The 144,179-nt window shown below is 39.6% G+C and overlaps 1 long non-coding RNA gene across 1 annotated transcript; it reads left to right on the forward strand.

The window, feature by feature from the left end:
* The first annotated feature begins 1,599 nt into the window (after nucleotides 1–1,599).
* LOC124525927 (uncharacterized) lies at nucleotides 1,600–106,624 on the forward strand. The gene is made up of 4 exons (XR_006965585.1): nucleotides 1,600–1,676; nucleotides 56,533–56,694; nucleotides 96,860–96,967; nucleotides 106,433–106,624. It is a non-coding gene; the product is annotated as an uncharacterized LOC124525927 (long non-coding RNA).
* Nucleotides 106,625–144,179: the final 37,555 nt, after the last annotated feature.

Genomic DNA, 144,179 nt, shown 5'->3' on the forward strand with positions numbered 1-144,179 from the left:
ATTTTTGTTGTTTGTACATTCTTTTTTTGTGCGTGTGTGTGGGGGGAAATATGAAGTTGTCTTTCTTACTGCCATCCTCTTTTAGTCCAAGTGCAAAGTTTCTCGGAAGGGCAGGCCTTATGGTTTGTGTGGAATGTAAATAGCTCAAATGACCCCATCTCCAAGAAGAATTCTTTAACTGTAAGGCTGAATGAAGTAAGTGCATTCTCCTGTTCTCTACTGTATTCCCAGCAATACTTTGAGCATACTTTTAAAACATATTTATTGCGCGGCTCCTGGGTGGCTCGGTTGGTTGAGCATCTGAGTCTTGATTTCAGCTCATGTCATGATCTCACGGCTAATGGTGAGATAATGAGATTGAGCTCTGTGTCGGGCTTCATGCCCTGCTTAAGATTTTCTCTCTCTCTCCCTCTGTCCCTCCCCAATTCGCGCATGTCTGTGCATATATTCTTTCTCTCTTTCTCTCTATCTCAAAAAACAAACAAACAAACAAAACAAAAAACAAAACCAAAAACATTTATCTCCCAATTCTAGGGAAAGCTCTGATTTCTCTTCTCATTCACTCTAGGCAGAAGAAAGGTCAAGGCCAAGGACTGTATTTGACCAGGGTTCCTTTTTATGGGTGTGATGGTATAAATTTCAATATAATGAGAGAAGACAGAAGACTTTCTGCACTTTGCATGGCCTCTGGTCCGTGTTTGGTGTTTCCTCTTTAGAGTCATTGCTTTAGGTCCTTTCTTGATTCATTCATTTATCTATTAATTCAAGAAACTTTCCTTAAGGACTTACTAGATTAGACATTGTGTAGGCCCTGGTTGTAGCATGAAGATAATCAGACCATACTCTTCTCCTCAGCTTATATTTTAGTGGCCTGTCTCTCTCGGAACTTACGTGGGACAGTGAGATTGCGCTAGGCCTGCTGACCTCTTGGGCAGGGTTCCCTCATCCTGAGAAGACTACCTGGGGGGCAGGATTGTTTCTCAAGAAAAGTAGGTGTCATTCACATTTATACTTCCACAGCATAGTCAAAGAAGTTACAGCTCAAAGGTTGTCTCAGCTCCCTGTTCCCCTTTGTGCAGCAAATACAGAGCACCTGCCATGAGCTGTCAGGTGGGAATCAGTATTGAACTTGATAGAATCCCTGAGTCATGAAGACCTACATGCATGTTTAACTACATCTCTGCGATTGTGTCTTTCTTGGGAAACTGAAGGTGCCTAGATCTGCAGGAGGAAGCTGATAGGTAACTCCTGATACAAAATCCCAACATCACTCTCTTTCTATATTATTTTAGAGGCAAAACTACCCATCATTACATTGTTTCAGCAACATGCACACTTTGTTGTCTCCCTACCTGGATGGTGATGGGCAGAGACCATGTGGTCTTCAGTGTGGTACCCTGGGGAAACCTCGCACAGTACCTCATACCTCCCCTTGTGGAAAGAGTGAATACAGAGGTACATTCAGGGAAAACCAAATTGGTACTAAAACTGTTCTTGTCTGCATTTCAAATGGCTCTTAACTAAGTAACAATTTTGAACTTAAGAAAATATGTAGATATAGTATAAATGAATAAATGTTGATGCATTTCTTTTATTCAAGGTGCTGGACTAGGATGTGTGGGTTACAAAGCAGCGAATTGATATGGACTTGGTGCTTAAAGTATGTGGGAGGGCAGGTAAGTCATATAAAACAATAAAATTCCATTATGCTTATTCATATACAGTAAAGCCTTGGTTTGTGAGCACAACTCATTCTTGAAACATACTTGTAATCCAAAGCACTCCTGTATCAAGGCGAATTTTAAGAGCCATTGGCTCAGTTGGGATCATGTGACATTTGGCCTCACTTACTACTTGTATTACAAGACATCACTCATTTATCAAGTTAAAATTTATTAGAAATGTTTACTTGTCTTGCAGAACCCTCGCAGCACAAGTCACCTGCAACCCAAGGTTTTACTGTATTTATTTTTGAGGGTTTTTAAAAATAGCATCATAATAGCAGCAACTTAACTTACGGGTGCGAGTGATGGTCGGATTCAAGGATTTGGAGTTGTTTACCAAGAGGCACTTGAGTCCTTCATAAAAAGTCAATCAGATGCAGGGAGTGTACAATGTTGGGTGAGAGTCAAAGGATGGAGACAAAGCCAGGGCCTCATTTTCCTGTCTGCTTGGCATCCTGGAAGGTCTGGTCTCACCTGATAGGCTCAGCTGAAGAGAGGCTACAACTCAGAAGAGCCCAAAGCTCTTGGTTTGTTTCTTCTCTCTTTTCCCTCCCTTGACTTGTTCCGCACCTCAAAAGAATCTATTTTCATTTCCTTAGCTTTAAAGTACTTGTACTCTCTGTTGTTTTGTATACATTTTCATTCTGATCGGGTTGCTTAATTCTGGTGTGTTCTGTACAATGTCCTCCATTATTTTCAAACTTGCCTTGATGATAGAAATTCTCTGATTTGAACAATTTTTCATTTATTAAGATGCCACAAGTGAGATCACTGCCTTGGGTTTCATCCTCTAGAAACTGTCCCTGGCTAAAGCTAAGAGAGGTCAGAAAAATCGGCGACATGACATTTTATTAAAATAACTGGGTGGGGGTGCGTGCGTGTCGTTATCTACTTGTGAGATTCTAGGTCCCAGAAATTCTGAGAGGGCTGCAGCTACCTCAGACAGGGGATAAGGGATATGTTGAAAACAGTGTCACCCTATGCCCGGTTGGCAATCAATGCCAAGATTGGGGATATTCACAGAACTTGGGTGTCTTCTTACCACTGCCTTTGAATTGGCTCAAGATATGGCCAGTACTTTCTCTACCCTTTTCTAGTGTTTTAACTAAAGAACTATAGGGAAAGAGAGAACTCGTGGCTGCCCCAGAAACCATGGTAAACATTCAAAAACAGCTGATCTGTCTCTGAGGCTCATTTGGAAGAGAAGGAACTGCAGGAAGGACCGTGACCCAAGTTCATTGAAAGCTATGACTCTGCACATTTTTCCTGAACGGTTTTGTGCATCAACATCTCATTCTTTTCAGGGTCAGTGTGCAAAGTGACATTTGGGAGATGTGCCTCACTTCTGCCCTGCTCTCAACAGATCTGGAATCTTTGCCTTTGATATGGGTTCAAATGCATGGGTTAATGACAATCACAGGCCCATAGCAAATGCTGGCAAAATTTTTGCAAACATGGGCCAAATTTTAGTTTCATTATAAAATGGAAAGCCAGAGCTGGCTCTGAGTTTTGCACTAACATTTCATACAAAACTAATTTGTAGTTCTTCCAGATGGGTTCAGTGTCTATGGCATACTGCCTGCTACTCTAAAATGTATTTGGTATAGAGGATGGTGGTGGGGAAGGGAATAAAGTTGGTTCCTACGTGGGGAAATATGAAGGTTTTGGGATTTATAGCAAGAAAGAGTTCTATTAAAAAAAAATTACCGCTGTAACAGCAGCTTTTATCTAAATAGTTTCAGTACTGGTAGGAGAAAATGGCAAAGAACCAACATTTTACTGAGTGATTCATGCTAGACATTGTGCTCTGTGCTTGACATATAGTATCTCATTCAAGCATTACAATACTCCATGAGTTGGGTATCCATTTTCCTTTTCATTGGGGGAAATAATTCATTTACCTCTGGACTCTAGAAATCATCTCTTGGTCCCTGTTATGTATCAGATGTGTGATATGAACTAACTATGGGATACTTCATTGGCAAGAAGTCAAAAATACCTTCCAGTTAGAGGCAGACCCAATTTGATTGTATTTCTAGTTCATGGACTACTGCAGACAGTTGTGCAGGTTGCTTACTGCATGAGATTTTCTGGTCAGGGAGTAAGTGGGAATGTTCACTCACCAAGGTGCATGCTTTGGTCAAGACTGTGTCTGCTGCGGGGAAGGGGCACCTTTTTCTAATTTACTCATGTATGTTTGCAGTGACTTCGCTGATGCAGATTCCTTATGACAAGTGAGCAACCTAGAAAAGGAACACTGAAACTCAATTTCTCTTCTATCTCAGCATCATAGGGTGTCTGTCTCTTCACCCCCCCTCACCGCCCCGCTTCTTTATCATGCATGCATCTTGGGACAGTCCCTTGGAACTCCATTTGCCCTGACAGCTGCTTTCACTCTGGGAATAGACTGGGAGGGTGACTGGATGGGGAGGTAACCGCCTTCCTCGTTTGTCTCTCCACTTAGTGAGCGGCACTGACGGAAGTGTCCCTTGACCCTTTCTAGGCATTGTTCTTCATAAACTGCTTAGATTTCACTCATGTTATTATTTCATATGTCCTTTCCTCCAAAACTGCATGGATGGCCAGGAAAGTAGATATCTTTTAAAACCTCAGAGTTTCAAACTTTGGAGAATAGTTTTATTTTTTAATTTCGTTAATTAATTAAAAAATGTTTATTTATTTTTGAGAGAGAGAGCACAAGCAGGAGAAGGGCGGGGGGGGGGGGGAGACACAGAACCTGAAGCAGGCTCCAATGCTCTGAGGTGTCAGCACAGAACCTGACACAGGGCTCAAACTCACAAACCGTGAGATCACGACCTGAGCCGAAGTTGGTGCCACCCAGGCACCCCTGGAAAATAGTTTAAAGAGAAAATTGATTGAAGTGCTATCTGTCAGTTCTTTAGGAAATGTTTGGCTGCAAGGATGAATTTTAAAACATACAAAAAGGAAGGGATTGTTGTAAGTTATTTTTGGTGTTAAGTGTCTGCTTGATTCTTTGCAGTGTGTTACATTCAAGAGAAGCATACAAAAATTAAGATGGGAAAATGGGCTTATAACTTAGTTTAAAAAGATGTGCAGGGGGGCGCCTGGGTGGCGCAGTCGGTTAAGCGTCCGACTTCAGCCAGGTCACGATCTCGCGGTCCGGGAGTTCGAGCCCCGCGTCAGGCTCTGGGCTAATGGCTCAGAGCCTGGAGCCTGTTTCCGATTCTGTGTCTCCCTCTCTCTCTGCCCCTCCCCCGTTCATGCTCTGTCTCTCTCTGTCCCAAAAATAAACGTTGAAAAAAAAATTAAAAAAAAAAAAAAAAAAAGATGTGCAGGGGCACCTGGGTGGCTCACTTGGTTAAGCATCTGGCTCTTGGTTTCAGCTCAGGTCATGGTCTCACGGTTTGTGAGTTGGAGCCCCGCATTGGGTTTTATGCTGGCAGTGTGGAGCCTGCTTTTGGAATCCTCTCTGTCTCCCTCTCTCTCTGACCCTTCCTGCGCTCTCTCAAAATAAGTGAATTAAAAAAAAAAAAAAGATGTGCAAAGCATCAGAGTACTATGTCTCATATTCAATATAAGTGTTGGGAGACAGGGAACCCCAGGATGATACTGTAAAACATGTAAGTTTCTTTATATATTTAAGGTTTAATTGTCCTTACAGAGAAAGAGTAAAAGAGTGCTGGTAGTTTCTTTAATTTTTTTTCCCTTTTTAAATAACATATACGTTATGCAGAAAATGTGATGAGACTAAGATATAAATTAAAAGAAAATCCCACAAAAATCAACTAAAGGCCCCAGAGATAATCATGGTTAACGTTTTGATGTATGATTTTTTTTTAGTCTTTTAGAAATTTATGTTAATTTATCATGGCTGAGCTACTGCTGTATATACATTTTTAAACCTATCCTATTATTCGACATTATATCAGTTTAAAGATGCACAGAAAGCACGTGTGCAGCTGTTTTTCTGGACTATCAGCAAATCACAGCTTTAGATATTGTCCAGGGATTTTGGCCAGTAGCACTTTCTAACCTGATTTTCTTTGGATTTATATATAAAACGAACACCTCTCTATAAAGTCATTTATATATAAGCTCGAAGTATAGTAATTTTCCCCTATTATTTTTAAGGCTTTTAACCTAAACATATATGTTCAGGTTTCTAAATTGTATCCTTTACTGGGAGTTGAGAAACTCAATCTCAAATAAGCCATTCAAACAAACATACTCTAAGTGGAATGATAATATATGGAAACATGAAAAACTCTGGCTTCTTTGCAGTACTGTGGCTCCCATTAAAGTGGTAGATTTACTCCTGATGCGATGTAAATAAAACTTTAAATACAAGTGCTCAAGTATCCAGGCAGTGTAGGTATTGTAGAAAAAATGATTACATGAGAATTCAACTCTTTTGCAAATTGGGATTTTTTTTTTTTTTAATATGAGTGCTTCTCTTAATTCAAGGCACACTGGGAGTTCCAAGTCATATATGCTTAAAAAAAAAGAAAACCCTCAATTTCCCAGGGACACTGGTAAATGCACACTGTTTCCTTTGGGCCATTTAATTTTGTATCATTTGCTTTATCTTGCTTGGTTAGTCACACCAGCATGTTCCTGGTTATATAAATTGTCTTAGGTGACATGATACTTTCTTTCTCAATCATGATTAAATGCAAAATGGCAAAACATTCCTTTTGGGCAAATCACTTTTCTCTTTGAAACCAGTTCTATCTTGAAATAAAACAAATGAAATGGAGGCACTTGCAATGATGAGTATGATAAGGTTTTATCTTATCACACCTTCAAGGTTTTATGCCCCTTCTTCCATGGCCTGTCCTCCTCACTCACTCGGGTTTCTTTGTATGTCAGGTTTTAACAAGCAAAACAGCCTCTCAAGGATATTTAGAGGGTGAGAAACTGTTAGGATGAATCTGAATCTCTTTATTAATAGTGAGTTGCATAACAAATGCCATGGGGTTGGTAGATTTTACTGTGTCTGTTAAATATTAACAGTACTTGTACTTTCTGGGGTATTGTCGAAGTGCCTGGATACCGCTCAGCCAATCACAAAGAAACAGGTTTCCATGGAAGCAATATCACGGATTCATTTCATTCTCAATGAAATCCACACAGCAAGACAGATATGTAAAAATAACCCATATAAAATTGAAGCAAAATATTTCTGGGTGTTTGTTCTATGCCTTTTGGGGTGTGTGTGTGTGTGTGTGTGTGTGTGTGTGTGTGTGTGTCTTCAATTTAAAAATTAATCTAAAAATATTTGGGCACTCAGGAAAGCTTCCAAAAAAGCTGGGGCTCTTACCCCTGCCTGGCTGTTTTTGTTGTTCTTTTGGGCATGCATACCTGCGTGTTTGTAGGGCTCAACCCTTCCTTGTTCGTATTCTAGAACACAACATTTTAGACCACATTTTAAAATGAGAAACAGACTATTCTGAATGTCTGTCGACATTCACTATTTTAAAGAACAACTTACATACCAATAATAAGGAATTATCATGACTGATTTTTGATTCTCCTTTACAAAGAGCTTTAAAAACTCTCTACGCTTACTGTAATTATTTTATAGGTGAAAATGAGCTCAGAGAGGTCAAGTAACCTCTTCAAGACTGCACAGCTAATGAGTGGCACAATCTGGTTCTAGTCCAGATTTACCTGATGGTAGATGGTATAATTCCAACTTACTGTGCTATGTTTTCATTTCCATGAAGGAGAGACTCACTATTTAACTGTCATGGCAGTCAAAACGTATCATGTATCTACGTACCTCCATTTATCCATACATATACACATATACATACATACACACACACACACACTAAACCCTACTCACACCTTTTGCCATTGTTCTTGTGAAAAGCCTTGTATTTATAGCTCTAACATAGCACTTATTCTACTGCAGGGACTTTTTACCTGCTTCCTTACGGCTAGGCCCTGAGCCCTGGTGATTGATCTAGGTATTTCTTGAGGGTAGGACTCTGCCTGGCACAATTGCTACTTTGTCTAAATAGAGTTGATTTAGAATCCACAAGGGTTTTGAATGACAAGCAGAAGATTGTTTACATAGACCCTTAGCAAACGTGAGATTGTATTGAGGTAAGGGGATTGTGTTTGGATAAATGAAAACTTGTCACCACAGTCGCCTCTGAACCAAGAAGTGTGACTGATACACTTGAGTAAATGACTCAAATAAATACCTTGAAGCATTTTAGAAGCACTATTCTTCAATTGTAAATGTTTACTTGAAAACACACTTATCTAATTATTATTTATTAAAAGAGTTCCTCTAAAATTAAAAAGATTCTACTTTAAAGTAACAAAAAGGGGTTAAAAAATAAGAGAGTAGCCTTTGACCATTTCTCCCTCTATTATTCTCAATTCTTGAGCTTGCTTGGTGGTCCCACTATCACGTCATACTGTTACCATTGAAGAATTACATGCTTTCACTGCTTAGGTTTTTAAAGATACATCTGATGTATCAAAGCCTTCGGAAGACCAGTTTTAATGGATAATTGTCTAGGATGCATTAGCATTTCCCTGTCTTAATAAACACAGTCTCTCAGATGTGACCTAACCTTTCTTTATGACTTGGCACCATTGCTCTATTATTTGTAAACTGTGGGAGGCAGAGTGATATCCTCAGGTGTCAGAGCTCATAAAGGACTGGGCCTGTCTGCTTGATTTCTCTTTCAATTTCCCCTCTGTCCTCTCCTATCATTTGTACTGGTTTCCCTGGGTCTGCTTCATAAATACAGCCCACTGTACATCTACTTCCATCTCCTGTTGGCTGAGGCACATCTATGCGTTTCATGGGGTACCAGATAAGTAAGCAAGTTTCATCAGGTGCAAGCTGATCACTTAAGGCGAACCCCCGAGTATGTCAATTAGCTCTGGCCCATAGGCTCCAGGGTGACCTCATTTATCTTCCTGGATGAAGCTCATGGGCTTGCTTTAAGCACTTTCCTTATCACTGTTGGTGTCTTCTGTTGTTGTTACCATTGTTGTCCAGTTCAAGAGGGAAAGTGTGTATGGTCGTGTTTCTATAGAGCCGTCTGCTGAATATGTGAGACTATTATAATAATTTGTAATAAAGACTATAAGCTACTTTGTTATTTTGAAGAGAAGATCTTAAAAAGCGCTTCCTTTGGGAATGTTTCTAGGAATAGTGACTTTACATATGTGTGAATATATCTATGTATATATAAGGATATAGGCATATATATATAGTTCTATGAATTCACTTATATCTCATATTGGTTTGGGAAACGTTTAAAGGGCAGCGGTAGCAATAGAAAGGAAAAAGGGGTAAAATCGTGAGCGTGCATAATAGTCGCTAACACTTCCCTTTTCTTAGCTTGGCAGCCTGGTAATTTGTAGTGCTTTTTCGACAGAACCACCTTCAGACTGTTCCTGGGGTTATGGCGTGATGTCCCTCCTTCAGCCATGAGTAAACTGTGGAGACTGGTGTGGTTTGGTCACAGTTACAAATCGTGGGGAAGTTCAATTTTATTCTTTAAGTGAATTTTTTTTTTCCCCAAAGGAGTGTTTAAGAGGCACCACAGACCACTGTTGTGTGTTTTCGCCTATTAATTTATAAGAAGCATTTGAGATAACCAGAAATGCAGGAGTCAGGGGTCTAAAGGGAAATGACCATGGAACCCTTTTGAAAAGACACCCACCACTGTAACCCATACCTCTCTGGCCTGGGGCTGAGGTTTTACCAGGAGAGGTCTCTCAGTGTTGATTCAACCAGGACAGTTGCTGTTTTAAAAGGGTTTGATAGCCTGGTCTCTGGATCTGACAGAAAGAGCAGGTCCCTCTCCTGCTGTGATTTAAAGGACAAGGGAAGTTCAGCCTGCCCCGTGATCTCCTCCCCAGTGGCCTTGCTTCACTCGAAAATTTTCATGATTACAGATACTCCATCAGGTGAAGGTTTTGTCTCCAGAAGACCCCAATAAACAAGACAATATTTTAGCTGAATTTACCATTAATGCCCTCTCTGAGCACATGAACAGACTAACAAAGTAGGCATCTCTCACCAGCCAAGAGCAGGTGTAAATGACTGTGACATAAGAAAGGTACATTCAGGATGGGGAGATCTGAATCAGGAGGTGTTGCCCTAGGAAGACCTAGGAAGTAAGGGGTGGATGGGGAAAATATAAAGCTGTTGGACACAAGGAGGTACATTTACTTGCTATGGGGGTGACAGGAGAGGAAATGAATGAGTGAGGTCTACTTTATGGTTTTGCTCAAGACCGGTTCTGCATTTTGGAGTAGCACAGATAAGCTATGAAGGAAGAAATCAGATCTTTTCCTACCATTGACCTTCTCCAATTAGGTTGTACAATAATTTAAAACTCAAAATTTTCTTGGCTCCCTGACTCAACATGCCACCTAATTAGCTAAATCTTTTTGACCTCTGCTTGGTGACTCATCTTTGCTCCTGACTCTGAGACCACATGGGTCTCCAACTAAAAGCACTTAAAGAAACTTAGCATTGAATGCCTCTTACTTGTCTTGCTCCAATCTTGTGCCCCAGTTCTAGATTTTTTCTTTGTTATTGAGGCCAAATATTCACTTCGCATCTAAGATAGAATAACTAAATCCCAGCTCCATTCATTAACTCATTCACCAAATATTTATTGAATACTTGGCAGTTATTGGGCACTGTGCTAGGCATTGGAAGTCAACACATTAAACATGGTGCTATTCTTCACAAGTTTCCTTCAGTGCCAGAGAACCTGTCCTGATATTTGGGGAGTCAGAGTTGGGGGAAGCCTTCCCAGAGCCCTCCACAGCTGAGGTCCTGCCTTGTTTTGGAACCTCCCGTCTCTTCCACTCTCTTCTCTCCCCCAAGCATGGATGTTTGCTCCAGAACCCTACTTCTGAACCAGAACCCCACTTTCATACCATAGAGTTTGTATTTACAACATTTTTGGAAACAAATTAAAAATTTTGGAAACTCTCTGGAAAGGCTTTGAAATGTTTCTTGTTTGTTTCAAGGGTTGTACATTTTCCCCTCATTGTCCTCACAGAGAAAGAAGGTGGGATTCAATTCAATAGAAGAAACAGCCTTTTTTTAATGTTTATTTAGTTTTGAGAGACAGAGAGAACATAAGCAGGGGAGGGGCAGAGACAGAGGGAGACACGGAATCTGAAACAGGCTCCAGGCTCTGAGCTCTGAGGCCCGACGCAGGGCTCGAACCCACGAACTGAGAGATCATGACCTGAGCTGAAGTCAGACGCTTAACTGGCTGAGCCACCCAGGTGCCCCCCCAAAACAGCCATTTTTAAGAAGACATCTGTATCCTTGGATTTCCAGCCATTAAGGAGAGTTCTTTGGAGACTGTTTCATGCTTTTATGTGAAGAGAGTTTTGACAATGTTGAGCTTTGACTTACCCAAGTTTAGATGCCAAGATTAATCATTTGGGAGAATTTTTAAAAAATGTGTGTTTGAGGTGTTGCCATTTCACTAAGGTACTCAGACGCAATCTTTTCCTGTCTGTAACTCACAGAGAGTTTTTCCTTCACTTTGCTACTTCTTTCTCCCTTCCTTTCTTTCTCTTTCTTGCTTGTAGTAAGGTCAATTTGGTCAACATTACTTGAATGACTTTGTGGAAGAGATGGCTAATTTGTCACCAGCAATCACACCCTCCTTTCCAGGGTGTGTAGCCACTGCCAGGACCTGGCTGCCTATCTGGGGATCACATTTCCCAGCCTTCATGTCTGTGTGCCTCCTTCTTCCAGTGGAATGAGAGCAGAGATGTAGTCAGTTGTGGGCCCAGGTACTTAATAAGTAGAAGGCGTCTTCATACTTTCTGCTCCTGCCTATGGAGGATCCAGCACAAAAAAACATGGCCTTGGAAGATGGAGCTAGAAGGTAAGAGAAGCTGGTCCCAGAAACACCACCTAGTGGATAGCCACCTCTGCTTTAAGACTATGCACTTTTGGAAGTGAGAAATGATCTCATAAGTGGTTGGGCAACTGAGATTTGGGAGTTTCTCTGTTATGGCAGCTAGTATTACCTAATTCTGTCTGCTTAGGACAAATCACAGACATAGACGCTGTAGGTAACACAAAGATGACCATGGGATATCCAGAAGTTTGAAGAAAGGAATGTGAACAATTACTATGTGAGGCAGATTTTAAGCACTCAGAAGTTTAATATGACTCCGTGAGTTACAAGTGACAGGCATCCAATTTGAATGAGCGTTATGAGAAGGAGAGTTGATGAGCCAATTCTCATAGTATTATTATTATTAAAAAGATTGGAAAAAACAATCAAGGATGTAACTGGTTCCTGGAAGGAACTGGGACCAGGGACTTCCGTGCTGCTGGAACTCAAACTCACTTCTTGGTGAGTTTCCATTGGTGATGGCCAGGGGAACAGGGAGGTGGAAGAAATGGCAGTTCCTGTGGATATCACAGGATTCACTAGGGGGCTGGGGGGAATGATACTCAGAAGTAAAGGAAGGCTCTATTCTCAGAAGAAAGGAAACGATTTTTAGCAGACAAAATAATTGGTTTCCTCTACAGATGGAGTAATTATTTGCCAGTTCACCTTCCTTTTATTATTTTTTTGGTCCTGTTTAGTGTATTTTTGTATTGTTAACATTTCCTGTTTTCATGTCTAGCTCCTGAGCTCAAATTAGATCTTTCCTTTTTGTTCCTCTGCCTTCCCTCACCCCTAACGGTGCCTTGTACATAGCAGAAGGTTAAATATTTTTTTTTTTTTTGGCTGAGAGAATACAATTAGTGCAATATGGTAGACTCGGGTCTCTTTAAATTATCTTAAGCCCGGATGCCTTGTTTTTATCACCATCTCTTGCTCCTCTACATGAAACTTCGACTTCAACCAGACACGGCTTCTGAACATGCTTTACAAGTAGCTATGGCTGATAGATGTTCTTCCCACTCTCCCTCCCTTGGGGGAACCTGGCCTCCTCCTCCTCCTCCCAGCCAGTCCAAAGTCTACCATCCATGGCAGGGCTGGCCCAGGACAGACCCCACCCGTGCTGGGAAGGCTTTGTAGCCCACCGCACAACACAGTGGCTTTGTTTCCTCTCAACTCTTACCACCATGTGCCATCTATGGAGTAGGAAACATGTTTGTTACACTGCCCTTGTCTAGTTTTACACTGTTGTGTTATTAGCAACTAAAACACATTATTTCAATTTTGGTTTCCTTCAACTAGATTGTGAACTCTTTGAAGAACAGGAATCATCTATCCCATCCCCCATAGTGGCTGGTGAAAGAGCTTGAATGATGGGCTCCTGAGAAGTCTTTGCTGATAGATTGAATGCTTGTTTTCAGTTTCAAGACAATCATCCCATATATGGGATAGCTAAGAATCTCTAAAGATTCACATTAGTACGTTCTTTCATAAATGAATAATTTCCTCCTTTCATTTTTGAATGAAAGATATGTGCCAAATGGTTGAATGGAATATATCAGAATTTTTTTTTTTTTTTAAGTTACAACTTAGGGATAATGAAACCTCAGGCTGCTTATTGACTGTGCAGAGCAACAGCTTCTATAGAATTGTAAATGGTAATCATTAATTAGACTGCTTTTCCTACACTGTTCTGGTGGTGGACAGTGCACCTGGTAATCGGAATGTGATGTGTATGAAAAGCACAGGATGTGTGAAAGAAGGTGAGAGAAAGCTGGGCTGGGGAAGATGAAAAGCTGCCACGGTTTCTGATAGGATGCAATGTGTGAAGATGAGAAAATACCTAGACGAGACTGGGAATGGAGGGTGGGGAGTGGGGCTTTAAATATTTAAAAACAACCTCACCTCTCTGTTTCCTTACCTTCCATTGTACCACATGCAATCTGCTTCCAGGATTCTGCCCCATATCTTGTGCCTTTTGGAATCTCCCTGCTGCCCTCAGTGGTTTCCTTTTCATCATGATTGCCCCCTCTCTGCAAATGACACAGAGAGTTCAGACTTTCTTATTTTGTGTCTTGCAAGATTATGAAAAGGCTCTGCCTGCAGTTGGCATAAGCAACTTTTGATAGAGGCATATTTCCTTTCAACTTCCCCTTCTCAGAAACTGCCTTCATTAATTGCTAAAAATGTGACATGGAGTTTGATTTGAGGACTTCAGAGAATAATGAAAGACTACAGAAGAAATGCCTTTAGGGCATATCTTGTTCAAGCCCTTATTTATAAATTAAAAACACTGCAAAGTCCACACTGCAAAAGAAACAAACAAACAAACAAAAAAACCCAAAACAGAAAATGGGGATCAACTCTAATGACCATAATTCTACAACTAAAGGGTACATTTAAAAAATTTTGGAATTCACTTTCAAATTTATATTACAGATCTCCCAGGTGAAGCAGTGCCCTGGTTACGTGTGTGGTACTGTTGTATGTTTTAGTGTAACTTGTTTTGTAATTAACAAGCCAACGATCAAAATCTCTGCATTGTAGGGACCAAGAGTTCAGCAGACTCTGTGTGGAATGTAGCTGATGGTATGTTAGTGGACCAATCGGGAGAGGCCTGGATCATTTTATTTGAAAATTTCCTGCTTCTATATGTTCTATTCCAAAATATTAAAGGGTTTTAATGGTAGGAAAACTGCTCTATATTTTTATTCTTCTCAAAGACCCTAGGAGAGAACTAGAAGACAGATGGTTACTAGAGTAGAGGTGGATATGCATTTATTTTTCCTTTTCCAGAAATAGCAGTTAATTTTCATTGAATTCTTAGCATGAACCTGGTGTGCTTTGCTTACATCACCACGGTTATTCTAGTGAATGAGGTATGGGGTATTATATCCATTTTCCTGATGTTAAAACTGAGGTTCAGAGAGGTCCCCCAGCTTTAAATGGTGGAGCTAAGGTTTGACAAAGTCTAGATAGTCTGACTCCATGGCCACTTACTGTGATTTGAAGTAATGCTCTGCTGGGGTCAGGGGAGTGTCCTCTCTTATGGTTCTCTCTTCTAACCCCAGAGCATCCTGAATAGATCCCCCAAATGCTCAAGCGGACACTCTACCCTTTGGAATGACCTGAGATGAAAAGGAGAATATAGGCAGATGCACAGATGGTTGGCCCTTTTGAGGGACAGAACATGCATAGAATCAGGAGGTTGTGACTTTCTTTGGCAATTCTACCCATGACCTCTAGTGCTCTGGGAGTCACCGTGCAGTCTCCGGATCCAGTTCCCAGTTTCTCTTTGCTTCCCAGATAAGATAAGGGCAAGAGAATGAGTCTTACAAATGGAACTATGGGTTTCCACTCTTAAAATATTTCCCTATTTGTTGCCTTTTACCTCCCCGCCAAATGAACGAATGTGGTAAGTGCCTGAATTTTTTTAGGTTAGTCAAATATTCTGTCCTATTTTCCTTCATAGTTCCCAAAGGCCTATGTTTTGGCATTCAAACTGTTACCTTTAAGATAGCCTCAGGGCAGTCCCAGAAAGCATACAAAAGTTCTCTGTGACATACTAGGTTTTGACTTTTGGTTCGGAAAATGTATGCTTAGGCTAGGGAAACAGCCTTCTTCACACGTCCTTCTCTAGGTGGAAGCCTTTAGTCTTAGTGGTAGGAACACATATTTCATTGCAATTTGAGATTCAGAAACCTCTGGTCCGTTCCCCTGCAATCGCGGTGCATGGCAAGCAGTTTGTAGATAATTGGTGTACTTCACTAGGGAGTGGGTGCTTTATGCATAGGCAATAGGAACTCAAAGTAAAATAAAGAACAAAGTCTCAGTGGTTCCGTTTTCTCCCTTATGTCATTAATAGTAAATAAGCCCTAGCATTCCATTCAGAACAGCTTTCCAGAACCTAAACTCCTATATCAGTAAATGGGCCAGGTTCTTTCTCAGTGCAGTGACTTCTTTCATAGACTGTTAATTAGGTTATTTCAGGGTAATGCGGATGTTTGTGCCTTTTAGTTGAGTTAGCCAACACCTCTGCTTCCATTCAGCCCAGCGAGAGCCATGGGCAGGTGGGGTGGGGTTTGAGGACAGTGCCAGCCTGAGACCAGCAGGGCCCAAGAGTGGGGGCCTGAGTTACAGGTAGCCTGGTTCTCCTTTGTTCATCCTTGACTTTAAGAGCAGGTCAATGGGAAATCAGGTGGGATACATGTCTAACAATCATCCCTAACATTGAAATAGTGTTTGCTGTGTTCTAGTCACTTTTCCTTAACCATTGAAAATTCACCTCATTTAATCCTCATAAATACTCTATGAGGTAGGGATTGTTACTATTCCAATTGGTAGAAGAGGAAAGCGAAGCACAGAGAAGTTCCGTGACTTGCCCCAGTTCACAGAGCTGGCAAGTGGCAGAGCTGAGGTTTGAACCTGGTTGGTTTAAAGGAGCGGTGGTATAAAGACCTCACCTTTGTTCCCTGCGTCCTAGGGAGTTACGCTGCGCCCTGCCCACTGGGCTGTGGCGTCAACAAGCCATTTCAAATGGTAACATGACCTAGACTAGGAAGACAAAGGACTGAGGGTGTCCTCTTTCTATCACTCTGTGTCATGAGTTCTAGTTCCCCTCCCTCAGACATTCCAATGGCCTAGGAGGTCCCACCGTCCAGGCTGCTTGGGGGCCAGGCCACAGTTTCCAGCAGAGATCTGCAACCAGACTGTCCCTGAAAATTGAGGATGTGGGTGGAGAGGCGGCTAGTTTCTTTCTGTGCCAGGCAGGCAAAGTGCCAACCCCTCCTGGAAGAACTCTGCCTGTCTTCATTTCCCCTTGACTCAGCAGGAGAGGGAAGCTGGGGCTCCAGGCTATTCTTCATTGCTTTTGAACACGGAGTCCCACTTAGAGAGATGAGAGCCTAAGCGTTTATGCTGGGGTGTGTTTCTAATGAACTCTGAAAGTTCAGCCTGCCCTTCTTAGAATGACAGTCTCCTTCCTTACCATATGCGTGATCCCACTGGTCGCGCCTGTGCCTGTGTGTAGCAGTGGAAAGAAGAAAAAGCCAGGCACCTCACTGAGAATTTTTAAATCTTATTTGAAATTGGGTTTGTCGGTTGTCTGGGGGGGGAAAGAACACTTGGCATGGAGCGTTCAAAAACAAAATGACTGTCCTGTCCTGAATTCGAGGTCTTTTTTTTTTTTTTTCCCCTTGGGTCAATGGGTAGCCTCCTTTGCCCATCAGGCAGGACCAAAGAAGGCACGGTGTGCACACCTCTCTGGGTGGTTGCCCACAGGGGATCTCTCCTCCTACGAGGTTTCTTCCTTCGGCTAGGAGAGCAGCAGGCCTCCCTGGGTGACACAATTGTACAAAAGGTGCATCTTACACTGGGGAGAAGATAGCAGCCTTGCCCCCTCAGCTCTATGAAGCTCTAATGCATCGCTACCCTGCCTGACTCCATCAGAGCAGAGCCAAATACAGCCCTCAGGCCTAGCTTCCTGCACAGCCACGCCTCATAGGGTCCCTCTGCTGTGGCAGTCATGACTGGGGGATCCTGCTGACAGATCTAGATTCATTTATTTGTGAATACAAACGGGTGTGTGTGCACACACACACCCTCTCTGTATGTGGAAGGACTAGGTTCTGCTTATGCAAAGAGTACCAAGATGGGTGACAGATATTTTCCTCTATAGATGGCTTGTGAGAAGAAAAACTACTTAATGAAAATAAAAGAAGAACTGAGAATGGTGTTTTCAATTTCTTTGGTGTAAAGTCGTTTTCCCCAGATTAGATTGTCTGTCACTACTTTCCTAGCTGGTGTCTTTCAGATTAGAATTCCTGGAGTCCTCCTGAATTCATTTCTGTGTTTTGGATGCTTTATTAACTACATGTGGCTGACACTTAATTTTATTGCTAGAATTTGCTGCAAAACCGATTACATGCTTCCCCCTCCTCCTTTCCCCTCTACGGACCTCATCCCACTCAACTCCTCTTTGCTCTGCCCACCTTGGCCCCAGAGACAAGAACACTTACTGCTTTGTTTTATGGTTGTCCTGAAAACAGGCATTGGGTCCCGGATAGTGTAGTATACAGAATTTTAATGAGCACAAAGCAAGCAGCTCAGTCCTTCCCTCTGATATGAGCGGGGGTGACGTCAACCTATCCAGGAAATACTGAATTGATTTTAAAATTGCTTTGAGGGTGAATAAATCGGCGGGACTCTGCATTACCATGAGACTGCTCTGCACGCTCCCCCACCCTCCTGTTTATCTCAACACTAGAAGTATTTGAAACTGCCTGAATAGATGTCCTTCAAAATATAGGTTGAGGGATGGGGGGATGATTTTTTTTAAGGCTAAATTTTGTAAGTTGCCATTATCCTAGATTTAAAATGGTCTGACATTTTTAGCTTCCAATTTGAGTATTTTCTTTCTAATTCTGGGATTTGGTTCATTTACTAAAACTGGGAATTGCTCTTTTGCATCATCTCTTCTGCCACTCTCTCCATCTCCCTCCTACATGTTTCTTGAAGCACATTTTGGTGCTTCAGTATAAAGGGCACTTCATAATGTTTTCTTTGTCTGCCATTCTACTCTATGAAATGAAAAACCCTAGCATCCAGTGTGTAAAAAGCTGGCATTGGGAGCTGTTTTTAAGAACAGGCACTATTTAGCAAGACACTGTCTAATATCAAAGCCAGATAAACCCTCTTCATACCACAGACCAAACACACAGTGAAAACCCCAACCCCTGTGCATCACCAAATGAACAACAACCCCTCCCTCAACTCTCTAGATTATGGTTAGGTTTCTAGATTGCTGGTGATACAACGATTTGCTTTTCTCTTTGTAACCTTCTTTCCGGCATGCTGGTTTAGCTAGTGATTAATGAGTTAATTAATTAGCAAAGATTTCTAAAGTTCTTTGAAGAATAAACATACTACTTACTGCAAGGCTGCATTATGTAAGATTATATCAGTTCTCCAGGCTTCTTGGGGGGGGGGGAAACCCTTTTAAATTCAACTGCAAGAGCTGAAGAAAATTTAATTTTTTTTTTAGTGACTATAGGTTTTGATTTTTTGCTTTTCAGTTGATTCCATGGACACTTTTCTGCTGGAGAAAATTTCTAATAAATATTCTTTAACAATGATCATTACTGTAAGCATTGTTAAAACTACCCTTATTCCATTCATAAAAATCTGACTAATAATTTGTTAACATGGCTTTGGGGTGCCTGGGTGTCTCAGTCAGTTAAGTGTCTGAATGTTGATTTCGGTTCAGGTCATGATCTCATGGTTCATGTGTTCAAGGCCTGCGCCGGGCTCTGCGCTGACAGCGTGGAGCCTGTGTGGGATTCTCTCATCTCCTTCTCTGTCTCCGCCTCTGCCATCTCCCTGACCTACGTGTGCTCGCTCACTCTCTATCTCTCAAAAATAAATAAACATTAAAAAAAATTGTTTAATTAATTAAATAATTTGTTAAGCTCTAGGAGGTATACAAGGAATTGTATGTCCTATTATTTGTCCTCAAAGAGCTTAAGCACACATATTTCAAAACAATAGTTTATAATGTAAGGCAGAATTTGATATGCCAAATGCGTGGTGTAGAAAAATCAGTGTCCTGGGAGTTTGGAAAAGGAGCTTAATGTGAGTTCCCAAGGGCACCCAATACAGCAGGTGGAACTGTAAGTTGGTATTTGAACGGCTTCTAGTCTGTGTAGAACTGGAGTGTATTCTAGGTGGAAGGAAAGCAGCCGAACCCAAAGGTGGGTGCTCGGGACACATGCTTAGGAGTTAGCGCCTGCACTGGCCTGACTTGAGTGCTGGTTCATTCACATTTAGGGTGAGTTAGGAAAGAACACCTCACAATACCAGGTTAAAGAATATTGTGTTTAACTTCTAAAGAACAGAAAATTCCATAATATCTAGAATTGACAAGCAAAGAAATTAGGAAATTCCTTATTTCACCACCTTGAAAAGAGTGGAGGAGTGATCTCATTTGTAAAATGATTAACCAACCCGGAGAGCAGGAATTACTACAGCACAATGGAACAAAGGGAAATCAGGACTCAAACTGTGCCTAGTGTGGGAGCTGTGTTTCCTTGCTCCTTCTCTTCCAATAATTACAGGGTGGGGGTGGGGAGGCCCAAATCTGTCAAAATGCCTTCCACGTAGCCGTGTTCGATCTGTGCTGGATGGATATATGAATAAATAACCATTTGGTTGATGAACCCAATAAAATGAACAAGAGCCATCATGTAAAGCCTGGAAGGAAATTGCCTTTATATAACTCACTTTCTGCTTCATTAAAGATTAACTCATTTTTATCTACATATGACATGAGGCTGGACAAGGAAACTGATCCTTTTTAGTCTATATTTGAAAGACAGATGAAGAGCATGGACAGCAAACAAATGAAAGCAAACAGAAAACAAAACAAAAGACAAAAGCCTGACACATCCCACATGTTAACAAACTAAAATATTGCATCGTTGATTGGTTGTCCCTCAGGGAAAAAGTAGCTGAACAACCCCAGAAGAAGGACATTTAAATATTTTCCAGGTGGCTTTTACTCTGTCAGAACCCATTATGCTGAATGGGGATACATATTTACAGGCTGCTAATACCAAGCTGATAAGAAACCTTATCTGAATTATTTCTAAGTGTCCTGAGAGCCCAGAGGTAGCTAAAAGCTTCTTTGCTTAGAGGTCACTCTCAATCCATTGTAGCTGTTACCTGACTCGTCATTTACGCATAACCAGGGACTAGGACCTGAGCCTGAATCAAGCTTCAATTCCCTTGCACTTGAAATTCAGTAAAATAGTCAAGAACTAAATAAAATATAGTCAATATTAGTAATGTGATCATTTGCTTTTTAATGACACAAGGTGATATAGTAATAAGCCCAATTAAGTAATTGGACCAATTACTCAAGAGCCAAAATTGATTTCTAATCTTGAGTAACCTTTTTTTTTTTTTTTTTTGGAGGTGATCCATTACCGCAAATGTGGGCCTCCCTTCCATGAGGATTTCATATTTGGTATGATTACTAGGAGAAAGTTTATCTGTTGTTGCCATCTGTAAACTTTTTTAATAAACTCAGGGTATATGAACCAAGTCCTACTTTAGTTTCTTAATGTTAAATATCACCCATTTTTATTACACAAGTTCCTTTTGAAGAACAAAACTCTTGGGTTGTTATTAAGAACTGAATGTAGTCAAGCCACATAATCTCTCTGATTTTCAGTTTCTCCATCTAGTCTATAAAATAAAAGGTTGAACTAAATGATCTCTAAGACCTGTTTTAGTATTAATTCTATTATTATTTATGGTTCTGTGATTTTAATTTGGTTTTCATCCAAACTGGTGAAGACCTCTAAAAGTTCAAGCCTGGAGGATAGTCGTATATTTGCCTCGGTTCATCTGCCATAGAACTGAGTGGGCTTCAACACAACAAAGCCTATTTACAGGCACACTTCATGTCTCCTCTTTTCCAGCCATTTGTTTCCTTGCTTAGAGTGATGGTTCTCAAAAGGTGATCTCTGGACCAGCACCGTCAGTATCAGCTGGGGACTTGCTAGAAATACAAATTCTCAGGCCCTGCTGCCCACGTACTGAATCAGAAACTCTGGAGGTAAAACCAAACTTTCTGAGTTTTCACAAGCCCACTAAATGTTGCTGATTCATGTTAAAGTTTGTGGACACTTTCATGAGGTTCAAGTTGCAGGTGCAAACCCTGAAGTGGCCATTGATCTAATTTTGTATGCTGACCCTAAGTTGCCATGTTAAAAATGTCCTTGGGCGCCTGGGTGGCTCAGTTGGTTAGGCGTCCGACTTCAGCTCAGGTCATGATCTCACAGTTGGTGAGTTGGAGCCCCGCGTCGGGCTCTGTGCTGACAGCTCGGAGCCTGGAGCCTGCTTCAGATTCTGTGTCTCCCTCTCTCTCTGCTCCTCCCCTGCTCATGCTCTGTCTCTCTCTGTCTCAAAAATAAATTAAAAACATTAAAAAAATTTTTAAAAATGTCCTCCGTTGTTCATTGAAGAGATTGGGACACACTGCTTGACTGGACCAGCTCTACTGTAGGTTGTAGATCTTGAACTTGGGTTGAAAGTGTTTCTCAATTTGCCTTAAAGGACATCTCTTGCTCTGATCCTCAACACCATGCAAATGAAATCTTTCGTAACTCCTCAGTGACTCCTTATCTTCTATTAGACCTGTTCCCTTACTCATTTCACTCACCCTTGTTCCTTCCCATATCCATATCTTGGCTCATACCATTTTCTTTATTACCTGTAATGAATTCTTTATTTTCTCCCTATAGTCCAGATCCATCAAAATTTGCAGATAATTACCATCTCCAAAAAGCTTTTCCTTAATCTCTTCCCATGGGCCATCCTCCCGTTTAAGAAGAGTGTCTCTTGAATGCCCTTAAACTCTATCTCCTGGAACAGCATTTCTCAAATGGAATTACACAATGCAATCACCTGAACAAAGTTTTTAAAATATAGATTCTTACAAGCCACTACCATTAACCTACTGAATAAGAATCTGGCCTTTAACTGGATACTTGACAGATCCATGTGCAGCTAGATGAGGTTTTTAGAAATCACTGGGGGGCAACTGAGTGCCTCAGTAGTTTAAGCATCTGACTCTTGATTTCGGCTCAGCTTGTGATCTCATGGTAGTGAGATCTAGCCCTGCATCCGGCTCTGCCCTGGGTGTGGAGCCTGCTTAATACTCTTTCTCCTTCTCTCTCTGCTCCTCTCCTGCTTGCACTTGGTGCTCTCTCTCTCTCTCAAAACAAATTAGAAATCATTGAGTTAGAGCAGGGGCTGGAAAACTTACTCTGTAAAGGACATACATGGTAAATCATAACTACTGAATCAAGTGTCCATTTCATCTCTGTGGTTATGGTACAAAAGCAGCCATAGACAATGTCTGAACAAATGGCAATGGCTGTGTTCCAATAAAACTTTATTTACAAAAATAGGGACTAGAGGCTGTAGTTTTCTGATTCTTGAACTAGATTATTATTTAATAAAAATGAATTATAATGTCTAAAATATTTAAATGGTTTACTCTGCACTCAGTAGGTGCTCTTGGAATGAATACATAAAGGAACCCAAAGTAATGCAGTTGGTGGAACATTTTAAATTTGAAATAGACAATTATCACAAAGTAATGTTACTAGATGATCTTCACTAAAATCATGCTGACATATGGAAACTCTTGGTGGTCTGGGGAGAGAGATAATGGGAAGCTTGGAGTATACATCTGAATTCTAATTAAGCCTGTTCATTTCTTGGTTTTCCATCTACAAATTATATTCTACCTAATTGACTTCCTGACAAAGGGTTGGTTGAGGAATAATTTGTTTAATGTTTTTAAAAATGTTACATACATGCTAAGTGTTATTGCAGAAGAAGGTTTCTAAGGAAGAATGGAGAATAGGCAGCACTAAAACTGAGCTTTTTGATTCCTAAGCAAAAACTTTAGTTGAATGTCTCCTGGAAAGTGGCACTTTGCCCCCAACTCAAATGTCACTCTGCTCTCCCATGTTACTCAGGAAAACCTCAAATACATTGTGTGGGTGATATTGAAAGACGTCAGGATCAAAGTGTATTTAAAGTTGCTAAGAGGAAGCAGATGTTCTCCCTAGCTGGGCAAAAGATTCTCAGAGTTTCCAGTGAAACATAAACTTCTCGAAGGCCCCATGGGATCATGCCTTAAAATGTCATGCTTTTGTTTATGCCTCCCATATGCAAAACAGTGGTGAAATGTGTTGTTCTGGGAGAGACGGAGGAAAGTTAATGAGCTAGAAACAATAAGGGACGCTATACTTGGAAAAAAATTGGAACGGATGTTATCCTTAAAACAAAACAGAAAAAAAAAAAAACTAGGACGAGATTAGAATAGTCACTTCCCTCAATTCTGTTTTTTTATATATATCTTTAAACATCTCTCTCTGAATTACCCTGGTTGGCTGGATGACCAATTTGTTTTCTTTAAGATTTTCTATTCTGGTGTTTTTCCAAGTAGAAGTAAGTTAAGAAGTTTTTTCTTATCCCCCATAGATTGTACCTTTTTCATTATAGCTAGTAACCACAAAATAGTTGCAAAGGAAAGAATGGTTGGTGGCTTTTAAACTTGAGCTGAAATCCAAGTGTGAAACTAATGCTTTGAAGAGTGATTTGAATGCAGACAATTATAGTTTTCAGCCAGAAAAAAAGTCCAGAGGCTTGTATTTCTCTCCGATCACAGTAACTTCAAGTAGTTGTCCCTGTAGGAAAACACGAAACAAATGTACTATTTTATCCGTTTTATTTTCTTAAATAAAAACTTGAGAAGAAGGTAAGTTCAGAGAGATAAGGGATCCTACAAAGTTCAAGGCCAGCCTACTGTTGAAAAGGGAGGCAAGGGAGCAACTAGGATAATCTCAGTTTCTGAAGGTTAAGAGTGGTGGACTTATTTTTTTTTTTTCTGTTTACTCTTTCTGGCTAAATCGATGAGGGATTAATTGGTCAAACTTGACCAATTAGAACTGTAATGACTATAGCTATGTAAGCACACAATCAATGAATCTGGCTTTCTATTCATTTTGTTGAGGTATATTAAAGTTAGGACTAGATCCCAGTGCCACCATTGAGACCTAAGGCAGATATGGATAGGTCTAGAGAAAGAGAGGATAAAACTCTGGAAAGCAATAGGGCATTTATCTGACGGATTGTAAGGAAGGCTGACTTGCCTTCATTTTGTAAGGTGGAGGGAGGAAAGTTTAGTAGGCTATACAGAGCCTCCATTATACCTAAGTAATACAAAGGCATCTTAGACTATATATAGGTAGCTCATCCTAGAATCCATGTCTTAATCACATTCTCATATCCAGCCCCGGGTGGGACGGAAAGTATATAGTGAAGATTCTTTGCACGGACAAATGCCGGCCTGCCACATATTAGGGCACAGAGTAGAATTAAAGGCTCATCTTTGAAATAAGTAGTGGTGGTTACTGGCTTGTCTTTCCATCTCATTCCAAGGAATTGAATGAATTATTCCACCTTGTCAAGAAAATCATCAGGAAACGTTAGAGCTGGAAGGCACCCTTCTGTTCCATATCTGCAGATATGAGAGAATTGAAATTCGAAAATGAGGATTTCTTTCCTTAACATCTTTTTTGTTGTTTTTAACAGACATTCCTATGGAGATTTTCAGTTTGCGAAGTCACTCTGCTTTCATTATTTTCGTATCATTCCTACAACAATCCTGCATTAGAAATACTGTTGTGATAATAAATCCATTTTATAGATGAGAAAATTAGAGTCCAGGGAGATGACATGAAACGTTATCATTGCCTTCTCTGTCTCTGTCTCCATCTCTTAGATCCACTCTATCACTTGGTCCAGTGGTGACTCTTAACTATTGCTCAAATCGTTTCATGTTTGCATCTTCCCACCACTCCAGACCAAACTGCCTTATATTTTTCTTTTGATCACAGCAACAGCTCGTTATTGACCCCATTGCTGCAAGGTTCAACCCACACCCTAATCCTATCTCCAGATATTCTAAAAATAAAGATATGATTGCATTATGCTCAGTTTAAAATCTTCAGTAAATCCCAGAGTACATGTCATCAGTGTATACTTTTGAAAGCTCCTTTAGAGCCTCTACCTGTGGCTTTCAGCTCAGCACTTACACATTCTGTTCTCACTCTCTTATCACTGTCTCCTGGTTTCTAGTTTATAGCTCTCAATGGGTCACTTGATAATGGGGGAGCAACATGTAGCAGGAATGGGAGCATCTCTTCCAATTTGTAGTTGAATTTATTGAATTCATTTGAATCTCTCAGCTAGCAGAGTACCAAATATTTGGTAGATACTCAACAAAAATTTGCTGAATGAGTGGCTGATTGAAAGATGGGTTCCTTTAGTTCCATTCAAAGCCAAAGTTGCAGTATCTCTACTGAGGGTGAGGGACATGATTTACTTTCCCCGGAATTCTTGACATATAATGTGATCAAAATGAAAGTTTCAGCTAGGGATATATATATTTTTTCCTCCAAGCCTCTTCTAATGTTCTTCAATCAGTTTAAACTTTGTGGGTATTGGTTGGTTATCTCTTATAGATATTATGAATATTCTTTCAACAACCTAACTTTTTAAGATACTTAATAAATATACTATTTATTAAATCCAGTGTAAATTATGAAGCATGCAAGAATAAATAGTAGTAGAAAACCTTTTTCTGAGTTTGACAGGTGTCACTTTTTAAGTATGAAACAATGTATGTCTGTTACATTGCAGATGAAGATTCCATTTCATCCATTATTTGAGGTGTGAAAAGAAGAACAACTTTTTCATTAGCTTTCCATCTGGTCATGTTAACATGGACATTTACCTTTAGCAATGACTACTGAGTTCTGTTTGCTGGTGAACATATTAATGGCATGTTAATGTTTTTCTCTAATCTTTTCAGGAGATAGGTTTATCAATTTTTTTAATTGACCTCTAGTGTGCTGGAAAATTAGGAGTAATAGACATATGCAAATTAAGGCCTGTTTACACTGAGCAGAAAAATCTTTTGGGTTGAACAGATTTTGGGTTCACACACTGCCCGTATCATTTGTTCCATTTTCTTTTCTTGTCTTTTCTTTTCTTTTCTAATTTTTTAACATTTATTTTTTTTTTGAGAGACAGAGAGATAGAGGACAGTAGGGTGGGTCAGAGAGAGAGGGGACACACAGAATCTGAAGCAAGGTCCAGGCTCTGAGCTGTCAGCACAGAGCCTGATATGAGGCTGGAACTCACAAACCGTGAGATCATGACCTGAGCTGAAGTTGGACGCTTAACCGACTGAGCCACCCAGGCGACCCCACTTTATTGTTGTATTAACTTTTCTTTTGGTTAAAAGCTTGAAAAATTTGCATCTGTTCTCTATAAGAAGTATTTTTTTCCCTTGGTGATCTTATACCTTTGATTTTATTTTATTTACCATTGGGTTGGCATTGATACACTTTTTAAAAAATTATTTATTTTTGAGAGAGTACAAGTAGGGGAGGGGCAACTAGAGGGGGACAGAGGATCCCAAGCAGGCTCTGTGCGGACAGGCTGACAGCAGCAAGCACAACGTGGGGCTCGAACTCACAAACTGTAAGCTGACAGCTCATGACCTCAGCTGAAGTCGGATGCTCAGCCAACTGAGCCACGTAGGTGCCCCTGATATACTTTTAATAAGCACTTTTATTTTCACCTGCAGAATGTTGGCTAGCTATGCTAGACCTGAGTATTTATCTTTTGATGGTCCTCTCAAAACTAAGGGAGGTGAGTGACAGGTAAGGAGGAGAAGGATGGTACCTTGGAGGGCATGAGCTGAATGTAGGGCACCCAGACAGTCCTGCACATCAGTCCGGGATTGACTTGAGAGGATTCCCTTTGGGATGGTAATGTGAAGGATAGATAGCAAATCTGGGTATGGAGCCTACAATTAGGGCAGATGGTGTGTTTTAGGACGTAGGCTGTACAATAGCAGAGTCCAGGTATCAAGAAGTGTGGCTCAGTTGTCTTGAGTAATAGCATCAAGCCAAATGGCACAAGGCGACTGCTAGTCCTACTTGTGCTATGCCAGCTCCTGTGCTAATTCTGATAGAGTGAAGTATTTTGTTATAGTCCCCTTTCCTATCCCTCCCTGTAACCCAGACTGTAGGTTAAAAATTGAGTGATTTCCATAACTGAGGTCCACTGACCTGGATGTGACTGAGCTATGACACCAATAGTTTTTGGTGCTTTCTGCACAACTGTAATCTTCTCACCGCCTGCATTAAGCTCCGGAGACTGTGCAGGACACGAGTCTCAGCATTTCAGATTACACCCTCTTCTGCGTTGTGTCCATTTGGCTGGCTGTTGTTGTCTACCTGCCCCAATTTGAGTTTCTGAATCCTAATTTACTGCCTTACTTCAAACCACGCCAGAACCATATTGTATTCTAAAATGCCATTAGCTTCTGATATTTATTGGGATCCTAATGTATTTACATCCCCTAGGATGATTGCTGCTACCTGGGTCTTGCACTATTGTGCCCTTCAAACAACATTGATACTTAAATACTGGATCTTGTCCCTTTGGATCTTATCTATCCCCCAATCCCTCCCCCCACCCCCAAACTTCTAAGTTTGTTGCTGCAATTGGGTCATTTGCCCTAGTCCCTGATCTAAGTAATTAGATATCTCTGCCTACTTTTCCTTTACCTCCTCTTGTATTCCTAAATACCCATCACGACTCCTGCCCAAGTTAGCCTAAATTCTGCAGGTTCTAAAACCCTATTTAATGTGCTTGGTTTGTCCATTGATTTGTAGGTGACAGACACATGTCAAATAGATTTGTCCTCAGAGGGCAAAAAATAATTTGTTCTAGAAGCAAGGGAACCTTTGGGAGCCTTTGGCAGCAATGGAGGTTTCCGTAGTCCATGAACTTTCTAGTCTTGCTTTTAATGTGTATGTTTTTCTTACCTGTCACCAGCTTGCTGCCATCAAAAGCCTTGTTATTATATTCCAGAACTTTCAGAATTCAAGGTTAGCAGCAGAACTAGCGTCATAGTCCAGACAGGGAAATTAAGCCTGGGCCCCTTGGATGTGAGAGAAACTGGGAGGGCATAAAGTGTCACAGGCTGTTTGAAAAGCCCCTCTCTGAATGGGTAGACACATAGTCTGAGAAGCAATTCCTTGTGCCTGTGCAAGATGGGCCCTGAGAATGACACAAAGGCAGGAGGGTGACCAGGCCAGTGGCTTGTGGCATTGTTCTGAGTGGAACAATCCCTGAATGTTCAGGTGGGTTCAGGAAGCCTGGAGATTTAGATTCTTGGCAAAGACACAAGCACATTGTTGTAGGTGATCAGTGATCTGGAGGTTTCAGAAGAAAACTAAAGACCATTGAATAGGCTTTTGATTATTGGAAGGTGCTTTCAATTGAATTTTTTTATTTTGCTCTTAGCTTGGCTATCACTGTTCTTGTATCATAACAACAGATGGAATTAAGAAACTTTAGTCATTTTTTTCTAGTTTATATTTTCTGAAAGTGAGTTCTAAGAATAACCTGGGTCAGTGTTGCCTGGGTTGCTTGTAAAAATGCAGACTTCTGTGACCCACCTAAGACGCACTGAATGAGAATATCGGGGGTGGCATCTGTGAATATGTCCTGGCCTTACATAGTCTAAAAACTGAGAATGGATTTTGAGGACCATTTAGTTTTGTACCACCAGGGCAAGCTTCATACATATAAATATATTTATGGCATGTAGAGTGGCTCTGGTCAGAATAAAACATCAATGAAAAAGTTTTTGGACATATTTGGATATGGGGAAACACTTTTACTCTATAAACACACTTTTGGCCTTTAAGGATTAGATGGTAGCCCATAAGTCTGCTCAGGGGAGGGCGTGACCAGATAGGTAAGACAGAATGGATGATAGAAGAAGGTCTGTTGTTAACATCCTGGGGGTCCAAGGGGACTCAGCAGGTCTTTAGGAATTGGAGAGACACACAAACTGGTATTCTTCACTCTTCAAATTTCTATTATCAGGGCTTGCAAGTGATGAACCTTGAAACAACTTGCCTAGGACTCAATTTATAACTGGCCTCCTCAGGACTGTTTGAGGATTGAACGGATCTACTTCCACCAGGAAATATTGTCTACGAATTTCTTCACTGAGGAATTCAAATTCACTAGAATTTGAGACTTCGCAAAGAGAGTAGAGCCACAGAGCTGGGATCCAGGACCCTGAAAACAGGGTTATGGATCTATTAAATGACAGAAAAGGAATCTCATGTGGTTGAGGAGTGATTATCTAGATATGCATGATGCAACTATGGTAGTCACTAGCTATCAGGGGCAATTTCAACTTATTAAAATTAAATAATATTAAAGATGCCATTCATTAAGTCCCGCTAGTACATTTCCGTGTTAAGCTGTCATGCATAGCGGTCACTGGATAGCACAGATATTGTAGAACATTCTGTTGGTCAGCACTAATCCAGAAGAACTAGATTTGGTGAGAATGGGAAGCAGAAATGTTTTTATCTACTGAAAGATACTGGCTGGTACAGGGTGGGGAATGTGGACCAGGAAGACAAAGATAGCCTTAGTGTTGAAAAGGATAATTCTGGGTGTACCAGGTTTGGCTATTTTCAGAGTGTAAAACTGAAACAAGTCTGTGGTGTCATTCCAATTTATGTCTGGGCCGGGTCCCAGGGTGAATTCCTGATGCTGCTCTGATTCTGAGTTTCCTTGCTTAGAGGGGCATCATGGGGGGTAAATTGGCATAGTGGCCCTCCAGGGAAATGTGCCTGTTAATGCAACAGGTGGCTTGCCTTGGTAAGTTGCTAATCAGGAAGCAGATTTTCATATTTTGGTTAGAAGAGCTAAGTCCTTCTGGAGGTGCACATAAATACTAATCTATCCAAAGAATGTAGCTTTGGGAAGGACCAGGTGCTTTACTTCGTTCAAAGAACCCAAGCAGAGAATGCAGGTGCTGAGACTCTGAGTTGGGCTTAGCCCAACCCACCAACCTAAAGGACGAATCCCAGGGCAGTTGGACCAGCCAGGATTTTCCTCAGTGACCATGAGTATATGGAAAGAAGAGTGGAAGAAATACAAGAGGGTGAGCCAGATGTTTTCAGCAAAAATAACTCTCTTTGTTTTTGTTCAGAGTCTCCTTTCTCCCCCGGACTCTGATATGAATCCTTCTGAAGGGGGCTGGGTAGGGGGAGGGACTTGGCACCAGAGAGTCAAAGCCAGCCTTTCGCCAGATAACTAAGGCTTTTTCTTCTCGCGCCAAGCTTGTCTGACAATCTCATTCTGTATGACTTCTTTCCCACGAGGCTCTTCAGTTCCTGAAGCAAACAGTCTCCTGGCAGACCCACCCTACCAGGCAGCCAGACACAGCTAAATATCAGTAGCAAACAACGCAGCTGGGACTCCAGCTCTGATGAGATTCATTGGCAGCCTATCACGTGCCAGGAACTTTCAGGGATATTATTTAGTTGATTCCTCATAATAAACCAAGGAGAGAGGAATTGGAATCTCCATTCCACAAAGAACTGAACTGAGGTTCTGAGACATCAAATAACTTCCTTGAGGTTCCTGAACCATAGTGGTGGGTAGAGGTTTTGAACCCAGTTATATTTGATATCAAAGCCCACTTGTGTTTCTGCTACTAAATGACTTTGTTAGTTGGGCCTAATCTTCCTTGAAATTTGAGGCCTATCCTTTTCTATGATAGGATCTTGTGCTTGTAGGAATGAGGGATTGTACGTAACAAGGTACGATGGTTAATTTTATATGTCAGTTTGATCGGGCCATGGGGTGGCCAGGTATTTTGTCGAACACTATTCTTGGTGTTTCTGCCAGGGTGTTTTGGGTGAGGTTAACATTTCAATCAGTAGAGTAAAGCAGATTATTCTCCATAATGTGGTGGGCCTCGTGCAATCAGTTGAAGGCCTAAATGGAACAAAAAGACTGGCCTCCCTGAGTAAGAGAGAATTCTCCAGTAGACTGTCTTCAGCCTTCGTCTGCAACATTGGCTGTCTTGGATCTTCAGCCTACTGGCCCACACTGCAGATTTGGCCTTGCCATCCTCCATAATCACATGAGCCAGTTCTTTATAATAAACCCCTCTATATAAATGTGTACACCCTGTTGTTTCTGCTTTTCTGGAGAATCCTGACCAATAAACATGGGATGGAAGGAGAGTGAAGCTCCTTCACATTGAACGAGATCCAGGAGGCTGAGTCTTGATAGGCATCTCTACCTATTAGTTATTATAAATACTTACAAAGCACTTAAAGTTAAAATTTTAGACACTTACACTGAAAGAAATGAGAAGAAATGATTTCAAATGGGAACCAGGCATGAATCTCTTTTTGCCTAGGTAACTCTTTTCCCATGTAGGATATTCAGAATTTCACGAAGCTGACCTAGATTTATACAGATGAAATTTTGCAAAGATCCTACAAGTCAAAGAACAATCTTACTTAGTGCATATAAAAGTTCAATAAAAAGTTGAGTAAACAAGGGATAAAAGTTTATTAAAAATTTAGCAGATGAGAGAGCAACTGGGGCAGATTTGGAGAAAATCCTACAATTTGCAGATGGGTCAACACAATATCAACTGTGAGCCAGGCCTCTGGTGGGAGCTGTAAGCAAAGCTCTCACAGTGGCCCCTTTCTTAGCAGTTTGCCTCTGTCTGTGGTGTTGTCTGGGATCATTGTAGTGGGTCATTGACATTTTTCTGTGCCTTTGTGGGTTGTCTGCAAGGTATACCACAGTAATCTGCTGTTGGCCATTCTCCATGCTCCAATGCTCAGGTGAGTCATTTGGAAGATATTAGGAGAAAACCTAGAGTTTCTACTCCCATACTGTCCAGACACCTGGCATAAACTGGTGAAAACTGTAGCACAGGAGGAAGTCTGAACCAAAAACTCAGTAGAAATCAGTAGGTTCATAGGAGCTCTGTCATGTGGCTTGTAAGTTTTGGAAACCCAAATTCTAAGCATTCCTCAGTAATGGAAGCCAATTAACTTGATAATTCAAAGCATTCTGAGCAATTTTTTTAATGTCAGGTTTTTTTTCCCTCCCTGGATCTTTACGTTTTCAAGTTAGTGCAGTAGTTCAGCCTAAAGTCTTACAGTATGGGTTTGGACATGTTGAAAACTGTCCTCTTTGCTCTTTAGTTTCCTCTATTTTATGGAAGTGGACATTCCTGGTCACTCCTATTATTCTGTTCTCTAGCCATTTAGATTCATAGCCTAGACTGAGGCAGGTTACTCCAAGCAGCAGCCTACTTAAATGATTTCCTTGATCATTTCTAACTTAACCAGTGAGGATTTAAGTCAGCTTTGGAAAACAACAACACAGATGGAAGCTATTAAAGATTTTGAAGAGGAATGAAAAAGAAAAAAAGAAATGAAGTCTCACTTTAAATATATTATGAAGGGAAGAGAAAATTGCAGATTTCCATGTTTGGCTCAATACATGTTTTTTCCATAGAAATTTAGTTATAAATGGTATTGAGGATCTGTATTTGAGAAACTTAAATGAATTCTTGTTAAACCAGAGTGCATTTTCACATGCAATGTGCATGCTGTTACAATGCAATCCTTATACTAAATTGGAAGAGTTTATGTAAAGATCTGGATTGTATATATATCTGAGAGATATCTTTTTTAAATGTTTATTTATTTATTTTTGAGATAGAGTACGTACGCAGGGAAGGGGCAGAGAAAGAGGGAGAGAGAGAATCCCAAGCAGGCTCCGTGCCTTCAGTGTAGAGCCTGATACAGGGCTTGAACTCACGAACTGTGAGATCATGACCTGAGCTGAAACCAAGAGTCAGACACTTAACCTACTGAGCCACCCAGCTCCCCTGAGAGAGATCTTTGATGCAAACTTCTTCATCAGGCCCTGCACCGAATCCATGAACAAGCCCTGTTGCCATCTGTCCTCAAGTCCACTGATCTATCTCTATTTCCATTACAACCACTCAGCCCAGTTGTCATCATCTTTCCATTATGCAAGAGTCTAACATGTAGCTCATCTTCTACTACCCATCTTCAGTCAGTTCTCGGCGGGGTTCAGAAACACTGGTTGGATTAAACTCCAGTCTCTTTCCCACAGCCCCAGCCTATGCTCCCTCTTCTCTGCCTCAGCCCCTCCTTCATCACCATCCTTCAGCCTTTTTCACTTCTCAGGCCTTTAGACATGGTTTCCTATACCCCACTGCACTCTATAAAGTGTACGTATTCTTGTTTTCCTTCTGACTAATGGGCAAGTGACAGCTTACCTTTTAGAAGTTAGTTTAGATGTCACTTCATTGAAGTCTTGATTAGTCAGTTTGTTACTTCCTTCATAGCACTCAGCACACTTTGTACTTATTAACTGAAATTGTGTTATTCACTTGTTTTCTGTGGATGTATAAGTTCCTTGACTATAGGACTATGCTGCCTTGTTTAGTGCTATAGATGTGATTCCTGGAACATAGTGGGTACCCGATAATTATTTGTTGAAAGGAAAATTTGTAACATCGACAAATGAGGAAGTAGTTAATTGTTTTTAATAAAGGGCTCACCAGATGATCATATTTTGGGTTACCAAATGACCATACTCTAAATGATGACCATACTTTGGGTCATTTAACATACTTCATTCAGATAAATATAATTCATAGAAAAAATTCTAGGTGTCTATCTATGATATAAGGTGAAATGCACCTGAAATTTGGTGCTGTTTAACTTTGTCTTTTCTTCATATGTATACTTATATACATTTCCTGGTTTGAAAAGGGAAAAAATATGTATGTATACATCTCCTATCTATCAAACTATATCTCCCAGGTCCCCTATAACTTATTTACACACACAACTACCTTCATTTATGTTATACAGTTATTTGTGAAAGTTTCTTGAGCATTGAAATTTTCTAAATCAAATTCTATTTCATATAATTTATATTTTTGATTGATTATTGATTTTCTGTTAGATGTGGCTTCTAATTACTGATTGATTATTGATTTTCTGTTAGATGTGGCTTCTAATTACTCTCTTGTATCCCAATTTAATCTATAAATAGTATACATTTATACTTAAATGCATTAGAGGAAATGCTACTTAAAACAACTCAGAATTATTTTCCAAATACATTTCTTAGGCAGTGAGAACAACTTTCACCTCCTGCATCTGTTGATGGTGTATTTAGATCTTCTTGTACGTCTTGAGTTTCCCAGGGGCAGATCATACTTAGCTCCTCTTTCTTTGTAGGATTTTATAGCACAGATGAAAAATGTAGGGTGAGCTGAAATAATGAGAAAATGATTTGGAGAGTTGTGTTCTCTGTTACTTAGACTTAAAAAAATCCCCACAACCTCTCTCCCCCACCTCAAAAAAAAAAAAAAAAAGCGCCCAGCTCTTGTGTATGTTTAAATCCTCAATTTAGAGATTTGTTTGAAGTCTAATTCCCAATCCAGTCTTAGAAGGCTCCGGCTTCTGTTGTGGGTGTTGAACTGGCACAGTTTTCTGTATGCATTACTTATGCCTTCCTTGGGGTCTGAACTGAAAGCCTCATGGATTTAGAGATGGATTAATGCTGGCGTTTGGGGTATTACAGATGGAACACTGTGGAACTGTATTTCAAATAAGTACAATGCATGTATTCCATTTGTCTTTGGTTCGTGAAGGTGAAAAGGAAAAATATATTTCTACTTCTGTTGAAAGTAAATTAGAGAAATTATGTGACCATGATTTTAAGGGCTTGGGTTCACACATTTATATTAATAGATTTCTCATAATCAACTAAATTAATTCTTTTGGCTAAAATGTTTTAATATGCTTTTTGCCCAAATCTATTAATTACTGAAAGGCAGACAGGGTATCCGCTAATTGTGTTTCTTCACAGGTTTGGCTGAGCTATTCAAATGAGCCATAGGCCTGCTTATGTTATTAGCCTAAGTATTCAAATCTGATTAATATTTGGACAGTGTTTAGTTAGCAGTGAGAAAAAGAGTTTTGAAAATTAGCCCTGTCATATTTTAGGAAGCAGTTTAAAAATGTGAAGTATGATAGCCTCCAAACTGTCCTCACAGAGCAACTAGAGAATTAGCTGAATTTAAAAATCTACCACCAGCTAGTTAGGAAAATTGGTTGAAATACATGCACACATGATGTGGGTTTGTGGGAAATATATAGTCATGGAAATCAAGGGGTGTGGATTCAGATCTTGGCTCCACTGTATTTCCTAGCTGTCCAAACTTGGGTGAGTTACATAACTTCTCTTTCAGTTTCCTCGATTGTGAAATGAGGGTGATCCCACAGACCTCAGAGACTCCTTACAATGGAATGAGATGCATATGAGTTTCAGTTTCCTTGCTTGTAAAATGAGGGTGATCATACCAACCTCAAAGACTCCTTACAATGGCATGAGTTGTGTATGTGAAATAAGGGGAGAGAGAACGCTTTATTCTGGGGGCAGAGTTATGGTGGGCAGTCTAGATCCTTCTCTCTTCTCCCCTACTTCAAGCTTCCCTAAAACTCTTTCATCTCCAATCTGCTCCAGCTCTTTTTCCTTCCTGGTCCTGTTTCCTTTCAGTGGCTCATGTTTTTCTCCTGTCAGTGGCTGTCTGTGTTTTCTAATATAATATAAAGCCAGTGGGGAAAAGAGGGTGGGGGCGGGTTCCTGGGTGGCTCAGTCAGTTAAGAGCCCAACTCTTGATTTTGGCTTAGGTAATGATCTCGTGGTTCCTGAGATCAAGCCCCATGTTGGGCTCTGCTTTGGGCTCTGCACTGATAGCACAGAGCCTGCTTGGGTTTCTCTCTCCCTCTCTGCCCCTCCCCTGCTTGTTCTCTCTCTCTCTCTCAAAAATAAAATAAACAAACAAACAAACAAACTTAAAGCCAGTGGGTGTTGCCACTTCTCTAGTTCTCAGCCTTGCTCTTTCTCAAAGCTGTGTAGCACTGTAGTACCTGCCCTGAGCAGTGTGTTTTCCCTGGCGAGGGGACCTGGGGAATCCATGGGACAGACAAAGGCAGGCTTCCTCATTTTCCTCTCCAACTTTTTTCTTTTTAAATTCAAACCAAAACAGTGTGGCCTACTTAACTCCTCACGGGCTGATGGCTTTTTAGTAAGTGGGTGACTGACAGTGTTTAGGGCTGAGCTGCCCAACAGAAAGAAAATGGAGCCACAAATGTGAACCACATGTGTAATTTTAAATTTTCTGCTAACCATATGAAAACAAAAATTAAAAAGGCGGAATTAATTTTAACAATATATTTGCTTAATATATTTATCATTTCATTATGTAATCAGTATTATAAATTATTAATGACATAGTTGCATCTGTTTTGGGCACGTTTTGATTTGAACTAGCCACATTTCTTTTTTTTTTTTTTAATTTTTTTTTAACGTTTATTTATTTTTGAGACAGAGAGAGACAGAACATGAATGGGGGAGGGTCAGAGAGAGGGAGACACAGAATCTGAAACAGGCTCCAGGCTCCAAGCTGTCAGCACAGAGCCCGACGCGGGGCTCAAACTCACGGACCGCGAGATCGTGACCTGAGCTGAAGTCGGCCGCTTAACCGACTGAGCCACCCAGGCGCCCCTGAACTAGCCACATTTCAAGTGCTCAGTAGACACGTGTGTCCAGTGGCTACTATACAGGGAAGGTTTAGACAAATTCTCTCTCTCTCTCTTAAAGCTGTACAACAATTTTAGGAATAGGCTAACTCATCTATCCCAAATTCTCCCTATCAGGCAAGTGGTACACAGGAAGACAAAGTCAATCATCTAACATTATTGTTCAACTGGTTGGTGCCACACTGAGAACTTGAACTCCGTTCCCTTGACTCAGTTCATTGCTGTTTTTGTTTTCTTGTTTCTAATTAAACATCTAACTTAGAGATTCCACTTTAGAGGTAAAGATACAGAAGCTCAGACAAATGAAGTCACAGTACGTCTCACTGGGAGGAATTGAAAAATTCCTCCAAGAGTAAAATGACAAACTCCTGATGGGATTATGTGACAGGGTGGGTAACTCCCCAGCTCCATTAATACCATAAGAAACAATTCTTCCAAATTTTGTTGAAAAAGAAAACTGGTGCGTCAGGGGAAAATGAACCTTTACAAAAATCTCTTTGTATTTCAACTTTAAATTGGTATTAATGACTCCTGGAGTGCATAGCTCTAGGCCTGGCCCATAGAATCTCTCACAAATGTTTGCTCAATGTAAGCACTTGGTAAAAAGAATAGAAAATTAGGGGCGCCTGGGTGGCTCAGTCGGTTGAACGTCTGACTTCAGCTCAGGTCATGATCTCACGGTTCGTGGGTTTGAGCCCCGCGTCCGGCTCTGTGCTGCCAGCTTGGAGCCTGGAGCCTGCTTTGGATTCTGTGTCTCCCTCTCTCTCTCTCTGCTCCTCCTCTGCTCTCACTCTGTCTCTCTCTCTCTCTCTCAAAAATAAATAAAGATTAAAAAAATTAAAAAAAATAGAAAATTAAAACTAGCATAAATATTGGAAACCATTTAGTTAGACTATGATGATAAAGTGCCTAGTAACTCAACAAATTTTAATATGTCCTCCCCTCTTAATGGTTCAGATGAGAGAAGTGACTTGCCCAAGATCACACAGCTGATAATTTGTAGAACCCAGGTCTCTGTAGATTGCTTAGTGATTTTTTTTTCAAACCATGATTTCAGCTCCTCTGATCAGACAGAAATGAACTGATAGCTAAGTAATATCTTGTGAATGGAGGAAATTTGGAACCTCAAGATACGACATCTAAACTGGAAATTTGGGAAAGCATTTGTGGAGATAGAGACCTATCTGTTTCTTGAGAGTGCTATTAAAAAGCTAGGGGAATGCAGTTACACAGTTAGTCTGGACTTGTTCCAGTGCCCTGGTATTTTTTGAATTTCCCCATGAACACCTCCCTTGAGGAACATACCGCACTTGGTACCTCAGGATGCCTTCTGCAGATGCAGTTGACAAAGTGGCAGGACATCTGCGGGGGTGTGTATCTGAGACAGCCCAGGGGCTCATTCAAGACACTCTTGCTTTTTGACTCTTGGGTTCGACTCATTCTTGTTCTTTTTCTTGAGCCTGAAAAGTGCCTAGCACTGTACCTGGACAACTTTCGGGATGGAGTTGTTTCTGCCCAGACACACTTCTAGGCCCCAGGCTGCCGGTTGTTGAGCACTGACCCCATGTTCCAGATACCCGAGGGTATGTTTGTGGAAGCCAGGGCTGTGGCAGCAAGGGCTCTGGAGTGGCATACGTGCTGAGAAATTTGATGAAATCAGGGCACCATATAAGTTGGTGTAGCACAGTGATGTTGCTCTGAGAAGTGAGGTGGAAGAAAATATCCCCAGGATAAAAAAGAACAGGATGAAAAATCCTGGCTAAAAAACAAGATATGGATTTTTCCTTCCCAGACAGATTGTTAAATAGGCTTTACTTGTTCAGTGGGGTCTGGTAATGAAAGTTGACAGGATATTAAGGTTATTTCAGGTTCTACTGTCTCCCAGGGTCACAAAAGCCTTCTGTTATGCATGTTAATCCATCTCAGCGTTCCTGCCAGGAGCTGCCTAAGTAGGGCAATCGGTTTAGTATGTACCCTTCCCCTTTCCAGTTTGGTTGAGAGGCAAAACCTACCAATTAGCAGAATATGTATTGAAAATCAAGTGACGTTTTTCTATTCTAAAGACATAGTGCCAAAATTTGTGATTAATCAACGATTAATTCAACTGCTATTTCCTCAGAAATGCAAAGCAAGGAGAAAGCAATCCCTTCCTTCTCTCCCCCTTTCTTTTTTGGTGCGTGCGTGTGCATGCATGCACATGTGTACATTTGTGTGCATATATAAAACTTCATGGTGAATTTAGACTCACAGACTGGAAATACTGGTTGGCTCTTGCCAAGCCCAGCTCATATGCTATCTTCCCCCATCTTCAGGCATATCATTTTCTTATTTGCAAACTCCCACCAACTATCCCATTAGCTATAGAAGGGGAAACATCACAAAGAAAACACTGGAGATGTAATTAAATCTTGTTGAAGAGGAGATTACAGAAGTGTCTCTAAAACTAATCCATTACTAATTGTGGCGTGTCCCCACCAACAGACATTACTCCGGATGATGCTTTCAAATAGATTATAGGGGCACCTGGGTGGCTCATTTGTTTAAGCATCCAACTTAGGCTCAGGTCATGATCTCACCACTCCTGAGTTCAAGCCCCACGTCGGGCTCTGTGCTGACAGCTCAGAGCCTGGAGCCTGCTTCGGATTCTGTGTCTCCCTCAGTCTCTGCCCCTCCCCCACTCGCAATTTGTCTCTCTCTCTCTCTCTCAAAAATAAATAAACATTAAAAAATAAGGGGCTTATAAACTTCTTGTGGATATAAAATAACCAGAACAACCTATTTTGCAAAGCGGTGTTGTTTCAACCCTAAGCTGATGCATTCTGCACAACCAATGACAATAGTGGAAAAAGCAAGAACTTTAGAATTCATTTGATTGGGTTAGAATCCCAGCTTTGCCAGATACTTAGTGTGGACCACAAGCAATTTGCTAATCTCTCTAAGCCCCAATTTCCTCATGTTTAAATTGTGAATGATTGTACCTATATCTTAGGATTCTTAAAGATAAATGATACATGTACAATGTTTGGCTCTAGAATTGGTGATCTATTAATGGTTACTATGGTAAAATGAAGACAAAATTCAACATTAGTTCTAGTAAATTGTTACCACCTTTTGTCTGCTTGTTGAGCCTTGGTGGCAGTATACCAGAGAAAGGATGCTATATGCCCAAACCTAAGTGGTCAACACAGAAGACAAAAATACCTCTTTCTACCCACATTTATCTTTGAGCAAAGCTATAAAAACGAGTTCTATTCTCTTTTCTCTTGATAAAAGCAAAATGTATTCACTCTAAGTGGCTATTAGAGGACCAATCTCTGTACAGCCCATTCTATATAATAGGTACTCAAAACTCATTCACTCTATAATGGCTTAATATTTTCTGTACAGTGACTAGTGGTGGTGTAGGCTCCTAATAAAACATTGCATCAACTCCTGAACCTCTGAATCTTTGAAGCAGATGTTTTCCTAACATTCTGTAAATACTCCAATCATCTCAAACTGCTGGGATTTCACCTTTGTACCATTTTTAGAAATGTGCCCATTGAGTAATGGGCCTGTCTAATCTGTTTGACGTTTATTGGTACTGCAAGTGTAGCAAGGTTGGGAGATGTAGCAGAGCACATTCTAAATAAATCAACAGAAGAAAGCAAACTAAATCACAGGGGGAAATTACAGTGTCCAAATCATTTATACACTAGTGATTACCATTTCACCTGGGTCCAACTGATGTCACACGAGAGTCTCCAAAGCCCTAGGAATCATTCATCAATCCGACTAAACCTGCTCATCCATGGTTCCACAGTGAAATCGACCAGTGCGGTGAAGACTTACAATAGTGTAGGGCAGGAAGATTAATTAGTGATGAGAAGGAACATGTGGAGAAGAAAATGGACTGGATTTGAGGGCTTCTGGCACCATTTCTGCTATCAGTTAGCTGTATGACTTTAGGGGAGTCACTTTACATCTCTGGACCTCAGTTTCCTAACAAGGTAATGTATGTGTATCTCTGTGTGTATGTATTTTTGGAAGTGTGTATACAGGGGAAATTGACTGTGATTTTTCATAGTTGTAAAAGGATCAGAACCTCTATTTCAAATGATATGTAACTCAAAACTTGACACAAAAAACGGATGAAAGCAGTATTAAATGTTTGGAGAAGTGGACCCAGAACAGACTGGACTTCTATCATATGGCAGCTCTAAACAGACTTTCATAGATACCGAGAGCTCTTTGGACTAGGTGTGATTAAATGATCTGTAAGTTCTTACCAACTGTTCAATTTCATTTTATTTTATTAATGTTAATTCAATTTTATTTAGGTCTGTGGCAAACTCACCCCCACAGGTTAAATGTTCAACATATGCAAATATCTTATTAATTTCAAATTTGTTAATTGGCAAATTATGCAAACAATTTGTCAAATAATTTATTAAAGTAGTTTGGCTTTACATCTCAAGAGTCAGTGGTTTAAGGTCCTGTAGGTTTTACTGATTTAAAGTCTGAATTAATATAATGCTTCTTGTGTTTTACTTCTATCTTTGTTATCATTGTAACAAATGGCCAAACTGCATTGCTCATTGTAAACTGTAAGCTCCTTAGGGAGTCTGCTTCCAGTTAGAATGGAGAGAGTCCCAAGAAACTGTTGCTCTCATCCTAACAATGAGAATAAGTCAGATTATCTACAAAATCATAGATTTGCTTTTAACCCATTAGGGACTTGAGGGATTCAAAGAAGCCTAAATGAACTAAATCCCAGAAAATTCAGGTTCTTCCTAGAGAGAGACCCAGAGATGTTGTCATTCTGGTGGAAATCAGGTGAAGTGACTCCAACACATATTGGAGTAAGGAAAAACTAGGCAAACTTTTGATGAAATTTTAACAGTTGAATTTGAGGTGGAATAATGAATTGGCATCCTGAGGACTTCAGGCATGGAGCAAGTCTGTATCTCCCCATTGACTCTCTCCCAAGAGGTTTCACCTCTTGGTAGTTTATAGGGTAGGCTATGAAGACTTGAGGCAGAGCAGGAGAGATAAAAAGGATAACTCTAAGCACAGGAGTCCCTCACTAAGTGTTAAGTTGAAGACCACTGGGGGTTGGGGATAAGGCAGGGAGGCAGAGGGAGATCTCATAGGCACAGAAAGCTGGGGGTGGAGCTAGCGATTTAAAACTAGAGAATGGGCTGTGAAACATAAAGAGATCTACAGAGTCTCAAGTGTTCACAGATTTCAAGCCCAGCTGAAAGGAAAGTCCCCATTCTGCCCACAAAACATATAAAACCAATAGTGAACTGAATAGGATTGTGGAAAAGACAAGACCCCACTCAGCTAAGGGTTAGATTGAACTAAGCGCATGATACTAGTAGCCTGACAGAAGAAAAGAGATATCCTTTCTGGGTGAGGGAGTAGTACAGATATTATATATTTAAAAATATTTTTTAATCAAAGTGTGGTTGACACATTACATTAGTTTCAGGTGTACCACACAGTTGATTTGACAAGTCTATAGGTTATGCTGGGTTCACCGCAAATGTAACTACCATCTGTCGCCATACAGCACTATATATAATATCATTGACTGTGTTTTCCATGCTCTACCTTTTATTTCTGTGACTTATTCATTCCATAACTGAAAGCGTGTACCTCCCATTCTTCACCCATTTCGCCCATCCCTCTCATCCCTCTTCCCTCTGGCAACCATCAGGTTGTTATTTGTACTTATGAGTCTGTTTCTGCTTTTTGTATATTTGCTTTGTTTTTTAGATTCCACATATAAGTGAAATCATATGATAATTGTCTTTCTTTGGCTTATTTCACTTAGCATAATACTCTTTAGGTTCCTCTATGTTGTCACAAATGGCAAGATCTCATTCTTTCTTATCGATAAGTAATATTGTATGTATGTATATATACTACATCTTTTTTATCCATTCATCTATCAGTGGACACTTGGGTTGCTTCTGTATCTTGGCTATTGTAAATAATGCTGCAATTAACATAGGAGTGCATATTATCTTTTTAAATTAGTGTTTTTGTTTTCTGGGGGAAACACCCACTGGTAGAATTACTGGATCAAAAGGTATTTCTGTTTTTAACTTTTTGAGAAAACTCCATACTATCTTCTGCAGTGGCTGCCTCAGTTTGCGTTCCTACCAACAGCGTAAGAGTGTCCCCTTTCTCCACATCCTCACCAACACCTGTTTTTCGTGTGTGTGTGTGTGTGTGTGTGTGTGTGTGTGTGTGTGTTTAGCCATTCTGACAGAAGTAAGGTGATGTCTCATGTGGTTTTTACTTGCATTTCCCTGAGGATTAGTGATGTTGAGTGTCTTTTTATGTGTTGGTTTGCCATCTGTATGTCTTCTTTGGAAAAATGTCTGTTCAGGTCCTCCATTTTTAATTGGATTAGTTGTGGAGTTTTTTGGTGTTGAGTTATATAAGTTATTTATATACTTTGTATTTAACCCCTTATTGGATATATTATTTGCAAAAAATCTATCATTCAGTAGGTTGCCTTCTCATTCTGTTGGTGGTTTCCTTCACCGTGCAGAAGTTTTTTATTTTGGTGTAGTCCCAATACTTTAATTTTGCTTTTGTTTCCTTTGCCTAAGGAGACATATCTAGAAAAATATTGTGAAGGCCACTGTCAAAGAAATTACTGCCTATGATTTCTGCTAGCAATTTTATGGCTTTATGTCTCACATTCGGATCCTTAATACATTTTCAGTTTATTTTTGTGTACGGTGTAAGAAAGTGGTCCAGTTTTGTTCTTTTATGTGTCGCTGTTCAGTTTTTTTCAGCACCATTTATTGAAGAGTCCCCATTGTATATTCTTGCTTTTTTTGTTGTAGCTTAATGGACCATATAAGCATATAAAGGGGTTTATTTCGGGGTTCTCTATTCTTTTCCATGTGCCTGTTTTTGTGTCAGTACAATACTGATTTGATTAGTACAGCCTTGTGGCATATCTTGAAATTGGGGATTGTGATACCCCCGGCTTTGCTCTTCTTTCTCAAGACTGCTTTTGCTCTTTGGGCTCTTTTCTTGTTCCACGTAAATTTTAGTATTATTTGTTCTAGTTCTGTGAAAAATGTTGTTGGTATTGTGATAGGGAGATTGTACTGGATCTGTAGATTGATCTGGGTAGTGTGGACATTTTAACAATATTCTTCCAATCCATGAGCATGGAATATCTTTCCATTTGTTCATGTCATCTTTAGTTTTTTTCATGAGTGGCTTACAGTTTCCAGAGTACAGGTTTTTCACATCCTTGGTTAAGTTTATTCCTAGATATTTTATTTTTTTGGGAGCAATTGCAAATGGACTCATTTTCTTAATTTCTCTTTCTGTCACTTTTTTATCACTGTATATAAATGCAACATATTTCTATTCATTAACTTTATATCATACAACTGTACTGATTTCATTTATTCTAATGGTTTTGGTGGAGTCTTTAGGGTTTTCTACATATAGCATCATGTCATCTGCAAATATTACTGACTTCAGTATCCACCATTCTTTTATATATAATGTTCAGCATTCAATAAAAAAACACAAAACATGTAAAGAAACTGGAAAATGTTAACCGTAACTATCAGAAAAAAGATAGTAGGAGCAAATTGGTACATGTCCCAGATGTTAAAATTTTCAAGAAAAGAACTTTAACATAACCATATAGAAGCAAAAATAGTTTTTTCAACAAATGATGCAGAAATAGCTGAACATCCAGGTAGGAAAAAAAGAATCTAGTCATAGACCTTACACCCTTCACAAAAATTAACTCAAAATAAATAGACCTAAATATAAAATGCAAAACTATAATATTCCTCAAAGGTAAGAAAGAAGAAAAACCAAGAATACCTTGGGCATGGTGATGCCTTTTTAGATACAACACCAAAGCCATGATCTGTGAAAGAAAAAATTGAGAAGTTAGATTTTATTAAGATTAAAAACTTCTACTCTGCAAAAGACAAGGTCAAGAGAGTAAGACAGGTCATAGACTGGGAGAAAATATTTGTAAAAGACACATCTGCTAAAAGACTGATAGATAAAATACACAAATAAATCTTAAAAGTTAACAGAAAAGAAAAAAAAACATTAAAAAATGGATCAAAGACCTTATTAGATACCTCACTACAGAAAATACATAGATGGCAAATAAACACGTGAAAAATGTTCCATGTCATATGTCACAGAAAGGCAAATTAGAACAATGAGATACCACTTCATACCAATTAGAGTGGCCTGAATACTGGACAATGACAATACCAAACGCTGGTGAGGATACGGAGCCACAGAAGCTTTCATTCATTGCTGGCGAGAATGCAAAATGGTTCAGCCACTTTGCAAGGCACTGTGACGGTCTCTTATAAAGCTAACATACACTTACCATACAATCTAGCAATCACACTTCTTTATATTTACCCAGAGGAATCGACAACTTATGTCTACACTGAAGCCTTCATGTGAATATTTATAGCAGCTTTATTGATAATTGCCAAAACCTGGAAGCAACCAAGACGTCCTTCAGCAGGTGAATGGATAAATAAACTGTGGTACATCTGGGCAATGGAATATTATTTAGTGCTAAAAGGAAATGAGTTATTAAGCCATAAAAAGACACAGATGAATCTTAAATGCATATTACTAAGTGAAAGAAGCCAATCTGAAAGTCTATTGTACGATTTCAAATATATGCCATTCTGCAAAAGGTAAAACTATAGAAATAGTAAAAAGATCAGTGATTACCAGGGGTTGGCTGTGAGAGGGATGGGTAGGCAGAGCCCAGAGAGCCTTTAGAGCAGTGAAAATATACTGCACAATGCTTAATGATGGAAATGTTCTATTACACATTAGTCCAAGCCCATAAAATGTGCACCGAGAGTGAACTGTAATGTAAACTATGGACTTTGGGGGATTATGATGTGTCTGTGTAGTTTCATGAATTGTAACAAATGTACCACTCTGGTGGGGGTGTTGATAATGGGGAAGAGTATGTATGGGGGGGTATATTGAAAATCTCAGTATCTTTCGGTTTTGCTGTGAACCTAAAACTGCTCTTAAAAATAGTCTTTAAATGAATAACCATGGAAGTATATTAAAATCTTAATGGAACAGGTTGACAAGAAACATGAATACATATGGGGAATGTTAGCACAGAAATGGAAACAAAAAGAAGCAAAGGAAATGTTTAGAAACGAAGACAACTTGGAACAAAGAATTTATTTGATGGACTTAACCCCATAATGCTTTGTGTTACTTTTTTAAAAGTAGTTTCTCTAGAGATTACAATATGTTTATGTGTTACCACAATCTACCTTCAGATGATATTGAATCACTTCACTAACAATTTGGAAACCTTATAACAATATAATTCCATTTATACCTTTCTTACTCTTCATGCTTATGTTCTCATATATTGTAGTGGTCAACTTTTAGATTTGGGTATTTCATATATATATATATATATATATATATATATATATATAATTCATTCAGCATGTTCAATCTTTCCTCAATCACTAACACATGGCATACAACCATAATAACTTAATGTCTTTGTCTATTAATTTTATCATGTGTCATCTCTGGGTCAGTTTTAATTGATTGATATTTTCCCCCTACTTAATGGATTCTGTTTTCCTTCTTCTTTGCTTGCTAAGTAACTTTTGTCAGGCATTGCGAATTTTGCCCTGTTGTGTTTCTGAAGATATTCTTGAGCTTTCTTCTGGAACATAGTTATGTAACTAATTAAGAAACAATTTCATCCCTTTAGATCTTGCTTTTAAAAGGAAGCTTTATTAGGTAGGACCAGAGCGGCATTTAGTCCAGGGTTAATTTTTTCCCACTGCTGAGACAAGGCTGTTCTTAGTACTTTAACATAGGCGTCTGTCAGCAAACTTTTTCTGTAAAGGGCCAGGCAGTAAGTATTTTGGGCTTTGAGGGCTCTCTAGTTTCAGTCCCGATTAGTCAACTCTGTCATTGCTGCACGAAAGCAACCATAGCAGATACATAAAGAAGTGAGTGTGGCTGTGTTTCAGTAAAACATTATTTACAAAAATCAGTGATGGGCTGGACTTGGCTTGGCACCATAGTTTGCCTACCCCTGCTCTAGTCAATCCACCATGATTTTTGAGGTTTGCTCTTCTGGCTGTGGGAAACAGGCACTGTTCTGGGCACTGTTTGCTTAAATCCTTTTGGGCAGTTTCCTCACTTTCATTTGCTCCTCAGTACTTAGTAGAGTATTTGAGGAGGGGTCTTGTTCAAATCTTGGAATTTTTCTGGTAGTGCAGCTCTCTCTCCCCCCAGTACTCTGCTCTGTGAACTGTTGGTGCTCAGGCTTCCCTGTTCACCCTCCTGCGTTTCCTCTGCTTCTGCTCTTCCCAGGCTCCCCTCCCTGCACGAGGATCTGTAATATTTCTCTAGGGAGTGAGCTGGGGCGCTTGCTCTTCTCACCTCCTTTGCTTCCTCAGGGATCACTAGCCTTCTTTGCTTGATGTCTAGTATTTGGGGAGTGGGTCCTTCCAGTATTTTAGGGGTAAGGATAAATCTGGCATTTATCTTTGCCAGAACATATAGTAATGATACATCATGTCCATGATATGTGAAGCCACATCTCCACGTTATTTTCCCCTAGAACTTGCAAATAGAGCTTGTAAGCAAAAAATAGTCAATATCAGGCACACAACAGATGACGTTAGCCATCTGTAAAACTAACCCCATCTTAGAGGATGGTCGGGAGCAAAGTTATTGAAGAAGGCTTGAGAAATACCCAGGTCCAGTCAAGATCACTGTAGTGTATTCTCCAAAATTAATGATAGCTGAGGAAGCTAAAATAGGATCAACTTGTCTATCTGAAGAACTTATTCATCATATTTATTTAATATTACCTGCGATGCCTGCATTGGGCCCTAATTTATAATCCCCTTGGTAGCAAAGGCATATAACTCTTTTATCCTCTCTGTTTGAATCTAGCGTCTAGCATAGGGCATAAGAATGTTTTGAAAGTTGCTCGGGTAATTCTAATATGTAGTCAGGTGCTTTTAATATGCCTGCATGTTGGATAATCCTAATTGAAGCAGCATCTCATATGAGACACCCTCTCTTCAAACTGTAGTAATCCAAAAAAAAAATTTTTTTTCAGTAAGTATTTACTGAAGGTTCTGTGTACTGAGAACTTAACAGGTGCCCAATATATACATAGTAAATATAAGGTATAGACCATGCCTTCAAAATGCTTACCATCTAATTGGGGAAACAAAACAAATACATGTGAGAAAAAACACAAGCGGTGGTGATTAGCTCCTGAATGCAGTGGACTGACTATACATGCTGTAGAAGGTCAGGAAAGGAGAAAATCAGTGCGGGCTAGAACAGTCAAGGCAGTCTGTCTCAGAAGAATGCGTATTTCATTTCAAATAAGATGTTCTGAAAGTACAAAGAACATTCTTACTTGCAAGAGCCAGTTCTTTTATTCCTCATTTTAAGATGGATCAATCAAAGACTTGAGAACTACTCTACACAGCATACTCAAAGTTAATGATTTCCTAAAAAGTGTTTTAATAGCCAATTTATTAGTCTCTTCAATGTCTGGAAATTCTGTTCTTGGCAATTAAAAATTTTTTCCCACTAAAACGTATGTGATACCATTATTATTACTACTTTATTGGAGATGAAAAGGGAGAAATGTCTACATCTAAAACTAATCATTAGTGTTACAGTTTTTGGAAACCCAAGAAAGTTTTGCCATAAACCCATCTCCTCCTTTGCAACATGTGCCTTTATGAAGGGGAACGATTTAGTCCACATTTTCCTGATTTATTTTACCTAAACAGTGCTTTGTGAAAATGGTTCAGTCTTTGAGACAAAATTGCATGAAAGCTTTTCAGTAAGGTTTTAGGACTGTCTGTCTATCAGAAAACCAAGAGATCATTTTGCTAAGGATAGGAGAAATTAGAGACCCCAATGGGGCTCCAGATCAGAAAGATGCAGAAAGCTTTCTCCCTCCCCCCTTTTCCCACTTCCCTCCCTAAATGCCCATTGTAAGGCTTGCACACTTGTTGGGGGACCCTTGCCTTCTTCGGCATGGGTAGATGGAGGCCTTGTCTGAAATAGCAGTAGCGTAGCACATCCTGTTCAAGGAACAGCAGCGTCTGTACTTAGTGCCTAATGCCCCGAGCAGCTGTCTGGGTTGCTTGCCCCCAAATTGCCTTTGGAGAGAGGTAAACAAATGTGGACATCCAATGGAGTATATTTGAAACTGACCTCTGAGGCCATCTATTTTAAGCGGATTGTAATTTTGCAAAAGACATGGCCTCATTCCAAATGTTTATTTAGTGTTGAATGGGCTCCAACTGGCTGGTTGGTCCATTTTTTTTTTTTTGATGGTGTTGAAAACATTAAGAAAGATACCAGTAATAGATGCTGGATGTGCAGTCATCTTGGTGTCCAGTGATTCATCCTGCTGGGTTCCAGAACCAAAATTCCCATAAGGGAGAGACAGGCAAAGAAGCCTGGCTATATGGCAGCCGGTTTTGTGGCAACTACTATTATTTCTATGCCTCATACCCCAACATTAATCTTGTTTAGTGAAGAGCCTTCTAAGTCCTTACCAACAGAATCCTTTCTCCTAGAATAGACACGACATGCAAAGCACTGAGCTAAGCTGTCTGAACATGATCTCCTTTTGTCCTCACAATGACCATAAGAAGGTATTATTACCCTTATTTTAGAGAGGTGAAAATTGCAGTTCTAATTGTAAGTTTGAAGTGAAGTTTTGACCCGAGGTCATTCTGATTCCAGAAGTTACTCTCATTTCATTTAATTTCATGAAAAATTCATATTAACCAGATTTCCCCTCTCCCCCATCTGTAGCAATTCCTTTTCCTCCTACCTATCCCTGAGATGGATTTTGGCTCCAGGATGTAACAAAATGAATGCCTGGGGACGAATCTTCTATTCTTTCATAAGTGGTAGCAATTTATCGTCCAAGTGCAAAAGAAAGAGCCCTTCAGGGGATCGTACACGTGACCATATTTTCCTCCACATATTTAGAAAGAAAACAAACAAAAAAAAATCACTTGCCTATCCTTCAGCCTCAGCTCACTTGCCTTTGTGCCCCAAATGTCAGTTGGCTCTTAGAAGACATGTCTCTGAATAGGACAGGACCTTGGGTTAAAAGGGCCATGGGTTAAATTAATGACGCAGTTGACTCTGAAATTGGCTCTGGTGTGGAGAAGGGGGATTTACTCAGCCTAGTTCTCTCGTGCAGTTTTGGGGCTCTTTCACTGAAAGGGATGAGTAGTCTGTTCCGAGACAGCTCTGTGGACATCCATCCCTAGCACCTAGAGTCACCCCCCATGGCAAACCATTAGAAGTGAAAACACGAATTTGTTCCTGGGCTTCCAAGCCCCACCCTCCTCTCCTCTCTCTTAACCGTCTTGGAAATTACCTGCATCGGGGCAGATCTGTTTCTCTATGCAGCACTTTCAGGAACTTGAAGAGTTGCTGAAGGAAGGGATAAATTTTAGGAGCTCTAGATTCTAATTAACTTTCCCTCTAATTAGCTCTGTCACCATTCCTTTGTGAATGCAACCGTGACTCTTAAAAGCAAAGGGAGGTGCTGAGAGTGGCAGCAGCTCAAGTCCAGGAAGCTCATAGAATTCTTTCCCTTCCCAAGATTTGAAAGGAAAAATCATCCAAGAATGTGGTGGCATGAGAGGGAAGGGGGGGAAGTGGCGATGCTTAACGCAAACTGGATGTTGCAATTCTCTACAGAAACAAGTAACATTTTTTTCTTTTTTAAATGTTTATTTATTAAATTCCAGTATGGTTAACATACAGTGTTATTTATTAGTTTCAGGTGTACAATAGAGTGAGTGATTCGACAGTTCTATGTATTACTCTGTGCTCATCATGATAAGTGTGCTCCTTCATGCCCTTCACTGTTTTCCCCCATCCCCCACCCCTCTCCCCTCTGTAACCATCGGTTTGTTCTCTGTAGTTAAGAGTCTGGATTGTTTGTTGTTGTTGTTTTTTTGGTCTTTTTTACTTTGTTCATTTGGTTTGTTTCTTACATTCACGTATAAGTGAAATCATATGGCCCCTGTCTTTTTCTGACTTATTTAGCATTATACCATCTAGATCCTTCCATGTTGTTGCAAATGGCAAGATTGCATTCTTTTTTAAATATATATTTAGTTTTTTATATTTAATTTTTTAATGTTTATTTCTGAGAGAGAGAGCACGAGCAGGGGAGGGGCAGAGAGAGAGAATGAGAGGGAGAGGGAGGGAGAGAGAGAGGGAGAGGGAGAGAGAGAGAGAGAGAGAAAGAGAGAGAGAATCTGAAGCAGGCTCCAGGCTCTGAACTGTCAGCACAGAGCCCAATGTGGGGCTTGAACTCACAAACCATGAGATCGTGACCTGATCCAAAGTTGGATGCTTAACTGGCTGAGCCACCCAGGTGCCCCGATTTTATTCTTTTTTATGGCTGAGTAATATTTCATTGTGTATGTATACAACATCTTTTTTGGCCACTCATCTATTGCTGGGCATTTGGGCTGCTTCCATATCTTGGCTATTGGAAATCATGCTACAATAAACATGGGGATGCATATAACTTTTTAAAGTCAAGTAACTTTTTCATATATCAGTGAATATATTTTCTCAATATCCCCATGCCATGTGTGCCTTCCTTTCCATGACATTGAATGGCTGGCCACCAGCTACATGATGATCCAGTTTTCCAGTGGTGCAAATCACCTCTTCTTGTTTCTCTCCTCTCCTCCATTCTCTTTTGTCCAATATACTTGTCTTCTATCTTTGGGATGTACTTGCCTGATTCTGGGCTACTTGCTGTTCATAATGTCTGCATCACCTACAAATGCTTGGTTCTTTTCTCTTTACCTACTGAAATTCTTCCTATTTCTTGAGGTATATTTCAAATATCACCTGTCTAATAAGGTACGTCACACAAATTCTCCTCCAATAAATAGTCACGGATGCATTTTCTTGGTTATTCTTGCTGTAGTTCATGGTTTTTACTTTTCCAAAATATATGGATTTTCCATTTTAAAATCTTTTTAATTTTTTAAATGTGTATTTATGTTTTTTTTGAGATAGAACACAAGGGGGGAAGCACAGAGAGAGAGAGAGGGAGAATCTGAAGCAGGCCCAAGGCTCTGAGCTATCAGCACAGAGCCCGACACGGGGCTTAAACTCATGAACTTTTAAATCATGACCTGAGCTGAAGTCAGATACTTGACTGACTGAGCCACCCAGGCGTACCACCGCCCCCCCCCCTTTTAATTTCAGTTTCTTATAACTCATTCCGGTTCCTTCTCCCAGTTTATGGGTTATAACACATTAATGTGATCTTGCCAGTCAAAGGATCTTTCTCTGCGCTCTCTCTAGTCTTTCTCTTTGACTACTTGATTCTGTTCTCTCCACAGAGTCCCGGGAGACTCTGCATTTTGAGATGTCATTGCCATTGCCTTCGAAGTCTTCTTTATAAGCACATTCTCTCATTTCTCTCTTTCTATTTCCATGGTTTCAATCCTAGCACCTAGCATAGTTGCTGTTACTTATGGACTTATCTGTTCAGCATTTCTCCTCCCCCATGCCCTCTGCAAAATTCCCTCTCAAGTATTGTTTCTCTTCCGCAACGTCACTTTTCTTCCCAACCATTAGTCATATGTCCAGGTTACCTCAGTGGAGCGTGCTTCTGAAATATTGCTTTTCTCCTTCTCCTACCTGTAGCCTTTCCCTTCAAACAGCTGGGCAGCTAATGTTCCTACCCCCAGCTCTGCCTTCTAACAGCTTCTGCTGCCTCTTGCTTATACACAGGCCAAATGCTCCCAGTGGGCTGTCCCTCCTGCAGAGCTCATGCTAATGGAGCTGGATTGATGTCCACCCTCAGAGGACCCACGCAAAAGCTCAGAGCCTGGGGCAAAACGTGAATCCAGCTGTGTCTCAGGTCCATTGCCAAGCAGCTGCTCCCCTTTATCTGCCGTGAGGCCCTGGGTACAACCTGCCAAGACCACTGGCACCCAGGTTCTTAATCATTTATTGAGATCACTTTTGATTCTGAATTGTGAGCTGTTCATTGGTGTCTTCTTTGCCCTTCTTTCTGCCTGACCACCAAGGACTTGAGCTCTTGCTGAATCACCTCTCATCTCGAGGACTGTCTCATTCTCAGACTGCTCGTGTGAGCTAGATCCCTCAGCCTGGCTGGTCTTCCCCTTTCTAAGAATATGATCTGCCCTTGCCAGCGCTACTCAGTCTTTCAGGATCTGCCTGTCTTCCTGGGCCTCCTCCTGATCCTCATCCCAGATCAATTTAATGATTACATGTTGAGTACTTGGTGTATCCAAAGCCTTGTGTAACTTGTGTGAGAGGTAAATAATGAGTACTCAAGGAGTTTATAATTTAATGGAGAGATAATTAGGCCAATTTATTTGTAAAAGTCAGATTGTGATGAATTCCATAAGTGATATTCAGGAAAGTGAAAGATGAAGTCCTGTGTGTGTGTGTGTGTGTGTGTGTATGCGTGCATGCATGTTGAGGCAGGATGGTGGTGGTCAGGACAGTTTGTATGAAAGAGATGGCACGTGGGATTGATTTAAACTTGGATAAGGTCATAACCAGGGGAAATATGTTTGGAGGAAGAGTGAAGTTTGGCTAAACTTGTAGTAATGTTAATGTCCTACTCATTAAATGACACTGACCTCCAGTCACTGAGGCAAACAAACACAACTCTGACACGATTTCCAAATGCCCTGGGGGTGGTACCGCCCTCCTCATGCAAACCATCAAAACATGGACATCACATCAGAAAATCTAAAGAGACCTGCTGAACTGAGGAGTCTATGCCTCAGTAGGATTCAGTGGGAAGCCACTGGATGTCCTTGAGCATGGAATGACAGACTCTAAGATACTCTCTGGAAAGAATTAGGATATTACCCTGGCAGTGAAATAGAGCACAGCACACAGGAGAGGCTGGGGGTCAAGGGAGAATGGAGTCCACAGTGATCCCCAGGTTTTCGCCTGATGACTAGGAGCACAGAGGTGCCATATACAGAAATAGAGAGGTCAGAAAGAGGACGTGGCTTCCGGGAAAGACGAGGAGTTCAATTTGGAGCATGTTGTTTGCGTAGCCCAGGGGGACATGAATGACTGGAGCGGTGCCATCAAAGTCCAGCAGCTACTTAATGGATATGAATGATGCTAGTTGAAAGGCTATTTTTTAAAGGTCTTTAAAACAAATTGTTTCTTAACTAAGCCCATCACACATGGCCACCCCCTAGTCACCTTGCCTCAGCCACCCTCCTCATCTGTTTCTTTCTTCTCTCTCTTTTTTTTTTTTTTCCTTCTCTCTCACTTCCTTTCTTTTTTAACACTGAGCATAAATAAACTCCATCCCAGGTCAGGTCAGAATGTTCCCGAAATTGAAATTAGTATTTCGAATTAGTGAAAGACTGAGTTTTTAAATAAAACATTAGGTAATGGATGTACCAGGAACGAACTAAAAAGATGCAAGCTTTTCTCACTGATTTTAGCTTTATTCCCCGGTGTCTCTCACTGAAGGAAGGTCCTGATCAACAAGGCACGGGCCCATAGGATCCAGAATTGCTAAAGTAAGTTTTCTCCTCCGGGGGGAGTCCCTGAGGAAGCTTAATCCGGCTGAGCCGTTTCAGGGTTTCATATTCTTCCCCTAAGTAAATTAAATCACCAGCACATCTCATCACAGAGGCCGGCATAAAAGCCCGCTATACCTTTTTGGCAAGCAGGGCTTGAAATGGAGCTTTTCGAAATGCTAAGAGTCTGCCCTCCCTCCCCCCTCCCCCAGCCATCTGTTTGGGCCAGTGGAGCTGTGGAGCTGTATCCTGGCTGGGCCTGGGGGTGGGAGGAGGTGGAGAGGGGGACAGGACCAGGGTGGCAGATTTCATCCACATGTGAGCCAAATCAAACCCAAATGGGCTCCTGTTCATGTTTCTCTCTTCCGCTCTGTAACTTCACGTAATTCTCCCCCGAAGCAGGCAGTTATCCTATTGGATATTTGCTCAGAGAGAGTGGCTATCTACCCCCCACCCCCAACTTTGAAAGGGTCTTAAACGTGAGGGTAAACGAATACAAGTAGGAACGCATTGGGAAGATACAGTAGGGAAGCCTTCTGTGGCTCTGCGAGCAGATACAAATGCCGGCTTAATTAGAAAATCAATCTTGCTGTCCGGCTGATTGATTGCAAACCTCCGCTGGAGGTGGGAAAGAGTCGAGTCATGACGAGATAATTTTTTCCTATTACTAAAAGGAGGGCTAATGTACATCTCTAAGCAATTCAGCGTGAAGAACTTGTTGAAAACATGCCACCTTTTCCCTCTTGTTAATTGAATCTTTGGGGGAGGGGAGGAGGAATAAGAGAGTCTGCGTTTGTTTGTGAAAACTTACTATTTTTTTTCCTCCCGAAGGGTACCAGGGTTCCAAGAGGTGACTTAATCACTTTCTTCAAGGAAATGGAAGTGTTTTTACGGGGAGGAGGATAGATGCCCTCCCACCACATCTACAGAACACTGACCTAGGAGGGTTTATATTGCTGGAGGAAAGAATTCACACTGCTGACGATCAGTTCACACTTTTTGGTGTGAAGTGTGTTCACCAACGTGCACAGTGAGGGTAAAGGTCGGATATTTGCTCAGATGAGTGCACAGTGAGGGTAAAGGTCGGATATTTGCTCAGATGAGGAACCTGGCTGGGAGAGTGTAACCTGACCAAGGCCATGTGGAGAGGAAATGGGGGAGCCTGGGAGAATGGCAACCTGTCCTCAAGACCTTTGTGTTCCCCCCCGCAGGGCACTTGGCTTCTTAAGATAGACTCTCATGGTAGCTGACCTGTTTCTGTTGTCTCTCTCTTGCATCACATTGGTTCTGTGGTCTGATCTGCTTTTCATTCCCACCTTGTACACGTCCTTAATCCAGAATAGCAGGTCTTGCTTGATTGAGTAGAGTTCTCACACTTCTCATCTGCACTGGTCACCCTTCACTCTTGAAAATACAAAGCATTTTTGCCTCAGTCATGGAGTGCTGTTGACGGTGTCTCTGTTGTTTTAACTCTTGTCTTTTCACAAATCTGTGTAAGGATGCAACTATAGCTCTCCTCCACTAAGGTTGGTGTCTACTAATCTTTTTATCAGCCAAAAAAAGTCTCTTGGAAAATGCCTGCTGCAACTAAGTTTGGAAGGATTTTAGGAATTTCCTAGTTTAGGACACCAAGAAAAAATAATCTAGGTCTAATGGATCCTGGAAGAATTTTCCCTATTGCTTAGAAACTCTTTCTCTGGCTTCTTTCCTGTCTCCCAGTATCTCAATTGTTCCCTATGCTTCCAGCCCATACCCTTCTCCAGCCCACATTGGCCCTTAAGCTTAAGCTAAAATATCTTTTCTCTCTCGTTTCAGTCAAGTTTTGCCATTCAGCCACCTCACACACTCTTAAACATGTCTTATGTCTGTCATATTTAATCACTTCCAAAAAGCCTACAGCCAACCTCAAGCTTATTAGTGAAATGGAATCTGCTGCATTCTTTGGGCAGTGTTCATCACAAACTTCATTTTATGAAAAATATAGTGAGGCTTGCTTGCTAAAATCAAGAGAAATTATTTGTGGTAATGGTCAGACATGGTAAGAGTAATTATGCAGATAGTTTTAAGATCTCATTTTCTCATTTTGGATATTCACTTCAGCATAATGGACTTATTTATTATGTAATGTTACACGTTTCAGAATGAATCCTTGATGGTAGACCCAGAGAAGGCATCAGCCTTCATCCCATGAAACCCACCAAACCGAAAGAAAAAGAGGGGATGTGACTTCTTGAAGATCGTGCATATGGAAACCTCTGACTTATAAAGGAAACATATATTTTATAAGGAGCATTGATCTGAGGTACCCGTGTTTTTTCTATTCTGTGATCCTCTAGGCGTGGTGCTAAAAGGCAGCGAATTAACTTAAGTATTGGGAGTAGAAGGAAGAAGAATGATTAACTCCAGAGGCTTTGAGAATTTGCGTGTCTGTGTTTTAAGGGGGAAAAAAAAGGATAACAATAAAATGTCTGCATAAATATTCTGTGCATTGTGAACTTTTACCACTGCTATCTTGGAACACGTTCACGTATTTTGAGGAAGAGTATAATTATTATGATTTTTCTCCTATTTCAAAGGTCACGCTATTCAGCCCAATTTAGAAATCTGGAGATTGAGGCTTAGAAATGGTAGAGCATGTCCCCAAGGTCACACAAATCCTTGATGGCAAATCTAGAAAATCCTTCTTATCTAACTCTAAAGTTTGTGCTCTCAACCTGCTAAGTACGGTATTCCCTGTGTGCTTATGAATATAGAAATAATTTTTTGTGTGTGGGAGGAAAGAAGAAACCTGATACCTGAATTTGACGTTGTCTTAGAAAATATGTTGTCTCTGGTTTTATGCAAAAAAGTCCATTGTTAAGCTATGATGAGGAATAAGCTGAAAACTGATGATGGTTTGGGTTTCATTTGCTCTGAGGTATGGTAAAACTCATAAAATACAGTTAATTCTTAGAAAAATTTCTCCTTTACATATTAAGTTATAAAAATGTTACAAATGTCTTAAAACCTTGAGATAAATTAGCCATGGATTTATGGCACAATAATATTTTTAAATGCTGCAAAATTTTATGGAGGGCTTCACATTTCAGTGGTATTTCTTTAAATATAAAGAATTCTATAGAAAGTCTTGAGATAAGGAATCTTCCCTTAAGCTTTTCCATCCCTCTTTCTGCTCTGGCTTTGAGAGACATTTGGAGTCCACTCACTTGGTGTTATCAGTAACTTTGTGAACCGACTTAAGGTAAAAATGAAGACAGAATTGACCTAGAGTATTTGAGTTTTAGGAGGTGGGGTTTGGCAAAAAGATTGCCTATTGGAGAGCAAAAATGGATTGCTTTAGGAATCCCTAGTAATCCCTTGCATGGTCTGCTGGCTGAAAGAGAGAGTCTGAAGCTCATCTTGCTTAGGAAATATTTGTTAACGGTTTTGGAACTGACAAAGACCTTTTTTTTTTTTTTTTTTTTTTTTGCTAGACTGGCATTTTCTCCATCTGTGGTTTTCTGTTTATTTCTAAGTAATTCCAGATAATGATAGTAAATAAAACAAACAGGCATCAGACCCTTTGTGCATCCTGGTGTTCTGCAAACATAGATGTATCATGTGAAAAGAATGTCGATTACTCCTGAAAAATGAAATGAAGGCTAAACATTCCCGTGATATTTTAAATCTTACACACACCTCCGTTTCCATTGCTCTCCCCAATCCCACTTTGTTGTGTGACTTGGAAAATCACAAGGCAGGCCTCTGCAAGTGTCGTGCACCAAGCTGCTACGGCTGGCCAGACACGTGGGTTTGTTTTCTTGGTGGCTCTTTCCCACCACCAGTGAGTGAGGCCAGAGAGACATCACTTTTCCCATTTCATAGAGATGTTAATGACATAGCCAATATTACATAGCAAGTATCCTCAGGATTTGAGCCTAGGATTGATTCCAAAATCCAGCCTCTTTTCACTTCTTACCATAACACTGTATTTCATGAACATTTTTAGGGACAATTCTATACTTGTCCCCTTTCAGAAGAACAAGTATAAGTCTTAGTAAGATTTTGGATAAGAGAGTAACATTGAGTAGGCAAGGTAAGACTGAGCCATTCATAGGCTCAACTAGAGATTTCATAAATAGCCACAATTGACAGATTTCACTGTGGACAGATGGCAGTTTTGGCTAGCATCAGCTCGATTCCTCGAAGGTAACTCTTTGCCACCAGTGCTGGTCTCTCTTACACTCACTTGGGCGGGCTCAGTGTGGAGTGCAATGGTGAGGATTCCTCTGGCTTGATGTGAATCTTAATATTTCATACTGTCAGAACTGAAATGAAAGGGGAAGGGATATACTTTGTATGTTCTTCCCTCTTTCTAAAAATATTGCCACAAAGGGCCCTGGAATGTAGGTTGAAGAGACCTATATCTGGAATTCCTATCTTCTCTCAGAAGATCACATTACTGTGATCATAAGAGACTCGACTTATTTTGAGATCAGATATACAGTTGGTAAATGAATTATATTTTAGGTTTGAGTTAAACTCCTTTTTCCTTCCAAATTGTCCCAGATATAACTGACCAGGCACCCTTCCACTTTATATTCTTGTTTATTTAGAGGAAATATAGTCCTTATGTTTCACATTCATTTATAATTAACACATCAAAATATTATGTGGCAATGAGCATTTGATGTCCCCTGGAAGACTCTTGGGGTGCTTTTGATAAGATTTACTTCTTATAATTAGGAAATTGTATTATGTTTGGAGACAAAGTTTCCAAAGGGCCCAGGTTAATTCAAAGCTTCATTCAGGGTTATGTAAAGCTGAGTTTGGAAGAGTGATTTTGAATAATTAACTACTCTCCAAAACTACCTGTGAAAACTGCTGGATAAGAGATTACTAGACTCCTCAAACAGCTTGCTTTATTGTCCACAATGAACAAATTGATAGATAAATTATTCTATTTACTAAAATGTGTAATGACATGTTTTAAACATTATGAGCTCCGAATACATAGTGGAACATTTGACTACATAAAAATTAAAAGCAAATGATTAACTGGTAAATAATATTGGCAACAAATATGCTAAGAGCTATTTATTTAACAAATGAAAAAATATATTTGAAAATAAAAATGTAAATATCCCATTAGGGAAATGGATACAAGACAGAAGGAAATACAAATGTATACACCCACATAAATGAAAAATCAACATATGCAAAATATTTGGTTCTATTAATAGTCAAATGCATCCACATTAAAACAATGAGATCATTTTTAGACTAGCAAACTGGCAAAATAATGTTAAAATATGAAGTGCTACAAAGAGGTTTTTTGTTTTTTTTTTGATAGTCTGGTTGAAGTACAAGCCAGTACAATTTTCCTAGAAATGCATTTAACAATATGAATCAACATTCTTAAAAAAGTTCATGTCCTTTCATGCAATAATTTTACTTCTAGGAATCTATCCAAAGTTGTGGCCAAAGATTTATTGCAAAGGTATTTATTGCATTGCTATTTTTAATAGTGAAAATAAAAAAGCCAACATTTCTAATAATAGAGTTAAACAAATAATGGTTAAATAAATTGGGGTACATCGCAAAGACTGTTATTCATCTACTAACGTCACATTATAGTTGAATGTCATGGGAAAATGCTAGTATAAATGGACAAAGAGCAGAACATGAAAGTCTGCTATAAGATCCTAATTGTGCAAAAACAAGCCAAGTATGCAAATGCAGGAAAAGACATTTAAGAGAAACCAGTTGTTAATCATTTGATGATGAGGGTGTATGTGATTTTAATTTTCTTCTGTATAACTTTGTGAATTTTAAAAATAATGTTAGTTTTATAATTGTTAAGCACCACATTTTGCTCATAGTGATAGAATTCTTAGAATTTTCAATAAGTTAAAGTGGTAGACATAATATATTCATCAAAAAGTGAAATGGTAATTTTTGGGCTTCGCAATGACTATTAAATAACTGACTCTTTTTTCCTGCCCTATATTCTCATCGCTGTAGCATAACCATCTGTGAAAAGGTCTATGAATGGAATTTATTGTCCTGTCTTCATATAAAAATGATAACCCAGAAGAAAAAGCATTCATTCTACTTTGTCAGTTAAAAAAATACATAATTAATATCAGAAGGGTTTTCTGAATTTTTAATATAATCTAGTGTGGGATTTCTTTAGAAACCTTGCTCTTTATCGTGAAGGGAAAATAATTTTTTGAATAAGCCAGTTACCTTAATGAAAACATCTTTTCAGAAGGCATTCTCCCCATGAGTTTAGACTTGATTGGCTTGATTTATCTACCTCATTAGGTAGAAGGGAGTTTGGCTGCACAGCATAAGATGTGGTTAAGGAATTGTAAACCTATTACAAACATAATCTGGTTTTGAGAGGCAGCATGATGTGTGGGGTGAATGAAGACGTGGGATTGAATTTTAGCTCTGCCACGTCGAAGAGGCGTGAGCTTGTGCAATCATGTTATAACTCTTGCTTATCTCGAAGGGTTCTTGTGAGGAATGCATGTGATAATACATATGACTTATTGTTATACAATCTGTGGATGATGGTACTAGAAACTCAGCTCTTGTCTTACCTTAATATCGATAAGTTGGACTTGAAGTTTCTTGGTAGCATTTATTCAGTAGTCACTGAAATTTCCAATCCAGCCCTTCACAAAAGTCTCTAGTTTTATTTCATTTTAGTATGCTTTATGTCCAGCGTGGGGCTTGAACTCATGACTCTGAGATCAAGAGTTGCCTGCCCTACTGACTAAGCCAGGGAGGCGCCCCTGTCCCTAGAGGTTTTAATTTAAGCCTAAGAAATATGGATGCCATAACTTTGTTTACTGGTTGTCATACTCTTTAATCTCTCTGGCAGCCCCGAAGAACAACTATTTTTTAAAATATATTTGTTTTTTATATATTTACGATAAACTATAAAAGTAATAAAACCTTAAGCCAAGTTCTGTTTATTTATAACCACATCACATCTGTGTGCACCTTAATTTAAAAATAAATCAACCAACTGAAATGTAATATTTGTGAGAAAGCTGTATATGCCTTTTATAATATATTTATGGTTTTGAAATGTTAGAAAGGAAAAGTATCCTGGATCAAGATGTGTAGTAGAGAAGCTATGTTCCCAGTAGAAGAACTCTTGGTGGATGGGCTTGAAGTGAGCAAGCCTCAGGAGAAAGTAGAGTCTTGGCAAAAGCAGTTAGCAATGTGTGTCATGGAAATAGGGTTTTAAACTTCAGGCAATCGAGAGCCTAGACAGAGAAAAACTAAGGGTAATCAGTTTAAATTCATGAAGTGACAAAGACATTTTTGGGGAAAAAATTAAACATTGTTTCCTTAGTAGTGAACTGGAAAAAAATGAAGGTCAGGAACTCTCATGGACATGGGGGGAGGCTGGGTGTGGATGGAAAATGATGAAGTTTTGGTTGATACTTTGAGCTTTCTAAAAGTTGAATTTAGACTTCTTAATAAGAACTTAATTTTTAATCTTTCTTTTTGCCAAGGAATTATTTTATAATAAAGTATAAACTGTATTTTCTTAATAAAGACTAACATTCATGTAGAAAAACCTCAAGTGGACAATGATTTATTTTATCTGATTAAAAATATGTGAGGGGCACCTATGTGTCTCAGTTGGTTAAGCATCAGACCTTGGCTCAGGTCATGATCTCATGGGTTGTGAGTTTGAGCCCCATATCAGGCTCTCTGCTGTCAGTGCAGAGCCTGCTTCGGATCCTCTGTCCCTCTCCCTTTCTGTCCCTCCCCTGCCTGTGTTCGTTCTCTCTCTCCCTCCCTCCCTCCCTCCCTCCCTCCCTCCCTCCCTCTCAAAAATAAACAGTTAAAAATGTGAATTGAGTTTTCCTTCAGCAAAGAACATTGTGCCAGTTCAGAAATTCATTATAAAATTAGTGAGCTTTTTGAATAATTCAGTCCAGAAGCCATTAGATTGAGATAAGCAAGAGTGGCTACTGTATAGGAAGGTGTAAGATGCAGAGTTCGGGTGGGGACAGGCTGGCATGGGAAATAAGAGCCTCAGTAGGGTGAGAAGGGTATCCAGAAAGAGGGTTGGGGGGGTGGGATATGTGGCAGCATTAGGAGACTGGGTATATATAGGGAGGTTGGCCCAATAAATAAATACTTTGGAGATCATGGTTTCATACTATTTAAGAAGAGAGTTATAAATTTGGGAAAAAAGAGAAAAATGGGATGAACTATGTGATCTTAGGTCGGAATTGAAAGTATTGATGTAAACTTATTGTTTTACATACACACACACACACACACACACACACACACACACTCATTTGCTAGCTTTCTAGCTCTGGCCACTGAGAGAGCTACAGAACAGTGACACCGCAATCATAACAAGCACACCTACAGACCAGATCTTGATTTCTAAATACCATTTTCTATTAAAAGGAGCCATGATTGCTTAGAGAAATGACTGATTCCTGGACCAGGACAGGGAAAGTACAAGAGAAGCCTGGTATGCCCCAGGTCATAAGGAATAATGGAAACATGCTAAAGAACACGGCAGCCTCCTTGAAGGGACTCCCACACTCACACCACACATTCACACTCACCTTGGATAATTTGAGCTTCAGAATAGGTAATGTTAACAAAGAATTATAACTTACTGAATAAATAGGATCCATGAGTCCCTACTAGTATAAATAAATAGGTGGATAAATAAATTGAGAGAAGTGAATAATGACTAATAAATCTAGAAGGAATACTTGGAGGAGAACATCACCACTTTTTACCATTTTGGTAGCAATTAAGCCAAGAAACATTTATGGATATGAAAGCTAACTGGGTAAAAGTTGGATGGGGAGCCAATAATAACATTATCTCAAAGAGGTGCATCTCACAAAATATTTATGTATTTAAGAGGACAAAAGAGCATCTTGAAGAAATCTGTCAGGTATCATCTTAATCCAATTTTCAAAGTTAACCCTATGACAGAAAGTTTGAAAAGCAATTGACCACTTGATAGGAAGACAGAGGAACTGAGTATCAGTTCTGAGATATTACTGCCAAAGACCTGTAACCTGAATCTAATCATGAGAGAATATTGGACAGACTCAAATTGAGGCACATTTTACAATAACTGAACTGCAATTTCCAAAAATGTCAAAGACATAGATACTGAGTAAAGATTAAGGAATTATTCCAGACTGAAGGGGACTAAAGACATAGAGAACTAAATGTTTAAGTCTCTGCTGGGTCCTTTTGCTACAAAGAACATAAGTAGGACAATTGGTAAAAATTGGATGGCATCTGAGATTAGATGGTAATGATGTATCAATGTTAATTTCCTCATTTTGATGGTTTTATTGTAGTAATATAGAGGAATACTTCAGAGGAAATTTATGCTAAATCATTAATAGTTTATAGAGCAACATTGTTGGTAAGGGACTCTGAAATGATTCAGGAAAAGAAATCGTACTGTTTTTGCAACTTTTTGTAATTTTGAAATTATTTTGAAATAAAAAAAGTTGTCTTTAGTATGAAAAAAATGAATCAGTAGTGGCCTTGCCTTCAGGAAGATTACTGTAAGGCAGAAAGGCCAAGACAATAAAGCTGAAGTCAACAGAGAGGGAGGCAGTATGGTGACATGGTAACTAGCTTAGGCTCTGTAGGCAAATGACCTGTGTTCCAGTACTAACTTTGGCATTACCAGATAGGAGACCTTAGGGGGGTAAGTTCTGGGGTCTTTTAGAGTTTTCACTTCTGTGAGAAGGAGATGATAGTACCTCATAGGATAATGCAAGGTTTATAGAGCATGTGGCAAGTGCACAACAAATAGTAGCTATTGTTATCGTTTATTAAGCTTATGATTATTTGTAGCCTGAGAACTGTGTCTAACCTTCTGGCTCTGCCACTTTCTATATGATCTTGAGCAAATTACTCATTTTCCCCCTAAGGCTCTGGTTCCTCATTAAAAATAGAAACAATGATCATATTAATAATAATAGAGGGTGGGTGTGAGTATCATATGAGATAGTGCAAAATGCTTAGCACGTTATGAACGCTTTATATGTGTTATTGCCATATAAAAACAAGATGAAATATTAGATTCTATCAGAGAAATAAAAAGCATGTAGCAGTTCTAAAGAGAAGGAAAAACCATCTGGGTGGAAGGAGGTGGGGAAGTACTAGGTTGTGAATTCTCTTGAATAAGTGGAATTCTCTTGACTGTAGTTAAGAGATGCTAAGGATAGAAGCAGGGCAGTGGCAGTAGGAAAGGGGAGAAGGGGATGTGGTGGCCGAGGGTGAAACAGGAGTCAACAGTGATCTCTCAGCATTGATAGACAAGAGGAGGCAAGAAGAGGGGAGAGAAAGACAGTGGATTAAAGTGTTGGGGAGTTGTTGGCGAGCAACTAAACTGGCTCTAGAGAGAAAGCTCCTTTCTAGAGAGGAGGAGACTGGACACACTGCAGTCATAATGGAAGTCTGCGAGTGAGATTTCCAAGGAAGAGTGCTCTGAAGAGAGAAGGGAGGAGGAGTCAGGGGCAGAACTTGGGAAGGCACCATCATTCAGGGAGAACAGAGGGGAGATGGGAGGGTGGGCAAGATAGATGGGAGGTGAATGAGTCAGGAAGGTGTTCAATGAGAGGCAAGGGAGTAACTTGGTTCAGAGAAAGAAGGCAGAGGACTGAGAAGAATAAAGACTGGGGGAAAGATAATGCAGTGAGTGGTTAGCTGTTCCTTGATGAATTATAAGAAGGGAGGGTAGAAGCCAAACTCCAAGGGGTTAAGTGGCAAGGGGGGCATATCTTGGGGATTCTTAGGATAGTTTAACAGCCAAGGCAGATGTACCAGGAAGCAAATGAGGCTTCAGTTTCAGGCTCCTCGCTTGCTCAGATTTTTCCCAGGACCTAGGATGGACCCTCGTGATGCCTTCCCATGGTTATGTGATCCGTGAAACTTATAGATATAAGATATTTGAGTTAGTTTGTTCAGGCTACTTTAACCAAATTCCACGGACTGGGTGGCTTAAACAACAGAAATTTCTCACAGTTTTGAAGGCTGGGAAGTCTGACATCAGGGTGCTAACATACTCAAGGTCTGGTGAAAGCCTTCTTCCTGGTTTGCAGACAGCAAGCATCTTCTCTATGTCCTTACAAGGTGGGGTGATGGGTAGTGAAAGGAGGCAATGGAGAGGGAGAGACACACAAGGATCCTCTTTCAAAAGGGCATTAATTCCATTATGAGGGCCCCATCCTCTTGACCTAACCTAGCCCTAACTACTTCCCAAAGGACCCATTTCCAAACACCATCACATTGGGGATTAGGGATTCAACGCATGAATTTTGGAGGAACACAAACACTCAGTGTATAGGAGTATTTAACACTTAAGCGTGACCAGTTAAGACTACTGTCTCTTTCTATTCAGGCTCTCCTTCAAGCATAGTTTCCCTGCTGTTGAATAATGGCATTCGAGCTTCAGCAAAGGGAACTGCTAGAGTTTAGGGGTATACTGTGTGGTTTGCATGTCTTTAGCATGTAGTTAAGTGACTGCTCATAGTTCCAGGGATTCTCTCCCCACCCACTGGGACAGCTCACCCAGCATGGACTCACAGTCAATGACACCAAGTGTGAATGCATCTTTGGAAACCTGGCATTGGGAAAAATGTGGGTAATGGATGAGAAAAGGTGTGAAATGTACAGAGCCAGAAGTTGGCATGTGGCATGTCCTTCTGGTTATGAGATATATAAACTTGCAGGAAGAGGATCAGGTTCTTGTCAAGGCCCAGTCAAAATGCGAATTCTTTCCTATCAGATAAGATAACCAAAAATTCATAATCTACCACTCTGATGAGATACCAGTGACAAACTGGTTAATGGGTGTTGTTGGTTCAAAGAAGATTTAAGATTAGTCACAGCACAAAAAAACTTGAAATGTTTGGAACACTTTCAGTTCACATATAAGATAAACTTGATTAGAGATTTTTACGAATTTGAGAAAACTCCTACCAACTTACATATTATCAACAATGAAATAGCTAAAAAAATTCTAAACCATAAATAATAAACAAGTTTGTTTGATTAACTGAACTGGAAGACAGGTTGAATCCTTGTCAAATAAAGAAACAGTTTAAGAGAATGCTAGTTAAAAAAAAAAAAGTAAGAGGGAAATGTTAAAGAGGTCGGGCAATTAATTTAAAAAATCACATTTTTTTTCCTGGATATCTGTAATACTTGTCCATTCTTTAAAAAATGTAATTTATTACAATTTTTTCTTGTTTTAAATATTCACTTCTGTACCTAATTTTTTATTTATAATTTTGAATTCTTTATCTTCACGAGCCCTCCTACCCCCAAATTGTATATTTGATAGTCCTCACAAAACCTGGATCTACTCTCACATAACAGCAGTGCTTTTTCCCAGAGGTTTACTCATTCTTGCACAGAAAAGGCTAGGATGTCAGCTTTGGGCTAAGATAGGATTTAAATATGTCATTATTAGTAATTTTTAGGCTAGGGGTGAGCTGAGCATTTTGTGTGCAGAAGGGAAGGTGATAGCTATTTGAAAAAGCTGGAAATACTCCTTGTTGGAGGAGGCCCATAGAGTGGAAAGGAATGCATTCAGATAGAGTAAACAGGTTTTTTAAAAATTATTCTGGGAGAGAGAAAGAACACGAATGGGGGTAGGGGCAGAGAGAGAGAGAGAGGGAGAGAAAATCCCAATCTGCACATGGAGCTCAATCCCACAAACCTTGAGATCATGACCTGAGCTGAGATCAGGAGTCAGATGCTCAACCAACTGAACCACCCAGGTGCCCTGAGGAAACATGTTTTTAAAAGCCGGTGCTGACATACAGCCGTGAAAGAGAACAGAGGGGGAGTATACTATGAGTGTGGAGGGGCAGGAGGGTGTTCTATTGCTGTGGTCTCTATCTATTAATTCACATAGAAGGCTAGGTTATCTCATGTCAGGGGTGGGTGGTTTGGGGGGTTTCTAAGTCCTTAGCACATCACTAATAACTGTTTTGCCATACAAAACTGTGAAACATCACTGATGGATGTAAACTCTCCCTGTTGTCCTAGGACACTGATCCCAGAGACCCTTGATGGACTTGGCAATAGCTGTCTGAGGTGAAGATTGAGTTTTGGGATGGCTCTATACTGTTCCTTATTCTAGTGTCAGGATGATCAGAGGATACATCTCAGGTCATAATGCAAAGTAGTGGGAAGACTTGTCAGGTGGGGAGCTTGAGTTGTTACCTAGAGGAAAGGCACAAGGATTTATTTATATGGAGCCTTACTCCACATAGGATTTAAGGCAGCTTACAAGAATGTATGCAATAAAATAGCAAGATGTGGTCTATAAATAAAAAATCAAGGCTGAAGAAAGCATAAAATATAGAAGAAAAGTCCTCGGATGTGGCTTGTCAGTGGTCTTCAGTAACTGAAGGGTTGTCATGTGGACGAGCACTTAGGGTTATTTGGTAAGTGGGCTCAAGAACATGGGGGAGGGGTTACAGTGAGGCAGATACCAGCACGACAAAAGGCAGAGCTTTCTAACAAGTATAGCTGTTCCACAGTGGAAAAGAGGTCATGAGCCCCTCCTCCATCACAGGAGGCATTCAAACAGAGCTAGGTAGCCTCCTTTCTGGCCTCTATGAGAACCAGCTGATGTAATGGGTAAAGACTGGACCCTGACAAGGCCCTTAGGGTCAGAATTTAATGGTTGTATGACAGGAACTGTTCTAAACAATGCCCTAAAAATAATGAACTATTCTAAAATACTCCACGCAATAATAAAAGCTTGTCTATAGTCATACTGAGTATTTTTATGACCTACAGTGTTGTTGCCTTTGAAATGTCACTGTAAATTGTAAACACAAAATTTCTGAAGCAGAAATGAGTAAGCTCCAAGTGGGAGGAGGGGCGGAGTGACAGGTGCATGGGTCACAGCTCGTCATCGCCCTGCTCCCTGAGTCATCCTTGGCGATTTGAAAGGCTGGTGGTGTCCATCCATTCAACATTCAACAACAAAGGTCTGTTGTTCCCTATCATATGTCAGGCCCAATACTAGGCCCTAAGGAGAAGATAGTAGGTAAAAAATATGCAGTCCCTGCTTTCATGGTGATTGTTGCTTAGTGGGAAAATGGCATTAATAAAAATCACACATCTGTATACTTACACATTCTGATATGTGTTGCGAAGGAGGGGAAGAGTGTTACAGGAGAGTGGGTAAGACCTTCTAAGACCTTCTGTAGCATGAAGGAAGACTATGTTTACTGATCTCAGGTATAGGAAAGTGGGTGGCAGGGGAAGGGTTCAGATGGAGAGCATGTCAGACTGAGGGGACAATGTGTGAAAAGGATCAGGACTATGAGGGAGTGTGGAACATTTGAGGACCTGCATGGCCAGAATGGCTGAGAAGACCCAGAGGCTGGCGACCAGAGAAGTGTGAACAGCTGGGAGAGAGGGTCCAGGCTGTGCTCAGAGGCTGTACTGAGGATTCTTACCTTTATCCTAATGACACAGAGAAGCCCTTATAGGTTGCCAGGGGAGAAACATGATTACATTGGTGTTTTGCTGCAGTGTGTGTGTGTGGGGGGGGGAGGGAGTTTGTGTGGGTTGTGTGTCACTGCTTTAAGTCTGGAGTTAGAACTTGGGAGTGGGACAAGAACAGATAAAGGGACACTATTCAGTAGGTTGCACGAATAATCAAGGTGGGAGATGGCAGTGATTTGGGTGAAGGCTGTGGTGGTAAAGGTGGAAAGTGAATATGTTCCTAAGATGAGCATGAGATAAAAATGAGCAGGATTCGGTGATGGGAGGTGAAGATTATGGAGGGGAAGCAGTATCAAAGATGACTCCCAGCAACTCAACAGAAGAGTGTTCTGTTCACTGATAGGGGTGCACCAAGATGGGGCTGGTCTGAGACACTGGCTAAAAGGAAACAGAGACCTTCTCACCTTACCTGATTCAAGGTTAGAAAAGGCAACCAGGTCAACTGATTCAAATTCAGTTCAGGTCAATGCAATTCCATCCTATCCTGTCCAATTTGTTCCACCTCAAGGAATAGCTACCAAATAAGGCTCTGTGAGTGATCCAGACAAGTATGAGAGGCACCTGAGGTAGTTACACGGTCATCTCTTGTACTTGATGTTTGTCCAGATAACCAAAGTTCTCCCCAGAAAGTGTGCAGGACCTACAGACACAGAGATGAAATGCCACCAAACTATAGCAGTTAGGTGCTCCCATAGAGGGCTTGACTGTCTTGCTAAAGGATTGGACTGACTTTATCTAGAAATGGAAATTAGATTCCATAAGGTAACCTTGAGGTTATTGGGCAAGGGTTGGTGTGAATGTGAGAGAACTTCAAGATTACCCTTTGCTGGTCTACACTGACCAAGCCCTGGGGACTGGAGTACTTATTCTTGTTCTTAGCCCTGGATTCTGTGCTTGGGTCCTCATCCCCATGGATAATAACTACTCTCCAATGACCCTGACTGTATCTTATGATAGCTAAATAGAAAATGTCTGATAGCTGGGAGTTTTCTGACAAAGGTAGTATACAAATCCAGTCTTGGTATCTGGGGGTTATGGTTCTAGCCACATGGTTGCCCAAGGTGACAAGTGGAAAGTAGGGTCCCCAGCCTCCTCTCCACCCCCAGCCATGTCAGGCATCCTTATGCACCTTCCTCATGACCCCCGTGTGCTCCATCCCCCAGAGTTCCACAACCACCCCTTTCCCAACATCACTCAGAATCTCTGTGTAGATACCATTGTCTAAATGTACACACTTCTGGGAGAAGTCATGTGCTTTATCTAGTTCTGCATCTTAATAATAGCATCTAACTGTTACATGCCCCTTCCCACGTTCAAAATGTGCTTCTCGACATTTTCATGCAATGCCCGTACAGTCTTGTGGGGTAGCTATTGTTATAATCCTCCCCAGGGAGGCTCATCTACTTACCCAAGGTCAGCAGCCGGTCTGGGACTCTGTATTTCATGCTCTCTCCGCTCTACCAGTTGTTCCCTCCTGCTTAAAGTGAACAGATCTGTGTTGGGAGGGGGAACTCGAAGATGTGAGCAGAGAGGATTTTCCCATTATCCCTTGAAGTCACACGACAGAAGCAGCTGTCGATTTCTTTTCCTGCAATGGTAGTCCAGCTGTCAGCACAATGGCTAAGAGTACAGGATGAAAAGGGAGATAGGCCTCTGTTTGAATACTGACCTCCAACATTGTGACTTGAAGTGAGTTATTACAAAACTGGGACAGTGTTAGCACCTACGTCATAAGGACTATACATGTAAAATGTATAGTTAAGTTGGAGACTTAATTTGTCGTGTTCTGGGAAATATTTGCTTGTAAAATGTTTAGATGACAGTATGTCTTGTTAGTCAGAATACATGAACATTTACTATATTATTAATTTTATGTTCTCTCTTTATGTTAGTTTTTTACTCTTTTGACTTAAAACTTTGACTTCCTATTTTCTAAAAGTCTTTGTTTCCTGTATTTTAAGAAATTTATTTCTGGCTATCAGCAAATCTCTGCATCTGAAAAATTGTTTGGGGTAAGTGGAATTTCTGTGGCTAAATTATGTAACTAAATTCCAAAGCCTACCATAACTGGCAGAAGCAGTAATCAATTTGTTATGAATGAAAGACAATAAATTAACAACGAAATTCTAACTGAATAAAAGTTTTAAAAAAGGAACAAATGAGTTTATTATTATTACACAGGTAGATATGCCATAGTTTCTGAAACATAGTAAATACTTAACATTATTATTTTGGTGGCAGTGTTGTTGTAGTTTTATTCTAAGACCCAACTTTCTTTTTAAATTTTTTTTAATGTCTATTTATTTTTGAGAGAGAGAGAGCACAAGCAGGCGAGAGACAGAGAGAGGGAGACACAGAATATGAAGCAGGCTCCAGGCATTGAGCTGTCAGCACAGAGCCCAATGCAGGGCTTGAACTCACGAACTACGAGATCATGACCTAAACTAAAGTCGGACACTTAACCCACTGAGCCACCCTGGTGCTCCTCTAGGGCCTAACTTTCTCGTTGACCTCACTTTGAACAGGGGAGGAAAATAACAGTTGAACTGCTGCTTGCTCTAGATTGATTGGAAATGGCTCACTGGAATATCATGTTGAGAAGGAGTCTGAGGTTTACTCTGAGATCAGCTGAAATCAATTAGTATTCCTATCTGTGTGCTGTGTAATCGTGCCCTTTTCCTGAGAACCGTCTGTAGGACCTGTCACCCTCTGTGCCTCATTATCTGCCCCAGGCATTTGTTCAGATGCTCAGATTAAGTGCAGCGTCCAGCTCACAGGGGCACTGCCTGCTTGGGTGAGAACAACGGATTTAATGAACAGGAGCTATGTATGGATGGGTTCTTACGAGAGGGGTTAGCAGGCTGGGGATTCAAAAATAACCGCGCGGCAGCAACTCTGGGTGAGCCAACACATGCTGTACATTTTCATCCAAATAAAAGACATTCATTCTGAAGACCCTGGCACAGCTGTAACTTGAGATTCCCACAAATGCTTGGAAAACTGTCAGTTCTCTCTGAGTGGCAGTAGATATGGAAGCAAGAATGCCAGTAAGAATGTGAAACTGATTCTGAGCAACAGGGCCTGGGATTAGGCTTCCAAGAAGCCAGCATTCTTTAGTACGGGTCTAGCCTTCAAGTGTTTGGGGGGACAGTATTTTTATGAAGCTTACTGACGAAACATTTGCTGATTTCCGTCCTGGAAGAATTACAGAAATACTTGTTATGAAATAGAGAAATAATTGTTATGAATAGCCTCTTAGAGTAGGGCTTTATCAAAGATTCTACTCTGTGATCCACAGAGAATTCTAACAGTATGCTCTGTTTTTCTTTTGCATCTACCAAATTTATCAATGTCTCAGGTCATTATTTGCCTGATCACAACAACATGCATTCATGAATATGTATCAGCTGAAATCCTGCAATTTTATGTGTTAATTTGCTCATGTCTTTAGGTGTTTATAGCAATTAAATAAGACCTTGATAAATTTAGAGGAAATAAAAAAGCTTTGATATTATGAGTGCTTATGTGGTTGAATTGCAGGCTCTGAGATAAATTATGTTTTGTGCAACTATTAATTCATTTATTGGTTTATTAGACATTTTCCCATTTAGTTATATTTCTTCTTAGGAAATAAATAGTCCCTTCTTGACTGCATTGTTTGGCCCTTTTCTGATGCTCATTTTAGCTTGTGAATACAACTAACCCTTATCTTGGCTGATGTGACTCTAGCTCTGCTTTCCCGTTGGGGATGCATCAGGCATTCTGGAAATTTATTTGTAGGGAGTCAGAGAAGCCTCAGGGCAGGGCACAGGGTCAGGGTTCTGTCACGGTCCCTTCAGGTAAGGGGACCCAGGAAGAGAAGGGATCCTGAGACAGAGAAGAGACCAGCCATCAAGAGCTCTGGGCATCTGAGAAAGAAAAGCTAGGGGTGGGACAGCCCAGCAGAGCACAGTGGTGGATAATCCCAGCAGGTGGTGTTCCTGGAGGCAGGACTTGGGAGAGCAGGGATTTTGAGTGGACTCCAGAGAAGAAGCACCAACCGGAGAACTGGAATGTGCCAGTGTAGAAATGGAAATGAGACCCGAGGCCCAAACGAGTGCGAGTGGAAGTAACTTGGGCACAGGACAAAACTCTAGGAAGAGATGGAATGGAGTTGCCATATTTAACAAATAAAAATGCAAGATGTCCTGTTACATTAGAATTTCAGGTAAACAAAGAATAATTTTAGCATAAGTATGTCCCATGCAATATCTGGACATACTTACACTAAATATTTACTTGTTGTATATCTGAAATTCAGATTTAACTGGGAATCTTGTGTTTTATTTGGCCCCGCTAGGTGTGTGTAGGAGGGCAAGGGGACACTGGTCAGCACTTCAAGCCTTACTGATCTGGGAATGATGGAGGAGCTGGCTGGGGGAGGCATGAGGGGGAGTAGAAGGAGATGAAGTAGGGTTAATGTGTGTGTATGTGAGAGAGATGGGGAGTGGGGAGAGAAGGACTAGGAGACTAGTTCTGAATAATTTCATGTTGGCTTTAAGACCCACTTATTTTCATAATGTCTCATTACTTTTTTTTTTTCATTTTGCTTTGCAAGCACCAGTTGTACTTGGCCCATGTCAGAGACAGGATATTTGTTGGTTTGTAACACAAAACCGACAAAGCTGTGTGTACCCAAAGCAACGCCATCTCATTGAGAATGAAAATTTCAGTACTCCAAAAATGGTTGTCTAGATAACAGTGGACACATGAATATTTGGAAACATCTGGATGATTGCTATTTTCTGCATAAGAAGCCTCATGAATGACTACATTTTTTCATTTTTATCCAGATATTTTGGAATAATGTAGATAGTCAAAGAGCCTCCTCTCCAAGAGAGAACACATAATCATCATGAAGTAGGAGATTTTCAAAACTACTTCTTGATTTTTGTTTTAGTCTATTTGGTTTGCCTTCACTCCTAATAATTTTATTGATCTTTGATTCCCACCCTACCCCTTCCCAGTGCTTAGCACTGTGTCTGGTACACAATAGGTATTGAATAAGCTTGTGACTAGATAGGTTAATAAAGAAATCATTCTTAAATATCTTAACCTCCAGTACAGGGATTATGCTAAACAATGAAAAACTATTTATTTAGAAGGGAAGAGAACAAATATTTATTGAGTGTGCACTATGAGACAGGAACAGGGCCAGACAACACATAAGTATATACACATATATATGTGTATGGTCCCCTTGTGGGTAATCACTAGTAGCTCCATGATACAATTGAGTAAACTCGTAGAGGTTGAATAAATTGTGAAGACCCTCTTCTAGGAAGTCAGGCTGGGATTTGACCCCCTGAGCTGTCTGAGCTGTTATGATATTTCTGTTGATTTCATACCTTCCAGACTAATCTGCAAGAACAGTTCGTGTTTTGGGAGGTCTCCTACACTCTGAGAATTTGATGAAAGCCAGAGACATGAACATAGAAAGAAATATTCCCAGTTCTACAAGCAACATGGCTCATCATCCCTGGTTAAGAGTGTCATGATTAGAGATTCAGATTTCTTCCTATGGAGTCAGGGCTAAAGATCAGAAACAGCCTGAAACTGGTGTGGCCACCATAGCCCACTTCTCTGAGGGCCCTGTTCAGGAGGCTTCCCTCATGGGAGGGAAAGGGGCAGATGTCTTCTTTTCACCCAAGATCTGCTCAACCCTCAGAGAGCCACTTACTTCTTTGATTCATAGTAGGTCTGCATGTTTCTACCAGCAAATATATACTGGCTTAATATTTGAAAATGCAGATTTTCTAATATTTCCTCATTCAGTGATTGGAAAACTAATAAACAGTAGTCACCCAAATAAAGTTGTGTCAGGCGCCAAGAACAAAGCCGTGATATAATCCTTGCCCAGAACAAAGTCACCATGAAGCTAAAGCCGCTTAGGCTTCAGTCCCCCTCACGAGAATGGCCCTTTTCAGGCCCTAGGAGAGGCTTTGGAAAAGGGTTCACGTGATCAAGCATATGTTTTTTTGTAAAATCTGCAAAGTAAGCTATTTCAATATTGTTCTAATAAAGAGCCAGTCCCCTCCTCCACTGTAGGAGCTCAAAGGCCACAACACCTGCATCTGCCCCTGTCACTGTCCCCATGGAGTAAAATTTAGTGAGACAAGATTAATATTGAATGAGTGATTGCAAGAGAGCTGGATATTGAGGCCGGCGAGTGCCTGGGTAGCTACTGGAAGGGGACTTAGTCTTTCCTGGGGGCATCAATAAAGGTTTCTCCGGTGATCTGACACTTAAGCTGGGCTCTGAAGGATGAGTGTTTTATTTTTGTTCTGTCTTGTTACATCAAGGAAGGTGCTACATGAACAGGTACAAGGGCTGTGGGTGACAGGGCCCTGAGTCAGAAGAGGGCAGGGCTGGACTGGGGAACCCCCGACTGGTGAGCTCTGAGGGTGAGAAGGGTTGAGGGGAGAGGAGGCTCAAGAGGAGAGCCAGCAGTTTGCTTGGGGTCTGTTGAGAGCACTTTGAACTTGATTGTAAGGACAGTAAAAAGCTGCTGAAGGGGAGTTACATGATCATATTTGCATGTTAAAAAAACACTCTTTGTGATGAGCAAGTGGTGCTGTATGGAGGTGTGGAACCACTACGTTATACACCTCGAACTAATATTACACTCTATGTTAATTAACTGGAATTTAAATAAAAACTTAAAAAGAAAACCAAAGAGCAATATTCTTTTTTTAAAAAATGTTTGTTTATTTTTGAGGGAGAGAAAGAGAGAGAAAGCATGCAAGCGGGAGAGGGGCGGAGAGAAGGGGACAGATGATCCAAAGCAGGCTCTGTGCTGATAGCAGAGAGCCTGATGTGAGATGATGACCTGAGCCAAAGTCAGATGCTCAGTTTACTGAGCCACCTAGGTGTCCCCAAGTGCAATATTCTTTGGTGCAGTGAGGGGGAAGTCTGTGAAGACCAGGTGCCTTTGGATATGAGAGGACAGAAGTGTCCAGCCAGCCAGCCTCTGGCACACTGAATTAGAAGGGTAGGCCAACTCAGGGCAACAGTGAACAAGCTGAGGTGTGTGTGGCGGGCTGGGGGAGGGGTGGTGTGAGAGCTTTTCTAGCAGCCTTCACTCTTTCTCCAAAACCGTTGACCTTAGGTTGGAAGTAGTGAGAATTGGGGGAGACCCAGGAGGACCCAATACTGCAAATCAGTAGCTTGGGATGAGGACAAAGATAATGTCAATGTCACTGTCCAAAATCATACCGCCCTTTTTAAGAAGCCCCCAGAGCAAAAGTGACCTTGTATGTGAAAAGGCCGGTAAAAACTGATCAATCAAGCAGATTCAAACAATGACTTTCCAAACTTCAAGCATGTTCTTCTTACCTCTTCCCAAGAGCTTCCTCCATTCCTCATCTAGTTAAGCTGCTTTGCTCCAATTTTGCTGTTCTACGATTCCCCAGGAGTGGATCATGGTTTATTATTATCAGCAGGGCACCCTGGTATTGACCTGGCCAAGCAGTGACCCTGTGAGATTCTGTTGCGTGGGATGTGACAGAAAGATGCCTCACAGATTAGACCCACGCAAAGGTCTAAGGACATTATGTGGGCACTTATGGTCTAGCCTTCCTCTATTATGCAAAATTAGTTCAGCAAAGCTCAGCCACTGAGGTCCACCTCAATGACCCTGACTAACCAAGAAGTATGGTAATAATTCTTACTAGGGAGTATTTATTAAGTGAATTATAGAATTATAATGAATTATGGAATACATTTTAGATGAAAAAGAAGTGTTCATGCTTATAGGGTAGAGATCAATTATCCATAAAATCAATGGACATTTCATTTGTGGTGATGCTGGATAAATAAGTAGTTAAAACATCTTCAGAATTACAACAACATTTCATACCTGCCTACATAAATGAAGCTCAAGAAACCAATGCAGACTTCATATTGCCTATGGTCTAATGCAAAATCTCAGCATCTAGAGTTAAAAGAAATTTAAGTTCGGGAAAGTCAGGAGAAAGACTTTTAATGTTCTCACTATCCATCAGCCTGGAAAGGTTTCTTAGTTTTTCTAGGTGGGGAGGCATTTTAGATCTGTGTTCCTGTGAACTTGAGCGAGGGACTGAGGAAGTCAAAGGAAGAGAGAGGAGACAGTGTTGCTGTCCAAGGGGACCAGAGTGAAGGTTGGGGAACCAGAAGGGCACTGGGGGAGGGGGTGTGGGAAAGGCAGAGCTAACCAGCTGCTGCTGTCAGCCCTGACCTATTTCTTTGAGCCCTGGGAGCTAGCTGTCTCTGTCCCTGCTTTCAGCAACAGTGACACTGCCTTGGGGCGGCTCTGTAGCCAACCCACACTGAATGATAGCTGTCCCTGCCATTTTCTTAAATGTCACCAGAGAAAGACATTTCCTCTTCCCTGGAGTACACACACTCTACTTGTGGATAAGTGGACACTGGCTTCCATTTCCACACCTTCCAAAAATTGGTCACAGATGAGTCACAATTTTGTCAACTTCTCCAGGATGAGAAGCCATAGATGGGGGTATATATAAATGATTTTTTAAATGTGATGTCCTTTCTATGTGGCAGTAAAATGACTTTCCTGTCATCACGAGAAACATGTGCTTTGAATTATTTTTATGGACACAAAGGGAGATCTGTAAAAGGCATCTGCACCTGATAACTCTACTTTCACAGATTCTATTCAGAGTCCTATTCATTCTTTAAAATGTTGGGGAATGGGAAAAGGGGAGGAAGAGAACAAATACTTGTTGATTGCCTGTGAGTGTTTGACATGATTAGTTGGTGTAAATTATAACTCATAAGCTCCATTGTCCAAACAATATAACCTTCTACACATTCTAAAATACCTTCCTTACTATTTTGAGCCCTTGCCTGATGCCGGGGACTAATTCTCAGTTAATTCAGGGTTTCTGCCCACATTGTCCTTGCAGTGATATCTAAATTCTTCAGGGATGATTGCTGTTATATTGCCAGCATAGGTCTATTACAAGATGGGGAAGGATGTGTGCTATGGGCCTCAGTGCCACATAAGTCCTACCAGAATTAAAAGAAAAAAAGGTGAAATGGGAAATGCTGACCCTCCCACCCAACTAGATGTTCTATTGTCCCTTACTGCTAGGCCCAAGGTCTCTTGTTTCTCCTGTTCATTTTGTTCCTCCTCAGCTACTCCAGGCATGTGGGGACCGCTTTGAGGCTTTTGGAGCCCAGCACTACTTACCTTATTTCATCTTGCCCTTAACCCTGGGTATTTGCAGTATTATTCTCCATTTGCAAAGGAGGAAAAATGAGATGAGAAACTAAGACCTTGCCAAAAGCCTCATACCTAATTAGCAGTAGAGCGCAGTCTGCTTTCCAAACCCACATGGCTCCCTTTGCCATAATGACTACCCACCAAGCTTTATCCCCCCATTTCTAAGAAGCCTCTTCTGATCACGCAAGAATGTCTGCCTTGCTAAAAATTTCACAACTTCACTGTCCAAACCTTTGGGGTGATATGTAACCACCACAAACTGTGTTATATGCTAGTTATCTCTACACACATCTAGATAGCCCGAACTAGGCCCTGGCTGCTAGGGGGCAAAGACCATCTCCTGTGGTTTTTCTCCATCTACATCACTAGTAGTACATTATGTACACGGCAAATTCTACATGATTGATGATAATGAAAATGATGTGTTAATAAATAAATCAGTAAATGGAGGACTGTTTACTCCCTGTAACTATTTGTTCTATCTGTGTGGGTAAACAGCAATTACAGTCTAGTTGGCCACAGAAAGCTTGTGGATATTTGCTCTTGCCCTGGACTTTCAACTCCATATCCTTATTCCATGTAGTACCTTGGAAATCATATAGATCCAGCAGTGATGTGACTTTCTCACAGGCCTCTCCTTTGCTCTACCTATAGAATCTGCTGGTTCTTCCCACCTCCCCAATTTGGTTTCACAGATTCCTGACTCCGTGCCCAGGCTCTAGATATAGGCCTTTGCCTCCTTTTGTGTTAAATCATTTGGACCCTTACCTTGCTCATTGACCATGGGAGGCCCTGCTGCCCTGTTGCAAGATTGATTCTCAGCTCTGCATGGCCCCTGGATTGCCTTGGGGAGACTCTGGGAACAAGTAGTGCCTAGGCCTACATTAGCGACGGTATTCTCACTGGATGAAAGAGCCCTCACCATTCTGCCAGTGCCTCATTTTCCCACCAGGACAGGATTATCATATGAGGGACACCTGAAAATTATCCCAATAACTAGAATAATGGCTCAAGCACAGAAATATCTGACTTAATTTTAATTATTTTAATTTTTATGAATAGATTTAAATTTTATAAGAAAAAGAGAGAGTATGATATGTTTTCTAATATATTCTATGTCAAAGTTTAGTCCCCAAGTATAAACCCAACAAAGTTGTCGGTCAGGTCTATTGGTTGTAAGGGATGGAAATTCCATTCAAATCAATTTCAGTAAAAGAGAAGAACAAATTATCTTTTTTAAAAAATTTACATCCAAATTAGTTAGCATATGGTGCAACAATGATTTCAGGAGTAGATTCCTTAGTGCCCCTTACCAATTTAGCCCATCCCCCCTCCCACAACCCCTCCAGTAACCCTCTGTTTGTTCTCCATATTTATGAGTCTCTTCTGTTTTGTCCCTGTCCCTGTTTTTATATTATTTTTGCTTCCCTTCCCTTATGTTCATCTGTTTTGTCTCTTAAAGTCCTCCTATGAGTGAAGTCATATGATATTTGTCATTCTCTGACTAATTTCACTTAGCATAATACCCTCTAGTTCCGTCCACGTAGTTGCAAATGGTAAGATTTCATTCTTTTTGGTTGCCGAGTAACACTCCATTGTATATATATACCACATTTTCTTTATCCATTCATCCATCGATGGACATTTGGGCTCTTTCCATACTTTGGCTATTGTTGAGGGTGCTGCTATAAACATGAGGGTGCTTGTGTCCCTTCGAAACAGCACACCTGTATCCTGTGGATAAATGCCTAGTAGTGCAATTTCTGGGCCATAGGGTAGTTCTATTTTTAGTTTTTTGAGAAACCTCCATACTGTTTTCCAGAGTGGCTGCACCAGTCTGCATTCCCACCAACAATGCAAAAGAGATCCTCTTTCTCTGTGTCCTTGCCAACATCTGTTGTTGCCTGAGTTATTAATGTTAGCCATTCTGACAGGTGTAAGGTGGTATCTCATTGTGGTTTTGATTTGTATGTCCCTGATGATGAGTGATGTGGAGCATTTTTTCATGTGTCCGTTGGCCATCTGGATGTCTTCTTTGGAGAAGTGTCTATTGATGTCTTTTGCCCATTTCTTCACTGGATTATCTGTTTTTTGGGTGTTGAGTTTGGTAAGTTCTTTATAGATTTTGGATACTAACCCTTTATCTGATATGTGGTTTGCAAATATCTTCTCCCATTCCATCAGTTGCCTTTTAGTTTTGCTGATTGTTTCCTTCGCTGTGCAGAAGCTTTTTATTTTGATGAGGTCCCAATAGTTCATTTTTGCTTTTGTTTCCCTTGCCTCTGGAGACGTGTTGAGTAAGAAGTTGCTGCGGCCAAGATCAAAGAGGTTTTTGCCTGCTTTCTCCTCGAGGATTTTGATGGCTTCCTGTCTTACATTGAGGTCTTTCATCCATTTTGAATTTATTTTTGTGTATGGTGTAAGAAAGTGGTCCAGGTTCATTCTTCTGCATGTCGCTGTCCAGTTTTCCTAGCACCACTTGCTGAAGAGACTGTCTTTATTCCATTGGATATTCTTTCCCGCTTTGTCAAAGATTAGTTGGCCATACGTTTGTGGCCATTTCTGGGTTCTCTATTCTGTTCCATTGATCTGAGTGTCTGTTCTTGTGCCAGTACCATACTGTCTTGATGATTACAGCTTTGTAGTATAGCTTGAAGTCTGGGATTGTGATGCCTCCTGCTTTGGTTTTCTTTTTCAAGATCGCTTTGGCTATTTGGGTTATTTTCTGGTTCCACACAAATTTTTCGATTATTTGTTCTAGCTCTGTGAAGAATGCTGGTGTTACTTTGATAGGGATTACATGGAATATGTAGATTGCTTTGGGTAGTATTGACAAGTATTTTAACAATATTTGTTCTTCCTATCAAGGAGCATGGAATTTTTTTCCATTTTTTTTGTGTCTTCTTCAGTTTCTTTCATAAGCTTTCTATAGTTTTCAGTGTATAGATTTTCCACCTCTTTGGTTAGATTTATTCCTAGGTATTTTATGGTTTTTTGTGCAACTGTAAATGGGATTGATTCCTTGATTTCTCTTTCTGTCGCTTCATTGTTGGTGTATAGGAATGCAACCGATTTCTGTGCATTGATTTTGTATCCTGCAACTTTGCTGAATTCATGAATCAATTCTAGCAGTTTTTGGGTGGAATCTTTTGGGTTTTCCATATAGAGTATCATGTCATCTGCGAAGAGATCATGTCCTCCTGGCTGATTTGGATGCCTTTTATTTCTTTGTGTTGTCTGATTGCAAAGGCTAAGACTTCCAATACTATGTTGAATAACAGTGGTGAGAGTGGACATCCCTGTCTTGTTCCTGACCTTAGAGGGAAAGCTCTCAGTTTTTCCCCATTGAGGATGATATTAGGGTTGGGTCATTCATATATGGCTTTCATGGTCTTGAGGTATGCTCCTTCTATCCCTACTTTCTTGAGGGTTTTTATCAAGAAAGCATTTGTCAAATGCTTTCTCTGCATCTATTGAGAGGATCATATGGTTCTTATCCTTTCTTTTATTGATGTGATGAATCACATTAACTGTTTTGCGGATATTGAACCAGCCCTGCATCCCAGGTATAAATGCCACTTGGTTGTAGTGAATAATTTTTTTAATGTATTGTTGGATCTGGTTGGCTAATATCTTGTTGAGGATTTTTGCATCCATATTCATCAGGGAAATTGGTCTATAGTTCTCCTTTTTTAGTGGGGTCTCTGTCTGGTTTTGGAATCAAGGTAATGCTGGCTTCATAGAAAGAGTTTGGAAGTTTTCCTTCCATTTCTATTTTTTGGAACAGCTTCAAGAGAATAGGTGTTACCTCTTCCTTAAATGCTTGGTAGAATTCCCCTGGAAAGCCATCTGGCCCTGGACTCTTGTTTTTCTGGCAGATTTTTGATTACTAATTCGATTTCCTTACTGGTTATGGGTCTGTTCAAACTTTCTATTTCTTCCTGTTTCAGTTTTGGTAGTGTATATGTTTCTAGGAATTTGTCCATTTTTTCCCAGATTGCCCATTTTATTGGCATATAACTGCTCATAATATTCTCTTATTATTGCTTTTATTTCTGCTGTGTTGGTTGTGATCTCTCTTTCATTCTTGATTTTATTTATTTGGGTCCTTTCCTTTTTCATTTTGATCAAACTGGCTAGTGGTTTATCAATTTTGTTAATTCTTTCAAAGAATCAGCTTCTGGTTTCATTGATCTATTCTACTGTTTGTTTTTTTTTAGTTTCACTAGCATTAATTTCTGCTCTAATCTTTATTATTTCCTGTCTTCTGCTCGTTTTGGGGTTTTATTTGCTGTTCTTTTTCCAGCTCTTTAAGGCATAAGGTTATGTTGTGTATCTGAGATCTTTCTTCCTTCTTTAGGAAGGCCTGGATTGCTATATACTTTCCTCTTATGACCACCTTTGCTGCGTCCCAGAGGTTTTGGGTTGTGGTGTTATTATTTTTCGTTGACTTCCATATACTTTTTAAATTTCCTCTTTAACTTCTTGGTTAGGCCATTCATTCTTTAGTAGGATTTTATTTAGTCTCCAAGTATATGTTACCTTTCCAAATTTTTTCTTGTGGTTGATTTCGAGTTTAGTAGCATTGTGGTCTGAAAATATGCACGGTATGATCTTGATCTTTTTGTAGTTGCTGAGGGCTGACTTGTGTACCAGTATGTGGTCTATTCTGCAGAACGTTCCATGTGCACTGGAGAAGAATGTATATTCTGCTGCTTTAGGATGAAATGTTCTGAATATATCTGTTAAGTCCATCTGGTCCAGTGTGTCATTCAAAGCCATTGTTTCCTTGTTGACTTTCTGTTTAGATGATCTGTCCATTGCTGTGAGTGAGGTGTTGAAGTCTCCTGCTATTATGGTATTACTATCAATGAGTTTCTTTATGTTTGTGATTAATTGATTTATATATTTGGTTGCTTCCACATTTGGCACATAAATGTTTACAATTGTTAGGTCTTTTTGGTGGATAGACCCCTTGATTTTGATATAATGCCCTACTGTATCTCTTGATACAGTCTTTATTTTAAAGTCTAGATTGCCTGATATAAGTATGGCTACTCCGGCTTTCTTTTGTTGGCCATTAGCATGATAGATGGTTCTCCATCCCCTTACTTTCAATCTGAAGGTGTCTTTAGGTCTAAAGTGAGTCTCTTGTAAATGGCATATAGATGGATCTTGTTTTCTTATCCATTCTGTTACTCTATGTCTTTTGATTGGAGCATTGAGTCCATTGACATTTAGAGTGAGTGCTGAAACATATGAATTTATTGCCATTATGATGCTTGTAGAGTTGGAGTTTCTGGTGGTGTTCTCTGGTCCTTTCTAATCTTTGTTGCTTTTGGTCTTTGTTTGTTTGTTTATTTATATTTATTTATATTTTCATCTTTTCTCCCCTCAGAGAGTCCCCCTTAAAATTTCTTGCAGGGCTGGTTAAGTGGTCACAAACTCCTTTAATTTTTGTTTGGGAAACTTTTTATCTCTCCTTCTATTTTGAATGACAGCCTTGCTGGATAAAGAATTCTTGGCTGCATATTTTTCTGATTCAGCACATTGAATATATCCTGCCACTCCTTTCTGGCCTGCCAAGTTTCTGTGGCTAGGTCTGCTGCAAATCTGATCTGTCTTCCCTTTTAGGTTAGGGACTATTTTTCCCTTGCTGCTTTCATGATTCTCTCCTTGCCTGAGTATTTTGTGAATTTGACTATGATATGCTCCCTGGATTTAGATGTCTGTGTCTTTCCCCAGGCTAGGAAAGTTTTCCGCTATGATTTCCTCACATAACCATTCTACCCCTATTTCTCTCTCTTCCTCTTTTGGGACCCCTATGATTCTCATGTTGTTCCTTTTTAATGAGTCACTGAGTTCTCTAATTCTCAAATCATGCTCTTTTGCCTTAATCTTCCTTTTTTTCTGCTTCATTATTCTCCATAAGTTTGTTCTCTATATCGCTGATTCTGTTCTGTCTCATCCATCCTTGCTGCCGTGGCATCCATCCATGATTGAGCTCAGTTATAGAATTTTTTATTTCATTATGACTAGTTTTTACTTCTTTTATCTCCACAGAAAGTGATTCTAGTTTATTTTCAACTCCAGCTAGTATTCTTATTATCGTGATTCTAAATTCTGGTTCAGACATCTTGCTTGTATCTGTGTTGGTTAAATCCCTGGCTGTCTTTTCTTTGTGCTCTTTCTTTTGGGGTGAATTCCTGCTGAATTCTGTGGTTCAGGTTGTGCAGATTGTTGTAGTAATCCTCAAATCAGTTTTCTAGGTGTGCAGGATGGTTTAGTGTTGGTCTGGCTGTGTTTCACGGATGCGAGACACACAAAACACTTTCATACTATCCCGCCATCTTGGCCACGAATTGTCTTATGTAAATGAAAAGGCTAAGGCTTCAGGCACGGTAGGTTCTAGGTGATATATGTCTCTTTTTAAAATCTATTAAGTCTGATTTTCCCTTTGTTTTGTTTCCCAACAACTTCTGGTTTAGATGGGCATTTTAGCATGTAATCTCAGATAAGAGGTCCTTTTTCTCTCAGCCTACAATTCCTAAAAAAAATAGTCTGGTTCTATTTGTTATGTGCCTGTTGTTAGACTCTGATCAACTTGCATCATGTGTCTTCCCCTATGGTTGGTGATGCAGAAACCCAAGATAGTGAGCCTCTCTAAAATTGCATAAAATAGGGAAAGGCAGATTCCAAACATGAAAGAATGGTGGGAAAATAAAACAACAACAACAAATATCCACCATATTTGGTAAGTGGGAGTTTGTGAGCTAGGTCCTCCATGATGCTTTCTTTGCCCTGACGAAGTGAATCCATGTCCTAGGAAGGGCTGAAGGGAACTTACATCTGTTGATCTCATATTAGGTTCAGGTACTGTGCTGGGTAACTCTTAAAATTGTCTGCCCCAGTTCATCCCTTTTAAGAGTTGGACATTGCCCAACAGCGAGAGCTGGGTCTCGTGTAAAAGGAGAACCCTGTTTGCCCTCACATTCACAGCTCCCATTTCACCCACTAGTAGCTGGAACGATTCTTAACCTCTTTCTTCTGACTTGCCCTTAGTTTCTAGTTCATCATTGATCAATACAGTTTGTTCTACCAATTGGTTGTTTCCCAAAAGCTTCCGACCTGCTCTTCCCTTCTGCCTGACAGTTCTAAACACAGACTCCCCCACTCCTATTGATTTACTCTGTGGACAATTCACACTGAACTTTCAAGTTGGCCCTACCATGGTATATTGGTTAGCTCTACACTACTGGTATTCTCTGAGGTACATAGAATTATCCCAGGTTTTCTGAAGATACAAATGTTCCAAGGAGTAAAGGAACTTTTGCAAAGATATACCTCTAGACATAATTAACTCAATATAGAGTTAAACCCAAAGCCTGATTATAATATATATATAAATATATAAATATACCAGGCACTAACTATCTTAATATGCATGAAGTCTCTGCAAGTCCTTGCAAATTTGGCAAGTCAAGATAGAATATTTGGTCTAGTTAATAAAGATATTGTAGCTCAGTGATGTTCCCAGATAATGTTCTTGCCTGAATCTTGAATTCTGAAAAGAAAAACAAGATTTGAGAATACAGAAAAACAGAATTGCTATGAAGATTATATTGTTTTTGAGGCAGGTGCTTACCAGAATTGTGCAGTATACAACTTGAACAACATTGCCTAGTGACCTTGCAAAGAAAGGAATAATTATTAAAATAAATTATTATGTAAAGTATATCATTTGCTTAAAGTTAAGCTTAAGACTTACTTGTATTACTTATATATATACGCATATGGAAATTCAAAGTAACGGCAATATACCTATGATTTACTTTAGCCCTGCAATTTCTCATATCTGATGCATATGCCTATAGAGTATCAGATTGTTGAGTGTCTGCAAAAGCACAGCTTTTCAATTCTAAGGGTAAAAATTATATAAGCATTGGAATCCAAAAGCTTCTTTTATTTCAAACAGCTCTTAACATTTTGACAAGTTAAGCACACATGAATCATAAATGTACAGATTAAATTTCTCTCAGAATACAAATGGGTTTAAATTGGAGGAGGAAAAAGTGGTTGGTCAGATGCATCCCTATTTTGCTGAGTCACGAACTTTCAAAAAATAGCCTAGTGTTTGAAAAATCTAAATATGTTAATAAAACCACAAATGTGAATATTTCCATGTTCTAGTGTTATGTTTCCATTTTAGAGTCAAATGGTTTAACAAGCATGTTTAGAAAGAAATTCTCTCCTTTCCCCTAATTAATGGTTTTTCTTATCTGGCATCCTCTCCAGTTTTCCCTGAATTTCTCTACTTCATCATTTCTAGTTAAATAGAAACATAAGCTGACTATGCCCGATTAAGACCATGTCTGCTTCTGTGTGAGCTCTAAGGTTTACCTGAGGAAGAATCTTCTCTGTTTGTTTCATCCATTGCATAACAGGAACACTTATTATTTGGGTCACTGAGTGAGAATCATCCACAAGACACACTTTGAAAAGGTGAGAAAAATAAATTGCTGCTTACCAGCTACACGTCTCAGATTCTTTAATAACATGATCTGACTTTGACTGGGTATATTGAGAAAGCGATAGAAAGGATGAAAGAAAAGTAGGGTAAATAATCCTAACAACAGTAAGTTGCCCACCTAAGTAAAAGCAGGTAACCCCTTCAGAGACAGCACAGAATTCCAGAAGTAGAAACCACCCCGTGTTTAATGCAGCCTCTCACTGGGTGGAAGAGGGCAGACGTTCATCTTTCTGGGACACAATGAGAACTGAAGCTGACATGTGGGCAAAGGAAGGAGGGGCCCAAGAAAGTGGGAAAATAATAGATGAGGGTTTGGGATGAACACATAGTCGGGTGTTTAGCCTATGAAGAGCCAAGTGCTTGAGAAGGGCAGAGAAGGGAGGTGCCCATGAATAAAAAGATAATTAAACAAGAAGCCTCTTTCTTGGTGGCTACACTCCCTTTGCACTGATAGAGCACAATCACTTGTAAGTATTGCAGAGCCCTTGCTATTAAGAACTATGGTACCAACAGCCATGAGGCATGACTCTATCTCAGTAGAGCGGTAAGCTTAAAGAAGTATTGAGATTAAAGTGCCTATCTGCCTTGGGACAAAATCCATACTCAGTGACATCAACCTTATTGCTAACCTTTGATTTTCAATATTACCTTGGAGACCAGCTTTGTATTTCCAGCATCTGGGTTGAGTTGTCTTTATATTTTTCAAGCCGCCTTCTGCACCTAACCTTGTCATATTGGTTGTGTCAATTTGAGGGAGAAATGGGTCAAAAACAAATGAGATGGAATGTAATTCAAACAAAGTTGTGAATAATCATCAGTTTTGCAGAGTACTACAAGGGAATGCAAAGGTATTTATGATTTGTTTCTGGATTCTGGGTCCAGAAAGGGGGAATTCCATTAATTTTGCCTTTAAAAAAATAAAAACAGTTTGGGGTGTGGTGTGGGGAGGGGAGAATGTCACTCTTTCTTTTTGTCTTCCATGTAAATTGGAACTGAGGAATGGCCAGGCTGTGTGGATGGTGCTGATTTCAGAGTTATCTTGAATCTCAAGGAAAAACCTATTTCTGTGTTTTGGGTGGCTTGAAAGTCCTCCAGGCAGCAACCTGCCTACTTGATTCGAAGGCCCATTTACCAGAAATCTCTTTGTAAACTCAATATGCCCTCAGTTGACCTTGTTCCTTGTATTTTTCGAATGTGCGAGTAGAGTCTTCAACAGCAAACATCATTAGCTTCTAAAGGGGTAAGCATTGCTATCTGATATAAAGGAATCATTGTACAAAGCACATTCTATTATTATGATCCCACAGCCAAACAGAAGAAAATATGAATCCCTTTCCCTGGGATTTTTGAACAAATTGCTTTGAAGGTTCACCTGAGGGAAAGTGTATACCATGCCCATGTAGCCATGTGGCTGCATGAAGTCCTTTTCTATTTAGATATTTGAATAAAACTCAAGGGAAATAGTTTGGTGTATTAAACAGAACATTGCCAGATATGGGGCCCGATAGACCTGGGTTTAAATCTCAGCTTTGTTATTCACTAACTGAGACATTGAGCAAGTTACTTTTAAACTCTCTGGGTCTTAGCTTCTTTATCTGTAAATTGGAAACAACAGTTATCTTTGAAGGCCAGTGTCACAAAAGCCTATGTAAGTAAGTCACCTGGCATCTAGTGTGCATTCAATGAGGTTGGTTTCTTTCCCTTCTTCCTTTCCTCCAAGCGTCCTCCCTGCAGAAAGTAACATCTTGACCAGTGCTTGTCAAAAGACTCAGAAACTTCATGAACATAAAAGGACTCCACCAAACAACCCTTTAATAAGCTGCCCCATAAAAGCATCTGGAACAGATGTTTCATTTCTTTTAAAGAGCATAGGGTCCAGCAACAGAAAAGTTACATGTACAATGTGTTTTGAGCAGCGGTTTTAAAGTGGCTGGAAGGTCAGGTCACAAATGATCCAAGGTCCCTTCCAGTTCTAAAATGCGGTGGTACCATGAAATCGCAGCAGCTGCAAAGCAAGCCTGACCTTTATGACTCAGAAAGGATGGCATGCACAGGGTTGGCTATTGGGCGGACTGAAGATTTGATTAAACACCCACTTCCCTCAAATGTTAGCTTTGGGATTAACAGATCAAATAAATGCATGTTACCTCTTTGTCAGATGTAGCAAAGTTATTTCTGTCCACCAGTGTATTTTAATGGAGAGCGTACCCAGTAGCTAAACAAACCAGAAAACAAACAGTTCATGAAGATGAGACTGAGGGTGGGGGGAGGGACATTACCAGCCTGGTCTACTAATCTATTTATCACTGATCATCATTATCTATGTGAGGGAAACTAGCTATATATAAATTTATAGATCCTTAGGAAGAATCTATAAAGGTGTCTTGTTCTAAAACTAAGAACTGTCATGAAAATCCAAACAAGGATGCTGAAGTAAAAATGATTTTAATTTGTTTTTAAAACCAGATTAATTTCCATTTAGATGAATTTTCAAAAACGAGTTCTAGAAAACTTAGTTTTGCAATGCTAAGCATTATTTGAAACAATTTACTTTCATTGGCTATTTCAACATGAGGAATAAAATGTAAACACATAGGATATGACAATACTTTCTATGGTGTGTGTGTGTGTGTGTGTGTACGTGTGTGTGTGTGTGTGTGTGTGTGTGTGTGTGTGTTGGGAGAATATCTTTTTTTTTTGAGAAGATAAAATTTATTCCTTCTGCTTTGAGAGTTTATTAGAAAGCACTGCAAGTTTTATATATCTTTTCATTCACTGGAAACATAGATTCAAAAATCAACTTTCTTTTTCACACTGAAAGTCAAGGGAGAGTCTGAGTAATTAAGTAACAAGAACAGATCTTAAAGGCACTTCAAAATCACGATATTCTTGCCTAGGGGAGCAGCAGTCTGTAGCAAAGAGAGTTGCAAAGACAAACATGATTGAAGCACCTACTATATGCCAGGTTCTGCTTTGACACTTGTGAAATCCTGGAGCTGTGTAAATGCCCTCAGATGGTTTTCTAATTTACAGAAAAATAAAATACTTTTAGGGTGAAATGGAGTCTTCTAGTCAAAGCTGAGCACATAAGAGATCTAATGTATGTTAACCAATACTACATAGTATTAAAAATTAGTAAGGAATTTGCTTGACTGTCTCTGGGTTTTTATATTTTGAAATGTATTTTGAAGTATTTTGAAATTTACATTGGTAAATTTTTACTGTCTACGTGAGAAGAACCGGGAGGGTATAAAATGACAAAAAATGTTTCTGCCTTTAATTACAGTCTAGAAGGTCAAAATATATATTCTTGGTTTAGCTGAATGCTACATATAATTACTAATGGTATAATTTTTACAGGTGAATTTTCATAGATAGGTATGAAACAAAACTATTTGATTTCAACCTTACAAAGATAGAGTAAACCGCCAAAGCTTTAAGAAGTCAATCAATCAATAAAAGTGGCAGTAGAAAGTGAAACAAAACTGGTGTGGGTGTGTGCGTGGGCGGTGGGCACACCAAAATGTTCAGTGATATTTTTGTGGTGGTAGAAACAAATGATCTTGGTTTTCATTTTTATTTTTTTTTAAATAGCCTAAATTTCTTGTATAATTTAAATATTTAAAATATTAAAATTCTTTAGAAGGAAGAGATGGAGAAGGAAGAAATTGAATTAGGGCGACTAGGAAAGAGGAAGGTGGGAAGGAAGTCATGTTTGAAAAGAATATTTCTCCTCTCACACATCTAGGAATCCTGGCTGTCCAGGCCATAAACCCATAGCTGCTCATTCTGGCTTATGAAGTTTGTCAAGATTTTCCCATATGAGGCAGCCATGACTGAAGACCAATCTAAGTCTGGAGGGAATGGATAGATACCTCATCTGAGATACATAGGAAAAATTAGCATGATGGAATGGGTAAAGCAAATGGGAGAAAAAGTTTACAACTGTTGGCCCAAATTACATTAGGAGCAAGTGAGGGGCGCCTTGGTGGCCCAGTTGGTTAAGTGTCTGACTTGGCTCAGGTCATGATCTCACCATTCCGAAGTTCGAGCCCTGCATTGGGCTCTTTGCTGACAGCTCAGACCCTGGAGCCTGCTTCAGATTCTGTATCTCCTTCTCTCTCTGCTCCTCCCCTGCTTGTGCTCTCTCTCTCTCTCTCAAAAATAAACATTAAAAAACATTAAATAAAAAATTAGGAGCAAGTGAAAGGCCAAACGAAAGGGGGTTGGAGCCATGGAGTGACAAGTAGATGGGGATGGGTGCTTCTACCGAGTGCAGGGTAGGGTCCTTGTTCAAGGAGAGGCTGGCTGGGATGCCATGGGATTGAAGGGAGGAAGTAGGGGTGCGGTCACCAAACTAAAGTAAGGGTTGGGGTTTGAGCCATTTGCTGGAATGACACCTGGTGTTTCTTGTGGCACCATCAGAGTATTCTTGCCAAGTTAGAACTTCTAGGGAAGCCTCAAGAGATTTCCATGAAGTGAACCACCTATGAGCAGTCTGCCCATTGGTAAAGGCATAGATCCAGCGAAATGGGTTCTGTTTCTCCTGGGTGAATTTATCTATGGCTGTTTTGTGTCATTTCTGCTGGCACTACATGGCCCTTCAGATACACAGAACTAGATGCAGGTTACATTTCCAGTATTGCTGCATGGGGTGTAGATCAGTTTTTTTTTCTCCCCCAAATCTAGGATCCTGTAGAACACGTTTGGACTGAAGTTCTGTTAGTTTCCATGTTGTATGTAGGTGACATAGAATGGTATAGAGACTGATGGACTGGAGATATGCTTTAAAAATCAGAGTATTCCACAGAAAAATCCAGCTTTCTGATACCTTTGGCAAAGATCTGTTAAAATTAGGCCCCAATTCCTGCAAAGGAGCAATGGGATAGAGCTCAACAATGATGTTCATTCTTTTACTTCTTGTGTGACTGGGATATTCTCCAAAGGGATTATTTTGTTTACTGGTAAAAAGAGACCCTTAGTAGCAAACATTTCTCGTTCCTCCTCCGGTCATCAGGTTTGCATATGACTCCTAAAACTCTGACTTCATCTAGGTCCATGAAGGCAGTGAATTGAGCACAAGATACTAAACTGAGGATGATGGAGTAGAAAGGTGAAAAGAAAAGGGGTCTCTGATGACATCATTGAGCCACTGAATTAACCTTCCCTTCAGCCATCACAGCTTCAGATTTCTTGTTAAGGAAGATAATCCATTTTGTTGATTCTAGGTTTCACTTGATTTTCATAGTTCAACATCTCTGAAATCAGAACATGTTTTGTCATGATAATATCTTACAATCACTGCTGGCCAGGGGTGGTCCTGACATAGTTGTCATTGCCTGTGCATGTGTCAGTTTGATTGTGATTCCCAGTGACATGACTGACAGCTGCAGCCTCTTGTGGACAGTTCAGCCAACAAACTATTAAAGGATGTTAGAGTTAGGGATCTTGTTTTCTGTCCGAACACTTTCCACTGACAACTTCTGGAAACATAAAGGAAGCATCATCATCAACATTTACATGATGACTGTCAGTGCTTGGAAGAAAATTCAAGAGGCAATCGTAGAGTAATCTCTTAAGGAATGCTGCATCGCCAACACTCTTGATGTCACAGAGGACAATATTAGTTGGAAAAAAATGGATATTGATGGTTCTGAACTTAAAGAGTATTAGAGAATATAAATCGATATATTTGATTTATGGTTATGTATGTACATGTACTTCTGATATGTAATATTTAGTGTATATGTGATATATGATATATGTCTAAGTTTCACAAATCTTCTCAGTAGAAGATAAAATAAACATTTTGAAGCATTAGAGAATGTTGTGTCAATGAACATTGACAGTGTTTTATTTTTTTCTTTCTTACTGGTTCATAAAATAATGGTATGTGTTATAATTGGTGTCTTACATTTGACAAAATCATTAATAAATTCTTTGTTATTTAAGCTGGGACTTTCTGTTTCTTGCCATCAGAAGTTTCATGCCATGCTACAACGAAATAGCATGTAGTTTATGAAAATTCTATAGTCAGTAGCTTTCTTTTTAGCTCCCTAGAGAAAAAAAAAGTAGAATAAGTTAATATCCATGGGAATCTGAGTTCTTGATCTGGTCTCTTCATAGGTAGCAACTGATGCAAGTAGTGACAAGGTTCCTTTCTTAGTATGGTGGGTAGGGCAAGCAAGGGGAGACTTGTCTGTGAGCTAAGAAGACATCTCTACGTCCTCCCTTCTGCCAAGGCATGTCACCATTCAACAACCATTAGTTATGCTCATGTGCTAACGAGCAGGATCTTCTGGAAATGAAAATGTGCCAGCCTCATCACTAACAGATTTCTTAATTAACCTGCTGATACTCTCAGCAACAGAGTTAGCTGTTGTCTTAGAAATGGATTATTTGGGTTCTTTTGTCCTACAGTACTCCCTTTATTCTCTCTGACTATTATAGGATCAGGGTGCTCTTTGATTAGCCCGTCATAATTTCCTAAAGTAAGCAAGAATTTGAGAAACCGCCCATGGCACATTATTGCATTGCTTAAACTTGCTGCTGACTCTTTTATCCTTTGATAACTAAGACCTTCCTGAACAATAGTGTTAATTATACCAGTCGTGTAGTCTACACCGATGCCTCTTCCCTTGACATGTTTCATCCTCATAGGCAAGATAAGTGGCCTCCCTCACAGAAGATTCACCATAGGCATTCCTTGTCGGGAGAAGAAATCTTTCCTGCCCTTCCACCTGTGCACGTCCCAGGCATTCATGCCTGAGAAGTACTTGCCACAATGTGGGTCTCGAGTCTTCAAGAGGAACTAAGCTGTGGACTGGGAGTGCCAGCCCTGTGTTAAAGTGCACATTTCTCATTAAATGCAAATTCGTCATTTGAAAAGGTTGAATAGAATTCTATTTTAAAAAAAGAATTCCAGTCGGTTAAATTTAGTGTCATAAAAAAAATCCAAACCAAGAATAGTTTCTGGTGTTGAGCCCACCGTGTTTCTTTTGTTGTGAAATCGGGCAGTATTTTCGTTCACTGTGAGTATTCCCTGCAGTGTTTCTCCTTTTGAGAACGCCTATCCATGGCTTTGTTGGCTTTCATAGGACTTGTCTTTCCTTCTGAAGTGACTTTCTAAATTTTATTGCAAACAGGTGGGACCTTGATTTTTATTTTAATTTTTAACTTTCCCTCAACTATTTTGCCTCTCCTGTCATCACCTGGGTCTGCTGTATTCCTTCCCACCACCCCCATCTCTTCATTGATGCCATATTTGATCCTCCCCCAAGGATCTCAAAAGAGACAGCCTTGAAAGACAAATCTCCATATTTTTTGCAACAGTTATTTCGGTGTTGAAGACTGGATAGTCCACCAATGTCCTGTCAGTCGCCCTGACCTGCCTATAGTCTTCTCTTCTCTTATTCAATTCTTCCTTGGTTCCTTGGTGATCATAAGAAAGCAACTCCTGTTGACTAAATGCGTATTTGGTGCTCCCGGGGCCTGCCCTGAGTGCTGAATAGACATAATCCTGTTCAATTCTTCTAACTGCCTTAAAAGTAATTATTATTATCCTTGTAAAGACAGGGAAACCAAAGGTCAAAGTAATGAGGCAACTAGCCTGGTTTACCTAGATAGGTGACAAAGCTAAATCTCACAAGCTCATTTTCCTGACCATGAAAAAGTTCCTCTTGTTATAGAAATAGCATTCAGAGTCTCCTAAAGAATGTGTTAATTTCTATTTTTGGTTGGGGGGGTGGTGGTGTGGCCTTTTAGTCTACTTCACTTTCATTATGTTCATGACATAGCAACATAAGAATGATCGTATCCATGAGCTCAATTTTCCAAATACTTGATCTTTTGATATTTTGGTATGTTTTCTTTCAAACTGTACCACATCTAAGACATTATCACCAGTTTTTTTGTATTAATTTCTAAATTAAATTTTCTCTACGTTTGTGGTCAATGTGTTTCTGGTCAGAAGTCTGCCAAAGTTTCAGGATTTCATGATAGATTCTGTTTCATGATCCTGATTGAAACTTTTGATTCTGTATCAGATTTTCCTGGCAAAAGACGAAACAAGACAATAATCATCTAAGAGTGGTGTGTGGGGTAATATGCAGTCTTGGGGACTACTGGGAACTGAAATCATACACCAAAAATAAACCTAATTTTATAGTATGTGATATGGGAATGCTAACATCAATGTTTGTACAGGAATCAATAGGTCTGATCGGTTGATGGATTTGCTGAGAAATGCCTTGAAAATAACAGGAGTAATGTAAGAAGCCCATATCTGTTAAATCCAGCAGCAGTCCTTCGTCCCACAGGAAGGGCAGCTGCTGATTCCTCCTGTGATTCCTCAGACTCAGCTAGACATTCCGAGGTCCTTGGGATTCGATTCCAAGATAACAAAAATGATGGGATAATTTAATTCTGGATCAGTCAGCTTCAGGATAGGAAGATCTGCTTGTGAATATTCTAAACTCCCTCCATAACGAAGAAGCTATATTGAAGAAGAACTCTGTAATTCAGCCACCCTGGGGAACAAATCAACTAACAGATTTGGAAGAGAAAAGAAGACCATTTTATGTGGCTTTTAACAAATTTGCTCATTATCTGTTTAATATTTTCTGGGCTGTGAACAGTGATTAGTATTTCAAATTAATTCTTGGATGGTTTGCTTGGCTGACTAAGTTAGGATCTCTAGGAACAGTAATCAGAAGATCATGTAATCCAACTGGATCAGCTTCTCCTCTCCCATCCCCCATACCGTCTCTGTTAGCTTCCCCCAGCTCTAGTAATTAAGCAATTTTGTTTCTGGGCACTGCGTGGACCAGAGTGTACCTTACTCTGAGGTCTGCCTATGGGTCTTTAGGGAAGTCTGAAATTGTATGGAAAATGTAATGTTCATGAACAACCAAGCCTCTTTCTGGAGAGAGATCATAGCTTTCATCAGATTCTACACTAATAGTAAAAAACATTGGTTAAAAAAATAATCATTTAATAATTTTTTTTCTTTTTTCCTTTCTGTGTGGAAGTCTATCCCCTGATAATATTAATGAACTCAGACTCTCTTCTAGGTGCTTTGGATACATGAATGAGCAAAACTAGGTTGCCATCCTTCTGGGCTCTCCAACCAGAGACTTTAAGTTCAAACAGGGGAGTAAGATCTTAAGAAGCCGTCAACCTAGGTGGTCCAAGAACTTACTAATAATGGTGAAGAGTAAACATGGTCACTCAGATTGGTGCTTATTGTCAGCTTTGTTGGATTTTGTTTTTGTGTTTTATTTGTATTTATTTTTGTAAGAAGCCTTCATAAGCCATTCTCCCCCTCGACGATAGTTGGGGAATCCCATGCTGAGTGTGCGCAGATGCCTAAGCAGTCTCTGGTTCACACACCCGTCTGTCAAGCGCCTGGCTGCTGCACAGGACACGAGAGCTCACAAGATCCATCCACACTGACAGAAGAGAAAACCAGAGGCATGGACCTTGACAAGTTCTGCCTCATCCCCAAATAAAATTGATTCAGGCCACTAAAAAACTCCAAGCTCTTTCATTAATAGGCCTCAGAAAACCACAATAAATCAGCCTATTAGAGTGCAGCAGGGGTGCAAATTGGTGTCTCAGTTAATGTAGATAAAGATTTCAGTACGCACTGCATATATCAAAAATTTAACACATGCTGCTTGCAGAGTTTTAATGAATACAAAAAGCTCAATTGCTTAAAACCAACACAACCCAGGCATTACTTCATTTAGCTGTCAATAAAATTGTCTCTTATTTTATTTTCTAATGGTTTATCAATACTGGTAATTTGCCACTGGTTATAAAAAGGAGGATGGGGTGGGGGGAGGGAAAGGAATTTAAATAAGTCCAGCTAACTAGAAAAGAGCTTGGTGGGCCATTTTGTTCTGCTACGTAAGTTAATGACCAGATGATGTGAGGTAGTGAAATCCAATTGCTTCCTTAGACTACAAACATCAGCCTTACTTGGAAGGACACATTAGGTTAGGGGTGCACTTGGCTCGGCAAATCTCTTCTTGTCTTTTGATAAAGGATGTTAAGGCATTATAATCCAGTCTCTCTTTAAAAAGTTCTGACTAAGGGAAAAATGTTTTGTTTTTTTTTTTCTTTTCCCAGGTAATATAGTAGCAGCGTGACGTTTGTCCATAGAAACCCAATGCAAGATCTCACCCGCCTTAACTGCTTTCTATAAAATGCAGAATCAACAGCCCTTCTTTGAAGCAGGTGAGGAAACTCTGTCTTTGAGGCTGAAGTGAACAAGCCATGTCCATCTCCCCAGTGAGTCAAGGGAAGGGCTTCTTATCCTGGTTCTTACCTGCCTAGCTTCAGAGGTGTGAGGGGAGTGACTGTTTATTTTTCTCTGAATGAGATTTATTTAGTTTAAAAAATCCAGATTCATGAAGATGAATGAACCATGAGAAGTCATTCATTGATTGATGTGTTCCATAAACATTCATGCCAGGCTAATGTATTAATAAGTTAATGTAGAAATTAACCTGTGCCTTATTTTATTATTATTATTTTCTTGCTTGAGCAGACTCAGAAAATGAATGAAGAAGTACTCGTGTCCTTCACCCACAGAGGAAGGGTGACAGGACTTCAGTGTTCTTCACTTTCTAGGCTTCTTTGCCCAGGACAAAAAAGAGAGGGGAGAGCCTCCCTTCCTCCCTCCCTCCCACTCCCTCCCTTCCTCCATTCCTTCCTTTCTTCCTTCTTTCTTCCTTTTTTCTTTCCTTCTTTCCTCCCTCCTTCCCTTTCTCTCTCTCCCTCACTCCCTTTTTTCTTCTTCCTTTTTTCCTTCCTTTTTTTCCTTCCTTCCTTCCTCCCTCCCTCCCTCCCTCCCTCCCTCCCTCCTTCCCTTTCTCTCTCTCCCTCACTTACTTCCTTCTTTTTTTTTCTTCCTTTTTTTCCTTCCTTCCTTCCTTCCTTCCTTCCTTCCTTCCTTCCTTCCTTCCTTTTCTTTCCTCCTTTCCATTTTCCTCTAAGGCTGGTGGAGATGTAACCAGTTTGGTGACTTCTTTGCTCAGCCCTTTTGGGGTTCTTTCCAGGCCTTGAAGAAAATGAGTCTGAAATATTCTGCAGTTGGCATAGACCTGTCCCCTGCTCACATTTGCACTTTCCTGAGGTAACGACACTTCAGAAGGAGGATGGTCTCTTAGGTGATTTAGGTGGCTTCCCCCAGATGCCGCCACCTTTGAAGAAGGAGGAAAAGGGTCCTTGAGGGCCAGCCAAAGGTGAGTTCAGAGGATCACAACTCCATCACCTCCTAGAGTAGCAGAAGGAGAAACAATGTCCAGGTAACCAATGCTGACTAATGCCTGAGGGCAAGCCCCTCATTTTCATGAATCTGGATTTTTTAAACTAAATAAATCTTATTCAGAGAAAAATGAACAGTCACTCCCCTCACACCTCTGAAGCTAGGCAGGTAAGAACCAGAATGAGAAGCCCTTCCCTTTCATGGACTGCCTAAACCCAAGGAACAGGAAGACACCCCAATAAATGGTTCTGCTGTTTTTATTACCAAGTGACAGTTGAGAAATTAGAGGGATGTAAGATTTGTTTTAGAAAGGTAAAGAATTGTGGCACTCTTTGCAGTCTATGTTGTGGGATGATTTCTATTTATGACACATTTATTGGGCATCATTTCTGAGCTAGACCCTTATGCTAGGCAAATGGAAAGACCCATTGCCTTCTCTCAGGGTAATCTGAGTCTAGTGGGGAAGGCAGACAAATGGACAGAAAACTATAATACAGGAAGGATTCTTTTTCTAGTAGTGTGCGCGAAGAGCAGAACAGTGAAGAGCAGAGGGGTGGTGGTGGTGGCTGAATCTGCTTGCACCTTAAAGAAGAGGGATGGGGTATAGTTGAGCAATTAAAAGTGAGGGATCAGCATTTGCAAAGCCACAGAGTTGTAGAAGGTTGCCCTGTGTTGGGGGCCTGTGAGAAGTTCTCTGTTCATGAAGGTGGGGCTGCAGAGTACCTGGTATTAAGTGATAAGAGCTGAGGTCACTCAAGGCCTTGGGTAATGAGTGACATCAACTGAAAGAATATTTCAGCTTAGTCTCTGCCCAAGGAAACGTGAATGATTGAAATTGTACAGTTCACATATAAATGACCCTTGATACAGGATTTTCCCAACTTTGACAAAAATATTAAAAATGTACATGACAGTGCCAATAATGAGTTGTGAAGCTGAAAGAAATTTTCGAAATTATCACCAATAATAAATTCTGGTCAACTATGTTAGAGGGCAAGCTGAATTATCTTTCTAGTCTCTCTATAGAGAAGGTTCTTACAGATTCTGGTTGTAGGAAGAGAAAATCAAAGATTATGCAGCCAAAAAATGGAGAATAAAAGCATTTACTGGGGTTTGTCAAGCAGATAATTAACAAATCTTATGTCATTTTTTCCCTGGGTTTTAAATTTTTGATAATTGGTTGGCTTATAAAAGTTAAAATTTTTATGCTTTCTTTTTGCATTTTAAGGAAATATTCACTGTTGACCTACTTCGATATTTATACTTTTGTATTATTATTCTTAAAGAAGTCTCCTACCCCCCAGATTGTATAAGCTTCAGGTTCCTCAAACCTCGGTTAGTCTTTAGGTAGGCACAGACACTGGGGAGGTGGGCTGGGACCAGTCTGGAATCTGAGCCTCAAGAAATGGTGAAGGACCTTCACGTTCACCTGAGGCTTCACGTCCTTATCTTATGAGGAAACTGGGCCAAGAGAAGTCAAGTGACTTGAAGTTCTCAGAGCTTTTTGGTAGTAGAGCCAGGAGTAGGACCCCATCTCTTACTTCTCTGGCATTATCATCTCCTTCAGATTAAAGCCTACAAAGAACAAGCATCAAGTAAGGGCAGGGGGTCACCACAAGCTAATTCGTTTGTTTTGGCCACTCTCGTGTTAAAACAACCGAATGTCAAGGACTTTAGGTAGGACATGCTGTCTGCTGTTCACATAGTACCTTCCACTCCCATCCTCTCAGACTTGGGTGACAGATGCACCTGTCCTGGGTAGCTTGCAAAGGCATTTGGCTTAGGGCAATGGTGCTTGGAAAACAGAGAGGTTTTGAGACTGCGGGCTTGAGGCACTCCCTTCGAGGGAAGTATTGCTAGATGTGTGCTCCAATATGAATCTGCCATAGCAATATCCATCAACCGCGCTGCTCTTTGAGTTGGTTACTGGGTAGGAAAAGAACAGAAATTACATTTTACCTGCCAGTTTTCTTCAGGTAGAAGTGAGAGCCAGCCACGCTGGTTGTTTGTGGACATGCAGTCATGGGCTTGGGAAGCTGGAAAAAGGCACACTTTTTGAAGGTGAACACTGCCTGTGAGGAGGGCAGCCCAGTCAGAGCACACCTCAACAAGGGACTGTTTGTATTTCATTTCAGCCCTTGGCCACACCATTATCTGCCCACTTAAGTTCCAAAGAAAATGCAATATTGCAGGTGTTCTCAGGATAACAATGGCCCAAGAGCAGGGATGTTTTCAGTTTTGAAAGTAGCTAAAAATTCAATAACAAGGGACCTGATTCCAAACTATTATGTTTCTGTAAAATTCTGGCTGATTAGCATAGGAAAGTCTTCTTAGCTATTAGTTAATTCACACTGGGAGATAACTTATGGTTATGGATTTGGTGCAGCTCAGTTCTCTCATGATATCAAGCTCTAGACCCTTCTGTGCATCACCTTGGACTATTTTTCTTAGGGATATATGTAAAGATGTAGCATACATAAGGTATTATGAACCCCTGTATTATTCTTAAGAAACTCTGCATTTATCTAAAATCTACATGCTATGGTTTTACGTTTACTACCTCAAATTCATGTAACAATCTTGCAGTATTTTCATTTTATAAATAAAGAAGTCAAGGCTCAGAGAGGTCATTATAATCCAAGACCACACAGTTATTAATATAACAGACTGAAAACTAGAACTCAGTTCCGTTTGGTTGCAAAGCTATCATATACTGCTGCCTCAATACAATTACCATAAAGGAAAGCTGAAGCTGATGAATACTGGTAAGCAGGACTCTTCTGAAGTCCTGTGTTGTGCCTGAGTACAGCCTATGCTACTCAGGTCATTACTCTTGAGGCTGGTTCATTGCATTTAGTTCTAGGCTCTGTTGTGGGGTTGCGTTGATGGGCTGGGGGGTTGCCATAATGTTCAATGACTACCTGTTTTTGAATATAGTTACTTTTTTTCCTCCTGAATAGACCTGGAAAGTCAGAGAACAGAGTCACTGAGCTACCTTGTATCCATCTCTGGGGACTCTTCCCCACCCACCCACTTCAACATCTAAAGACTTAAGGTACCCCATGCTCTTTTGCCACCACATTCTTTCATCCCCACCCAGAAGAGTCTTTGCCTACATTCCTTCACTTTTCTTTGTCAGCCTCTCAGATCTGGAGTTCATGGTGGACAGACTGGCTGCTAAGGACATGATGTATTTTTTGTGAATGACTTCAAAGTATTTAAACCAGTGGGAGTCAAAGATTCTGAATTCCAGGAGAAACTCAAGCCTTCATCCCTCACAAGCCTGCAGTCTTTCAAGGAGAAAGAGCTCAAATATGGACCAAAGACAAATGTGCACTTTTAAGGACACATAATGTTGCCCCCAGAATAGGGGTGAAATTTTAAGCAGCAGGTGTAAAGCTGTCATAATAGTTTCTATCTTGCTTTTTTCCCCAAACATGTGGAAGCAAAGAACAAATACTATGCAGTCATTAAGAGAGTGTGCTCCAAATTGGAGGCATTAGTGTGAACTTATTTTCAAAATATTTACAAATGTGTATGCATGCACATGTGCTCATGTATGTACATGTTTGTATATATAGGTAAGTGTATGCATGTATTTGTATATATGCATGCATATATTTCACAGCTGTACTGAAAGGAACTAGAAGCAAAAAAAAAAACAACAAAAAAAAACAAAAAACAAAACAAAAGAAACCTCAGTAAATACTGAGCACATGCAGTGCTCAGATTTTGGTCCTTAATACCATTCTTTACTAAAAGAGCAAAGATCTCTCAGAGAAATAGATGAATCTCGACCTGGGGCATAGAAAGTTCCAGAGGGGACTGGAACATCTTGTTATGCAAGAAAATAAGGAAATGTTAAAAACAATGATGAGCGTATGTCATAAGGATAAGAGAAGCTAAAACAATTTGAATATCAAAATAAATCGGGAGAGTATGAATATAAATCAATAAAGAAAATAGAAACCCACAAACCTATACTGACAATAAATAGATAAGTAAATAAATGGAGGAAAAGGGAGAGCCCTTACTTACTCTAGAAAGCCAAGAACTGACTGGTAAATGTGGAGGCATCATTTTATAAACATCTTAGTTAAGAATGGCTCAAGCAAAAATCATCATTGAATGCTAAATCTGAGGAGGGGGTATTTTGATGAGGAACAGTATATTTTCATGTTCTTTAACTGACTCCCCACAGGCTGCTTATTAGTTTTAAGGGGAATAATTATAAACTATATGGTGTAAAAATCAAACAACACCTTGATTAGATAAACAAACTGAAATCACCAATGAGGAGCAAATAAACATTGGGTACTTCCAGAATGTGATACCATGAGAAGCACATAATATCACTTATGAATATTCTGGCAAGAAATGTGTAACTTAAATGTGAGGACACATCAGACAAACCTCAAATCAGGCATTTACTGCTAGAAAAAGGGGAGGAAGGAACTATACTCTTCAAAATGTCAGTGTCCTAGAAGACAAAAACTTTGGAAATGTTTCAGATTAAAAGAGATTAAAGAAACATGACAAGTACATGCAAACCTGATCCTAGACTGAATCTTGTAGAAGAGGAAAAAATATGCAATAAAAGACATTTTTAGGTCAATTGGAAAAATTGGATTATATAGATTAGATTATAATTTTGTTGTTAATGTTAGCTTTACTGAATGAGATAACTGTGCTATGGTTATGTAAGAGAATATCCCTCTTCTTAGGAAATACGCATTGTATCATATAAGGGCAAAGGGGCGTAATGTATTCAACTTCCTTCTAAATGGTTCAGGAGAAAAACATCATATATAATGTCTGTTGTACATAACATATAAAACATTATTTATATGTAAGGAGATGAGAGAGCAAGCAAACAGGAGTGCAAACGAAGCAAATAAGAACTATTAACAATAGGGGAATCTGGGCAAAGAATACATCAGTGTTTTTGTACTATTCCCATTCTTGGTAGCTTTTTTGTGAGTTTGAAGTTATTTACAAACAAGAAATTGAAAGAGAGGCTTGACTGTTGTAGTTCCAAATCTGGTTATTAACTAGCTATGTGATTTTAAACAAGTTTTGCAATCGCTCTGTGCCTCAGTTTTCTAACTAGAAAGCTAAAATAATAGTACCTTCCCCATAGGGTTTTTGTGGAAAGTAATGGAGATAATGAAATTGTTTATGACTGTTGACTTGGATGTCTTTTGATTAAGGAGGTGCCCTAGCTTTGGGAGGTAAATTAGGAACTTGGATGAAGCTTGGGGTTTGAGGCACGAAGCAAGATACCAAGGTAGGTCCCCAGCCTAGGATTTCTGCTGAAGAGGCATGAGATACCTCTGGGAAAAGAATCCTCTGTATCCCAAATTCAAAGATTTGGGGCTACAGTTGGAGGTACATTAAAGAGTGAGCATACTTAAATATCTGCTTTAAAAGCAGAAAAAGTGGCAGTGACTCTGATAGCTAGTCAGATTCTGAGATTGAGGAGCCTAGTGATCTTTCTAGAAACGAAAGACCAGAGGACCAGAGTCTTTTGGGGGAGGAAAGGTGAATATTTCCTAATAACAAAAGCAGCAGTGAACATAACAGATTCAATGCTGGGAAATAGGACAATTATAAATAAACCTGGTACAAGTTCTCCCCAAACAGAGGTTGCCTTATGAAAAATTCTGTCAGTTAACAGGATGCTTAAATGGCAGTATCAGGCAAGAGGAGAAAAATGTTGGCAGTGCGCAGGAGAGGTTGAAGGCCGAATCTGTTGTGCCCACGTTGGTTTCCTAATTTGGGTAGTTTCTCTCACAAGCTCCTTATTTGAACGCAGCTTTGGCAGTGTTATGATTAGAAACATAATGCATTCCACATGTGCCTGGAAGCCTGAGAGGCCACATTTCAGGGTTTTTAGTGATGGCTGCCAAGGTGGCCCCCTGGAAAGGCACCTTGCTGTGACCCTGGCTCAAGTCACAGTTTCCCTGGCTGGTCATGAATAATGATTGTTAGAAGGAAACAGGGCAGGGGCTCGACCACCTTGTCTACTCCCTTTCTCCCTCAGCACTCGGGTGAGACGAGGAACCCGGAGGAGGGCAGTGGTCTGTGACCGAGGGTGTGGGGAATCAGCGAGTAGAGAGAGGCTTCGTGGATCCTTTCTTTTCCTTTTTGCCACCTCGCTTCAGCCCTGAAACTCTCAGCTCGTGTGTTCTGTTGCTCAGTAGAATAACCCTCCTTTGCCTGGCCAGAGGGTGTGGTGAGGAGGAGGCCCAACCTCAAAGTCAAATTCCCCAGCTCAATTGCTTTCTGGCTTGGGACTTGGGAAGAATTAGCCTCTCTGAACCTCAGTTTTCTCAGCTGCAAAACGAGGTAATTCCTCCAGGCCTGTGAAAAAGGGAGGAGGTGACTAGAATTTAGTGTCTAGGACAAGCCAGGGTCCAGATGGCACCCTGTGGATGGTTGTCAGCACCATTCTGTGAGCACCTGAGCAGAGGCCTGCCCTTTCTACCTCAGTGTCTTGTCTCTAGCTCCCAAGTCTGAGCACAGATCTATCTGCATACGTCCATCCTGAAATGTCCATTAGCTGGACAGCTTGTACTTACTCCTTTTCCTTACGGCTTTAATGGTCCTAATGTTAAAACGCACCTCCTCTTTAACCTTCTGAAATAGAAAACCATGCCGAGACTGCTCATTCCTAACATAGTTAATATTTAGCATTTTGATGCTATGTCTCTGCATGAATTGTTAGCTACCTCAATCATGCTCCCATCTGATTTACATTTCTTTCTTGTCTTCTAAATGGCCTCCCTTCTTTTTTAGGGGTCAGACTGACCACTCTTGAGAAGAGAAGAGACTTGGGAATGTTTTCAAGGTCAATAAAATCTGATGTTATTGTGTGTGTGTGTGTGTGTGTGTGTGTGTGTGTGTGTGTGTGTGTATTTATTTTTTTTTTTAGTAAAACCAGACCTTGTTGTGGTAGTTATTTGCATGTTTCCAGTTGAGCCAGAAGCCTTTAATGGTCTGAGTGAATTAAGTTCCATCTTCTTATCCTATACAACAATATGAAGCACTGTGAGCTCCTGTCTGATTTGAAATGTGGATAAAATTCCCTCTTATCAACTGCTAGTCAGAAGTATAACAACAAAAGAATTGATTTAGAGTTGGAAGATCTTGACTTGAGTCTTGGCTTCACACCTGCCAGTTCCCCAATCTCCGACAAGTAAATTCACCTCTCTGAGCCTCAATTTCATCTAGAAAATGAAGATGAAAATATCCTTTCTCAGGCAAGTGTTGAGGATTAGGAATGGTAGTACACAGGGAGTGTTGGTAAAGTGTAAAGTGCATGCCAATATTAGTTTAATTTATTGTATTTATTGATTTTACACTGTGCAAGTGAGGATTTTCAGAAGAGGGAGAAAATATAACTTCTGTCTTCAGTGTATGGTGATTATTAAGTTAGACCCTATGCATTTTCTTATTTAATCCTACCTTTTCTGCTGATGGCTGTGGCTTAAACCTTTATGCTTCTCTACTAACTTAATAACATAACAGTATCTGCCTCTTTTGAAAGGACAAATGAGCCGATAGATAGAACATTCTGCACTCCAGGGAGGAAATGTGTTTGGGACATCTAAGGTAGCACTCTTATTGTTAGCATTATTCACCTGGATCATTTTTGTGCTGATACAGTAACATTATCACCACCCAAAGTGGAAAAAAATAAATTATTGATGGCTTTGCATACTCATGCTGGGTTCCAGAAAAGGTTTGTGAATAGTGAGGACTTGAGATGAAGTCTCCAAAGGAACAATGAAGGGGGTTGGAGAGCAGTGGAAAGGAGACCTGTGGGGATCAGTTTCCAACTGCATTGTGGCAAAATGAATAATTCAAGAATATTGTTTTGGGTTAGGTTTCCTTTTCAGCATCTTTAAAAACCTCTCTTTCTGCCATGGCAGGATCACATAACTATTCAATATCATGTCAAGGAGTCTTTCTTGACTGTAGTGCTGTATGGTAGCAGAGTGAAGTATGTGATGTTCCGAAGAGATTACAATATATTCTTTCCATGAAAATACTTATTAAAATTATGATGTCTAAATACTTGAGAGGTGTGTTTTGGATTCAGAATTATCTAGTGTTTTATTCAATTGATTTCTCATCTTGTATGTAAGCATTAGGAGAAGGATAGGAAAATGAGATCTACATGTGACACAGCCACACCCCAGATCATGTGCAAATGTTTTGCTTAGCTACACCCTTTTTGTAATTTCAAGCATTTTATTTTTTGTAGCCAATAATGTCCTTTATAACATTGCTTGGGTAGCTTTAGTAAACTTAATTATAATTTGTCTTTTTCAAAAAGGACTTCGGGTGGCTTAAAAAGAAAGACATACACAATAGTTTAATACCATATATATGTATAAGAAGATGGTGAAAATGTTATCATCTACCAGGTTTTCTCTTGGGGGAGAACCGTGCTTGGAGTACTTTGATGACCTGTCCACAATGGAAAGAGAAATCCCAAAGGCCTACTTAAATAGCCAAAGATGATTCCTGAACTGCTATGCATAGGCCAAGAAGAGAAGTATGCGTTGTTCCTAAAGAGATTGGACGAAGGTGCGGTGGCACTGGGGAATGTATTGATGACACAGGTGAGTGAAATTCCTAACTGACATCTGTCATCTGGCCTGGGTTTTCCCCCTGGCTCCCTCATTCTACAGATATCTGCAGTAAGCAATTTCTCCAAATGCTTAATATAGTGTTTCCGGTGGCAACCAGTGAGGGAAATGAGTATCGGTGACAGAGGGTGAAAAGGAGAATGCTGAGCCAGAGAAACCTGGAGGCATCAGCTGATGTCTGGGTTGGAGAGATACAGAAACAAAGTGAAGTCCAAGAAAACAAGCAGGGAGTAAATTCCTCAATAATTTACAATTGTTAATAGAGGTCTGTGGTTCCTGCTCTCGCTTAGAGTTTCCTGGCAGCCATTGGAAAAAGGGAAGCATGGTCAGCTCCATATTTCTTGTCCTCAAGAACTTTGTTTTTTCAACTTTAATTTTGGAAAGTGTTTCTTAGGCAAGGTTTTCCACAAAAGGCCTCAAGTGATATAAGAAAAAAATGCCTTCAAAAGCAGTTTTTTAGTTAGTGTAGAAGCAGATTTTATGTGGCTGAGCCTTGAACTGCCCTTGATTACAGTCCAGGGCATGGAAGCTAGAGCACAAATCAGTGGAAAGAATTCTTTGAAGGGCTAAACCAGTCTAGTCTGAGTATGCAGCTGTCTCTAGTGGGTAGTTGTGGCTGATGTGCCACATCATCCCATCGTAGTTGATTAGTCTAAGCCAATCAAAGTAATTCTTTTCCCCCTTGCCATTGACTCACTCAGGAATTAGACTATGACCTAATCCTGGCCACTGAGAGAGGAAGGGAGAAAAATAAAGAACTACTGGGAAAGGTTTTCTCCATCTCAAGTAAGAAATACATGGAACATTGTTGTACGTGAATTGACACCATGGGAATGAAGCCAGTACTCAGGATGGCAAAGTGGATAAGTAGAAAAGACTCTTCTTGAGCTACTGAGTCAGTCAACCTTGGAAATATTCTAGTCTTATGCAAACTGATATGTTTCCTTACTGGTTAAGTCAGTATGAGTTGGATATTGTATTACTTGCACCTGACTGATACTTCTCTCAGTAATCTATTATTCTCGAATGATAAAAACAGTGGAAGTCATAGGAGACAAAGGAAAGCAAGAGGGTGAGGTCACGACCCATCCTTTGGCTTTCCTGTCCAACCAGCCTCATCCTTTATGAGTGTCCACCTCTGGTTATACCTCTGTGCTCCAGGAACACTAAACGTGTTTGCTCTCACCATTGCTTTTTTGCACAGGCTATCCTGGAAAACGAATAGCCTTTTTGATGCTATCCTTACCCCCTTGTGTGAGTGTGCATATATATGCACACACTCAACCACACATGCACACTTCCAGCCTGGCCACTTCTGCTCAGCCTTCAATTTTTCAAGTTCATTCAGATGCTACTTTCTCAGGATCGGGGAGCAAAGGGGCTCCTTTTCCATATACCCCAATCCCTGCCCATTTAAGGTATCTGTGATAGGGAGTCCTTAAGTTGGCCCTGTTCATGCCCTTGTGCAGTCTTTTTCCTTTGATACGAGCTGGAACTGTGACTCACTTGTAATGAATGGAATATAGCGGAAGGAATGTGCATTTTCTCCTTAAGATGTCATTTCTAAGATTAGGTTACAAAAAGACTGACTTTTGTCTCCAGCATACTTTCTCAGTCTCTGATTCTCTTGAACCATCAATTACCAGAGGATCTTTCAAACACCTGTGGAAAGGCCCATATGGTAAGAAACTGAAGCCTGCCAGCAACCATGTCAGTGAGCTTGGAAACAAACCTTTTGAAACCTATTAAAAAGTCACATAAGCAGTTTTGGAAACAGATGAAACCTCATCCCCAATTAAGCCTTCAAATTAGACTTCAGCCTAGCTGACAGTGTGGCTGTGACCTGATGAGAGAATTTGAGTCAGACGTACCTAGTTAAGCCATGCCTGGGTTGCTGACCCAAATAATTTATGAGATAATAAATATTTGTTATTTTGAGACACTAAGTTTTAGAATAACTTGCATTACAACATAGGTAATAAATGCACTATCCCTTTCCTGAGTTCCCACAGAAATCTATAGTTCCCCCATTATAGCACTTATATGCTTGTTATAATTATGTGGTTATTTGCACGACCACTCCACTAGATTGTAAATTCTGTAAAGATAGGGACATTGTCTGTCTTGTGTGGTACTGTATCTTCAGCAAATAACATCATTCTTAGTAGATAGAATATATTAACACTCACTGAATAATTACAGTAGGTTGGGACTCTATAAAATATGTGGCACAAATATTGCTGTGGAATAGGAAGTTAGGTCAAGGAGATAAGTACCATAAAGAAAGGCAATGAAATTAGTGCCAAATTATAAAATGGTTATTAATTTAACAAATGTGTAAACAGATTGAGCACCAACTAAGGTGGTATAGAAGATAAAATAAGACTTTAAATATCATACCTTGGCAAGACATACTGTGATGTCTATTGTGGTAAAGCCATCAGTGAGAGTGAGGTCATAAACAGATATAAAAACACTGACCAGGTAGCTGTTAGCCTTGCCTTCCCACTGACTAGTATTGGACCTGGGCTCTGCCTGACCTCGCTGGGCTACTCAGTTACTTCTTGGTGGGGTAAAGGAGGCTTCATATCTTCTTAATGATTCCTCTCAGCTCTAACATTCTAGTTTATGCATGAATCCATTCTGCAAATACTTATCTGTGGTCCTCAGTCTCTTGATTTTTCCATCCCATCACATCTGAGGCAGAAAACACACATCCCTCTGAAACAGTGTTTTTCAGCCTATAGGGAGGAAATGGATGCATCACGCTGTGGGCCTTTTAGAATTTCTGGGTAATGTGTGTAGTGTGAAAAAGTTTCTCACATCACTCTGACCTGCTTGGTGCCCACTTTTGAAAATCTTTGAGGTAATACATAATGACTGACCAACAACTTATGGCCAACAGTCTAGACATTCTGCTGTTTGATAAAATGAATGCAGCAGCACTTAATATATGTTCAGTAGAAGCTTAAAAGAGAAGTAATCTAAGCAGAAACATTTAACAAGTAACCCATTCCAGTGGAGTTGTATCAAAATATGGGTCTTAGAAACACCATCACAAAGTTTCTTATTTTCCCAGAGGTTGAGGTACTTTACCCAATGAGCTTCTGAAACTGGCAATCTATCATATTTTGACAATAATTTAGAAGGCAGTACTTCAAGGCATTTACCACATGACTGGGAGGCTTCTATATCTACAGGAGATTATTGTCAATATCCTTGACTGGAAAACCCCATATTGCTCTAATTAGTTTACAGCAGATTCTTTTGAGATATAGTAATAACGATGATACCCAGCTTTTGTTTAATTCTTTCATTTTTCAAAAAGCTTTCCGTCTGTCATTGTGTTATCCTCACAGTATACCTGTTAAGTAAGCAGTGCAGGTGTCCTAAATGTAACATTTTCCCTGCAAGTTTACTCATTTCCTCACTGTATGCATCAATCCAGAATCCACTGTGTGTCGGTGGCTCACTGGGAATACGATGCTGAATAAAACGTGGCTGATGCCCTTGGGGGTTCAGGATCTAGGAGAAGCAAACATATAAGCAGGTAATTCTAGTGCTCTCAGGTACTTGCTGTCTTTCACCGTAGTGTCCTGTGCATCTATGCCACACTTGGCCCGTGTTTAGAACTACACAGGGATGGTGGGCTCGAGGGGATTGTTCCAACAGTGGAGTCATTCAGTCCTTAATGTGTCAGCAAATGTTCCTCCATTCACACACCATTCCATGAGGGAATATCATTGCCTTTCTGTACTTTTGGCTTTGGTTCTTCCCTGAAGAAGCTGTTAAGTTCCCCCAAATTGAAGAGGCATGTGGCTCACTGTTTAACAATTTCTCATGGCTACTGACGTTCCTTCCACCAGTCAGAGAGTCCATCTTTTAGAAGGAGCTCTTAAGTTTAGAAGCTCAGTAAGTGAGATGTGTGAAATTTTAATCTTCAGATGAAGCCTGTGGTATGCTGGAGCCCACATACATTGGCTCCTGAAAGTCAAATATACACATCTCTTCCCAACTCAGTATTCAGTGATATCAGTTTGGTAGCTTGAAATCGTCCATGATGTAAACAGAAATCCGCAAACCCTATCTAAGATAACTGTTTTTCTCAGGAAGAGCAAGTTGTTCAACATTTACCAGCACACCACTGACTGGAGCTCACTGTCCTTCACCTGGGGCTTGATTAAGTTGATAGATTTACTAAACTACTCTGCATATGATATGCAAAACAGTCTCTTAATTTGGGTTTGAATGTAATTATACAAACTGTATTAATTTCTTTTCCCTTCCTCCCACATACGTGGGTTAAAACTCCCTTAATTTCGCATGTAAATTTATGCAAAGCAGCAAACAATTTGGGTTTTATGGTGAGAACCCTGGAACACTAATAACACTGCAATCTCAATTACGCAGACACAAAACCAGTGCTCATTCAAATCCACTCTCCTACGTTGCCACCTACAGAAAATCTACCCAGCTGAAATGGACTTTTTTCTTCTATAAATGACAAATACCTATCTTCCTTCTTTTTGGAAGAAATACACCAAAAATCAAATCAAAACAGAAAAACGCAGATGTGTTCATCTCAAGGATTTTATAAATCATCAGTCTGAGTATCCAATTCTTTTCTCTGACACCTATCCCCAACAAAATCACTTCTCTGGAAGGATTTCCTTATTCCTGCCAATGGTTTTTGTTTTCCCACTAACCATGCTGGAAGCTTCAATGTTACCCAAGTGCTCACCATAGTGTTAGGACTACAGAAGGGGTTCAATACATATATGTTGAATGGATCAATTTTTTTATTCCTCTTCTTTATAATCCTTTGTAACAAATCAGTAAGTCAGCCAATACTAACATAGGCTGTTTCTTCCATAACTTTTCCAACTACCTGTCTTATGTTTGTCTCTCCCTACTTTCAAGAATTTATACAAAAGACTTTAGCTAAACATGTGTTTTGTGGCAAGTACTGGGCTTGGGATGAAAATGAACCAGACATTCTACTTTCAAGGTGGAAGAGACACAAATGGATAAAAAACTCTCTGTAACATGACAAGGGCTATAACCACAGAAGACATAGAGTGCTATAAAAGCAGAGGAGAGAGGGATTGGGCCTATTTCAAGTGGGAGAGAGTCTTGAGCTGGGTTTGACAGTATGCCTAGAATTTTACAATGGGAACAAGGTGGGAAAAATAATGGAGGAGGAGAGGAAATAATATGGTCTATTTGGTTTTGAGTAAAAGCTGAGTCAGGAGCACAATGAAATTCCCTGAGTTAAATTCTGCTTTGCCATTCTGAATGACCTTGGACAACTTAGCTAAACTCATTGAGCTTTTACTTGCCTCATGTGAAAGAAGAGACCATCCAGCTTATAAAACTGTGAGGATTAATGGATACTGAATATAATTTCTTAGGATGGAGCCCACCATACCTTGAATGTTCAGTAGATGCTAGCTGTTTTTCCCATCATTCCGGGCAAAAGGACTAGCCTTTGAAAAATTATGGAGATGAGAAACTGGTATGGTCTGTTTCAGGAAGGGCAAGCTTACATTATAGCTGGGTATAACACTGGGTATTGGTTGAGGGCTGGTGAAAGATGAGTCTGGAATGGAAGACAGGAGTCAGGACCTGAAGGACCTTGTGTGCCATGCCTAATTCTTTTAGCTTTAACCTTGAAGTGACAAGGATCCACCGAAGGATTTTTTTTTAATGTTTCTTTATTATTGTGAGACAGAGAGAGACAGAGCATGAGAATGGGAGAGACAGAGAGAGAGGGAGACACAGAATCTGAAGCAGGATCCAGAGCCAGAGTTGTCAGCACAGAGCCTGAAGCAGGGCACGAACTCACAAACCACGAGACCATGACCTGAGCTGAAGTTGGACGCTTAACTGACTGACCTACCCAGGTGCCACTGAAGGATTTTAAGGGGGAAAGTGACCATTCTACTTCTTGCTCCTAAGCTAAACATTGCTTTTATTGTCATTCTTCTGCCCAATATTGTCAAAGAGAAATAGGGCTAAATGCTAAAGATGGCAAGACAGATTTTCTTCTGTCTAGTGCAGTAAGGGATGGAGACTCCAGTATTAACTGAACTCATCTCCATTGAAACAAAAGGTGGGAAGCTTTTTAAATGCTGGCATGTACCTAAGGAATAGTATTGAAGGATGTTGGGGGGTAGTGATGGTCAGTATGATTCGGCCATCTGTGTTTGCTAACTAACTCATGCTTATCAAAGTTAGGTTCCTACCCTCCCACAGAAACTAGGCAACAGGGGCCCTACCTTTCTTGATGATTACATTTCAAAGGAATGGCTCACTTGAGAATGATATTCCTGTGTTTTAGAAGATATATCTCAAAGGGACAGAGAAAAGATGTATAACTATAAGCTTTCTGAAGAAAATGCTCTAAGAAAAGGGAGATTAGGGGTCTATGGTCAGATTTTGGCTGGAACAAACAGTAAATTCTTGTGGCAGCTGGAGCTTTCTCAGCCAGACTTAAGGGACTGTGGTCATCCTAGGGATAAGGCTTTGGGCCCATAAAAGCCATGCTAGAGTTTAAGTCTCTTAGCGGGTGGGGGTGGGGAGGTGGGGATACAATTGTTTGTTCTGAGAGTTTGTAGTTCCCATAGGCTGAGGTTGAGGCCTACTTAAGAAGGCAACTCAGAGGAACCTGATGAAAATTTGGTCAAGGAAAGAATACAGTAGCTCTCTTTTCTCTTATGTGACATGTAATGGCTTCATTAGCCTGGGAAACCTAATCAATCAGTCCCCCACACAATGTATATGGTTTACTCAAGTCCAGTTTGTAATCGCCCCTCCCATGTCCCTTTCTCATTTTGATCTCTTGGCTTTTGCTTCTTTTGTTCCTTTTCTCCTCTGCCACTTACATCTTTTTTACCCTTCACAGCCTCACTTTGTGAAGACCCTGTGTCTACAAGACTTATTTGATAACTCTGGGCCCTTGTCTCTGAACTACAAGACTTAATCTCCTTGCCTCACAAATTAGCTCTTAATTATCTCACATATTGTGTATGGAACATATGGGGGTTTGGAAAATGTACTGGGCTTGGAGTTCAGAGGGGTTTGGGTCTCAGTTCTTCTACCGAGTAGCTGTTTAAACATAAGTAAGTCTCGTTTCTGAGCTTCAATTTCTTTATCTGTAAAATGGTGATAAAACTCATCCCAAAACATTGTTATGGTTAAATAAATGACATAATGTTTACAAAAGCGCCTAACATGGTGGATAGCCCAAGATTCCTGTGAGATAGATATTTATTGAATCTTTTATCATTTTATATATATCAATTGTCTCTCTGATTTGATGTTAGGCTAATTTTAGAGCCAAGAACATGGCTTATCTTTCTCTTTTTCACAATCTTTATCAAAGCATTGAGCATGTAATAGGTACTCAGTAAATACTGAGCTGAAGGAACAGATTAATTGCAAGCTTAGAGGGAAGGGGCTGAGTGTGTTGCACATCCTGTGAGGAGTTTAACATATGCTCGGTAAGGAAATGAGTCCTCCTGACACCTACCAAACAGACAATTAATTTATACAGTTCTAGGAAGTACTAGTTTAGATTAAGGGGCTTTTTGACCTTCAAAGAGTCCCCAACAGCCTTTAAAACACTAGGACATACTAAGCAAAACTCTCCAAGAACACTAGGAAATGGATATAACTATGGGCAACCCTAAGGAAAAAAAAATCTGGCTAAATGTTAGTCCCAGCATAAAAAACAGGCAATCAGAACTGGAATGCCCCATCCCCTTCTTCCCTTCTTGCTGGGGAGGCTATCTCAGAGTAATTAGCTTCTAAACATCCCTATGTAGTAAATGAATAGAACAGCAGACGTGGAAAGTGATTTATTATTCATCACGAATAGCAAGTGAATGAAATAATTTAACAATCACTAATCTCTAAAAGGGACCTACTCATTTTTAATCATCTCGTATGACATGTGATCACTCATTCACATACATCCCCCTGAGCTCATCCTACTGCCAGGAAACCTTAACGGGCAGCAGAGCGCTATTTATGTACTTCTGTGACATGAGTGTATCATTCGGTGGATATTGCAGCCTGTGGGATTAGGACCATGTTTTTGTGGAGTGTGACAACTTGACACAATCCATACACATGTCACCTTTTGCATCCCATTAGTATCGAGGGAACCCACAAATGCTAATATGGCGTAGCGGTAATTATACAGCTCACAGTTCTGAGGGTAGGATTAGAAATGGAAACCGTGGTGATGGATGTAGATTGAGGTGGGTTTGTCACATGAGAGAACACTAAGGGAATGGTTCTTTGTCATGAGAAGAAGTCTAATTGAAGCATTTCCTATTCTAATTATAATAGTGCAGGTAAATATTGTACTGTTTATTTTTGAGTCACAGGGGAATGTAGAATCAGTATGTTAGGGTCTGGCATATTTGGAGAATTTCCTTTAACTGGATTCATGATTTACATATACAGAAATTTAAGGAATATAAAACCAAGTTTTGCTGTGATTGTAGATCCACACATCTCTACAAATAAACAAACAAACAACAGGGGAGAAAATAAAATTTTCTCCAGTTAAATTGGCCAGTTTATCTACTTGAGCTCTGGTACAAAAATTAGTAATTATGGTTACTAATAGTGCTACTATGTTTTGACTGCCTGCTATAGGCTGGGTATTGTTCACACATTATTTAATTTTCACCCCAATTCTGTGGGGTGGGCAATATTATCCCTATTTACACATGAAGATATGCATTCACTCAACCTTTGGTTATATCAATGTCAGCAAAAGGGTGAGAAAAAAAATCTGAATTCAATCACATAACTTATTTTGAAAAAAAAAGTTTAAAACCATCTCCATTTTCCTAAAAGTCAGTCTTTATATCTAGATATAACTTCAGTAGGATTATTGTAGTGAAATTATATTTTTATTCCATCATGATTTCTATTATTTTTTTTAGTGTAATTATTATTTCTAGTCTCATCTCTAAGAAAAGGAATCCTTCTCTTCTGTGCCAAAATTCAATAGATCAATGTACATGGATGTGCATATGAATCACTGGGGAGGAGATGACTTCCCCAATGCACAGATTCTGATTCATCAGGTCAGTGGTGGGGTCAGTATGATGGTCTGTCCTCACCAACTCCACACTGATGCTGAGACTGTTCATCTAGGCACTCCACATGGATGGGTAGGTTAAGTGAGAGAAACTGAAACCAATCCCTTCTAAGAAGCAGTCATCATTCTGGTTTTGAAGGTAAAGAAGCCACAGTTCTCTCTTCTATTTTGGGGGTGGGTTCATGCTGTCTTGTCCCTGCCCCCCCCCATGAATCCTCTATATTATAGTAGAATCCGTATTTCTTATTGCTCTTCAGAAATATTCACCTTTCATGCAGATTCTCTTTGGTCTTTCACATTAGACTATTCTTGATAAGTTATACTGGTTTTTCATTTGATTTTGAGTTACAGTAAAAGAGTGACCTACACTCTTTCAAGTTTCTAAGAAGTGTGATTGAATTAGTTTGGAAAGGAAAAGAACAAGCAATATAGGCAGGAAAAGAAAGACCATTCTGGTGGTGTTCACCAAGCCATTTGGTTGGCAGTTTGGTAGGGGAGAACAAAGGATTGTAAATCATATATTACTTAGAACGTTTGAAGTTATATTTTGTGTGAAAAACACTAAACTACATAAGGCCATGTTGTTCACAGGACCAGGTCTGTCCGACTTGAAAGTATACCCTCATACAACAAAGGCTTTATATGTGTCCGCATGAGAAACAAATGTACTTGTAGGTGGGAATTTCTATCAGTACAGTAAACTGTTGAGAACCAAGGACCCCTCGTGTGTGTGCCTCATGAAAGGTGTATATTTTATAAGAAATTTATAAGATTGTTGGTATTTTATTAGACTTTTAGTAGTTTGATATTTTATAAGAATTCTTGTGGTTACACTGAGAGTAGAGTAGGGCTAATCTTACCAAATCTTGGATGAAGTCAAATGCCATGGGAAGCCAGTCAGGCCCATGTAGGCAGCAGATGATCTGCAAAAGAGAGGAAGCTCTGGTGTCAGACCAAACTAGATATGAATTGTGGCTCTGCCTCTATTGGCCATGAAACCTTGGGGAATCAGCATTTTTAGCTTCTGTATCCTCCTATTCAAAACAGGGACAAAACCACTGCCTCATAAGTTTCATGTAAGGGTAAATCCTGTCACCTGTGTGAAGGACCTTGTCCCAAGTAGGGGATCTATAAATTGTAGTTCCATTTCCCCCTTTGCATGTACCACACATGTGGCCATTTCAGATATAACTGCATGCCCCACTTTCCCCCATCAACCAAGGCTGATTTACGAGAGGAAGATATTGATTCACTTCATTAAAAGCGTTTAAACTATGTACTCATACCCGATGGTTATATTAGTGTTAATGCAAACTGGTTTAGGAAAGGAAAATTGAAATTCAATCATACAGTCTGTTTTGGAAATAAAAAGGTTTGGATCCTTCCACCTGTTTCCTTCCCCACTCCTAACCCCCCCCCCTTCCTCTTTACCTTCTTCTCCCCCCCCCAATTGATCCAAGATCATTCTTCCCATTTAAAGAACAACTATGAAATCTTCATTTTCCAAACATTGGTGATTTCATAAGGCAAAAGTCCTCCATCTGATTTTCTTTTAGACTTCTTTCCCATGCCTTTGTCATCATTTTTCCCTTTAGTAGACTTTAGTGGTTCTGAAAACAATTTTAAATCTGTGTTTTCCCTTTGCTTAAGGTCTTTCAACTTAAGGATTGAAAACATTTATTCAAAAGGTGGACCATTTATGGAAATACGAGGAGATTAGTGTGTGGAAAAGAGGTCAAATGCTTAAGATTTGGTTTCCAGAGGTTACTTTGAAAAGTAGAGTCAGAGCAAGAATCTGACCTCAGTCTTTATTTCTTTGACTTGACACCCAACCATGTTGCCTTGAACTGAACACTACAGTGTGCTGGACCATTAACTAGGATAAAGGAATGAAATTTCAGAGGTGAAGACTAAGATAAGAATGATAAAATTAGTCTGCCGGGGAGTTCAAAGAGTACATCAAATCCCTTATATATTTGGGGACCTTTATTCTCCCCTAACATACAATATTATTTTACACTTCTAATGGTCTAGGACACTTGCAATTTCTCATCTTCAAGGTCACAAGCCAAATCTAAGACCTTCATTTGCATGACCAGGAAAATGACTTTCCGTTCCCTGTGGCTTGCCCTTCCAGTACCACTTCTTAGTTTGAATGTACTTATTTGCATGTATGAAGCCTCCATTTTAGGTAAAAACTTTCCTATGTTTTTATAGAATTTTCCCTTCTTTATGAGCTTCTACATTTTCTTCTCCCTAGCTCCCCACTCAGATGCACCTTTTCTGCCTCTTTTGTAGACTCCCTTGATGGCTTTTGATCCCTGGCTTTGTCTTTGAGATTTGGGGATACGCTGAAGGGAGCGTTCAGCCCCATCTGCCTCTGTGAATAAAGGTTCTCCTGGAGAGGTTTCCTTTTCTACTTCTGCTTTATCTCAGACCAGTGTTTACCTCCTCCAAGGCTTCCACATCCAGTCAGATCAGTGTAAGGGGAGAAATCCCTATTCCCCAGCATTATTATGTAGCATTCCTAGATCCTTTGTAGTCTCTCTTCAGACAGGGTTTTTGGTTAGTATTTTGTTTTCAAATCAAGAGCAGATATGGAGACAATTTTCGGGAATTAAAAATAAATGAATAAAAATGCACTTATCTCCCATAACCATTAGGAGACCCCAAAGCTTAGGTTTTGATTGTTAATAATCAGATGTTAAAACAACCTTGGAGTTTTACCTATGTAGAAGTTAAAGCCCTAAAGATGGTTCTAACATTGAAATCTCCCTGCGTTGCTGTCACAGTTATTGCTTTGCAGCATTTAAGTTTCCTACTTAATACTTTACTTTTCCAGTCTTATTTGGCAAATCTGGTTAATTAATAGCCTTATCTTCATGGGGAAGTATAGTCTCTCCTCAGGCTTTATTAAGAGACCAATTGAGAAAAGAACAAAGAAAAAGTCTGCCTTGGGCACAGAAAATATAAAGAATGATGACATTACTTTGAAGATGTTAAGTCTTTTTTTCGGGTTCCTATTTTTCCTGAACAGTACATCAGCTTTTAATGGGTCAGTAAGAAAATACTAAGTAGTATTGGAGACACTTTTATTTGGGCCAGATATTTTTTTCCTATAGTAGCTGTGGTGCTTTCAAAGAATTCAAATTGCATGTGTTTCTCTTCACAACATTTTCCCTTTTCAAATCATCTGGCCATTATAAGAGAAATATTTGGATAACCAGCTGCTCTTTTTCTCCTCCTCCTCCTCCTCCTCCTCCTCCTCCTCCTCCTCCACCATCATTCTTCTTCTTCTTCTTCTTCTTCTTCTTCTTCTTCTTCTTCTTCTTCAGGACAAATTTCCTCTATAAGCAGAGCATCTCTGATATTCCTATGAGGAAGTATAAAATGTTTATGCCAACTGTAAACTTTCCAACTTAAAATTCCTTAGGATATTACACAAAGCAAAAAGAAAGAGATGTAGAAAACTCAGTAGTGTCTTGGACGAGGATAAATAGAATTGTTCTTATTCTGGGCTTAGCCCATGGATTCCCAGGGTGAAAAGTTTGTGTGTTTTTCTTTTAAATGAATTGCTGGCTTGATGCATTTCTAAGAATTTTCCTAGACTAATTTATTACTACCTAAATTAACCAGTTTTACTTAGTGATACTTGAAGCTATGCCTTGCATTACGTTCTGGAAAAATATAGATTGCACTGTTTCTTGAAAAACTATCCTTTTGTCAACATGAACTCTGCATTTTTGGTTTCTTTGTGGACCTTTATTTTTCCTGAAGAGCTCTGACTGAGCCTTTGCCATTGACTGTATGACTATTTTGCTTACAATTTAGGGAACTGACAGGCTGGGTGGAATACATCAAAAATATGCCTTCTGGTGATCAGCCCTGTGATTTACTCTGAAGCAAGAAAGCCATAAGCTTTGTTGTGCAGCTTCCCAATTAGCAAGGAAAGACAAGTTCCCTTGTTAATTGGTTTGTGGAGATATTTTCATGTATTACAGCTGCATCCTCAGTTTGTATAAATATAAAATGGTCTTCTGCTCACGGTAGTTTTGTGAGTTAGGATGTTCCCTCGTCTCAAGGAATAAATGTAAAATTATGCATATATTTTACTTCCAAATGAAGTCAAATTTATTATTGTCTTTTTTAGGGGTATCAATGTTGTCCTCATCCTCAACATCATATCAGTTGCAAAATACATATCTTAATAATTCTGTCTTTTTAACTCATATGTACAGAGAATCCCATTAGAAAAGGCCTACCTCTTAAAATATCTAAAACCCCATTGTTCCCAGGCCTGGTGGCAAAGATAAGGCTCACTCCATTCTTTCACTAACTTTCACTTTCATTAACATGTATTAAGAAACATCAACTAACTTGAAAGTAAGGCAAAGAGACAGCGACATATACCCGTTGGATGTCATATTAGAGCATTGTTTAACAAGCCCACCTGACAATTATTTGACCATTCAAGGGAATATACCTTGTTTGACTGTATCTAATAATTGACTAAAAGTCCATTTTCTGTGAAGTTGACTGTTTGTTGGTAGGTTTTTATCTAGTAGAGATACAAATGATTTCTGCCTGGTAGAAAAGATAATTCCAAAGGCTATGGTTTTATTGCTCTGTGGGATTTATTAAGCATCATATTTGTGTAACCATCTTAGTTATGTATCTAACTCCATCTTGGTCAAACATTTTTTTCTCCCACGCCTATACAACTTTGGTTTTTTACTTTTCCTTTGAACCGTCTTTACTGGCCAGCTCGTTCTCTCATTAATGAGTTGAATAACTCTTTAACACATGCATATTTTATATTTGTATGGGTTATGTTTGGTAACTTCTTGAAAATTATATTTTGACATGTGTCATTCAAGATGTATGTGTGCGTGTATATGTACATATATATGAATATATATATGTATGTATATATATGTGTGTGTATACATATATATGTACAGTGATAGTTTTTGTTTGAAAGTAATCAGTCAGGGGAGCAATCACTAATTAGTTTAGACACATGAAAACTTCATATAAGTCTATTTTAGGACCCAGAACTACTTCAAGGACAGACCAAATCTCATTACTTAAAATATTGATTTTCTAACAATATGTTAAGGAATTGTCTTGGGTTCAATGTGACAGATGGAGAATCCTTAAGGCATGCGGCCCTGGTAGTGTAATTAGTAGAAGCAGAGTGAGGCACCACCTTCATCCAGTTAGCTTTCCAGAAAAAAATTGTGATTACCATGACTTGTATGAGAAAATAAAAATTCCCTTAATTTCTTCGGCAACAACTTGGTCCATAGTTGGAGTTGAGTTCATTTGTTAAAACCAACCAATACACAGCACTACCTTTCTGCTTAAACTAACGAACCATGGCATCCTGTCAGCCTTCTTATCATTGTTGCTATTGCTTTCACTCTCTGTGTGACTAGTTTTAAAGAAATATTTTTAAATATTGTAATAGTTGTTGAATGAATGCTTAAGAAGTCAAAATGATATAAACATGTATACAGTAAAATATTTTGCATTTATCTTTGTCCCCATCATCCTATTACACTATCTCCCCCAGAGCTAACCAGTAATTAGCTTTTTAAGTAACCTTTCAGATGCCACTTATGAATACAATAGCAAATAGGAATATATTATGATTTTTCTTTCATTCTACATGAAAGGTAGCAAGATACACACACTGCTTGGCACCTTGCCTTTTTCTCTTAAAATGAACATATGGGCAATCTTTTCATATCATTACATAAAATACTCTCTCTCCCTCATTTTGTAATGTAGTGTGGCCTTATCAAGGTAACAAACAATAACTTGGGATAACTAAATCCCAAGGAAACGCGTCAGGGTGTGCCATTCACTGTATTACACATCTAATAGACTAGTCAGTATTCTAGGTGCTGGAGGTGAAAAATATCAGACACAAACCCAGTCCATAAGAAGCTCACATCCTACTAAATAGAGGTCAAAATGGAGCTAAAATACAGTGTGGTTAGTGCTACAATGTAAGCATTTCTGAAATGCTGTGCAAGAGAATTGAGGGAGTGATTAATTCTGCCTTGGAGGTGTGGGAGAAGAATCAAAGAAAGCCAGGAAAATGCGGTGACATTTGAGCAGGGTCTTGAAATAGGAATACGAACTCTAAAAGAATCATTTCCTAGTGTAACTGACCAACAGAGTTCTCGATATTTGAAAGAATTTGGCTGCAATGATCCTTTTTTTAATTCTCTCCTATCACTCTGCCCTGGGGGGTTGGGATACATCTTTTTATACTTTACTTGTTGTTTACATCTTTCAAGCGTCTGTAGATCCCTTCCTTCTCAATTGTCAATTTGCCTGATGTAACAGAGAATCTTTCATCTGCCCCCCTGCCCCAGCCATTCTCCTTTTTTTTTTTTAATATATGAAATTTATTGTCAAATTGGTTTCCATACAACACCCAGTGCTCATCCCAAAAGGTGCCCTCCTCAATACCCATCACCCACCCTCCCTTCCCTCCCACCCTCCCTTCCCTCCCACCCCCCATCAACACTCAGTTTGTTCTCAATTTTTTAAGAGTCTCTTATGCTTTGGCTGTCTTCCACTCTAAACTCTTTTTTTTTTCCTTCCCCTCCCCCATGGGTTTCTGTTAAGTTTCTCAGGACCCACATAAGAGTGAAAGCATATAGTATCTGTCTTTCTCTGTATGGCTTATTTCACTTAGCATAACACTCTCCAGTTCCATCCACGTTGCTACAAAGGGCCATATTTCATTCTTTCTCATTGCCACGTAGTACTCCATTGTGTATATAAACCACAATTTCTTTATCCATTCATCAGTTGATGGACATTTAGGCTCTTTCCATAGCAGCATTCTCAACAGCCACTCTTCTTGAACACAGTCAGGACAGTGGTCTCTTCCTGGCTTTCCAGCCACAATGATACCACTTTGTATTCTGAAAAACAGATGTTCGGGAGTAGTCTTTTTCTAAATTTGAATACCAACACCTCCATGGTATGAGGGTCCCTACCTTTCCAGAGGCTCCTGCCAGTATAGTTCATTTGCACTGTTCATTCCCAATCTATCCCACTGTAATAGCTTAGCCATGGAGCTCTCATGCTAAATAATAGCTCTTCACGTGCCAATGCTGAGAACTCCTCCTAATGTGAACGCCAAGCCATTTATTTTCATTTGTTTACAGGCTTTTCCATCTTTCAGCTGGCTTTCCAACCATGAGATAGTGTCCATATAGATGTCAATTTTTATTAGGCTCCCAAGTAATTTTAAAGCCCCCACAAAATGTTTTTCTGAAGTCCCAATACATCTGCTACTCTGTTCTCTCACGTTCCTTAATCATGTAATTCTCTAGAAATGACCTATCAAGTATGATGAAGCTCTTTGTGCACCATCTGCATTTTATTTCACTTCTTTCTTCTCTTCCAGACCGAGGCCTGCACTCTGTGACCACAACGGAACTCAGTGGTCAGGCGAGAATTTTGGCCAGCCTAGTGAGGCACTGTTACTTTTCACCAACTGTGGGGACTCCGTGGGGCATAATATTTTTGAAATCTCTTTTCCCAAGATTCTCACCAGCCTGGAAATTGGCTGCAGCTCTGCTATTATTGTCGACTCAGAGCAATCAGTGGAGAGCCTCAAGTACAGAGACAGGCTACATTGCCCTCTTGAACTGCCAGCTTTGATTGAAGAACTAGAAAATCTTATATGGCCGAACAGTGCTCAAGGTTGAATTGTTTTACAAAAATCTGGCAATTTTGCCCTAAATGTATCAATTTCTTTGATAGCTTCAAAGAGTATTAAAATAGCACACTGTTAAATTACAACCCCCAGTACTCCTAACCTCTTTTCTCTGCTTTATTTTTATATTTGGCATTAACTCCAATGAATATGCTACATATTTCACCTAAATTTTGCTTTCACCCCACTTGAATGGAAGCTGTATGAAGGAAGAGAGTTTCTGGCCATTGTGCTGTATGTTCAGTGCCCAGCAAAGCATCTTGTACACAGAAATTGCACTTATATATGGTAGGTGAATGAATAAATAAAAAAGTGCAAAAGGACTGCATTTCAGTTCATTGAATGCAGCTGTTCTTCATGGGGCTCAGTTTATCTTTTTCTGGTGATACACTGCCTTTTCCCTCCGCATTTCCTACATCCTTTTGAATATTTCCTAGATACCTCTTCCCTCCAGGAAGCTTTTCTTGAATTGCCACGTGGAGTTCACCTCCCCTCAGTTCTCAGTGTAATGTTTATGCTACTTAGTCTTTGAGACCAGCAATGCTTTCATATGAGGCTAGTCCATGTTCCAAAGGTCCCGATACATTTTAAAGTCTGGTGACAAACACTGCCTGCATTGTTACATCTCCTATAGCAGCATACCCGAGATGGGAAGAAAACCATTGTTCAGTTTCCGTAGTTGAGGAGCAAAATGTGCATTATGCAGTATGGTGCCTTGGTTTTAGAGTCAGTCCAGCCAGCCCCAGATTTGAATCCCAACTGTCTTTACCATCTCTGTGAAACAATTGGTAAATACTCTGAGCTTGAACTAACAGCTTTATCTTTAAGATGAAGATAGTGATAGTTCCCTTGCAGGGTGATTGGGAGGACCAGACATAATACGTACCAAACAACACACTTGACAGATTGATATTACCACTAATCGGCTATTAGTATGATTATTACCATTACTACTACTACTATTATCATTATATCATACCCTCCTTCTTTTGATTAACCACCTATCCTGCACGGGAATCTCCACTCCAATCTAGTATACAAATTCAGATATTTGAATGTGGAACGAAGTTTTTCATATGTTCACTCATTTAACAAGAATTTATTGAGAGTCTAGCATGTACCCAGTATGGTGTTGATTGCAAGGAACACAAAGATGAATGCACATTAGTCTTTGTACCTTCAGAGCCAACAGTCTAGGGCATTCATCAAGTAGTTCAACAAATTATTTGTTGAACATCAACTGTGTCCTAGGCTCAGTTATAGGGACCAGGAGTACATCAGTGAAAAAAGCAGATGAGGATTACATTCTAGTAGAGGGAGACAGAAAATAAATAAGGTACTGAGTTAAGTGAATTGCATACTATGCTAGAATGTGGTGAGGACTATGAGGCACAGTGGAGCACAGTGAGGCTGGTCAGGACTGCTCAGTGTGTTTTCAGAGGGGCTGGGTGTTTGCAATTTTAAGTAGGGAATTCAGGGTAAAAGTTCCTGGAGATGTGACATTTGAGAAGAGACTCAAGGAGTGAAGGGATGAGCCACATGGATATTTAGGGGAAGAGCATTTCAGCACAGGGAACAGGAAAAGCTGGTGCAGAGCAGAAAGTGCTAGGTATTACAACAGAGAGCTGTTCGCCATCGAGTCAGCAGTAGAGGCCAGAGTCAATTTCTCTGTGTGTTGCTGGTATAGCTAGAGTGGGATCTGAGGGTGGATCATGTGAAATGGTCCTAATGGAGTTCGCTGGACAATCATCACAGGGTGAGCTTGCCCTCATGGTTTTTAGGACCATGTTTTTTTCCCATCACACTCATGCTGATGCTCTAGCTGCTGGATACTTTGAATCATATATCCTACTTTGGGGTTCTGGAGCAGTATGTTTCTCTCAGAGTCTTCTGTCGATCCCTTACTCTGACTGCTATTCATTTTTTTCTACTTTGTTCTCCCTAATCTAGTGGGTTAATACTGAATCCCCTATTTCTCTCTCCTCTGAAAAATCAGGTAGATGTCCACATGTCATGTGGACTTCTACCTTCACTGTCCTTTTCTTCTTAGTTTTACCCCAGATTCCTCTGGGCAGAGAGACTGAGGATCCTCTGATTCTTCCCAGTATCTCTATTGATTTATTTGTGCCATAATAGCAGGGGGAGCAGACCGTTGCTTCGTGGTGTGACTATGATAGAAAAACACAGTGGAAGGGAATGCAGGGCACAGAAAAGATACAGAAGTGGGCTCTTGGCTGCATTTTCCATTGCCCCAGTCTGAGAGATTTTCCTGTCATTCCTTTGGCTGAACCCAAGGTGGTGGTAGTATGAGTGCTTTCCCCCCAGTAGCTAGAAAGAATAGATTTGGGAACAAGGAATGGAAAATGGATTATGTGTTTGCGGATATCACCTAAGAACCCATTTCCGATTTTTTTTCAGCCCTGTAACCCCAGGGTTCTTTATCTTAATTGTGTTTCTACCCAATGAAAGAATGTTCCCACAAGGAGTCAGACATAAGACTCCACTCACATGAAAGAAGAGATTCTCTCCTGGCCTCCTGGTTCTCAGGCCACCAGTCAAAAAAGGAAAAAAAATAAATAAAGGAAGGAAGGAGGAAGGAGGAAAGAGGGAAAGAGGGAAAGAATTTTAATTGCTGCTTGGGACAATATACCTGAATTTTTGGGAAATAGTAAGGTTGTTTTGGGCAGCACAGATGAAATGTAGAAATTACCCTGCTACGTGGACTATGGTATCCAGTGGTAAAGTTTATTTAATGGGGAGATAAAACCTTGTCACTAGCCCTTCATTCTTGTTTCTTTTTTTTTTTTTCAACGTTTTATTTATTTTTGGGACAGAGAGAGACAGAGCATGAACGGGGGAGGGGCAGAGAGAGAGGGAGACACAGAATCGGAAACAGGCTCCAGGCTCCGAGCCATCAGCCCAGAGCCTGACGCGGGGCTCGAACTCACGGACCGCGAGATTGTGACCTGGCTGAAGTCGGACGCTTAACCGACTGCGCCACCCAGGCGCCCCCATTCTTGTTTCTTTAAGGTCATTGACAGTCCAACCAAACCATTAGCTCCTGCTCAGAAATAAGTATAGCTTCTTCCCTCAACCACCCTTCTTTCAGACCAAGTAGCTAGATGATCTTGAAGTTTTGGTGTTGGTCATCTTTCTGTCCTTCTGAGTCCTCTAGGACCACATCTGAGTGCCAGCACAGACCCCTTCAGATTATTGTGCAAGGCTCAGATATTTTTCTTCTTAGGTATCTTGGGTCACTTTTCTTAACATACTTGAAATTAGCTACTTTTTCTGATTGAAAACAAGACCAGTTAATTTTTAAATTCAGTCAAGGTTTGAATTGAACAGGTAACTTAATATATTTTTTTATTATTTTAATTTTATTTTTTTAATTTACATCCAAATTAGTTAGCATATAGTGCAACAATGATTTCAGGAGTAGATTTCTTAGTGCCCCTTACCCATTTAGTCTATCCCCTCTCCCACAATCCCTCCAGTAACCCTCTGTTCTCCATATTTAGGAGTCTCTTATGTTTTGTCCCCCTCCCTGTTTTTGTATTATTTTTGCTTTCCTTCCCTTATGTTCATCTGTTCTGTGTCTTAAAGTCCTCACATGAGTGAAGTCATATGTTTGTCTTTCTCTAACTTCGCTTATTAGCATAATACCCTCTAGTTCCATCCACGTAGTTGCAAATGGCAAGATTTCATTCTTTTTGGTTGCCGAGTAATACTCCGTTGTGTGTGTGTGTGTGTGTGTGTGTGTGTGTGTATGTATATATGTATATGTATGTATATATATGTATGTATATATGTATATGTATGTGTATATATATGTGTGTATATATGTATATATACATACACACACACACACACATACACATCACATCTTCTTTATCCATTCATCCATCGATGGACATTTGGGTTCTTTCCATACTTTGGCTATTGTTGATAGTGCTGCTATAAACATTGGGGTGCACGTGTCCCTTCAAAACAGCATACCTGTATCCCTTGGATACTTAGTAGTGCAATTGCTGGGTCGTAGGGTAGTTCTATTTTTGATTTTTTGAGGAACCTCCATACTGTTTTCCAGAGTGGCTGCACCAGCTTGCATTCCCACCAAAAATGCAAAAGAGATCCTCTTTCTCTGCATCCTCGCCAACAACTGTTGTTGCTTGAGTTGTTAATGTTAGCGATTCTGACAGGTGTAAGGTCGTACCTTACTGTGGTTTTAATTTGTATTTCCCTGACGATGAGTGATGTGGAGCATTTTTTCATGTGTTGGTTGGCCATCTGGATGTCTTCTTTGGAAAAGTGTCTATTCATGTCTTTTGCCCATTTCTTCACTGGATTATTTGTTTTTTGGGTGTTGAGTTTGATAAATTCTTTATATATTTTGGATACTAACGCTTTATCTGATATGTCATTTGCAAATATCTTCTCCCATTCTGTTGGTTGCCTTTTAGTTTTGCTGATTGTTTCCTTCACTGTGCAGAAGCTTTTAATTTTGATGAGGTCCCAGTAGTTCATTTTTGCTTTTGTTTCCCTTGCCTCCAGAATAGGTAACCTAATATTTACCTCAGTGTTTACACTGATTCTTTTTCCAGTTTCAACCATCTGCTTTCAAGCCATATCAGTTGAGCCTTTTTAGTTGGGTCATTGGATTGGCCTGACATGAAGAGATTTTTTTTTTTTTTTTTTTTTTTTATATTTGGGACAGAGAGAGACAGAGCATGAACGGGGGAGGGGCAGAGAGAGAGGGAGACACAGAATCGGAAACAGGCTCCAGGCTCTGAGCCATCAGCCCAGAGCCTGACGCGGGGCTCGAACTCATGGACCGCGAGATCGTGACCTGGCTGAAGTCGGACGCTTAACCGACTGCGCCACCCAGGTGCCCCTGACATGAAGAGATTTTATGTTTGTTGATTAAAATTTTAGTCACACTTTGTTCTTATGTTCTAAGGTATTCTTAAATATTAAATTGTACTCTAAAAATATTTAGGAGTTTTTCAGTCACCAGACACCTTAACAAGAGGTTAATAAAGAATATTATTTTAGATTTAATAGTACTTTATTAAAGTATCATTTGCTACAGCAAAATTCTCACATCTTAAGTTACAAGTTTATGGTTTCTGACATAACTGTGTCCTCTTACATAACCACTTCAGATAAAGATACAAATCATTCCCATCACCCCAACAAGACCCATCCTTCACCATTCCAGACAAGGTACCATCTTAGAGGAAACTGCTATTCTTTCTTCTAATTATATCTCTTCTTCAACTAAATAAAATTATTCAGTGTATAGTTTTTTTCTGACTTACAGTCGACTTGGCAGTTTTGAGCTTTATATTGGTGCATTAGTAGTTTGTTCTTCTCAATTTGTTGAACAATTTAGCTGATGGCATTCCATAGTGTGGATATATATGATATTTATCCATTCTCTAGTTCATGAACCTGATATAGATTTTTCCAGTTTTAGGCTATGAATAAAGCTGCTATAAACATTCTAAGAAAAGGTGTGTTTTTTTAGTGAATATAAACATTAATTTCTCTGATTATATATATAAAAGTGAAATTGCTGGGCCATAAGGTGCGTTTAAATTTTTAGGAAACTGTCAAATCATTTTCCAAGTGGCTGCCTATTTTGTACTTCCACAACAATATGAGAATGTTCTAGATGATTTCCATTCTTGATAACACTTGGTATTGTCAGTGGTTTTAATTGTAGCTATTCTTGTGCGAAGAATGTTTGTTTTGATGTGCTTGAGACTATGTACCTGTTACTGTCATCAAAAAAAGTAGGAACTAGGCATCAAAGAAGGACTCCAGGGTAAAAATATTCTGTTTGGACAGAAAAAAATTTTCACATCCGAAGAGTTTTAATTAACATCTGAAGAGTCATGCCATGGCATGAATTTTTCTCTTATTCTTCTCTTTAGCCATGAATTGAGACAAGGTAGGAAAATGGAAGGACAATGTAGGACTTTTCACAAAAAGTTAGTGTCTGGTGTGAGGAACATTGACTAGCAAAAAGGAAAATTCAATTTGTAATTATGTGAACTGAATATATATATATATATATATATATATATATTCACATATATACACATATACACACACACACATATATATAAAATCAAAGAAACTGTGTGTGTGTGTGTGTGTGTGTGTGTGTGTATACACACTTTTCACTCTTGTCTCTCTGCGGGACTGCTATTCCAGGCTCTCTCTCCAAACTGCTAGACATAGCTCATGTGTCATTTCTTATGGTACAGTTTCTTGATTCCAGCTTGTGAGCTGGGCCCAAAAAAAGTCCATCTTATACTATAAAAATGAAGTGTGTGTTTATAAATTTATGTTCTGTAAAAGGTGTGTTATTTTTGCATAAAATAGAGGCAGTAAATGGTCTGATTTTAGGATATGAGTTGGCACTGCAATTTTAATATGTTTGTGATAATTTGTCTATGTGAAAATGGTTTCTAACTTAAATCATCTTTTTGAGACTGTGAAAAAAAGAGAGATTTTTCAAAAATAATTGTGGAAAAGAAAAGCTAGCCTACTATATTTAGAGTCAATGATTGTACTAACAACAATGCCTTTCATTTGGGTCCCCATTGTGTTTTATACATTTATAACATATGTTTAACTTATTTCTTTACATGTCTGTATTCTAGAAAATGACAGTCTAGATGATAATCATTATATCCCCGTCTCCATTCCCAGGGCCTAGTGTGGTATGTATCACATATTAATTGGTAATAAATATTTGTGGACAGACTGGCTTAAATGAAGAAAATGAAAGTCACATAAGCTACTTTCAAGTCTCAAGCCTTGAGAACACTTTATATACCTTTGGGGAGCTTAGTTAAGAGGGAAAAATTCAGGTGTGGAGGGTTATCTTCAGCTTAGTTCTGGACAAGGACATAATATTTTATTAAGCATTGAGAGAGAACATTAATGATACTTGTGAGACTACACATTCATGCCTACAGGTCAAAATATTTTATATTACTAATAATGGATTGACCAAATTCACAACTTTAATCATTTATGCCTGGGAAATAACACATAATTAACAGAAAAAAAAATGTTTGCTATTTTTCTTTTTATCCAGTCTAAGGTATGTCCAGCCATTTGGCCTATGAAATAAAAAATCATCACTCCCATTTACTTGGTGAAAACCACTGAGTCAGTTTCTATGAAGGTAGAGAGAAACAGTCTTTTAAACCGAATTTATGAAGTCATGGCAAGTCTCAAAAAATCTCTTTTGTTTACATATAAAAGAAATGAAGCAAGATTCCAGATTCCCTTTAAATAACTTTTCTCTTTGAAAAAGTTGTTTATATGAGCACTGAAAGTAAAAGCCACTATCTGCAGCTATAGAGAAAATTATTTTTCCAGATTTTTTGGCAGTGTTTTAGGTAGGAAAAAAAAATAAGTTTTATAATGTGATTCTCCTTCCAGAATTATTCATATCTGTATATTTGGCAGGTACTGAACACACTCCATTGTATCTCAGAAGGGATCCACAGATAATGATGAATCAGCACAAACAGTTCCAAATTGAAACATTCAGAAAGTCACTGTATTTTCCCTTGTTCTCAGATGTTTTGAAATAAACACTGGCAGGGTTTATTTATAAAGGTTCAGGACTTTTTGAATGTGTCAGCAGCACGCCTTGGCTCTAAACAGATTATGTTGCAATTTTTTTTCCTGATGATTCAAAACTATAAACTTAAAATTACCTAATTAAAAAGATAACAAACTATAATAAACTTGGACCTAAACTTCAGTTATGTACCTTGTCTGAAATTGGATCATTTTAATAACTCCTCTTCATACCAAAGGCAGCATTTCCTCTTTAGTCTGTAAACATTCTCAAGCATTAACTGAGGTTTCTTGATTGTCATTTTGAAAATATACTTTTCATTGTTTACCTGCTTTGGTAAATTAGGGATTTGGGTTTAAGTTTATTTTTCTTAAAAGTCTATGAGTAACATGGAGAAATTTTAAAGGAAAAATGGCTCAAGACAAATACCCAAAAATACCATTAGAAGGTACTCAATTGTTTTAAATAAGAATTTAAAGGTAGGATTTTTGTGAATAACTCTCATTCTAGAAACTGAATGAAGAATCTGTACTTACTGCAGCCTAATGATAAATACTTGAAATATGCTGAAAAGTGCTTCTGAGATGTACTTATTTCTAACATTTTCTTTGTATTGATAATATATTGAAAATGCATCAGTGGATTAGCATATATTTTGCTGGAGGTGCTGAAGATCTCTCAGTTGTGAGAGAGCAAGGCTGCCTCCCCTCCTCTCTTTTTCTTTATGCAGTTGATGCCACTACACCTCAGTTTCCTCACTTGTTCACTGGAGGTGATAGAGCTTTCTATATTTTTTCACAGTCCTTTTGACTGGAGGGCTTACCCAACAGGCTGTCTATGGATACCTTAAAGACAATTATAAAATTATATTGGATTTATTGTTAGTGCCCAACAATATGATCTTATCACTTACCTTCCTCTTCTGAAAGTAATTTTTACTCCTTCATTTACTCCAAACAGAGCCAAGTGGAGTCTCTATGCATCATCTATGATGGCAGGAGTATTTGGGGAGCCCACTTATCCATGTAGGAAGCAGAGGTTAGAAATTGTAACAGAGGAAAGAGGAGGAAGGGTATTTTTCCTTATCTTTAAATGTCTTGAAAATACTTGCTGCTAAAGAGAAATGTATAGTAGTGAGAAAAGAATGTAAGACTGATTATTTCTCTAAATATTTTTCCAAAGAAAGAGAGAAAAGAAGGCAGGCAGGCAAGAAGGAAACATATGTTAAAGGAAAATTTACGCTAACCCATAGTATATATAAAAAAAGATAAAGGGTTGAAAGAGCCCCTCCATCCTTTGCCATTCCTCAGTACCAGTGGCCCAAGAGTGTCTTAAGAGGAATGTGAGGACTCAACAGAGAACAGATTGATGTTCACTATGCTAACCACGTCTTCTGTGGGATTGTAGCTAGGAAGGGCGTAAAGGTGTGAAGATGGCAGGGTAAAAGACGAGCTAACACTTTAAGAGCATCTGTTCTATGCCAGACACATTGCAGAAGTCACTAAGTTTAAATTGTACAATAACCGTACAGGGTAGTTGCGTTTAGGTCAATATCACAGATGTGAAGTGGAAGCTGAAGGAGGTTACCTTCCTAGGTTGTACTGGATAATGGAACCAGTATCCAAACTAAGATTTGCTTCCAAAGACTATGCTTTTGCTGAGGTAGAAGCACAGTTATGTTTACACTACAGCCCCTAAAATTAAGCCTGGGGAAAAACAGGTGCTTACACATTGCACGTTGAATCACAGGTCACAGTAATGAGCTGAGGAGGGTACCATAGTATTTGGTAAATTAGAAGATCTACTTTGTAGTTTTTATTTCTTTTAATCAAACCTTTGTACTGCATCCACAAGCTCTCTGAAAGGCAGATACATTGCATTTTATTTGTCTTTTTGGTTAAAGGAAGAAGTAAAAGGTAGTTGGCTAGGTTGGCAGCATAAAATATAGATGAGATGAACCAAAAACTTGGCTGTTTTTAAATTTGCTTATGAGAGATTTTTTTGAAAAAAATTTTAAATGTTTTATTTATTTTTGAGACAGAGAGAGACAGAGCATGAGCAGGGGAGGGGCAGAGAGAGCGAGACACAGAATCTGAAGCAGGCTCCAGGCTCTGAGCTGTCAGCACAGAGCCCGATGCAGGGCTCGAACTCATGAACTGTGAGATCATGACCTGAGCCGAAGTCAGACACTCAACTGACTGAGCCACCCAGGCGCCCCTAGATTTGCTTATGAGAGATTTTTAATAAAAATATCTTTTGTCTTAGAATACAAAGAAGAGCAATAATTTTGATGGTGGAGTTAGATAAAATATATGCACACATTTTATATATCATTGCCATAAATTTACTATACTTATAGACTAATACTCAATCTACACTTATCTATAACGTTTCCTGTCAGTGTTACAAGATGAAGAGATTGCTCCGGTGAATTGAACCAAAGGTAACAATGTAAGAGAAAAGATTTCCTATTCTGACCGTAAAATCAGGGTGTAAATTTGTTTGTTACAAACTAATCTCGGCACCTTCTATTTATATCCATGACAGAGTAACTTCTAGTAATCTAGATCTCCTGCTAAAACAACTATAAAACTGAACAAAATGTACGAGGCAACTTTTCCTAGGCATAAAAGATAGTCAGTGGAGGACTACAGGCCCTGAGAAGCCAGCCAGATCATGGGCCTAGTTTTCTCCCTTGGGTGCACACTGCAGGGGGGTGTAGAATGGTGGTCTCAGTGTCTGATCTCAACTCAATATTGGCTGGTCTCATAGATACTGAATTGGAATCCCAGAGAAAGAATCGAAAGAAAGTTGAGTAGGAAACATGTTTGAAGAAGTAATGGCCCCAAATCCCCCAAATTTCAAGGAGCACATCAATTTGCAAATCCAAGTGTCTAAGATTACTGAGGAAAAATGATACAAATGGAAGTTGCTTTTTCATTAAAACAGTGGAGGCCTGGCTATCAGGAAATGCCCATACCCGAATTCTCAGAACCTGAGAATATGTTACCTTACATGACAAAACGGACTTTGCAGATGTGATTAAAGTTACAGACTCTGAGAAGGGGGGATTATCCAGGTGGGCCAAATAGAATCACATGTAATCAAATAGGATTATTTTTAAAAGCAGAGAATATTTCCCAGTTGTAGTCAGAGAGAGATGACTCTGGAAGAAGGCTTTGGGAGATAATGCACATCGATGGCTTTGAGGATGGTTATGAGCCAAGGCATGCAGGCAACCTTTAGAAGCTTGAAAAGGCAAAGAAACCAAAAAACCAAAAAACCAAAACCAAAAAACAAAACAAAACAAAAAAACTAAAAAACAACCCCCCCAAAAAAAACACAACACAACACAACACAACACAACACAACACAACAAAAACCGCTTCTCCTGGAGCTTGCAAAAGGAACAAAGGAACAAAGCCCTGCTGACACCTTGATTTTAGCCTGGTGAGACCCACATTCGACTTGTGAACTGTAATTTTTTATTGTTTTAAGCCACTGATTTTGTGGTAATTTGTTATGGTAGCCACAGAAAACTGATATCTTTCAAAATGGAGGTGAAATTATGACATTTTCATATAAACAAAGGTTGAGCGGATTCATCTTTAGCAGACTTGCATTACAAGGCATTTTTCACAAAGCAGAAGGTGAGAGAACTAGTCATCAGTAGAACTGAGCTATGAGAAATGCTAAAGGAAGTTCTTCCAGGTGAAGGGAAGAGAAACCAGATCCATGGGATTGAATGAATAGCATTCGAAAGGATAAATCTGCTCTTTGTTGCTGTTATTGTTGTTGCTGTAAGAATGAGAGCAACACTCCTTCCAACTCCATTCTGAGTTGGAATCTGGAAGTCAATGGATGCCCTTTAAGTGCAATGATACAGACTGAGAATAAAAGGGTGGCCAAAGAGAAACCATGCCAAAAGCCTAAGAAAGCTAGTGTGGCTACATTAATATCAGACCAAGTGGACTTTCAGATCAGGAGCATTACCAGATGAAAAGAGAATACTTTTGAATGATAAAAGGACAACTTCTACAGTAAGGCATAGAAATCTTAAATGTATAGGCGTCTATCTAATCAGAGCAGTTTAATACATGAAGCTAGGGGAAAATAGACAAATCTGTAATCTCCGTTAGATATTTAGAAGTCTTAATCTTAACATAAGTCTCAATTTAAAATGACCCAAAGTGGACAGCATGTGTTTCCCTGACCAGTGTAACTAAATTAGGAATCAACAACATCATGATATCAAGTAAACTTTCATATATATGGAAATTAAGCAAAATGATTTCAAATAACCCATGGATCAAGAAGTACTCACAAGAGAAATCAGACAATATGTTGAACTATGTGATAATGAAAAGGATCACACATCAAAATTTGTGAGATGCAGCTATGTTGGTTCTTAGAGAAAGATTTGTGGATTGAAATGCTTACAATGGAAAAAAAAATATTAAAAAGGAACCACTTCCTGGTGCTCAATAATTATTGTTTAATCATTGCCAATGGTGCCATCTATGTAGAAGGCTTGGGAAACAGTTTAGACAAATTTACAAAAAACTGGTACCTGTGCAGTAGATTAATGTTACCTATAGTATTCATTATCAATGATCATTCTTAAACTTGACAAGGAATTTCATTAGCATAAATTCTATCTCATGGTGAGGGAAAAGAGCAAAGAATTTGACAATGCTTAAAAATCTGGTCCTAACTACTTCCTCTGCCACTTACGACTGCTGTGTCTATTTCTGTTGGTTTTGATTTTCTCTGAGAAAGAATGATATCCAATTTATGTATGTCATGAAGTTGCTCTAGAGAATGAAACACTACTTCAGAAAGGGTCCTTCAAATGCCAACTGCCAAAAGTCAGCTAAGGCAATTATCATCATCAATGAATGGGGCTAGAAAATATTCCTGCTTCTATGTTTTATTTATCGCTTGTCTTACCAGCACAGCCATTCTGTTGTGATTTTTAAATGTGACTTTGAACTCACCAAAGGTTGATATTAAAGATCTTCTACAGAAATCATTGTGAAATTGGTCACTTCCATGGCTGGTGACACTTGTTAAGTCCCATTCATACTCCTGGGTGTGAGGGTCTCTAGCACCTGGTCTCTGTTCTCCAGCCTAAGGGTATCTCACTGAACTCTAAGACTTTTGTGCTGTTTCATGCGTTTTGGGTATGTGATCATTCCGTACCCTCTTCCCTGAATGTTTCAAACTTTTTTACCTGAAAAACTGATTTTGACTCCATCTATTTCTAGGTCAAGTATCTTCTTCCTCAGGCTTCCCTGAATCTCCTCTCGTCTACTGCCACAGAATCCTGCATATCACGCTGTCTCATGGCCCCTGACATAGTGTTGCATTGTCTGTGTAGGAGTCTTTCATATCTATCATACTCTGAGTGCCGCAAGGGAAGGACCATATTTTATTCATTTTTGTACCCTTAGGGTGTAGTAGAGTGCCTAGTGCATATTAAAGACTTTACAAATATCCACTGAATTTTTAAAAATTGAATTGAATTGCTTATTCTTATGAATGTATTGGAAGTGCCATGGTAGGAAGCGAAGGTCTAAAAAAGCCATGAGGAAATTATGGAATTTTCAGATTTTTTTTAAATGTGCCTTCCACTAAATATTAAAGGTATTAACAAAATATTGAAATAGATTTAAATGAAAACTCAGGTTCATTTTTCTTTAAATGAACTTGGTATATGGTAATATGTTTTTTATGAGGTTAAAATGGAAAATTTGTAAATGACTCTTCATTTAACAAAGGAGCCTTGGTTTTACAAAGTAGGCCACAAGATTTCTTTAAATGATGAACTCCTGGTAGACAGTAAACTGACCAAAAAAGAATTAAAGTGTCCATTTGCCAAGAACATGTGCTATGCACAAAACTAAGCGTATCTGTGTCTTAATAGAATGTGTTGGGCACGGCTGTAAGATTTTTCTTTGACATTAGAAGCAGCATAGGGTATGGTATTTTAGAAAGATTGTATATTACTCCAACTAAAACTTTCAAAGTGGGATTGATTGCTAGGACTACTTCAACCAATATGAGGAAATTGGAAGAATGTTTCAGTAGGGGGAAAAACCCTAAAAACTAAAATCAGAGATTGCCGAAGCCTAAAATAAGTTCCCCAGAGAATTTGGAAGTCTTGATAGGATATGGGGTGGGAATTTTCCTAGTGCTATGGAATTTGGGCTAAAGTCCAAAACTGAGGTCAACTAGTGACAATTGTTTCACATTCTAAAGAGATGTACTAGATTTGTTCCTTATGAGATGTGCTGAGAGGTGGCCCAGCTGTCAAGTACTGTCAATTCAAAGAACACTTTTACCAGCATGGAGGTTCATTAGAGGATAATTTCTTGAAGGAAATCTGTGGGGATAGCGAGCACTGTGGAATGGGAGGGGTGAGCAGTGATGTGACCTCACCTCAAGTCAAGGAAGGAGACTGAAGGAAACACCTTTCAAGAAAAGATAGGAGAGAGATGTTTGCTGGCAGGGAAGATACTGTCTTACAGAGTGTGAGAAATTTCTTGGGAGAGTTTTAAATGTGTCCTCTAGAGCAATGCTTCACAATGGATACATACTTGGATAACAACATTTAATAGACCCGAATTTCTAGAAAAATGAAATTAAAAATCTTCACTGATCACACACTCTGTATAGTAACATCAAATGGCTATAAAAATTTCTTAACAGTACTCTTACTTTCTATACTTATTTTGTCAAGAATTGGACTATTCAGGGATCCACATGGAGTTTCCAGACCTAAGATTAAGCGGCACTGCTCTAGATCAGAGCTTTATGTGGAGGTCTGGTTACAATGACCATTACAGGAAGCACTACAGGAAGCCCACATGTCTGTACTTCTAAGAGGCTCATTAGATGTTGACACTGCTGGTCTGTAGCATACTTTGAGTAGTCAAGTTTCTAGAGCCAACCAATAGAAATGTCATGTGAGCCACGTTATAATTTAAATTTTTTTATTAAGTCTTTGAGATCTTAATGTGGACTAGTCACATTTCAAGTACTCAAACCCATATGTGGTTAATGGCTGTAGTATTTGACCAGCAGCTCTAGAGTTTGGGCAGCATAGGGACTAGGGAGTGATTCTTTTTAGGAGAAATCAGAAGGCATGAGGAGGGCTGAAGATGTGCAAAGTAGCTGACTGAGGCCAGAAGGGCAATTGTGCCTACAGTTTGAGAACATGGAAGGGAGAGAATTGTTTGTTTTCTTATGGATATGCAGATGCTGTGCAAGATAGCACAAGTTGTCTTGAGGGAACCTCATGTCAGAGGGATGCTTGCTTAGGGTGAAGGGATCCCAAGGAATTTCCAGGAGCAGAAATCAAGGATCTTGCAAGGGACAGGCTAAAGAATGGTTTACAGGTGCGCCTGGGTGGCTCGGTCAGTTGAGCGTCTGATTTCAGCTCAGGTCATGGTCTCGTGATTTGTGTGTTCGAGCCCCACGTTGGGCTCTGTGCTAACAGCTCAGAGCCTGGAGCCTTCGGATTCTGTGTCTCCCTCTCTCTCTCCGTCCCTTCCCTGATCATGGTCTGTCACTCTCTGTCTCTTAAAAATGAATAAATGTTCAAAAAAATTTTTTTAAAAAGAGAATGTTTTACAAGCATCAGGTAATGCTGTGTGAGCCCCTTATATTTTGAACATCTGAACATCTGAGCTGGGGAGGAGAGGAGCTTTGAATTGGCAGAGAGATTGAAATTTTGGCGTTTGATTGGATTGGACTTTGGGGTTTTTGTTTGTTTTTTGTTTGTGTGTGTGTGTGTGTGTGTGTGTGTGTGTGTGTGTGTGTGTGTGTGTTTGGTTCTTGCAAAGTTCTATAGTACCTGAAAGTAAGCCAAAACTTCTGGGATCTACCCAAGATGTGACTGAGGGGTGGGGAAGAAAACCCTGATAGCAGGTTTGAGAAAGGTTGTGAAGACAAATTCAAATTTTGCTTGCTCCTCATCATAACAACCTGATTTAATAAACTGGCTATAATCTGTGTGAGCTCATGATACATAAATGACAATCACTTGACAATGCTCTGTCCTTCACATCTTTATTCAGCAGCCTGACACTGGCTGGAAGCATTGCCAGAAAATATGAAACAACACCTGCAAGATACATTCCAGAAATTAATGTTTTGATCTTGTCAAATTATCTTATTCCCTATGTTTGTGGCAGAAAGTTTTAAGTAAAGGGGTAAACAATTAGCTTTGGAATCTGCTGCAATGCCTAAGCTCAGAAGGTAGAAGTAATGGAAGGAAGCCAAGAGAAATTGGTTAGTGTGCTACTGGCAGCAAATAATAGAAACCCAGATGCCGAATATCTTAAATGACAGTAATAATAGCATCTCATGTAACCAAGTCCTAATTAGGGTGGGTCTCAGGGCTGATTGATACTGTGCTTCAGTAATACCAAGTTTGTTTGTTTGTTTTTAGTCTTTCCTCCATGGTGCTATTCTCTGAGTCGGTTTCATTTTCAGATTGGTATTCAAAAGGCTGTGTCAGTTCTATGTGACATATTTATGGGTATGAATACACAGGTGAGGAAGCAAAGATTCTCTCTTGCTTCTTCTCTTTTCTAGAAAGGCCCTTGTAACCTCTCTGCACATCTCCTCATCCGGAGTTGGATGATATTCTTGTTCCTGAATCAATTTCTGGCAAAGAAAATAGAACTAGTCCTATTTCTTTCAGGCTGATGCTGGAGTTGGGGTCCATGCTTGTAAAGAGGATAGAGGGTTATTTGGACAAAATTAGATTCTGCTAAAAAGAAGAAAGAAGAAGGAATGGATGCTGGGTCGGTACCAATACTGTTCACCAAAGATGTAGGTTTCTAATCTTAGGGAAAATGTGCTTCCAATGGATAGAGATCTACAACACACTAGATTGATGGAATATGTGTGTCTAAGTTGAACTAGGCAGTCTATATTAATGCAACCCAATTACTGAAACTGCTTTCTGAATGACATCATATCATGTCACATCGTAATTAAAGCACAGATTATGAAAAGGCTTATGTGCAGAGCTGACTTTAAGTGAAAAGACCTCTGCAGGGAGACAGTATTTCAGTGAAGGACCTTTACCAAAAAGTAGATCTCCCAGATGCCCAACTGAGTTAAACTTTCATTAGATGACCATGTCCACCTTAGACACACTGTACTGAAATTTTCAAATGCCTTCTTTTACTTGTGTGAAGCCTTTGCTTTAGACTAGAATAGGAAAAGAAGAAATATGTTTTTTATGAGTATGGTTGTTTTTCTGCCTCTGTTATAAATGGAAAGATATGAACATTTCAAGAAATACTATCTTTTTAAGCAGTTAACTGTCAAAATTACCGTAGTTAAGTCCTGAGACAGAGATGAAGTTTTTATAAAACCTGCAACAATTCCAGACGATTATTCAAACTTATGGCTTTTTAAGCATATTTTTTCCAGCACTAATTTATTTAAACTTTTCTTGGAGCCATAATGTGTAGTTCTTGTTTTTCTGGTATAGTACCTGAGCATAATAGTATGGTTGGAAATTTCATTCTATCAGATCTATTATTCTACAGAGTGATAGGAATATTTAATGCCAGATTAGCTCCTTCATAAATAATTCTTGGGGAAAAATTTCACTCCTTTTACTGGCAGCTCATATTAATGTTCCTCACCTTGAATGCCAAATTTCAAAGAAAAAGAAATCCCAGAAGAGAGACATTGTTTTCTTTTTCTTTTGTTTTTAAGCAGACATACTTTTGCTCCATAGTTTTTCTTGGTTAGATGGTTTTCTTTCAAGTTCTTCTCCATCTTTCTTTCTTGTTTACTCCGGGAATGCAAACTTGACCTTGACTTTAAGGTCAAAGCATTTTCAGACTGTGCAGTCAGCAGAGAATAGAAAAAAAAAATCAATGTGAAACATATTAGGGAAGAATAAGGGTAAGAGTAATGCAGAAGGGTTGGGAAGTCGTGCAGGAATTGGAAACAACTGAGATAATACTTAAAGTAAGAATATACCAAGTGAAGATTTTGATGATTCCTTTTCCTTTTGGTTCTCTTTTCTTACATGGTTAGAATTACAGTAATTTAAAGCCTAAGTCATTAACAAATCATTTTCAGAGGCTAATAATTACTCTTGGCCTGTGAAGTTGAGACTTCTGTTTCACTTTTTCCCCCTGAAACCCTTTTTTTCTTTCTCTATTTCAAGTGAATGTAGGGAAAATGACTAGTCCACATACCTGATATGGCATACAAGTTTAGGAGTGTTTCTTGAAGGTCCACTCCTGAAAATCATACAAAAATTTTGCGTTCTTTTACATCAGCATTGGAAGTGAATCTAATTTTGAGTGATAGTATATTTTGACTTTATAAAAATACAAACCCCATGTAAAAGCTGAAAAGGGTTGAATAGAATCACAGTAAAAATTTTTATTATGAAACTATTGAAAAATGATCTATAAAATTAGGTCTTTCTAGAATCCAGTCACAGACACAAGAAAGAAAGAAAGAAAGAAAGAAAGAAAGAAAGAAAGAAAGAAAGAAAGAAAGAAAAAGAAAGGAAGAAAGAAAGAAAGAAAGAAAGAAAGAAAGAAAGAAAGAAAGAAAGATCAGTTGTCATTTATGACAAGGATTCCTCCTTATTTACCATTCAAGTCCAGAACAAATTAGGCATAGGAAAAAAAAATATCTCACTAATTTTTGAAGCCTAATATTTACTAAAACTTACTGAGGTAGACAATGATCAAAGAAAACTTTAACCTTTATGTATGTATGTGTTATATGTGTGTATAGCCTCTCTATATATGTAAATATGAAGTGACAGATTTTTAATCGTATTGCCATATAGAAATAGAGTTTGGCTGATTTTAAGTAATTATTAAGCCAGACTATTGTGGTACCTGGGAAATACGAAATGCTTTCTCAAAAAGAGGCTAATATTAAATACATGACAGTGTCTCTAAAAATCTAGATTAAACATATGTTACACTTGAGACAGAGAGAGAGGTTATACATGAAAGATGATTATGTGTAAAATAAAGCCTTTTACCTAACATTCTTTCAAACTTGTTACTTTTGTGCTGACCTCACATCCTTAGATTTTATAAAAATACAAGAAAGCACTGAGAACAGAGCTCTGCTAGGCTCATTGATAACCATAGTGTCAATTACTGGCTGAAATGGGTAGTGATGATCTGGTCCATATCATAGTTGAAAGTGAGGAAAATTGAAAAGATTTTTTTCTCCCCTTTTGGAAGCATTTGAAATAATTCCCTGGAAAAGAAGAAATCTATATTAGGGGCTGAGTAGGGGAAGATAGAGGTTGAACCATTCCTTTGATCAGTCCAGGAAGTTCAAAGGTTGTTTCCGCTACCTCCCATCTTACATCTACGTCTTATTTCCAATTTGACAGATTCCCTTAAAGGGTCAAAAAAGACAAGGGCTTCCAAGCTAAATCAAATATGTGCATTTTAATTCATGGAAAATCAGCAGGGAAACAAGAAAGATTCTCTCCACTAACATTGATTTTCCTTATATTTATTTTTTCAGTTGGAACACTCCAGGCAAAAATTCACTTGGCTTCAACTAATTTGCAAATACCATCATTCACTGCTGTTTTGCTACCCATTTCTCAAATCTCAATTAAATGTGATGACAGTTTACTTGCTAGAAACACACAGAAAGGTTCTTTCCCAACCAGAGGACTTCACTCATTTCCTGCTCGTGGACTTGGCAAGTGGAGTCAAAACATCCATTACTGAGACTGAATTTTAATTTAGAAGGTTAGCACAGAGTCAGCTAAATAATTATAAATTCCTTCACAAATGCAAACCACAACAGAAATGTATGGTAACAACTGAGAACAATATATAGATCACAAAACTTGTTTACAGTTAATTTTTTTTAAAGTTTATTTATTTTTGAGAGAGCACGTGCAGGGGACGGGAGAAGTGGGACAGGGGTGGGGTGGGGAGAGAGAGAATTCCAAACAGGCTTCCCACCATCATTGCAGAGCCCAAGTTGGGGCTTAAACGCAGGAACCGTGAGATAATGACCTGAGCTGAAATCAAGAGTCAGAGGCTTAACCAACTGAGCCATGCAGATACACTTGCAATGGATTTTTAAAAGGATGATTTTAGTTTCTACTTGTGGAAGGTTTGCATGACCTTCTGAGGCACCCCTAGGATGGACTAAAAAGTGTCTTCTTTCTCAACTAATTTTTAATATTAAAACTAAAAACAAACACAGTAAACTTACTTTACTAACTTTGCAACAACAATAAAGACTTAGTCTGCAAACCTTGACACTGGCTCAGATTCCACATTTCCTGTAAAACTAATAGCAAGGAATTTGGTGAGCCATAGGTTTGGCCTAAAGAAATGCCAATTGAGGGAAGGAAAGAATATATTACTCACTTTTTCCTTATTTTTCTACGCGAACAAATTAATACAAATGTGTTATATATAAAACTTAATATAAATCTAATAAAATATGAAATTTGTATGGTATTAATTTGATAGTATAGGACCTTAACAAATCACAGAATGTTAGAAATATCCCTGTGTGTAAAATGGGTACCCACTTCATGTTAACAGGTACTCAACAAATGTTAGCCACAAAAGATAAAAACATGGGCGCCTGAGTGGCTCAGTCAGTTGAGTGTCCCACTCTTGATTTTGGTCATGATCTCATGGTTTCTGGGATGGAGCCCTGCATTGGGTTCTGCACTGACAGTGTGGGGCCTGCTTGGGATTCTCTCTCCCCCTCCCTGCTTGTGCTTGCTCTCTCTCTCTCTCTCAAAACAAACAAACAAACAAACAAACAAACAAACAAACAAACATTTTTTAAAAAAATTAGTGGAACCTGGGTGGTTCAGTTGGTTAAATGTCTGACTCTTGATTTCAGATCAAGTCATGGATCTCGTGGTTTGTGAGATCAAACCCCATATCGGGCTCTGTGCTGACAGCATGGAGCCTGCTTTGGATTCTCTCTCTCCCTCTCTCTCTGCCCCACCACTCTTTCTCTTTCTCTCTCTGTCTCAGAATAAATAAATAAACTT

This window comes from Lynx rufus, unplaced genomic scaffold (assembly GCF_022079265.1).
Source record: "Lynx rufus isolate CCGP_SWC_20201006 ecotype Redwood Valley unplaced genomic scaffold, mLynRuf1.p SCAF_5, whole genome shotgun sequence".
NCBI lineage: Eukaryota > Metazoa > Chordata > Mammalia > Carnivora > Felidae > Lynx > Lynx rufus.